At 29.1% G+C, this 123,414-nt stretch overlaps 4 protein-coding genes across 4 annotated transcripts; 3 read left to right on the top strand and 1 right to left on the bottom strand.

The window, feature by feature from the left end:
• Window positions 1–6,158: 6,158 nt before the first annotated feature.
• Window positions 6,159–78,375, top strand: LOC136973381 (collagen alpha chain CG42342-like). Its single transcript, XM_067268103.1, has 29 exons — window positions 6,159–6,173; window positions 11,889–11,915; window positions 12,023–12,058; window positions 12,824–12,892; window positions 13,302–13,355; window positions 17,925–18,023; window positions 18,101–18,145; window positions 18,299–18,334; window positions 25,566–25,655; window positions 25,855–25,935; window positions 30,312–30,443; window positions 41,849–41,974; window positions 47,305–47,385; window positions 47,460–47,549; window positions 47,618–47,662; window positions 51,210–51,233; window positions 51,326–51,358; window positions 53,983–54,015; window positions 54,097–54,168; window positions 54,553–54,597; window positions 59,888–59,950; window positions 60,592–60,618; window positions 62,704–62,757; window positions 63,192–63,218; window positions 63,300–63,335; window positions 72,274–72,327; window positions 73,135–73,221; window positions 74,551–74,642; window positions 77,688–78,375. The coding sequence occupies exons 1-28, from the start codon at window positions 6,159–6,161 to the stop codon at window positions 74,593–74,595; spliced, it is 1,626 nt and encodes a 541-aa protein (XP_067124204.1). The 3' UTR covers window positions 74,596–74,642; window positions 77,688–78,375.
• Window positions 78,376–94,172: 15,797 nt separating this feature from the next.
• On the top strand, window positions 94,173–95,551 carry LOC136973378 (DNA damage-inducible transcript 4-like protein). The gene is made up of 2 exons (XM_067268101.1): window positions 94,173–94,449; window positions 94,549–95,551. Exons 1-2 carry the CDS (start codon window positions 94,188–94,190, stop codon window positions 94,986–94,988), a joined length of 702 nt encoding a protein of 233 aa, XP_067124202.1. The 5' UTR covers window positions 94,173–94,187; the 3' UTR covers window positions 94,989–95,551.
• A 7,690-nt stretch (window positions 95,552–103,241) lies between these two features.
• On the top strand, window positions 103,242–115,908 carry bug (thioredoxin domain-containing protein bug). Its single transcript, XM_067268102.1, has 6 exons — window positions 103,242–103,449; window positions 103,530–103,783; window positions 110,163–110,368; window positions 110,533–110,663; window positions 110,739–110,984; window positions 115,787–115,908. The coding sequence occupies exons 1-5, from the start codon at window positions 103,365–103,367 to the stop codon at window positions 110,960–110,962; spliced, it is 900 nt and encodes a 299-aa protein (XP_067124203.1). The 5' UTR covers window positions 103,242–103,364; the 3' UTR covers window positions 110,963–110,984; window positions 115,787–115,908.
• Window positions 115,909–122,610: 6,702 nt separating this feature from the next.
• On the bottom strand, window positions 122,611–123,408 carry LOC136973382 (uncharacterized). The gene has a single exon (XM_067268105.1). The coding sequence runs from the start codon at window positions 123,406–123,408 to the stop codon at window positions 122,611–122,613; it is 798 nt and encodes a 265-aa protein (XP_067124206.1).
• Between the last annotated feature and the right edge of the window lie 6 nt (window positions 123,409–123,414).

Raw genomic sequence — 123,414 nt, forward strand, 5'->3', positions numbered from 1 at the left:
AGCCGAGTATATGAAATAACAAGACCCTGAGAGTCGCTCGGCTTTGATAGAATTAAAAAAAGGAGGTTTATTAATTTCAGCGAACATAAATAATTTACAAAGAAACGATTACACACACTTACTAATTACTAATACAAATACATTTGGGACTGCGCGTAACAATGTCATCAATTAGTCCCCGCGTGCCGACAAGACAAAGAACTTATTCTAACTTATATCTAGCTTAACTAAGTACAGGGCCCTAGAGAAAGATAAGGTGGAAGAGAATTAAACAGAGATGATAAGACTGAAAATTGGTTCGAAGGGGTGACTGGCGGTAATAAATAAGAAAAAAAAAACCTCGGATCCGTTCCTTAATAACTTTCTTTGTTTCTGTTCGTCCCGTTTTTCTCTCTCTCCGAAAAATCTTCCTTCCTCTCGCTCCTGTCCTCCTATCTCCTCTGACGTAACCCCTCGACCCCTCGGTGTCACACCCTTTTTGTTTTTATTACCGTCCAGGCCACATGTGTCGACTAACTACCGCGTGGTTAAGTAAATAGAAAACGGAAGTAAAATTGTTACTACAGGAAGATAGTATAAGGAAAGTAAAGAAAAGAAAATAAATAAGGTTTAATAAAGCCACATACGTCCCCACCAAAAGACATATTAACAATTAACAGAAACATTAATATGGAGATACACAACCATTAATGGATGATGAACTACAGTTCATCTTCCAAAGTGAAGCCGGCGATAGTCCACTTTCTGCCCCCGTAAGTTATACGGGTGGGAGATATTACCCCTCTGTTCCAGCATGGTCTCATTACCCGAATCCTTGCGGTCTCCTTGATGCTGCTGGTTATGTTGATTATACCTATTGTAGCTCGCCCGTTGCGCAGTGGGTAGGTGAGGGATGTCTTCTTCCTCTTCAATCTCCTCGATCTCTCCGGATTGTGATCCTTCGTGTCCAATTGGGATGTTACGCTTCCGTCTAGGCTCACGGAAGTTTGAGAAGCACGGTTTTAGTCTGTCTATGTGTACAACAAGTTTTTCCTTTTTATTACAATTTTCGATTTCCGCGTTAACAGGCCCCAGGAGGCGAGAGACACGGAAAGGACCTAAATATTTTGGAGAAAACTTGCCTTGCTTCTTCCCTTTCCTTAACATCCAAACTTTCTGCCCTACCTCAAAGCTCCTCACCTTCCTCCCTGTGTTGATGCGGTTACGGTTAAGTTTGTTACGGTTGCGACTTAATTCGTATGCCGATTCACGGATGCATCGTAGCTTATCCATAAGGAAATCACGATACTCCCGAATACCCGGGTAGTCATTTGTCTGTTCAACAGGGAACGCATGAGGGAATTTAGGATCAAATCCGTAAAGAAGAAATGAAGGTGACTCACTAGTAGAGGAGTGTGTAGCATTATTATAAGCGAACACAGCAGTCTGTAAGAAGGTATCCCAATTGTTGTTGCTGCCGCCTGATATTCTGGCCAAAAGGTTACTGATGGATTTGTTCACACGTTCACAAACTGAGTTCGAACAAGGGCGATATGATGTCGTAACATTGTGCTTGACGGTAAGGATGTTGCACATTTCATTAAAGATGGAGGACGTAAAATTCGTGCCCCGGTCAGAGATGATGATCTCGGGACTGCCATATCTGCAGACTATCCTTTCGAAAAACACATTGGCTACAGAGGCCGCAGATTGGTCCCTTAAAGGGACGGCTTCTGTGTATCGAGTAAACATGTCAATTATGGTGAGAATATAACGATTACCCTTATGTGTTTGATTTAAAGGGCCAATTATGTCGATTGACACCTTTTGAAACGGATAATTAGCGACTTCCGTTTCTTGAAAGGGGGCTCTTCCTTGATGTAAGTTATGTTGTTGGCAAACTTTGCAGAACTTCACGAATCTATCGACGAGTTTTTTCATCTTCTTGAAGTAGTAGTAACGGTTGATCAGGTCACACGTTTTTTCTTTGCCGTAGTGTCCGGCTAATGGTGATTCATGGAATGCTTTAATTACGTCATTAATTGCTGTTTCCCCTACACAAACACGCCTCCATTGACGTATTCCAAACCGTCCCGGTCGTACGTGGACTAATACATCACCATCTACTTGATACTCAGGAAGTATGCCACTACTCGGGTAATCATTGTAAGAGGGTGGGAATTTAATTAAATGATTTCTCATTGGACCAAAAATTCTGTCCCCAATCTGGGACTTCTTTACCTTTTTCCACAACTCTTCACTGATGCAATTAATGACATCGCTGTTTGAGGGGGCTTCTTCTCTACTACCATGTGGTCGAGACAATAAATCAGCCACTGGGTTACTCTTCCCTTGAACATGCGTAATGACCAAATCAAAATTAGATAATTCTACGGCCCATCTCATGAGGCGGTTATTGTGATTTTTCATATTTTTCACAAAGGTTAAAGGTTTGTGGTCGGAAAGCACAGTGACCTTCTGACCAAGAATAAGATGTTTAAAGTGGCGGAGGGCTAAGATTATTGAGTAGCATTCCTTCTCGATAGTGGAATATTTTAGTTCGGGCCCACGGAACTTCCTACTAAAGTAGCCAATGGGAATGAGTTTCCCTTCGCTTTCCTGTTCTAAGACCGCACCAGCCCAGGTATCTGAAGCGTCCGAGTGCATGAAAAAAGGTATTTTAAAGTCGGGATGAGATAGCACAGGGGGTTTAGATAATAGTTCTTTAAATTTTTCGAAGCTTGATTGGCACTGGTCGTCCCATAAGAACTTTACATATTTTTTAGTCAGATATGTAAGAGGAAGAGCAATCTCGGCAAAGTTTGGGATAAAGTTGCGGAAGAATCCCACCATTCCGAGGAAACTCCTGACGTCTTTCACATTACGCGGGGGTTGGACTTCTTTAATCGCATCCACGTTGCAGGGATCAGGTCGTATCCCCTTACTATCGATGATGTGTCCCAGATACCGCACTTCTTTCACCATGAATTTCGATTTTTTTGGGTGCAATTTCAAGTTGGCTTTGTCTAATATAGAGATTACCTCCCTTAGGAGTTTCACGTGATCTTCAAAGGATTGGGAGAACAACACAATATCGTCTTGAAAGACGAAACAATTGATATCTATGAATCTCCCCAACAGCCTAGACATGGCGTATTGAAAATACCTCCCGCTATTCTTTCCACCTTGCGGGAGGCGGCACATCTGGAATTTTCCCCAAGGAGTAGAGAAAGCAAAGAAATGACGTGTTGATTCATGTATGGGTATCTGGAAATATCCAGACTTTAGGTCGATTACCGAGAAGAATTTGCTTCCCTGAAACTTCGTTAAGATCTCATCCACACGGGCTAGAGGGAACTCCTGGGACTGGGTTACTTCGTTAATTCTTCGTAGATCGAGAGTAACCCTTAACTCGCCGGACTCCTTCGGGACAATGTGAAGGGGGGAATTCCATTCAGAAGTACTCTCCTCGCAAATCCCCGCCTTCAGATATGAAACTATCATTTTCTTTAGTTCACTCAAATAACATTGCGGTATTCTATATTGTTTTGTATTAATTATTTGGTTACTTTTAATGATAGGTGTATGAAGAAATTCCTTAGTACCGGTCAAATCTTCTATTTTCCGTGCGAAACATCCGGGGTGTTCATTAAAGATACGCTCCACTTCCTTTTTTTCGTAGTCTTTCAAATGGGATAAATTAACCTCCATCGTATTATCGGATTCCTCCCTTCTGAATCCACAACACTGATAAAAGTCATCAATTTCGGTTCTATTCCAAGATGTTACATTCTCACCTGTTTCAATTAATACTTCCGGGAACCTGTTTAACACATCCATACCCAATACTCCTTCGTATTCGACTTCGGATGGCAAGTGCATGCAAGTCATTTGAACATTTTGAGTTCTCCCTCCTCTTTCGATCTTGATATTAGACTCCCATTCGCATTCGATAACCTCCCCACCGATTCCTCGTAGTCGTTTCCAACTCCTGTGAAGTGCACCGTTCGGTCCCCTACTCCATATCTCGCTCTGAGCGATCTTCAGGCTTAGCACGGACCTTTCCGCACCCGTATCGACCAGAAACTTGATACTGGTACCATAAGCATCACCAAGAATGAGGGGAAGGCCCTTTTTAGAGAAGAACACATTAGGGGCCAGGGTTAGCTCGATGCATGGGACGTGATACTGGCTATCATCACGCCCCGTAATTAGTTTAAATCATTTATATTCCGTTGAGGGCACTGGCGGGCCAGGTGGCGAGGATTCCCACAAATGTAACACCTTTTTAGGACAGATCGGTTCGGGCTATCCTTATTTTTATCTAGATTTCCACCCAGTCTTTCGACCAAACCATTAACAGTACTACATAACGACCCCACCATTTTTTCCAACCTTTCAAGTCTATCGTCTTCCTTTGTTTTCACAATATTCATCACACCATTCGGATCCTCATTAGCGGTTGGGTTCTTTATTTCAATGGTGTGTACAAATTTATTTTCTCTACTAACGTTACACTCGAGTTCGACCCGTTCTTCCCTCTCCGCTTCCTTAATTGCCTGATCTAAGGTCTGGGGTTCTCTCCTTAATACGTATCCCTTTAGCTGGGGCCTTAGGCCCTTTATAAATCTCTCTCTAATAATGTCATCCCTCAAGGCACCAATTTTTTCGTTATTGGAAGCGGCCTTCGACAACAGTGTATTCATGCGGATGACATAGTCACATACCGTCTCATCATGGTTCTGCTTAATACTTAAGAGTTGGTCGAGTGCATTCTTTTCCTTAAGTTCTCGCTTTTCGTAACATTGAATTAATTTTTGCCTAATTCCCTCAAAAGTACAAGGATCTTGGTCAGCCAAGCTGAAGAACGTCGATAATGGCCCCCCTTTTAACCGAGCTTGTAAGACAGCCAATTTCACTTCACTGTTCCACCCAGCCAGGCGAGATATATTATCTATGGTCTTGAAGAATTGGCGGACATTAACCAAATCACTGCCACTATTAGAAAAAATGGGAACCATTCCTAGAAACCCTGTGACTACAGGAGGGATCCCCTCACCCTCGCCTCCTGAGGATGTAGCAAGATTGTTCTGGTTACAATCATCCATAATTAATGATATAAAAATAATACAATTGATTACAAATTGTAGGGCCTTAAATCTACAGGCACGATAATACAATGCTACGTTCTATACAATAAAAACCGTATCCCGTTACTAACAGAATCCTGTCGCGGACGCCATTGTTAGCCGAGTATATGAAATAACAAGACCCTGAGAGTCGCTCGGCTTTGATAGAATTAAAAAAAGAGGTTTATTAATTTCAGCGAACATAAATAATTTACAAAGAAACGATTACACACACTTACTAATTACTAATACAAATACATTTGGGACTGCGCGTAACAATGTCATCAATTAGTCCCCGCGTGCCGACAAGACAAAGAACTTATTCTAACTTATATCTAGCTTAACTAAGTACAGGGCCCTAGAGAAAGATAAGGTGGAAGAGAATTAAACAGAGATGATAAGACTGAAAATTGGTTCGAAGGGGTGACTGGCGGTAATAAATAAGAAAAAAAAAACCTCGGATCCGTTCCTTAATAACTTTCTTTGTTTCTGTTCGTCCCGTTTTTCTCTCTCTCCGAAAAATCTTCCTTCCTCTCGCTCCTGTCCTCCTATCTCCTCTGACGTAACCCCTCGACCCCTCGGTGTCACACCCTTTTTGTTTTTATTACCGTCCAGGCCACATGTGTCGACTAACTACCGCGTGGTTAAGTAAATAGAAAACGGAAGTAAAATTGTTACTACAGGAAGATAGTATAAGGAAAGTAAAGAAAAGAAAATAAATAAGGTTTAATAAAGCCACATCAGGAATATGGAGAGAAATCTCTTAACACCTGTGCTATTTCACTATCACCTTAAAGAGTGAGATCCATAGGTTCAGCAGGTCAACAATGGGATGGTTACAGGGGTTGTTCATTGCAATAAATGGGATTTCCCAAATGAAAAAATCTATCAATGAGTTGCATAACTTTCCCTGCTATTGTGAGATCTTATTTAGAAAATAACTTTTATATTTTTAATTACAATATAACTTAATAAAATTGTGAAGTTTCATCTGTTATGAGATTTTGTTATAAAAATTTTCTGTAGTTTTAATTATTATTGAATGGCAAAATGCTTAATTTTAAGGTTAGTAATCAGTTTCATAAAAAATTGTAAATATTAATAAAGTATAACATCTTCATTAAGTCTGATCCCATTTGAGATATGACACATGACCCCCTCCATCTCCCCACCCATTGATCTTTCACCACCAAAATTTAATAGCATCAATGCCCTTTATACACAAGCTAATGTGCCAAATTTCATTTCTTTCTCTTCATCTAATCCTGAGATATTAAGCAAAATAGATACCAACACACACACACATCCATGGAATTTTTTTGCCTTTTTTGACTGTTTGGGTTCAGGAAGTCTCAAAACATGGAGATTTGCAAAAAACTTGGTCAAATTTGACATGATTCCAATACTTTCCCTTGTTATGTAGTATACATAACAGCCAGGAAAGTAAAATGTTATATTCTGTACATAAGCATAGAAAAAGAAAATCTGACCACACAAGTTCACTGCTATGCTCCAAAGCTCTCCTAGACAGTTGTTATTTATTTGCTATATTTGATATCATATATTATCCTGATTCTTCATTATCCTAGTTGAAAGCATCCTAGAAGTTGCTCCAATGTATGAAAAATTATGGTTAGACAAGCAAATACTGATAGAGTTGTTTTCTTGTTAATTCATTAGTATATTCATTCAAAAATGGTTGGAGGAACACAACAATAAATTCCACACACTTCCTTTGCCCCCAAACTCACCAAACTGCAATCGTATTGAACATGTTTGAGATATGCTGGAACATGTGGTGAGGTTGTCACTCACTTCTCTGTGAAATGTGCACCAACTGGTAAAACTGCTTGGACATGCATGAGTCCATTTTCGCATCTGGAGAGTCCATTTCTTGGTATTTGCAAGCCGTGATCATCTAGAAAGGTGGACCAATTTGTTATTAAGCAGATATTCTAATATAGTAATCATTCAGTGTATAAATCTTCTCTGTTTATGAAAAAAGTATAGCAAAGAATACTATACAGTACAGTAATATAACAACAGAAATGGTATACATAAGCAGGCACATACAGTAGGCATATGAATTTATTTAATAAATATGAATAATATATGGAATACGTAGTTTATCTGTGTATTAATAAACATAATGTAATTTTATTTCTTTTGATAATTTAGTTCTCATGTTTTAAGTCAAAGAAAGAGTATGAGATGATTTAATTAGATAACTGATATTTGTTTTAAACAATAAAATTTTTTTTCTATGATTGCATGCATAAGAAATTGATATAAAAATGACTTAGAAGTTAAATAATTTTACTATGAAACTTTATTCAGTTTTGTGTAATATCAGTTGATTTAATTAATAAAATATATTTAATAGGAAGAAACTAATAATTGTGCTAAATTATTTATTACTATTAAATATGTTTGAAATGTTATTCTTATTACAAAAATGTAATTTTTTAATGAGAAGCTAAATATATAAAAATAAAAATTCATAAAAAAGTAAAAATTCCAAGAAATATTTTTAATAATATGTTCTAGATAAGAAATAAGTTTTTAGGCAATACTTTTGGCGTAAAAGACTACAATACATAGTTTTTACATATATATTAATGCTGCATTAATGTATAAAAATATAATTATAAAATACTGAACATTTCCAATACTTTTGATAAGTTAATGGTTAAGAAATAGTTTTATCTAGAATTGATTTTGCAAATATAAATTATCTTATATCAGAGTATAAAAGTATGTCAGTAAGTGGAAATTTTCAAAAAATAAATAAATGATTTTGAGTGATTACATCATAATCACATGATTTTATTCTTTATCGTAATTCGACATGATTTATATCATAACAATATGAACTCATTACACCAAAATTAATTATTCATTAGCCACGATTATTGATGTATTGTGTTTTATTCAAATGCGAGATGTTCGACTTTTGCTATTTTCTATTTTGTGAAATGATTGTTTTCGGCATTATCTTTTAAATATCTTAAATACATCTACAAAATCTGAATGTCTATCATCAATTGTAACTTCATCTACATATAATCACTTGTTATAATACATTAATAAAAGACGATTGTGATCAGTAGTCAATCCAGAATTTAGAAGTCAATGCGGTCAGTCTAATTTTTAGAGGGGGGTGCAGAAAAAAAGAAACAGTATGCCTTACAGAATATTTTACTACCTGATATACCAAGCTTTATTTGGGAAAAATCTTCAAAGGGGAAGTGCAATATACCTGTGCCCTGCATTCTGTGCATCCTAAATCTTTCTCTGGCTGTATTATTATAATATTTGCATCTTATCATAGCATGAATTGAAAGTAATGTATGAAATTTCAATCAGTATTAGATCTGAATCAGAAATTAAATCAAAAATATTTTTAGAGATTTATAATTTTCTTTTAATTTTTTAAAATTCATTCAAATGAAAACATTTTTGATACGCTCACCACTTAACTAGAACAAAATAAAATATAAACTTATGATAATTATAATGTTTTTGAAATTAGTTTAAATAATAAATTAATTCCTTGTTTTTTAATTTAATTAAATTTAAATTTTGATAATGTATAACATTATCAAATTACAGATATATTAAAGAAGTTTAGCTTGTAACTTCCTTGTTTTTAATAAAAGAATTAATTAGAAAGTTTTCACTTTGATCTCATTGGAAATAATATAATACAATAAATGCATAATCTTGACGATAATAATGTAGAGTACATTAATAAATTACACTAACAAAGGGAATTAAGTAAGACAATTAGGAAAAGAATTAAGGAAAAAAAAGATTATTAATTAATTTAATGTATTAATTATTATTAATTATGTGCATATCTTTTTGTTTTTCAATAGTTTTGTTTTTAATGGAATCAAAAGAATATTATGTTAAAAGTTTAAATTGTGTCAAGTAATATATAAAAATAAAATAACAGTTTAAATTATTTTAAAAACTTTTTCAACTTTGTTAAAATAATTAATAAATAAAAGTATTTAGTTTGGAAATGCCTTTGAGGAAATAATTATGAAAATATTTTCAAAAATTGATATTTCTTTATGAATGTGTATCAGCCGTATCATCAATATTTATTTATTTTATTATTTGTTTCAGCTCAAAAATATATCATAATGATATGATAGAACATTAGTTGATTTTCAATCATTATCATAATTGTTTTATTTGTAAATCAAAATTCAAATTTTTAATTATTATTGTTACAGAAATAAAAATATACTAATAAAAGCAATTGATCAATTTTATTTAAAAAGTTGAATAGATTTGAATAGATCAAATGTATAATTTAAGAACACTTAACTCATTTTTTAATGGGTTAAGTGTTCTTAAATTATACATTTGATTATATGAAATTCAATTTATAATTTTTAATAAAATATAACAAATTATATCACACCATGTTTTAGAGTAATTCATTATTGAATGCTAACAAATCAGTAATAATAGCGAGGTTCAGGCTGAAGTTTTAAACGCAAAAACGTGTACGTCAGACGTTTGGCGCTGCTTTCCTGTAAGTCTAGAAGTTTGACAATGGTATTTGGAAAGTCAGTGGAATCATGCTCGACATTCCAAACGCCATTGTCAAACTTCTAGGCTTACGGGAAAGCGGCGCCGAACGTCCGACGTACGCGTTTTCACGTTTGAAACTTCGGCCTCAACCTCGCTAGTAATAACTAAATTATTACTAGTTTGTTTTATTTTTTGTTACAAATTACAGTTTTGGTACATTTCAAAAATATATTATTGCAATTTATTGTTAATGTACCTTCTTTTGTAATTCTTGTTTTTTTTTTTTTTTTTTTAAATTATTAATTCAGTTCCTTATGATTAGCATTTTAAGCTTGAAGAAGCTTCTATTTAATTTATAATGGATGATTATTTAGACTTTTTCTGATATAGAATACAAAAATAATTAAGTAAATAAAATATCTAAATATCTTACACTTCTAACAATATGATATGAATACATTTATGTATTTCTGTAACAATTCTAATCTAAAAAGTAATTACATAGCTACTTGGAATAATTCTGATCATTATAATATACAATTCAAAATATAATTGAATATGATATATATAACAATTGTTAGTAATAGTTATAGATTTTAGGTATTTACATTTAAATACCTATAAATGTATATTATCCTGCATTAACAAGATAAAAATGCATAAATGGAATATTTAAATAATTTTAAAGATAAATCAGAATTATAAGATTCATTTTGTTGCTCTAAGAAAATTAAAACAACTACAATTTAATATAACTATATCTTTTGATCACAGATAAATTTTTTAAATTAACATTTTACCAATAAATTGTATTCATTCTTCCAATTAAAGAGAGATAACAACTATTACCAACATTTTTTATTATAACGTCATCAACAAGCACTTTCAACATTTTATAAATGTCATCTTCACGTGAAGAAAATAATGTAATTTTGAAACATTAGGATAAATTTTTTTAAATGCAACGTTAAAGTTGTGTTTTACATCAAAGATACAGTTATTTTTGAATTTAGTTGTGTGAATTTCATATAATAATAAACATTTATTATAATGATTTGTGTATAATGCATTTAAGTATTTACTTGTATTTGTTATATACTCTATTTCATATAAATGTTTATATTATGTAGTTACAATTTCTAAGTATTCATTTTTTATTATGAAATTCTGAATTATAAATACAATAAATAATTTGGATTCCAAAATTTTATTTTTTCAATGTTTATATAAACACATTATTTAATTAACATTTTATAAAATTATTTTTATTTCTTTTTAACAAATATATTTGAATACAGATTTTTATAAAAATTAATGTTTTATTCATAATTCCAAATTCTGTAACCATGAAATTTAAAAAAAATTCATTATAATTTAACACAAAAAGATAAAAATAAGAAATTCAAATAATTTTTTTTAACATTTAAATAAATCATATTTAGAGTTAAATATCATACAAATTTTAATAATTGTTTAAAAATAATTTTTAAAGTTACGTAACGTGTAAAAATACTGAATTTATCCTATTATTTATTTTAGTCAAATTTTCTTATTAACTATTATAATGTTTTTATTACATTATGATAAATTAATTGGTTAATGTTAGCTTAGGTAGCCAAGATGGCAGCTCGTCTCTAATTCCAGCAAGGAAACAGTGGGACGCACGTTCTAACCTAACCCAACCTATTCTAATAAATAATTATCATAATTATTAGCAACCAAATTATTAGAATAGGTTAGGTTAGGTTAGAACGTGCGTCCCACTGTTTCCTTGCTGGAATCGGAGACGAGCCGCCATCTTGACTACCTAAGGTAACATTAACCAATTAATTTATTAGTTGTATTAAACAATATTTTTTGAAAGAAAATTTTATCATGTATTAAATTTTATTTAATTTTTATATATGAATATGATGGTGTAATTTTTAAAAATTTTGGAATTAACCATACTAAAACTCAATATAAATAAACATAATTTGGTTATTAATCTGCAAACAGCTACCTGAAACTTGACTTTTATTTATAGCTTCTTTAATTATTGATATACAATTTAAAAAAAAAATATTATAAAAAAAATTATCATTTAACAATTTACTGTTTTTTTAAGTTCTAAGTTAATTAACTTTGCACATTTTTAAGTTTTTCTTTTATTTTTCTTCATTTTGGTTATAATTTTACCCAAACACAAGCATTGTATTATGTTTCTTTTAATTTTATTTTTTTCTGGTTTAGGGAGACAAAGGTGACAAAGGTGATAAGGTAAGCAGATTGTGATGCTTGAAGACTATGAATAACATAATCCATATATGACAAAAACTTTTATAACCTTCTATATAGGACAATTTCTTTTTTTTGTTTGTTCATAGGGTGATACTGGTTTTGATCTGTTTACAACAACCAAGGTAATTAAACATTTAATATTTATATTTTATTACTTTGATATTTTAATAGAATCAAATTGAAATATCTAAATTTAGAAATAAAATAAAAATTTTTCATTATTGTAAGTTAATTAAAAATGACATATTTCTTAATTTACTGATTATTAAATTTTATTTATCAAACAATGTATGAGTAACTAAACAAAATTCATTATTATTAAATTCTAAATCACATTTCCATTCTGTACCCTTCATCACACCATAAATTTTAATTACAGTTTCTTTAATTAATAATTAAAAATAATGATCTAAAGTAAACTTTACAAAATAATTCACTGTAATCATAATCATCAAACATATCAAAATTAAATAAATTAATAAAATAAAAAGTAATAATTAATTTTTGTTATAATGTTGAAACATAATTAATATTTAATTTCTTTATTGGGGAGTTTTAATAAATCTGTTCTTTTTATTTCTTTATGTATAATACAAAGTAACATAGATTTTCTTTAAAACATAAGATATTATCATCAGACCCAAATAAAAAAAAAATGTATATATAGTTTAATACTTTTCTTTAATTTCAAAATTTAATTTATTTCAATTATCAGTACTTTAGCATTGGTACCTGACACGATAAAACTTATTACACTATACAAATTTATTTTTCATCAGTTCAATTCCGATTACATAAAACCAGATTTATCGATATTTAATTTTCACATAATGTTAAAAAAATATTCAGTATTTCTAGTCTTTAATTGAATCAAAACTAATTTACAGGGTTTAAAGCGCTCAATCACTAGACTCCATGGGGGAACATTAGGCTATGCTGAAGTCATCGCTATTAAGGTCAGTTTAATAACTGAATTAGTCAAAATTCATCCTACCCCTCTAACATTAACCCCTCCAGATTAACAAATTGCCATAAATATTATGGAATTGCATGATAATTTTTGGTTTTTCACTTAAAATTGGGTTTATTTATGATTACATTCTTTTTTTCACCTCCATTTTTATTTTTTTCACTAAGTTTCATCACAGGATAATTTTTACAAAATTTTTGGGTACAGTTTAAAAATAACATGTGTTTTTTTTTAATTTTTAAAATTTTTTAATTAACACAATTTAATAATTTTCATTTTTGTTTTAATTTTTAATATTGCATGTTATGTTTTTAATGTTGCATGTTCATTTTCTGTTCATTTCCACCATTTTGTTTTTTTCTTTTCTTTTTTTTTGTATTGTAACTCACTTATAGGGCCTTGCAAGTTTGGGTGTCACATTATCTCCTGATGACATCTTAGTAGTAAAAGTAAGTTTGACAATTAATTAATCATTAAGTATAAAATAAATTTGATTTATTTTAAAGTTTTAACTGAAAATTACTTATATATTCAAATTGGGTTAATGTTACCTTAGGTAGCCAAGATGGCGGCTCGTCTCTGATTCCAGCAAGGAAACAGTGGGACGCACGTTTTAACCTAACCTAACCTATTCTAATAAATTACCATAATTATTAGCAACCAAATTATTAGAATAGGTTAGGTTAGGTTAGAACGTGCGTCCCACTATTTTCTTGCTGGAATCAGAGACGAGTCGCCATCTTGGCTACCTAAGGTAACATTAACCTTAAATTGATTAATATGGTGATTCATTCTGCAGATACTTAGTTTTGTTTCCAAATTTTAAAATTTATAGAATAATAATTTCTTTGAAAGAAAACTTGTTTATTATTAATTAACAGTATAAGATTTTATCATATGATTTTTAAAGGGACAAACTTTCAAAAAAAACTATTGATTAGGTATTTAATTATTGAATTATTTGTTCCAACTTACAAATGAATCATTATATTAAATAAAATGCATACTATATAAGAATATTAATTGTTTTAATAATTCATGTATCAAAATTTTTAAAGATTCCAATAAAACTAACAATTGATTTTATTTAAAATTTTATTCTTATTTTCTAATATATAAGTAAATTTTACAATATATAAAATATAAATTGTTTAGAGGAAAAAATTACAACTGAATTAGAAATTATTAATTTTTAATTTTGTACTAAAAATGCTATTTGTTAAAATAGTAAAATATTAGTAACATTTTTTTTTTATAAATATGTATTAAAATTTAATAATTCATTTTCATTAAATAGGTTTATGTGTTATATTATTTATTAACAGCAATATGTATAATAATATTAATACACTGAATTCCCTATTATCCATGTTAATTAGAGCATGGGTGTGCACAAAAAACTGAAAAACACAGATAATCTAAAATAGCTCTCTACTATAAGAAAACTATTCAGAAGTTTTAATACAACTCAACTCCATCCCATACAAGTATGCATCCCAAGTTTTGTAAGCCGAAATGTATATTTATTTATTCAATAAACATAAAATTTAGATTTCTTCTGTTTTCGAAAATATTATGTGGAAATTTAAATTTTGCATTCTTACATTTTTTCCAAATTACTGTAATCATCCAACCATCAGCCAAATTAATTGGGCAATATTTGGTTGATAGTTGGATGATCATTAATACATTGGGTTCTTGAGATGTTTATACAAATTACTATATTTTAATTTTAGGACTAGTAGGATATCTTTTCAAATTGCTGTTTATATCATATAAACGAAAATTTTTTTTTCATGTTATTCCATCAATAAATTTCTAAAGTTTTGTTTATAAATTGAGATCAACTCTCATGGACATGTTTAGACTGTTTCTTGGAAAGTCACCTGAGCTTGAAAGCCTACTGCTTCTATACTGATGATGCATATACAACTTCCCATTTATTATGCTGTCCATAGACAAGATAGACAAAATATTTTGATGATGCACAGATAATTGGGAGTTCGGTGTACAGTATATGAAAAACATTAATAATTAATATAAAATAATTATTCAATTTTAATTATTATTTTAATAAATAAAATAAAATAAAGAAATATAATTAAAATATGATGAATGAGATATAACGTCGATGGCTAAATTTTCTCTTATAACTTTCGGTTTATATAAAATTTTGTAAGGATATTATATACCATTTAGAACTATAGATTTTGAACAGGAGTCTTCAGAGTTGTTAATATTGACCTTGGGTTGCTAAGTCATTTGTGGGGGCAAAAATTAGTCAGAGATCGGTTGGAGTCAACTGAAAATGGTTCATTAAAAATTATTAATCCAATAGGTTATGTACATGACAGTGCTGGATGTTATAAATTTGGACACTAGGTAGCCTTTTTTATGAAAAAGCTGTGTGGATTAATACTGGCTGGATTAATATGTGGATTTATTTATTTATTATTATTATGTTGGATATGGTGGGGTTATACTCGGTTGACACTGGTTGTTGTGTACTATGCCAGACCAGAGTCAAGGCATTTATTATTATTATTAACTGTATTATCAAAACAGAAGAGAGGTTAATAAAAAATTGAGAAATCCTTGACAGTCAAAAAAGTTGGGGGACCCCTAATTTAGAATATGATCTTAAAGTTAAGATAAATATATAATTGTTACAATATAACAATTTTTAACTTTTAAATTACAAAATTGTCATAAAGTATTTATTCAACTGAAAAAAGTTCTGTTAGAAACTGTTATAAAAGTCACAGATCTAAAACATAACTTACTACACTTATATTTTTTTATATTTATGATACAGGTTTATGATTGTCTACTCTGAAAGTTGCTCCCAGCTAACAAGCACCTTTACTTTATATTACCAGTAATTGGTATTCACTTCTGTATTATTACCAAGAAGCTTGTCATATTTATTTCTAAATGAAGTGTGTATTCTAATGATAGTGATAAGCTTATTGGATGTTCTGTAAAAGCAATCAATAATTAATGATGAAATAAAAGTAGCTATTATTTTGTTAGCAACTTTCTAGTAGACATTTACATTATGAATATTAAGTTACGCAGAAGCAACATATTAAGCAGAGAAATAATTTTGTTAACAACTGCATCTTAACAGTGTTAATACATCAATACAGTTATTAACAAAATTGTTTTTTTATTTTTACTAAGAAGAATATATTAAGAAGAAATAATTTTCGGATTAATAAGTATGTATTATTAAATTGATAATTGAAGTGCTGAAATTTTAATTAAAGGTATCCTGTTCATAGGTGACAAACAGCTAAGTAATGTTGCTACTATCTTGTTTAAATATTAATACTCACAGTTTAATTTTGAATTAAGAAAATATAAGTTAATCATAAAATTTGACACCATATTTTTGAATTTATATTAGGCATATTTAATAATTGTAAATTGTAATAGTTAAAATTAATCTCCTAATTATTATGTTTAGCTTTTATACATTTGATTCAAATGAAAAATAATGATTCAAAAATGTTTTTAATAAAGATTTGATTAAATCATCCATCAATATTGCATATGCATATATACAGTACAGTAATATCCTGAGTTACATAACATGCAACTTATGTGAATTTGCAGTTACATAAAATGTAAATCTCAAAAATTGGAAAAAATCTGAATAGAGTAACATGTAATTTTACAAAGAATTATTCTATTTCAAACATTCATTCATTCATTCTCTCTTTCTCTTTCTTTGTTTTGCACTGTATCAATATATTACTTTATTGCTTTGCTAATCCTTTACTTTTCGGTCTAATTGTAAGCACGTACGCGAGCATACTGGGCACTCTTTCTGGTAAACAATTCTTTTATACAAAAAATAATAAATAATATATGTACATTACACATATAATAATAAATACAGTATTGAGTCATTAATTATGTAGTTACACTTAAGCAATTTACAAATTCGAGTTACGTAAAGGTCTATGGTCCACATTACTTACATAACTCGGGGTATTACTGTATAAGCAACTTTATAAAAGTTTTTATATTATATTATATTCTGATGAACTGGCAGTATAGTATAGTATATTTCTTCTATTTTGTCATATAGCAAGTTTAAATTTTGTTAAATGAATATTTGTCAAATTTAATGGCGATTTAATATTTTGTTTCAAACAAAAATCTTGATAAGACACTGTTTTATTGTTTAATAAAAATAATTTCTAGTGATCAGATTAATTATAAATCATTTTTAAAATTCTTTTATTGTTGTAATTTAAATTTATAATTACAATAAAACAGTATTACCAATAGAAATGTAAAATTATGTAAAAATTTTATGCGTAAATATATTTATATAGTTTAATAAATTTTAAAGTGTTACTTGTAGAAGTTTATCTGTAGTAATATTTTTGTAAAAACGTTAATAAGATTAAATTATTAAAATTATGTAGTAATAATTCAAAATTGAAAGAAATTTAATTTAAAATTTATTATGTTTTAACTTGCAGATAATGTCTTGATTAGATGCAAAAGTACTTTTTTAATTTAAATTTAATTAAACTTTTAAAATGTTTTTTTATTAAATATTTTTTTATAACTTTGATATTAATAGAGTAGAATATTTTAATTGCATCAATAATTTTATTATGGGTTATTAAATTAATCAAAAATTAAACACATGTTGCAAAAACTTACTGATAATTTTTAATTTAAAAAAAAATGTTTGAATTTCCTCTTTATCAAAATTTAATCACATCATTAATATAAGTGATGATAATTTATTAATTATATGTTTTTACTTAAGTTCTTAAAGAAATTTAATTATATATTTGATGCGTTTTTAATGATACATAAATTATTATGCTACATTACTTAACAACTTAATAACAGCTTTGTAATTACAGGTTTGTTTAGTTCATATCAAGTCTGCTTGATTAAAATTATAAAATATTAGGTGTCGTTATTAAATAATGTATTTAATATTTTCAGTATTTTTTTATTTATGCCTTTAATGATTTTAATAATTCAAGGGCGAACCAGGAGAGAGGGGACCTCCTGGACCAGCTGGACCGCCAGGTCCAACTGGATTACCAGGATTTGATGGAAGAGTAGGTTTACCTGGAGAACCAGTAAGTTATATATCAGTTCAGAAATAAATACTTTAAAAAATTTAATAGTTGAAATAATTTTATTATTATATAATTAGGGGCCACCTGGTGAAACAGGACCTCCAGGTCCACAAGGTCCAGTGGTAAATATATACATATATTATTTATTTAGCTTATATTTTTAATTTAATAAACTGAAATTGAATAGATATATAATTATTATAGTCTATGAAAATAATTGTCTAACCTTATTTCTATTGGATAGTGATTTTTTTTACTATTACACAATTTTATAGGGACCGACAGGAAAAGATGGTTTACCAGGACCAAAGGTAATGTTAAGTTATATATATTATTTATGATAGACAAAACATTATTAAGTGTGTTTATTAGCTACACATACTTCAATTTAACAAAGAAAATTAGTATTCTAACGAGGATTTTTGCATTCATAAAATTCACAATCACCGATATTTTCTTAAAGAAATAAAGAGTATCTATATTTATGTAAAATTTTATTAGAATTAAGATATTTCAACCATTTATTATTATTTAATTTTATAATTTTTATTTAAAAGTATAACATTAATAAGTAAAATTATTATTTTTTCTTATTTTTTTATTTTAATTTTAAATACATATAATCTCATTATTAATCTTATAAAATTTAAATTATGTGGTTTCTATAATTATAGATTAATGTATCTATTTTATGTTCAATCAAATACAAGTCTTGTAAATAAAGAGAGAAATATTTATGCTATAAAAAAATTGCTTTTATGATAAGTTCAAAATAAAAACTAAAACATAATCGTTATATTTAAATTGTATTGTTACAATTGTGTTGTGGATTGATATATATAAAGTTTTGATTAAAAAAAATTATTCATTTACATAATTAACAGAAGAGAGCTGAAAATGCCTGAAGCATTGTATAATTTACATTAGACATCTGATGATAGAATTACATTTAGAAAGTTTATATACCTGTAATTTATTATTTGGATTATTGCTAAATTTAATTTAATGATAATAATGAGGTATAGACTGATTCTGTTTGATTACAGTCTGTTTGTTTTGATAAATCTTATTAAAACTTTATGATGATTAATTAATTAATAGATTTTTCTATATTTTCAAGATTTAAAAATATTTAAAATTCTAATTTTTTTGTTTTTTAATTTTTGATTTCTTATTAGTATTGTTCAGTTTAAATTTAAATCTTATTAAACTAAATTCTTAATAGGATATGATTTAAACAAATAATCGACACACACTGGAGAAATATACATTAGGATATGATTTCAATGTGATCTTTCATATTGCGTGTATTGTATATACAGGGTTTTTCAAAAATAACATGCCGTAGGCAATTATCTCAAGGATCATCAGGAGATTGTAGGCAAAATATCAGGGGCAAGTGTATAGTATACTGGTTACATGATGTATTATTTCAGGTCTGCAATACTGTCAAACAGAAATTAATTGCACAAGAATTCATATGCATGATTGAATTGTTTTCAACTAATGACTAATGTAGTGCAGTTGTATAGTTCTGTAACTCACAACTAGGTATATTGTGAGGATTATACTTGTTTTATTTAATGCATGAAACGTTACCAATTTTTTTATTGTTGTGTTTAATTTTATTTAAATAAAACTAAAAATAACAATAAAAAACTGGTAATTTGTTGTGATCTTACTATCTGCATATTGAGTATTAAAAAAAAACAAATCAATCTTTATAGTATACATGCTTCTGATATTTTGCCTACATCTCTTATGCATGTTGCTTTTGAAAAATCCTGTATAGTAAGATGTTTTATGTACATATTGTATATATAATATATATTTAAATATAAAATTTCTAAAATGTTTGAAAACTTTTGTATTTTTGTTATCTTTTAAGTTAATATAAATCTTTTTAATAATTTATCACATTTTTGTTATTTATGTTACTTCTCAAAATAGGGAGGGCTTCTCTTAAATCAATAAAGATTTTAAAAAATACAAAATGCTGAAAAAGCAGATATCTTGAAAATACTTTATTATGTTATACTGTTATTCAGTTTATTTATTAAATTTTTTATATTTGTTAAATTTCTGTTTTATGTAATTTAATGAAATTCAGTATATTTCATTATTACATCTATGTTATACATATTACATAAATATATTTATTTTATCAGTATACTGTGTTTGCTTTATAAATTAGCAAAAATAACGATATTTTTTTTTAATATTCAGTAGAGCATCGATTATCCGACTTAATTGGGGACTGGACCCCAATTAAGTCGAATAACTGAAAAGTCGGATAACCGAAAAGTATGAAAAAATACATTATTAGTATAATGTATTAGGCCTGGTTTAAATACTAGCCTCTCTTTCATGGTCGAGCCAGTGCTGCCAGCTAAAACATGCAAAAATTTAACAAAAATAATATTAAAGTAACCAAGACACAACTAAATATTGTAGCGCCACATCACTAGCGGACATTTGAATTTGCCGACTAGAACGCGGTCGGTTAGCCGATAAGTCGGTTAATCGGGGGTCGGATAATCGATGCTCTACTGTATATTTTATTTTAATGAATAATTTGATAAACTATAACACTGTACACTTATAAAATTAAGCATAAAAAATTTTCATATAGAAGAAATATAAAATATTATAAAAGTTTCATTTTTAAAAATTTTTTCCTTACCTAATTTATCAAAATTAAAATGTAAAATTGTACTGTTTTAACTAATAAAAAGTAATTTAATAAAACAAGATTTTGAATTATGTCTTACAGTAATTAATTTGTTACTTATACTATAATTATGTTCTCACCTGTTACATTGAAACATATTTTCTGTAAAATATTTTTTTTGCTATAAAAGAAATTCAATTTAGAACTATATTGCAAACAGAAATATAATTTATAATCAAAATATTATATCAGAAATGAACAGAAATTACTTTATAATAATAATGCATCTAATTAATTTTGAGATTTATGAACAATGTAATTATCTTCACTGAGGCTAGACCTCCACTTGCGATTTCTAGTTACAGTGACCAATAAATTGCTGCCGCAGAAAATCTACAAGGTGCACACACTGCAATAGATAAATCATTGAATTAGAACAGTTTTCTAATGGATGTCATTGAAACTACTTGTGTGATTGCTCTTCTGCTTCAGGAGAGAAGTAAATAGCTGAAGCATCATTATTGGGTATATCCAAAACAACTCAAAGATTATTGAAAGGGCAGTTTTACAAGTTATTTGGAGATTTATGTGAGCATCCTGGAAAGTTTTTTCTAGTATTACTGAATGACAAAAAGTAGTTTTGATGAATTGTTAGGAATAATTGGTCCATCAATAACATATAATGACCAGAACAAGACTAGAGACTTCTTCAAAACTGCGATTAGACTATCGCAAGTGGGTGCATATCTATGTGATTCATTGAGTAGAGTGATAGTCGCATTGCAGTGCAAATAGGACCAGTTGCAATTTTTAATTGCTGCGATTGTTTTGTCACAAGTGTATGCATTTGTATTGGAAACAATGAGTTTTATTTTTGCGACTGAAAAATCGCACTACTAGAAATCAAAAGTAGAATCCTAGCCTAATACCAAAAAATATATTTTATAATAATATAAACTAAGAATTTAAAATTATATAAATTATTCAAAATACAAAATTGATTTTGATGTATATATGATAAACTATGTAATTTGTTGTTTTAATCATATTATTTTTGAATTAATCTGTTTTAATGAAACTTATGTACGTTTCTACCACCCCAAGGCAAAATGCTCTTTCTCCAAAAAAAATTTAAAATCAAGTTGTGCACTTGTTATTATACCTAGCATGAAAAATGTTCTGTATTAATTGCAAAACATTTTTCATACTAGATATTGGACAGTATTGATAAATGATACTAATTATATCAAGTGTATAACTTAATTTAGAATTTTTTTTAGAGATAGTCTTTTGTTTTGGAATGATAGATTTTTATTTAATATTATTTTTGTAAACATTTTACAGTTGATTTTAAACATTTTAAAAATCTTATTTATAAATCCCAGATAGTCATTTATGTATTCATGTATAAAATATATATAGTCATATGCTGAAATTGCCATTTCAAAGAATGCTAGTCATTTATTGAAGTGCTAGGACATACTATAGTAAACATTTGTTTCAGAATCTGCCTAGTTTTTCTGATCATTTCTTGAAATGCTAACCTGATTTTTGTGTGGGGATTCGTGATGAGGTGTAATGGTTTCCGCAAACAGACCGAGACAAAATAATAATCGAAACATGTTACTTTTAACAAAGGTATGATTTTATTTCTCGCCAGAAAGAACAGAAACAGGTTTTTTATGGATCCCAACTTTACAAAGTAAATCCTTTTATAGGCATTCTGTCTTTAAGTTTAACGGAGGGACACATTCAGAACGGAACCCGACAAATTATATGCGTGCAGGCCTTAAAACTAAAACTTATCCTACTTATAACTAAAGAGAAAGAACAAGGGTAGATATGTAGAGATAAAAATAGAAGAAGAATGAAATACTTTGGTGGGACACCGCTCTTGAACACTTCTTGATTTTGTAGACTTCCCGTCTTTTGGGTGAATCTCTCGCTCTCCTGTCGTATCCTTTTCTTTTCTTCCGCTGCTAACTTATGCTTTCCGTTCGAGATCACTTCTTTTTTCACACCTTCTCTCTCTGCTGTCCAGTCCAAAAGTGATTCTCTTTCTCCCTTCGAGGCCCTTGGGGTCTTACTCTTCTATTGTTCTATTCGTTGTCTATTTCTTCGAAACGGTAATCCCACCCAAAGGGTAAAAAGGAGTGATGGGGAAAGTGTTAGAGGATAGATAAGACTAAGAAACAAAAGAATTGCTAAAACTAACTTATATTACATAAAAAAAATATAAAATACACGAATAATATGGCCGATGGCCACATCTGCAGATGTCGAAACAAGTGTATATTTCAGCATCTATCTACTGAAACTAGGTATTTCGTGTAATGTCTAATGGCTTTGTTAGCACTTGGTGTAAAACAAGACAACTGAATATTTCCACACTTATGAATTCTGACAACCTATGACAAATTCCTGGGGTTATTCACCTGGATTCAATCTTGTGTCCCCAGAGCAGTAAGATGATACCTTAATTGCCTCAGCCATCCATCCATCACTTTTCTGTAGAGTATATAGATTGAATGTCAACTAAATTTGTGTAATCTCTTTACAGCAAAGCACAATACTGCTAATGTTAAAAAAAATTATGCTGCATTGTTGCCAACATTACTTTTTATTACTTGCTTAAGGATTTATTATTTTATTTTGTGTTTTCAGCAGAAATATGCAGTTTGATTTTTCAGTACTGTATTTATCACAGATGGAATTCAATTTCTTTTTTTATATTATAAAACATCATTATCTAGTAACACACCCAGAAAAATTTTTGGGAAAGATCCATATTTTGAAACGTTGTTAATTATCTTTTGAGTTTAACCAAGGTGTGCGAATGACTATTGATGATAAAATAATTGTTAAAAATGGAAAATAAAAAAGGAGATAAATTTAGAAAATGCTCGAAAGATTGCAACGGGCTCAATGAAGGTGGATTGGCCTATTTAATTTAAGGGGTTATCGAGGAATGATTGCCATGTGGTGGAGAGCGAGTCTGCGTCTCTGCTGTTAATACAGTTCTCTTTGAGGGATTTCGTAGAGATTTCTATTGTTTCAATTGTTCTAAGCTTGTTATGCTTGATTATAACAAGCTTAGAACAATTGAAACAATAGAAATCTTTACAAATTGATGACAATATTTAGATTAAATCTTTCAATTTGGTTCTTTTTTATTCTGTATTTCTACATGTCATCAATATATCTCTACTTGACAATAACATACTGTTGTTAGTGTTCAAAAAGGAAATTTAAAAATTTGTTAATATTAATTAATTACCCTTTAAATTTTATAATATCAATCAATCAAAATTTATTAATCGTATAAGGCCTTCGCCTGTTACAAGGACGTGATTAACTTATACGGGATAAATAACCTCCCACATTATGAAATTTTCCTATATATAATAAACGTTCGTTATCTAATATGTAGTACATTAGTTAGTAATTAACACTACAATGATTATTCATAAGTTGCTTTGTAAAATTATATAATTTAAAGATAGTATTGATATTTGCTGTGTCAAGAAACTTGTACATCTCCGTTTCATTAGAGCAGTCAAATAGTCGACCGATGTCTGATTGTTGAATGTTACAAGTTTTGCTGCAGTTTTCACAGAGAATATGAAATTTAGATAATGTCTTACTACAACTTGGGCATTTGGTATGAGAATAGTCCAAGAATTTATTGTTTAAATTTATCCAGTTTTTATTTAGTCTTAGCTGTATAAAAAATTTTTTAACATTAAATGAGAGATTTGTCAACATATAGCTATTATTTGATGGGTAATTTAAAATTATTTTATACCAGCTTGTGTTATTACGTTTCTGTATGTCGTCAATATCTTGGACAATAGAGTTTTCCATCACTCGTTGTATTAATAGTTTATTATGCTGTTCACTGATGTATGGCGGATCCATAAATAGACTCATGGAAAATCCGTATGTGTTAAATATCCTCGAGAGACTAACTATCCAATTTCGTTTTAAATCTGTGGTCTTGGATTTTTGATATAACACATTCAGTAATTTTGTAGTTAGGTCATCAGCGTTTTTAATTTTTTGAAGAAATTTTATGTACCTTTTTAATAATATAGTGTTTAGTTTAAATCTACTTAGTTTCATTCTTAGAGCGCAGCCTGGTATTAAATTTTATAATATTTTTTATAATAAAATGAGATCCTTCTCAGTGTGGCACAAATTATTTTCAATTTAAATTTTGTTTGTCAATCAAGAATCTCTTTTCTCAATAAAGTTTTTTTTTCAGTCTACTTTGCTAATTCTTATGTTTAAATATATTTGACATATTGCATAGATTTAAAATAAATTGAAATGCAAAAAATTTTATAAATGCAATTTTTGTTTAGATTTTTTTTAGATCTAAGTTTTATTTTGAAAACAGATATTTTTTGTATTGAGTATTTTAGCTTTGCTTCAATATTTTATAGATTTACAAAACTTTCAAAATGTAAATTAAGAATGACTGAATAATTTTATTGTAACTCTTCATAATAAACATAAAATATTGTTTTTGTAAAATGATAAAACATAGTTTGATAATTTTTATTATATAAGGTTAGATGGATATTTAAAGTCATAATTTATTAAAAGATATAGCATTTAATTTCAATATAAATTATAAATTATATAATAGTCAATATGTGTTTTAAGATTTAGTATTAAATTATAATACACTATATGACAAGAATTATGAAAATACATTATAGTAAATAAATAATTGTAAGCTTTGATACTATCATCAACTAGTTGTAACTGCCAACATTTATAACATTCATCTGCCATTGTTACAGAAAAATTTGGGTACCAAAACTTATTTAAATGAAGTTTAAATTTTATTTTATGTTAAATTTAAGGGTGATAAAGGTGAGAGAGGATTTGTAGGAGTACCAGGACTTCCAGGTATGAGAGGCGAACGTGGTCCAGCTGGTCTGAAAGGAGAGCCAGTGAGCACATTTTGTGACATTCTGTACCATTTAGAAACGATCCCATTTAAATACAGCAATGAACATAAGTTTAAATCAATTTTACTTTACCTTCTGAAAATTATAATTAATTAATTTAGGCAACAAAGATGACTTAAACACCTCTGAATATTTTACTTGTACTAAAGAATCTATAAAACTTGATTACTACTAATTCTAGGGTAGTGCTGGAAGAAATGGTACTAATGGAATCCCAGGAATTCCTGGGAAAGATGGAAGAATGGGAATGAAAGGTGTTGCAGTAAGTTTTAATTAGTTTCATCCTGTGCAGTGTTAGTAACATGTGACAGTATACTTCTTGTCATGTCTGTTGCATGGTTTTAATATGTTGTGTGTCAGTACTTGTATCATTTGATGTTTTTTATTAATGATTATATTTGTGAAATCATTTTAAATTATTCTGAAATAATGTCAGAGTGCATTTTATTTATATGTATTAAACATCTTAAATATTTAATTTGTAGAAACAAACAATTAATTTAAAATGAAGTAATTAGTTTTGTAAACATGTATAAACAAAAAACTCTACAGAAGAAAAGACATTTTAAGAAATTGCGTCATTATCTATTACAGTTTCTAATATTCTGATTTAGTGCTAATTGGTTTTTAATGCAAAATTTGTTAACTAATGGAGAAAATATTGAGAATACAAAGTAGGAGAGTAATAATAAATTTGATATATGATGTATAATTTCATTTGTATTTTGCAAAACAGTTTTTGATTTTCACTTCAAAACTAAAAAAAACTGTGTGACAAGCATAATAGAATTTTCATTATAATTTGCTTGTCATTCAGTTTTCTTTCATTTCAAAATGATAAATCGGTTAATTAAAGCATAAAAAAGCAATTCTTTTTACAGCTAATTTTGTTACAAATGAAACAAAAAATTATATTATCTCATGAAAAGAAAAAAACACTATTATTGTTCTAAAGTGTTAATAAAAATAATAATAAAAGATAGATATTTAGTAGAAAGAAAAAATTTTGATATATTAAAATGACGTATAATTAAATTCATTTAAGCTTTGTAAGAAATAATAATGGTTTATAAAATAATAATAACTAGAAAATGCATTTGTGTTTCATAAAAAGAAAATAATTCAGTGATGAATTACTTTACAAGTTCTCTTCAATTTAAATTTAATAAATAACAATGAAATTTCATCATTAACAGAAACAAAAAATAGCGTATATATAAATAATGACTGTTTATTTTAGAAACGTACAGAATTGTTTACAGGATCGTGGAAATGTTTTTAACCTAAAATAGCATCACTTATCATAGTTAATATAATTGAAATCATTCATGGAAGTGGTTTATATTTAAGAATAATGTAATGTGTTTTCTTTGCTTATTTTTAAGTTTCATTTCAGTTTTATTTGTTGACTCTTAGATTAAAATCTTCAATGAAATAGTCCTGTTCTAAATATTGTATGTGTGAATGTAATGCATGATTTGTAACTGTACTTAATATAATAATAATATATAATAATTAAATAATAACTTTTTCTTCAAATGAAATACTTAAAAATATATATATATATATATATGTGATATAATATTCAACTAACATTAAGCAATGAAATTATTTATTAGAAGTTTTTAACATAATATATTTACAATTGTGAGGATCTGAACGGGGGTCAACTGGGAGGTACGAATGTGGGGTAGCAATCGAGAAATTAAAGATCTTCTCAGACGTGAATAGGAGGAATTGAATGTTTTGATTGAACAATGGAAGTTTTTTTTTGTAAACTATTTAAACAATAGAAAAGACTACAGTTGAGGAAAATGTGGCTAGACAGGAGTGGTATTCAGTCGCGATGTTGACCTCTCCTGCATCCTCCATCGGGTTTTGAATTGTCACCAGGTGATGACGAGAGACCAATGGGAAAGCGACTTTTTATGAAAAAGTAATAAAACTGCACATTTCAAGGACATTCGGGTTCTTAGTTTCTGGTTGTTGGTGCTTGCCATCAGGATTTGCCACTGTGTGGACCAACATCAACCAACTAGTCAACACCCAAAACTAGCCATCACTCCTGGAGACATCATGTTTCTTCTAGATTCACCTTTCTCCTGATTCGAAACTGTGTCGCATGCCCCGGGGCTGTCCACCAAAATGTTTGTCGTCGAGGCACCGAGAGAACTTCAGACCGAATGTTGGACACTCAACCAAAAAGAAAAAATAGAACTTTTTATTCAGTCCCAGAGTTGGATTTTGTCTAAGCTTTGAAGAAAGTTGTAAGAAACTTCTATTTTTATTAAACGGTTTTAAGATGGAAAACCTGTCTTGGTGAGTCTTTCCACTCCCACATGACTGTGTCGATCGCTCGGTTATCGAGACAGCCCCCCCAGTCGGCTAACCTCACATAATATCAAAAAAATGCACTTTTATAATTTAAATATATAAAATCAAATAAATTAAATTTAAGTAAATTATTGTCATTTTTATTTAATTCAAGATTCAGTATTTATATCAGTATCAAATAATATCTAAAAGCATAAAAAACTTAAAGTAATATCTTAAAGGAGAAAATTGTTCTTCATGTTTTAAAATAATAATTTGAAAGTGGAGAATAGAGAAGCATGTTTAAAAGTCTTGGTAAGAGAAAGCTAATCCTGCAGACTGATTAACATTTTACTTAAATGTCAAATGTTGGTTATTGTCTGCAGGATTAGCTTTTTATTGATTTACCAAGGCTTTACTTCCTTGATGTACTTGTTGTAATTAACGATTCAAAAGACAAACCAAACATGTTAAAAAATAAATGAATATGTCTTATATTTGTTTTATATTTCTGTGTTATAATTTGTTTTTATTCAGAATAAAAAAAGAAATTTTATTTTTTGACTTTTCTTGTATGTTAAAAAAAGTCATATGTGTAATTACTATGACATCATTACAATGCTGGGCTGCAATTTTTAATAATCTTTTAATTTAAAAAAGTCATGTGACTTTCTGTTCAGGCTGGAAGTTTCTATATAACTGGAGTCTCCGGCCCCTTAGCTTTCCATATCTGCTATGCATTTTAGTGGTGTATTACCCCTGTATATCATACTTTTCCTGATAACAATCAAGTTATGCCAGTCATCTATGTAATTCTGTACTGGAGAATATTTTGAATTGAAATCATGTGCCTTTCAGTTTATACCGGAAGTTCATATATAGTTAACCAGAGCCTCCAGTCCCTCAGCTTTCCATATCTAGTATTGATTTTCAGCTTTCTAACTCCGTTCTCAAGATTAACGAAAGACTGACAAAGAGACAGATGACTGTGGGAATGTATTGGATGGTCATACTCTCAGGTCTTAAATGGAAAATTCCACTTATTATATATATAGTGGAGTTGGTTTCCATTTAAGACCTGAGAGTCCTGAGAAAAATAAATAAATATATTTATTTTTTTTTTCCACATATTACCTAAAAAAGAATTATTGAGTTACCAATACAGAATGAGTTGAACAGAATTGTTGTGGGTCTCAGGAAAACATTCAATCATGGTAAATCACTATAAATTTATTAATCTCACGGTAGTCCTCCTCATATCTGGAACATTTTGTGGTCATGCTTATGCAGAAGACATTATATTGAATAATGTCTATTTACTTAATCTAGATCTAATTTTCAATGTCAAACAATCCTTAAATTTTTAATTCTTGAAAAATTACTAAAAAAATTTAAATTAGAGACGTGAAGTATAAGATCTGTTATAGAAAAATAGCAGTTATATCAGATTGACTTGTATGAAAATACAAGCTATGTCTTTGTATTGCTTATATGTAAAACAAAGCATTAAGAAGTGAATTGTTCTAAGTATTTTTAAAAGTAGTAAGGTATGGATTTTGTGATGTGTAGCATTTGTGTGAGAGTTTACTGCGATAATGTTGTCCAGTCATTTGTTTTAATCATGTGGCTATTTTTAATGTGTATACAGAACATGCTAAAATTTGGGCCTGGAAGAAGTCTGTTTATATGAAGAAGTTCAGCTAGAATAAATACATTTGCAATATGATGTACTCTTTAATGAGTAATTATTCTTTAGTACGTTAGTAGGATTTTATGGTTTTAATTTAATATTCTATTTTAATAAAAAGTGCACAAATTATATTAGGTACATTTTAATTTGTGAAAAATTTCTTTAATTAGAATACCATATTGTTTTAATGGAAATCTAATTGTTGCCTTAACATTTTGGTGATAGGCAATTACATTTAATAACTTAAACAAAATATTTCCATAAGTGAATGTATAATGTTAACACTAGATTAAATGTTTATTTAAAATAATTTCTCATTAAAGACTTTAGATAATCTTAAGGTGGATTAGCCTAATTCCAAAAACATTTAAAGATATAAAGCTGAACTTTGTTTTTAAAAACTTATTTTTTTGTTTGAATAATAATTTATAGAATAAATCATTCAAGAAAAAGAATTATTTATGATAATTGAGTATTTCCTGAAAAAATAAAATCACTAAAGAAAACTCATTTAAGAAAGTAAAAACTGTTAAAGTAAATTACTTTTTCTCATGTTTATAAATTGCCAACAAACTAAAATATCTCAATAAATTTTATTACAAAACTAAAATTAAATCAAATTTATATTTTTCCAGGGAGATAAAGGTGAAAAAGGTGATCGAGGATTAACGACGACGCTAGACGGAAATGCATTTCCTACAGGATTCATCGAAGGTCCACCTGGTCCACCGGGTCCTCCAGGTCCTGCAGGACCACCAGGAAGAAAGGTATATTTATAAAAAAAATAATTTTTTAATATATATAATATTTTACAGTTTCTGCTTGTGCAGAAGGTATGTAAATATCAAATGTCACAAAAATGGATGATGATCGTTTGGTTAATTTACTTTTTGCACCAGGGTGAAACAGGGACACCTGGACCTCCAGGGGATCATGGCGATAAAGGGGATAAAGGAGACAGGGGAAGAAGGGGCAAGAGGGTAGGATGATTTTCAGAAAACTGTCTTTTTTATTATTTACAGTTCTGTTGCAATATTAAAATATATATTGTAAATTTAATTTTATCATATTGCACTGATTATCTTAATTAAATGCTTCTTATATACTGTAATATAAATTAGCATATTAATATCTGATTTATGCAATTTTTTTAGTATTTAAGCACATGTTTAATAATTGCACCTTTAATTAATATAATAATTATTAAGCTGATAATCACTAATTTACTAATAATTTTTGTTTGTTTTTATAAATAATAATTTGCTTTTTATATAGTAATATTTTTATAGTAATCATTTTAATTTGTTTTTAAATGCATGCTTAAGTAAAAATTGCTAATTCTGCACTTATCCTGCACTTTAATTTTATTTCATTAATTTAATATCCTCCTGCCAATTTGCTTCCTCTGTTTCCATTTTGTTATTTTTATAGTTCTTCAAAATACAATCACACACAAATATATATTGGGTAATTTTTGTTTTGACATAAAATACATTCTAATTAAAACTCACAACATTCAAGATATTCTGGTAAGTATTGACTTGTTTATTAATAATAATAACTATATTTACTTCTTTTATAATTTGCTTAACAGAGATTTCTTTCTTTTCTAAATAACTTTTAACATCTGTTTTAATTTATAACAAAATTTTATGCAAATTTAAGATTTATTCTTCATATCTATAATACTGAAAATTACATTGACAGTAAATAATAAATCAACTTTTATAATTTATGCAGATATTAAACATAAACTGTAACAGTTTTAAAGACTCTTAATTTTCGACTTTAAAGACACTAAATATTTGTTGAATATATAAAATGGTCATAATGTTCTTTATAGTTTTTGGATTTATGAGGATAATTCTCATCCGAATTTTGTCTTTGTTTTGTATTTAATAAAGATATAGAAGTGAATTAAGTTTTAGCAGTTTTTATTCTGTAGACTAAGTTTTCTTCTGTAAAATCCACTTTGAAATACATTCTCAAAATATTATTATCATCAAATTATTTAAATGAGTTATCAAACATAATTATTCAAGCTATTAAATGACATCCGTTACCATTTAAATGAATAAATTTTAAATTTGTATATGGTTTAAATTCTAAATAATTATGGAAATACTTTATACTAATTTACAATGGGTTTTTATGTTTTTTTTCTGTTATCTAATTAATTTATCTAGCTATTTCAACAAAGTTAATTTATCTGCTTTTTTGTCATGTAAGTATTTACTTTTATTTTTATTTTTTAAATGGTGTTTTTATTTTTTAAGCATGTTTATTCTATAACACTTTTTCTAAATTACTAATTATATTTATTTGAATAATACTTTCTCTTTAAATAATTTTTATTTTTTATTTTTAAAATTACATCTTTTAAAACCTAATAAAATATAACTACCGTACATTGTTAGAGAATTACAATAGTAATAAACTATTCACATTATGAATTTTATCAAATATATTAATTACAAGTATCATCATTCATAACAAATATTATATATTTGGGATATCTTATATTTGTAAAAATCAATATGTTTTTTCTGTTCTTAATTAAAACATTATATACTCAATCTTCCTTACACACCGGTGATTCAATCAAAAAATGCACTTACGTAAAACCAGATAACCGGAGTGGTTAGTATTTGGGTCGCAAGATTACTACTAAGCCTGAAGAAGAGCCTAGAAGAGGCTACGAAAACGTTTGCGACCCGAATACTAACCACTCCGGTTATCTGGTTTTACGTAAGTGCATTTTTTGATTATAAACGTCTAAAATATAATGTTTTAAACTATTAAATTTTTTTAAAATAAATAAATGAAAATTCTATTCTCATTGAATATGTGATGTATATATATATATATACACTATAATTGATGATATATATCAGGTCAGTCCATAAGTCCATGCGCATTTCTATGACCTTGAGAAAAATCTCGTTTTGCTGTTAAAAATGTCAGTCTAATGTGATAATTTTTACATTGAAGTGTTAAATTGGATCTCATTCATATAATACTGTTCAGAATTGTCAACATTTCAGTTGTTTATTCTTGTTAAAATGGAAGTAACCGACGAATACAAAAGACATGTTTTATACTTTTTATTTTTAAGTGGTGAGAATGCTACAAATGCAGCCATAAAAATAAATACTGTACATAATCAAATAGTAATTAGTGCAAGGATTGCGCAGAAGTGGTTTGAAAGATTTAGAAACAATGATTTTAGTGTGGAGGATAAGGCTCGTACTGGAAGACCCGTTGACTTTGACGATGATGCTCTCTCTGCACTAGTTGAAGCAGAACCATCTTTAACAGTTGATGAAATTATGGAACGTTTAAATTCATCCCATGGAACTGTTCATAGACACCTACAACAAATCTTTTTTGTAGATAAAAATACGCATGAACTTATGGACTGACCTGATATATACAAGGCATGTTTTTTAAGTAAGTATCATTTTGATATTAAAAAAACACAACTGCAATTTTTAAATAATTTTATTCTTACGTGAAAGCCTGTACCTTATTCTATTTTACAACATAATTTTCTTCAATATGGAGGCACTTTTCATATCATACAACCAGCTTCTGAATTCCATTCTCATAGAAACCTGCTGCCTGATTTGCCAACCACTGCAGCACAGTGTTTTGACATCATCGTTGTAGCACTAACTGCCTAGGTGCTTTTTCAAGTGGAGGAACAAATGGTAGTTACTAGTCGCTAGATCTGGGCTATATGGAAGGTGATCAAGTTGTTTCCAGCCATATGATGTGATAAGATCTCGGGTTCGTTGAGCCACATGTGGACAGGCATTGTCATGAAGCAAAACAACCCCTTACTGAGCTTGCCATGCTTTTTATTTTGTATGACGAAATCGTAAAGCATGTGTTTTCGCAAACTTTTGAAACAACTTTCTGCATCGAGTCTTCAGTAATGAGAGACAGTTGCCCATTACTCTCTCGTCATGGACATTAGTATGGCTATCTTTAAATGCTCTAACCCATTTTCTTACCATTCCATCATTCATAATGTTTTTTCCATACACCTCATTAATCTGCTGATGAATGTCAGCCACTTTCACGTCTTTTGCATTAAAAAAGAATCATCGCACATACTTTACAATTGGTGGAATTTTCAATTGTTTGAGGCATTTTAAACACACACAAACAAACAAACGTAAAACAAACAAATGCTTCCATAGTTGCATCTGTGGCTAGCCAACAGATGTAGGTACTCAGCGCACATTCACAAGAATACCAACTGTAGCACTGCAATAATCCTCTTTTAAAACAGAACTTATTTAAAAAACACATCATGTATATATATACTATACAAAATTGCTTAGAAGAAGGAAAGCTGATTCCAAACCATGGTAGTGTGGACAGCAGCACTACTCATTCCCATTACTAATGAGAGCCTAAGATGAACAACATTGGCAAGGCACTGTTTTGGTAACATCAGGTATGGACACACAGTGGTGTAGCGAAGGGGGAGCAAGGGGGTGTATTATGCACTGGGCTCCACTCGCAGAGGGGTGCCCAAATGGTCTCCAAGACAAACTATATGTGTTTCTGGAGGAGTGAGGGGTGCCAATAAAGTGTCGTGCCCTGGGCACCAGTTATGTTTGCTACGCCACTGTGGACACAATGTCAGTAATTTAGTGCTCATGACAGTCAACCAAGGCTAAAGCTGAAGAAAGAGAATCTCCTTTAAGAAAAAATATAATTTCTTACAAGACTATACATTTACATTAGTCCTTATCCTTCCAGTCCCTTCACATGCTTTTTAGAGGCAATAACAAGTCTACGGCGGAACTGACCTTTTATTGGAGGCTACTGTCTGCCATCCAATGTAAAACGGTTATAGAGTCCTCTAACGGTAGCATACATATTCTTAAAAAATAATAATTACATTAAAAGTTGCCGGGACAAATTCACATTTATGAAAAAATATAATTTCTTACAAGACTATACATTTACACGAGTCCTTATCCTTCCAGTCCCTTCACACGATGGCGGACAGTAGCCTCCAATAAAAGGTCAGTTCTGCCGTAGACTTGTTATTGCCTCTAAAAAGCGTGTGAAGAGACTGGAAGGATAAGGACCCGTGTAAATGTATAGTCTTGTAAGAAATTATATTTTTTCTTAAATGTGAATTCATCCCGGCAATTTTTAATGTAAGAGAATCTCCATTCAGATCCAATATTGGAACTTAACAAAAATTAAGCAGAAATCAGCTTTCAAATAAACTCAACTATGAAGATAGCACTAACATTGAAGAAAATTGAGAATTCCTAAAAAAAAAAGAGGTCACTGAAGCTGCTAAAAAAATGCCTTGGAATGGAAGAACAACATATACAAACCATGATATTAGAGGAAATTCTTGAGATGATGGAAAGAGCAACAACAACCAGGCACAACACATAATTTGCAGAAATATGATTAATGAACAAGAAAAACAAAGGAAGAATGTATAGAAAAGATCTGCAGTAAAGTTAATGAGAATATAAGAGTGATAAGAGGAAACATCAAGAGAATGTATAATATAATAAGGCAACACTTTACTGAATGAAAGAAAGCAACATACAAGCAAGGACAAAAATGGAAAGATTCTAACTGAAAATGATGAAATAGTATATAGATGGAAAGAATTTACAGAACTTCACCAGGAAAACCCACTCAAGAAGCATATTCTTAAAGGAGAAATTACAGTGGATGGAAATGAAATTGTCCCATGAATACTGAAAGAATAATTTGAATGAGAAGTCAAGAACAGCAGCAGGAATAGATGGAATCTTTGCAGAAATCATCCAAACTGTAGGAGATAATAGAAGATATACTCTATATAAATTAGTTGATCAAATTTATATCATTGGAATCATCCCAAAGGATTTCAAACCAGAATATATAATTCCAGTATGTAAGAAAAAGGGGGAACTAAAATGTGAAGATTGTAAGACACTAAGTTTAATGCCACATTTAAAAAAAATCTTTACAGGGATAATACTTGACAGATTACAGAACATTGTCAATGACAATATCTCTGAGGATCAATTTGGTTTTAGGAAAAATAGTTACACAAGAGAAGCCATTTTAAGTCTACGCATGATTATAGAAAAAACAATAAAAGCAGATGTGCCAATATTCATTGCTTTTATTGATATAGAAAAAGCATTTCATAATGTGGATTGGACAATAATGTTGAATATTCTAAAGGAGTTGAGAATTGACTATAGGGATAGAAGAATAATATAATATATAAAGACCAAATAGCATTAATAGAGAAAGCCTTATTAATACTACTTGTATTATTATCATCAACTATACAAAAACCAAGAAATATAATATGTTATTTTAGTAAAGAAAAAGCAAGAATTTTGAAAGGACTCAGATAGGGCTGTGGACTATTATCTATTTTATTCAACATTTATATAGAAGATGCTGTGAAGGAATATAGGGAAATTAACCATAATGGTATAAAGATAAATGGCAAATCTTCAATACAATGGTTTTACAGTGACATAGATCTGGTTGCAAACTGTGAACAAGAGCTATAGGAGGCATTAGGAGACCTTAATAATGCACATAAGGTCAAATGCAACTTAAATAAATCATATAAAGACAAAAGTAATGATTTGTTCAAGAGGAAATGAAAAACATGCTATAATAACACTTGAGAGGAAAGAATTAGACAGAGTGGAGAATTTCTGTTACCTGGAAAGCCTCATAACATCTCACAGAAGGTGTGAAAAAGATGTGACATTGAAAATTCCTGGGAAAAAAGAAGTGTTCTACAGAATGAAAAGAATGCTAACATCATAGAACATCTTTGTGAATGTGAAGAAAGTCTCATCAAAAGTTATGTTTGGAGAGTGACCTTCTATAATTTTGAAACATGGAAGTTGAGAATAAAGTTTTGTCCTCCCTTTTTTCCTCAACTACAGGCTTTTGAAACGTGGTGCTGGAGGAGAATGCAGAAAGTAGCTTGGACTGAAAAATTGTGCAATGAACAAGTTTTAGTGAGAGCAACAGAATCCAGAGACATTCTTAACACTATAAATAAACAAACAAACAACCTGATAGGACAACTATTAAGATATTCAGAATAGATGAAGGTATTATTTGAGGGAATGATGGAGAGAAAAGCAGTAAGAGAACAACCAAGAATGGAATATTGGGATATAGTGAAAAGCAAAACACATTTCAGCAACATTAAGACAACAGCAACTGGCACTAAATAGAATTGAATGGTGGATTTGATGCTGCTTATAACTCTTCAGTTGAAGAGAGAAGAGAGATATTGTAATTAATATATCTTATATGTCAACAGTGTCCAAACTGCAACTTGCAAGCCACGCGTAGCTATTCTAGACCCTTACTGTGGCTCCCATATACTTATACAATTTCTTTTTAAATTTGGTACATAAGTAATATTTTTTTTTTTGTAAGTTTGCTGACTATTATGTATCATGCTATACATACAGATTTTAAGTGTACCTTGCAACGTAACCTTAAACAGGCAACTGAATGCTAAGGATACATTTATATGAAGTAACTTCTAAACAGTTAATGTCCCAAGTACAAATCTACAAACCTTCTACTAGTAAGTAAAGGAGAAAAAATAGTGATATATATTTATAATAAACCTATCTTTTTTTAAATGTTTTTTAGATAGCCTTTCATATGTTCTACTCTAACATATGCATTTTTACTCTAACATAGTAATATTTACTGTAGAACAGTAATAACTATAGTATTTTAATTATATATATATTTAAAATACTTTTCCAATAGAGGTTATGGCTCTTATGTGTGCTTGGTAGACATTGTGTGGCTCCTGTTATATATCATATATTCAACGAGAATAAACTTTTATTTTTATTGAATTGTATTATATTATATATATATATATATATATATATATATAATATAATACAATTCAATCAAAATGAATATGATGAACATTTCATTTGAGGTCACTAGATCTGTATGTTCTTTGCCATATTTATTTTTAAATATGAATAAATTGATGGTAATTTAAATCAATGTTGGCTATGATTAATAGATAATAAATTAGTGAAAATACTTATGAGTTATTATAGTTACATTAGGAATCAGATTATATTAACTATATAACATAAGTTATACATATTTTTTTCATTTCAAATTTCATAATAGTCAAAATATTACCCTTCAATTTTTAAATCACTTATATTTGCTAAGAGAAATTTTTACTTCTTATAAAAGAGAATCAATTGAATGGCATTGTATTAATTAACAATAGCGAGGTTGAGGCCAAAGTTTTAAACGTGAAAACGTGTACGTCGGGCGTTTGGCACCGCTTTCCTGTAAGCCTGGAAGTTTGACAATGGCGTTTGGCATGTCGAGCATGATTCCACTGACTTTCCAAACACCATTGTCAAACTTCTTGGCTTACAGAAAGCGGCGCCGAACGTCCGACGCACATGTTTTCACGTTTAAAACTTTGGCCTCAACCTCGCTAATATCATTTGATAATCATAAGCAAAAAGCATGATGTTTTTGTTATTGTATATTACAAGGAATTTTAAATCTGTTATTATGAAGTAGTCTTCAAAAACAAGTAAAAACAGAACTTTTAGTTAACTGAAGGAGTCTTAATTCAATTTTACATAAACTTTTGAATCTATTTTTTTTTTGACACTTTGCACAACAAATATCTCCTGTTAGTTCATCTGAATTAACTGCATTTGAAATGATGCATTTAAGGATTGATACTTCAAAAACATGTTTGTACTATTATATTAAAACTTCTTCAATTAATTGATAGTAGTATTCACTTGCTTTTGAAGTATTCTCAAATATTTTATGCAGTTGAATTCTAAATGTTTTTGCATTTGAAATCGGTTTTTCTTATTCTAAGTTTATGAATAATTTTCAAGCATTTAAAGATAAAGTGTTTGTTATTTAGTAAAGGAAAATATAATATAATTATAAATAACAAATTTCTGTATTAAATAACTTATTCGGTATTTTAATAATGTATTTGAACAGAATATAAAGACCTTCGTGCATCAAAAGTAAATTGTTTCTTAAATATATAACAATGATCGTAATTACTTTATTTCTTAATAGTTACATGAAATTAATTTTTTTAATTTAGAAGAAATAAATTTTTCCAAAAGTGAAAAATATTTTCTAATTTTCATCCTTTTTTTAATTATATACATATATCGTAAATATTCTTACTATACACTAAAGATTATTAAATAAGTTAAAAGCAATTAATTATTTTTCTATTGGATTTGTTTGAAAATAATAATATAAAATGTTAAAATTATTGCTGAAAAACCATTTAACTGAGATATGATATATATTTAGTTGATTTATAAAATAGTAAATATTTTTTTCCTATATCTTTAGTTATTTTTTAATTTATCATTATCACTATTCACTTCAAAGATTAGACTTTAACCTGTTTTAGCATCTTTCTAATTCTTCTGTTGTATTTTTGATTTATCTGTTTCTTTTCTTGTTTGTATGATAATGTGGGTCTGTTTTGTGTATTTTTTTATCTTTCATTTTCTTGGAAATATTTTAAAAAATATCTTTATTATAAATTAAAATTTTTTAAAGAAATCAGAATGATTTTTATAAAATATTTCAAGTTTAGATTCACATCGATAATATACGAGGCGTGTTTTTAAAGTAAGTACCATTTTGAAATATAAAAAAAACAAGCAAACATTTTTAACAAAATTTTTATTTATGTGAAAGCCCATATTTTACACTACTTTTCTACATAATTCCCATTAATATTGAGACACTTATCGTATCATGGGACCAGCTTTTGTATTCCATCCTCAAAGAATGTTGCCGCCTGATGAGACAACCACTGCAGAACGGTCGTTTTGACTTCGTCGTGATTGGATTTTGACTTTGTCGTTATGGTGCTGCCCTGCCAGATGCTTCTTCAAATGCAGAAACAAATGATAGTCACTTGGCGCTAGGTCGGGACTGTATGGAGGGTGGTCTAATTGTTCCCAGCCAAATGATGTGATTAGGTCTTGAGTTTGATTTGCCGTATGTGGACGAGCATTATTGTGGAGCAAAACGACACCCTTGCTCAGTAAGCCCCGCCTTTTGTTTTGTACTGCATGGCGCAGTTTTTTTAAAGTCTCACAGTATGCAGCTGAATTGATCGTTTCACCATGAGGCAAAAAATCAACAAGCAACACTCTGTATCTGTCCCAAAACACCGTGCACATGATTTTCTGAGCAGAAATTGTTTGCTTGAACTTGACTTTCCTTGGAGATGATGAATGTCGCCATTCCATGGATTGTTACTTCGATTCTGGTGTAATGTAGGCTACCCATGTTTCATCACCTGTAACAATACGGCTTAAAAAAATCATCTCCCTTGTCACTGTAGCGCTCAAGAAAAGTCAATGCATTGGCCAAACGTTTGGTTTTGTGCTCCTCCATCAACATTTTCGGCACCCAACGGGAACACAACTTCCGATAATTTAATCGTCCGGTCACAATTTCATAGAGAACACTTCTTGAAACTACAGGAAACTCTTTAGATAAAGATGAAATCGTGAATCGTCTGTTCTCCATCACTCTACAGTCCACTTTTTCAATCAAATCGTCGATAATAACTGAAGGTTGCCCACTTTGTTCCTCATCATGAATGTTTGTGCGGCCATTACTAAAGGGCCTAACCCATTTTCGTACCATTCTATCACTCATAACGCTTTCACCATAAACTTCACTGATTTGGCGATGAATTTCAGCTGCTTTCGAGCCTTTAGCACTGACAAAACGAATAACGGCACACACTTCGCAGTCGGCAGGATTCTCAATGAGCGGCGGCATTTCGATAACACACAAACAGTAAGCACAGTCGACTGGCTTTGTAATGGTGTTTGTGGCTTCCCAACAGATTTAGGTACACAGCGCGCATGCACTAAGTGCCGACTGCAGCACTCCAGAGACGTTATATTAAAACGGTACTTACTTTAAAAACACACCTCTTATTATTAGAAAATATATTATCAATAATACTTTCCAGACCTGTGAATACCTGTGCATTCTGCATTTTTTTGGCAGTTTTCAAAAAATCATAAAAGAAGAATCAAAAATAATTCTCATAATATTTTAGGATTTGTTTCTTTGTATTAGTACTTTTGTTAACATCAAACAATTAACAGCCTAATCATTAAAAAGAAAAAAATTTTTAAAAAATCAGAATAAAATGCCTTGTTTTAAATTTTAAAAAGTTATGTATCAGATCATATCAACTGCAATAAAAAAGTTTCAAACATTTTATCTGTTACTTATTTTGGGACTGACAAACTTTTAGGCAATGTTCAAAGCATAATTTACTTTTTTGGGAACATTCAAAGCACTTTTCAAGATACAATTGATTGTCACAAAGTTCACAATTTTATGGTGTTTACATTGACAAAGCTTCAATCAGATTAATTTTCTTTGACTTCAGAATCAGAACTATGTAATTTTGACCTGGGATTATTTATTAAATGTAAAGCTTTATTAACCAATAACTTTCTGCATGTAGCCATTTTACAAAACATCAAAATATTAAACAATGCATTCCATTTAGCAATGAAAATGATAAATTTTTATTAAATGAGTCCCACTTCTTCCTACTTCAGCTATAAATGAGTCTAAACCATCCAACTCCATAAAATAACATATAAAACTGTGAATGAGTGAGACTTGTTCTTCACTTTTTCAGAGGAAAATTGGCTTGTTGAACAAGACTTTTCCGTTGATCAGAGTGTTAAACTGTGCAATTTTTATTTTGAATATTTAACCTTGTCGTTTTTGAAAGTTTAAGTAATACTTAATAAAAAGTCTAAAAGTCTAATATTAAATATTCAGTTTTTCATTTTATATAATATATTAAATATATATAAACCTACCTAAGTTAAATCAATCTAAATTCATAAATAAAAGGAAACATTTTATAATCAAAAGTTATTTTAGATTTTTCACTATTTCCTAAAGAAAGAAAATGTAGAGATTTTAATAATAGTTATTATGATCACGATTACCACAAAATTAGTATGTTTATTTACAATATTTTAAAATAACCTGTTCCACTTTCTTCCCAAAAATTAAAAATTATCAAATAATCTTTATGTACATTTTAAAATCATTTTAGGGAAGACCAGGAAAAGCCGCCGATCGGGGATTACCGGGTGAACCAGGTCCTAAAGGAGAACGAGGTTTTCGTGGAGAGAAAGGCGAGAAGGGTGAGAAAGGAGATATTGGATTACCTGGAATGCAGGTAAATTTGTATATTAAAAGAGATTTATAAGTTATATATTTGAAAAATAATTTTATCATAAGAAAAAATATGATTTAATTTCATAATTTAACTTAATTATAAATAATTAAATAAATACATATTTATTTAGACTAATGAAATAAATCTAATTAAATAGACTAATGAAATTCAATTCTTATAAATAAATACAATAAATATGATTATATGTAGAATTCCGAACCTAATCAGGTTTAAAACTTTTTATTGGTTTTACATAGAAATTTAGATACAATAGGTTATTTTCTCCTATGTTTTGTGCTAGTGCATTTTTCCTATAGATGGACTTATCAAACTGGACAGCAGCTTCGTAATAAATACAGAAGAAAATTGTGTCTTAAGGTCATTCTGTCTTGTGACTGTCCAGTTTGATAAGTCCATCTATAGGAAATAAGTCAATGGACAAAAAGCGATCTGAATAATACAATAGATTCTATTGGATTGTGGCCTACTAATTTAATGACAAGCAGTTTCCTGATGACAAGAATTTCCTGATTTAGTGTTCTAGGTGCCTTGGTCCAGTAGGTTTTGACATTCCTTTATCCCAGGTTCTACCTACATTGAAATTTACAAGACGAATTATATATTAAATATTAAAATTAAACAGCACAAGAGTTATGAACAAAGCAAAATGCCACTTAAGCATTCACCAAATTTTAAAGATGATTAACATTAACTGCAAAATATAAGTGCAAAAAAATTAACTGATAATTCAAATTTTCTCAAAATATTTTGGACAGAAAACTTGGATTTATAAATCTGGCAGTGGACAAGATGAAATAGTAGTAAACAAGAGGTACTGCAATCTATATATAAAATATAGCAACAAGTTGCTTAACTTTCCCTGCAACATTTTGTGGTGCCATTTGTTATCATATTTTATTTAAAAACTTTTAACTATTATAAAATGGCAAAAAGCTTAATTTTGAGGGTTGGGGGATGGGTTTTTTATAAAAAATTGTAAATGCTAATAACAAGTAAAATCATCATTAAGTCTGACCCTACTAGAGATACACTCAACCTCCTTTATCTCTCTACCCTCTAGACCTTTAATCACCAAAATTTAATAGCTTCGATTTCCCTAATAAACAAACCTCCCTGCAAAATTTCAGAAATTTTCAACAAAAAGCACAGGAGTTATTAAGCTTCAAACAGGGTGAACAAAATTGTGGCCCCCCCACACACCCACTAACATCCATACATACCAAAGAAACCCTCCCAATTTTTTCTGCATTTTTTAAAATTTTTTTTGAAATTTAATGTGTCCTGAGTTCAAAAATGTAAAAATCTTGCATAGAGGGTAATTTTTGACTGACTGCCACACTTTCTCTCACAAAAAATGACACCTTTAAAAAATCCAGCAGTGAAATTTACTAAATAATAACATTTTCGATCAGCTTCACCAACCTTCAGTTACAATAGAATAGAACTCGAAAAATATAATGTAAATACAAAGATTTAAAAACGATAACAAGAATTCTAAAATAAATAAATGTATAAATAACAGAAATTGTAGTTGAGATTAATAAAATAAATAATTACAGAAATAAAATAAAATGTAAAAATAAATGAATAAATGTCCCTTAATAAAATTAAATTTCATTAAAGGCCCGCCATACGGTAGACAAGCTGTCTGCATCTCTCTGGTTGATGCAACCAGATTTTTTATGCACTTTAAAAGTTTCCAATTTTTCTAGATATCTCATAGTATGTATATTAGATGTGGGTCTGATGATGATTGCCTGCTCCCATTGTACTTGTATGTCCTGATTAGGGATTCTCATTTCTTGGTCTTTTGCTTGTCCCGGGATTCCGGGATAAAAGTGAACTGTTTCCCGGGATCCTGGAAAATCCCAGGATAGAATTAATTATTTTTAAGATATACAAAATATCTTGAAATCGAATGATATAATTATTTTTCATTTTTTAAAGTAATTTAATACGTTTGCAATCTCTAAAATCATATTAACAATGCTGTGTAAGTTATATATCAAAAATTACCTTTGAATTAAGTAGAAATTTTCACAAGTAGAAAAATTTTTTTAAAGTTTGCTGGAAACTACATACAACAACAACAATAAAAATGCTTTGAATTGAGTTGAAAATTTAAAAAAATGAACTTAAAAGGTAATTTTTGTGATTTAAATAAAACATAATACAAAATATTATTGTAAATTTTTATAATAAAATTTTAAAAAGCAAAGATGGTCAACACTCCCATCACTCAATCTGATTCTTATTTTACTAATGAAAGACTGCTACCAAGAATGTTCTTTCCGATTCAATTGATATGAGTGGAATCGTGTTTAATGCATTTAAGAGAGAACAAATGTTATGTGTTTTTTCACCTGTAGCCTGGAAGATTTTCGTTTTCAAGATTGTAGTACTTCTTTTGCTCTCTAGTATTCTTGATTTGTCTGCCTCAGCTGCTTTAATAGCAGCATTGAACTTATAGCCCGATAATTCGGCAATTTGTTTGGCTTTAATAATTAGGTTTATGAAGAAAAACTTCATACTTGCAGACTTTGTACTCATTGCGCTTTGTACTTTGCACAACCTGGTGTTACAGTTACACAGTTATTGAAGCTACTGGGCATGGTTAAAAATTAAGACAGCATAAGCACAATTATTCCAGATATTACAGGTTCTGACAAGTAAAGAATTTTCAGAGTCCTGCCACAAATAAGCTACATATTGATTATTGACCATTTGTGACATGCCATAACAAGGAAAAATTTTAAAAAATAACAAGTAGGTTTAAAATTAATAAATAAAAATGTATTCTAACAGCTTATGAGTTAATTATACTTTCTATTGGTAAAATTTCCATAACCTTAATATAAAATAAGAAAAAAGTGAACTTTTAAGAAATTTGTGGGATTTCCCAGGATGATAAGAATTTCCCAGGATATTTCCCAGGTTAAAAAAACAATTGGGATCCCGTTTGAGAAACCCTAATCCTGATGTTGTAAGCTGCAGCGTCATATTATCGAGATTTTTATCAATTGTGTATTTATGTTCTTTGAATCATTTGACTCAAGTATAAATGAAAAAAGTATAAATGAAAATTTATGAAAAATTTGGACCCCCTAAGTATAAATTTCATTTATACTTAGGGGGTCCAAATTTCATTTATACTAAGTATAAATTTCATTACTTACAACATCAGAATTAGGGTTTCTCAAACAGGATCCCAATTGTTTTTTTAACCTGGGAAATATCCTGGGAAATTCTTATCATAAAATTTCTCAATATAGGGTTTCTCAAACGAGATCCCAATTGTTTTTTTAACCTGGGAAATATCCTGGAAAATTCTTATAAATGAAATTTATACTTAGGGGGTCCAAATTTGGAGCACATTTTCCAAATCATCCTTTTTGACAGTTTTCTAAATTCAAAAATGCTCTTTACAAAAATCTTATAATCACTTCTAACAAAGAAAGTTATTGAACAAGTAATAAAAGAATAGAAAATAATCCTCATACCGGTACATATAAAATCCAATATATCTTCTTAAACCTTTAAGTTTCCGGTACTCAAGACGAAAATTAACCAATAACTAACGTTTTCGATTCTCCTCCGAGATCTTCGTCAGGTTCTTTGACGGTTTAAAATGGAACACATTGAAAATAGAATGCCTTTGAAATTCAAAAGATAGAACATCTCCGGCGTGCAATAACTGAGAAAGATCCAACATGCATTTAATAGACAGGAAACCATCATAAAAATGACGCTGTCTATCTGTACAGGAATACTACACGACTACCAATGCGGATGCACCTCGGAGATATATCGCCACGCATACAATAAAACGTTATTCTCCTTGAAATTAATACACTTCCCCGATTTTTGTCTTGTAAATCTCAAGGGTCTCCAAGGCCCTGATGCGGTCCATATCGTATAACCTTTTAACGAGGCTGGTGTTATCAAAGTCCACAATTGGTGTTAACAAGGTCAATGTTGTTTTTGTTAATTGTGTATTAACAAAAACAACATTGACCTTTCCTTTGAGGCTCTTCTTTGCTTATGGATATTTAAATTGATTAAATGTTCTTCTGGCATTGTGTTCTTGTAAAAGAAATATTTATTTTAAAAAATATTACAAATTGAAGACTAAGTACAAAATAATTGTTTTCCTGTGGTTGTGATGTGTAAAAACATCAAATTTTTATTTGTATTTAGTCTGTATTTAGACATCAATTTTTAATATTTTTAAATCTATTTCATCCTGGAGTGTGAAAAACTTTTTCAATTATTAAATTTTGTGGAATAACAATGAAAATTATAAATATACAGTACAATTTTAATAATCTCCATTCACTCTTCCAGTATGTCCAGTAATCTAAGTGTACCATTGTATATCATCTCTGTTTGCAGTGGAGTAGCAATAGGACTGAATGTGTTGTTAGACTAGATGTTGCTTGTCAGAGAGATTAATAAAAAAAAAGTTAGACTCACATAACTGGTTATATAACAAAGGAACAAAGAATACACAAAGATTACACTGTCTTGATTCACGGAAAGTCAGCGCTGGAAGGGGGATGTGAAACGAGGTCACCGTCCCCGAGGGGTCAACAGCACCACCAACCTTTTATTACGTAACAGAAGAACGTTTATAAAACACTGTGACACGATGCGTTGTATGTAACAATGTCATATAACATTTGACAATAATTTCGATCATTGATTCCATGTGCTCTGTTTTATTGCAAATGATAAATAACAACAACAATAGATTAAGCTATTATAGTTATTTTGTTAAAAATGCTGACAGACAAAAAAATTTGTGTACAATATGCCCATAAAAAATATGTATATATATATATATATCAGACTACTGAGATTGCACTGTACAAATCTTACAAATAAGAATTGAAAGAGTAATTGAATATTTGAAATATTAACTTGTAATTTATTCCATTATGATTGATAGAAACAATGCTGAAAACCCATGTTTAAATTTCCAAATATTAGAGAGTTTAATAAATATATCATAAACTAAAATTGGAATAAAAAATACAATAATAAAAGAAAAGTTTACACAGATTTTTATTATAATAATCTCATTTTTTCTAATAATGTTTTATAATTAATTTTTAATTATTTTTTATTTAAATAAGATTGATTTTTTACTATATATTTCCTAAACTGGTACTTTAATCTGATTAGGAGGCAAAATCATTTGAGTATATAAAGTTAAATTTTTATTTTAATTAAGGCATTCTACTTTACTTAAAATTTCATTTACAAAACTAGTTATTAAAAAGTTAAACATTTTAAAACTATATTAACAGGGTGATCCTGGTTTAACTGGACCAGCAGGAATGGATGGAATAAATGGCTTACCTGGACCACAAGGACCACCTGGTCTTCCAGTATATTTCCAAATTGTGTTTAAGTTTCTTATGTTATAATTTCTTAAATAACATCTTTTGTATTATTTTAATAGGGACAATCAGGTCCCAAAGGTGATAAAGGAAGTCAAGGAGAAATAGGACCGCCTGGTTTTATGGGACCACCTGGATTACCAGGGCCTCCAGTTAGTAAAAAGTTCATTTTATCGATTATGTTTCAATAATTTTATTAATTATTTATTTATATTTTTAGGGTAAAGCAGGTAGTAGAGGAGACAAAGGAGATAAAGGAGAAGCAGTAAGTATATTGATAATACATTTTATATTTAAAACAATTTCTAAAAGTTATAACTTAATTAAATTTAAGTTTGGTAATTTATATATATTTTTTACATTTAAATTATAATAGTTCCTATTGAATATAATGAGAAAATTTAATATGATATATAAATTACAGTACTCATTAAAATGTAAGTTTTAATTCTCTCAACTTGAAGTTGAGTTAACACTTTTTTTGAATATGCTCTGATAAAAACAATAATCAGAGCATATTCAAAAATACAACGTTTTAGATTTCTCTTACAAATCAGTCAATTTGTCTTTTCACAACAATGACATATTAGTGTAATTGTGAATTTTCTTACCTGACAATCCTACTGTCAGTAGACAGTCAAAAAAGGGAGAGGAGACACTAATGGTGAGAGAAGTTCATCAAATTTTCATTCACATAATAGCTGCCTTGTCCTGGTTCCCATTGATTAAAGTGGATTCCATTAACTTTCATAATTCTTCCTTTGCACAGTCCTGTCGTTACTGGTCATCTTTGTGTTCCTCCCATAATGGCACTGAAAAGAAAGGAGAGTCTCTTTCTCTCTCTCAACCACAAGTCAATATATATCACCTCCTGCTGCCCTGCTACATTTACTGCCCCTCCAGGCATTAACAGGCAATGAAACATTTTAAAAATTTATAAATAAAGCTTTTTAGCCAACAATTTAATTTTATGTACAGAAATGACGAGCAATTGTCACAAAAATTTATATGAGACAGAATTATGAAATTCATTTGAAAATATAGAAAAGCAAAAATACATACATAGAAAAGAATTTAAAATTCATAGTGAATTTGTCTTTATATAATATCTGTACAATAGACCTGTATATATTACTGTTGACTCTATTCTTTTCAGATATTTTATGATATTGGTATCCCTGCTTTACAAAAGTCAAGCATTCCCATGAAATCTTTCATAAGCAAAAAATGGTATAAAATAAAGAAGCAGTTACTATTAATTTACATGGGAAAATTTTTTGAGCATTCCCAGACCCAAAATATAATCTACCAAATTATAGCAAATAACACACAAAACCTGAAGTAGCACTAATGTATAATAAAAGCAGAAATGATATGATAAATAATACATAACCTATATAAAATATAAATAAATAATGGCCTATATACAGTTTAGTTTCACTTACTGTCAGAATCAGAAAGATAGCAAATGTACTGGAGACTGGAAGGTGTTACTTATGTTAGGTTGAGTTGTCAAAGGTTGAAGTAGTGAGAAGTACAGAACACAAGGATGTAGAAAAGAGAGAAAGAGGGTTATCTATTGACATGTCTGAATCCATCAAAACAGGCAGGTCACTAACATCTATGTCTGTCTGCTTTGATGTTGAAGGTTGTGGCTAATGTAGTGTGTTTGAAATACAACAGTATGACTGTTAAGCTTCACACTTTTTCTATCATATTGCGATTGGTTTCAATTTGTATTCTTTCCTCTTGCAATTGCATCAGGTTTTTATCTGTCAGTTCTTGGCCATGAGATGCCAAAACCTCTTCGATATTATCTTTGTCAAATTCTATAACCCAGCCTTCTTAGCCAAAATCACTATTGTTGTGTTTATTGTTATTGGTTTGAAGTTTTTCAGCATCAGTTTTATTCTGTTTTATCAGTAGTCATCATATTGAATAAAATATGATGACTGCTGAAGTCATTATATTGAATAAAATATTCTATTATTATTGAAACATAATGCAAACAAAACTATTTTTTTTTTACAAGATATCATTCAGATCATTAAAAATAAACAAAAGCTATAGTGTTATAGAACTTAAGATTAATACATCATAGAACATAACTAACATTATAAAATTATATAGTAGAGTAGCTAAATAGCTATCATTACTCATATAACAGACTATAAAATGATACACAGAAGATGCAATTTGTCAATCAGTATTAAATCTAGAGTACTTTATTTCTGTCTTTAGAAATGGCAAAAATTTTTAATAATTAATTGTTTTAATTTTTAAGATATTGCTAGTAGTACCAATATTATGTTGAAATATTTCCTAATATCTGCTGTATATGAATTTAAAGTATTCTAAGAATTTTTCTGAAGACTAACATATTACTCAAAAACATTTACCGTATATTTCCGCAGATAAGATGATAGTTGAATCATAAAAAAAGGCCCCCAAAATCCGGGGTCATCTTATAGGACAGATACAAAAAAATTAGATTGAAATTTATATAAATTAAAACCATTATAAAAAAATGGACAAACCGTAATTATTTACTAATAGAGAGTAGGGCATGTCCACAAAATAGAATATGACGTTTTTGTGAATAGTCAAGGTCATTACCCGAATGCCCGAATCAGTGCGAATGTTTGCAACAATAGCGAGGTGGAAAATAAAATTTGTTCATTCGAAAAATTATGAATAGGACATAATTCCGAATATGCTACACAGTATTATTATCCAGATGATGATCGCCGATCTAAACTAAATTCATAGGCCATTGATAGTTTGGGGGTCATCTTATAGGACAGATATATGCTAAAACTATAAAACTTTGATGAAAATTTATACCTCGTCTTATCTGAAAGTCGTCTTATCTGCAGAAATATACAGTAAATGTCATTTTTTATAGTCGATTTAATGTGAAAATGAGCATTTATATATAACAGAAAATCCTGTAAAGATTACATAAATAAATTAAAATTCATTTAAAGTTTTAAGAAAGAAGTTTATGGTATAAATTATGTTCAAAACACAAAAAATAGTTCGAAAACCTTTAATATGCAGTTATGCAGTTGGCTTGGAAAGCGGCCAATATGCATCTATAAAAGAGCAAACTGAGATTACACGGCTTTGGTTTTTTAAAACATTCTAAATTTTATGTTTGGCAATAGAATTTTTTTGAAATAACAGTTTGTGTTTGATCCCGAGGAAGGTCAATAAAGTTGATCGAAAACATTAGATTGTTTGTGATAATTTTAACTTGCATATTAAAGGTTTTTGAAGTATTTTTTGTGTTTTATATTAAGTGCAGTTGGAGTGATAGTAAATTATGTTCAGGTTAATATTTAATGTTGATTAACACATTGAAATTTCAAAACTGACAGTATTATAAAAAAATTTAGATGTAACAGAATTAAAAATAATAATGACAAATAGAAAAAGTCATATACAAATAATTATTATAAAATAAATTTATAGTTTGTTATAATATTAGTTTATAATGTTTCTAGACAAATTTTAAAATGATGTAATCTGTATTTTTATTATGTATTTGATTTATCAAATCTACATTAATAACATAATGTATTAAAAATGTCTTAAATATTTTAACTTTATTTTAATGGAATTTCTATTCTCTTTTTAGTCTAAACTTTTTTATTTTTAATAACAAATTTTGGTGTAATTTCTAAGCAACTAATGTTAATAAAAAAATTAACATGCATATACTAAAATATTATATATATTTTTAACAAAATTCATTTATAAAAATTTTCTAATTTCTCTCTGAATATTCTTTTATCCCTTTTCTCTCACAGTCACCTGTTAGATTTATAAAACAGGTAGGTTTGGAAATTTTTATTAATTATACTAATCATTTTCTTTATTATAATTTGGTAATAATATATTTCAAGATATTTTTTTTTTAAAAAAGGGTGAAAATATTTATAAAGGAATTGGAAATGTCGTGAGTATTTTCTTCTATAATATAATTATTAATAATTAAATTTGTTCATTTAAATTAAATGTTTAGTAGATAAAAATTAGTAGATTATTAAATGTTTAGTAGATAAAAATTCATGTTTTGATATAAAAAATTAAAGAAAAATTTTAGTCATTTTGTTTTAAGTTACTGTTATTTTGATGAGATAAACACTTAAGCTAAACTCTTAAAAGAATAATGATAAATATTTTTAAATTATCTAAGAATATTATGTTACACTTGTTCTATGCTTTGTCTTAACCCTAGCAATAATTTCTTTAAAAATTTCTTTAGAAAAGCAATGAAATTAGCAATAATTTCTTTAAAAATTTCTTTAGAAAGCAATGAATAAACTATTCTTATTAAAACCCAAAATCTGTTTTATTTTAAAGCACACAAATTTAATTAACAATTGATTTTCTAGCATTTTGAACAACTAAGCCAGTCATCAGGAGAATAACTGCAATTGGTCTCTTGATTATGGAATTTTTATTACAGAACAATAGGAAACTAAAAAAATTGAATTACTAATTTTTTTATCAAATGAAAAACTAAACGTTATACATGTTATATTAACATTATGAGAATAATCTGAATAAAAATACAGTAAACCCCCTGCAGCTTAGACCCCACCAACTCAAACTTTGAAGAAAAGGAGATTCAGACAAATTTTTTCAAAAAATTGTACAGTAATTTAAAAGTTTTTGATGATAGAAAATTTATGATTACTTATTAATTATAATTTTTCTATTGTGAAGAAGTTTTAATTAACAAATATTTTCAATATTGGAAATTTTTACTGTGCATTATATTTACTGTAGTTGATAAGTTACTAAAAACTATACGTTGCTTTAAACTGTACTGTCATGAAATTTTTTGAGCTCATTTCCTATAATAATAAATTCAGCAATATAAGCTACTAAAGCTCAATAAAATTTCCATAGAGCTGATAGTAATAAATTACTGTACTGTACACACCTTTTCATTTTCTGCTCAGAGAAAATACTCCACTAACTTGGACTTTCTAACTAGAAACCTTCCTATTAGTCCAAGTTAGTGGGGGGTTTATTAGCCATGTCATATATATTGATACTTTAAAAGAGAGGGGATTGTCAAAAGATACATCCTCGTGCACAAGAGGGAGAGAGGAAGAATAAAGCGGCTCACTGTACTGTACATGTATGAATGATTCCTAATTTTAATTCACATCACAAAAGTAAAATTATTTAAATATCAACTTTAGTTTAAATCCACTGCAGTAAGTTTGAAATATTTAATCATAAAATATTTTAAATAATTTTTCAAATAAAAATTATTAAAACTATAATCAGCCTATTACATTTATACAATATTACAAATTTTGTATAGTAGCTTAATTAATCAAAGTTGACATTTGTTTGTTCAATTCAATAGTAAATAGTGAATCTACTGAGTAATTGAGCTATTATGAAAAATTTCTTAAATCTTAAGAAATAATTTTAAAAATTTTGTGTTGCTTGTAATAGAAATTCAACTCTCATAGTGAACATGAACAAACTTTTACATAAAAAATTTAAATAAACATACAGTACAGAATTTTGAATAGAATTTCCATAGAATTTTGAATTAAACCTACATTCAATAAAAAGTTACTCAGAAATTCATTAGATTAATATATCTCAATCAAAATGGTCGATTGATGTATATTAATCTAATATAAAGTTATAACTAATAAAGAAGTTTAACTCCATCTAAAATATAAAAGCAATGAAGAAATTATGGATATTTGGAAGTTGAATATAATAATCAATATTCAATTAATTAAATAAGTGACTAATAAGACTATAATTAAATTTAGATGTTCCAAACAAAATAATGAATTACCCATCTGTATTTTAATATAAGTCAGAAATGGTATACTGTAGTAAAATTATGACAAACATATTATAAAATAAATTTATAATATCAAAACTAGTGCAAAATGTAACTATATTTTGTATTAGTTTTCGTAGAAATATATAAAGTTGATATTTCAATAATTTTACTTCTATGATATGAATTAAAATTAGGAGTCATCCATACATTTATAGTACAGTGTTTCAGCCACTTTTGACTTCCTCTCTTCCTCTTGTGTACAGGGATGTACTTTAGACAATCACCTCATGATGTGCAACAGTTTGTGGACTCTCTAACATTAAAGAAATGATTTATAAAAATTCTGCAAATATTTTCTGATAGTTTAGCCACGTGACTAATACATAGGCTTATAAAAATAAATCTGTATGCCACATAATACCATTAAAAAAAAGTATATAGATGACGCCTTGATCCTTTCTTCTCATTGTATATAATGATGTATTTTTCACCACTTATCGTCATTTAACTTTACATGTAATTAATGGATGACTGCTTATAAATTCTTAAAAGATACAAAAATTATTATTTAGTGTTTCATTATCTAGAATTATCTAGTGTAATGTTATAAAGTAATATACCCAGTCTTGCAACATTTTAACTTACTCTGTCTTAATTTTTTTAATCTAGAATTATATTTTATGAAATGCATGTTAAAATTTATTTTTCCTTAAAATTTTATGTATGTATTATAAATTTGAATAAATTATTTTCAGGTAATTGGTCCACCTGGACCACCTGGTCCACCAGTAAGTATTGATATTTAGTTAAAAACTATCATTTAGTTTTTAAATGTTTATAAAAATAAATTAAGATAAACTTTTTTGTAGGGATTTCGAGGACTTCAGGGTCCACCTGGTATTAAGGGTGATAGAGGAATGGATGGTCAGAAAGGAGAACCAGTAAGATTGAACAAGTTGAACATAATTCAAACAAACTGATGCAAACAAACATTTTTGTTATAATTTTAATTATTTAAAAAGATATTAAAAGTAATAGTTATTACGTTATACTGTATTAATTTACATTATTTTCCTGAAAAATATTTATTTAAAAAGAGATATTAATGCATATTCTAAGTTTTAGATTCTAATTAAATAAATATGTTGTTATTAATTTTCTCATCAGATAGCAGTACTTTAAGTATAAATTTTTGTTTGCATGGTTATTTGTAATTGGATTTTATCCTTATTTATTAATATAATATAAAATTGCAATGCCAAAATAAATTAATCAGCATAATGTAATAGAAGTTTTTCATATGAATTTGATTATTTTTTTTCTAGGGAGAAAGAGGAGAAAAAGGTGATGCTGGACCCATGGGATTACCAGTAGGTTAATCTTTTCTAAAAATTGTACAATTTAAAGGAAAAATACAATAATAATTTACTTTTAACTTACATTTATTTTTGTATATAACAGTTTTCATTTATTAATATGAATGTATTTTATTCAGTTTGTAAAATAAAACAAAACATTTACTTTGTTTTTTTTTTTATCAGTTTCAAATTTGAATAACTTAGTTATATTTAATAATAGCTGATAGTTTTGAGATATGGCTATAGTAATTTAATTGCCAAAGATAAAAATATTTCCATTTTTATTATGCATGGAAAATAATGTATGGAATGAATATTATAAAATTATCAAATACTTTCAAGAATAGAACATTCCATTTTGAATTTTCACGTTTAAACTATTCTAAATACAAATTTAAAATTGCATAAATTAAATAAATAAATGAAAAATATAAGGTTAACAAATAAAAATAAAAATTAAGAAAGTATAACATAAAAGTAAAGCCAAAGTTGATTCTAGTGGACACATAACTCAAAAGTTTTATGGCCTAATCTTTTTACTATGATGTATTTCCAAACTGAAGGTAATGTGTTTGTATCCCTAGCATTCAGGCATTGTTCTTTAATCTTAATTTTGTATATTTCTGTTCTTTCTATATCCATAGCAATGGTTGGAGAGTGTACTGTTTTAATAATGTTTGTTTCATCTCACTTTACATCTGAGCCTTCCATTTGTGACATTGCTATTAAAATTGTATTTCTATGACCTTCCTCCACATTTTACTTGTGTTCCTTGAGGCATATGATGAGATTCCTTTGTTTAATCTCAATGTAATCTTTTTTGACCCCTTACTGTTGGTTTTCATAGGGTATTTTGTATACTCCAGATTTTTTCTCATTCCTTAGTAGGTCTTTATCATTCCTTAGTAAGTTGTAAATATTAGGTGTTATTTTGTATACTATCTTTGGAGGTTTTGTAAGTTACCAGCTTATTTATAATGTATACTAAACATTTTTTTGTGATTTATTGATTCTATTGATGTTTTTAGAGCTTTATCTTTGTTTTCTTCATAACTCCTGATGAACCCTTCTATTGTGGATGTTTTATATCCTAATGTTGTTGCAATTTCTTTAATTCTATTGGTTTATTTTAACTTGTCCTTTATATTGGAACAATATAAAAAGGCTCTTCTAATCATCAAATACCTTTAAACTGTTATATCATAATTTATTGTGTGTACACACAATAAAAAGTTTAATACCACCCTAGCCCAATTTGCAAGCGAGCTGAATATAACAGCCAAATGGGAAGATGCTAAGATTATCATATCATAATTTATTTATTTGAATGAAGTGTAAACATTTAAATCAATTTCATAAAAAATCAATACACCATATATAGTGCCTAGCATCACAGGATTAGTGGTGACTCATTTAAAAAATTTTTTTGAATAATGAATAAGGGGTGCTAGCAACAGAATTTTCAGATTGAAACAGAGGAAATTTGAAGATGCAACATTTTTATATATTATATATAACATTTTTGATAAAACAAAAATGTTACATATAATATTTTGTATTCTGTTCTGAAATAAATTGGTATATTATACAGTATAAATTCTGTATGTTATTTTCTGTGCATAATAAAGATAAAGCTATCTTTTCCTCCACATAAAACATAATATAACTGATGCATATTAATCTGCATAAGTGGCTTACTGTACAGTACATCAGTTTCATTCTAAATGTGAAACATAAAAAGAACTAATGGACCAAATGCAACCAAATTTGGTTGCATTTGGTCCAAAAGTTTATTTTCAAAATTTTCCAATAGGAAAAAATTTGGTGCTAATGTTGCTGCAATTTGCAAATTTCATAAGTTGTATAACAATTTTATGGGTTTGTAAAGGTATTTCAAAGCTTTTTTGATGTGGATTAGTTACAAATCATGTTACTTACATTACCTGATCATACATTACTCATTAAACTTTACTATCAGAGAAACAACAATACCAGTTCTGCACACAAGGAATTCTAACATTTAAAGTCCTAGTAAAAAGGTCCTCTGACTGTTACTAATCTCAAAAAATTATTCTGTTTCAAAGGAACTTTTCATAATGGGAGTGAATAGAACACATACACAAAACAGTTTTTGTAACTTTCTAGTTTCAATGAAAACTTTCAATTGAAACCCGGAAGGGGTTGTAAACTGGTGGAACTGGTAAAAACGGATGAAGTTGCAACCACTTTAGTGGAACAGCAAATGGAAAATTCTCAAGGCAGCTGTATTGTGTGTGTGATATCATAGCAATTTGATGTGTCGTACCAATACAGTGCAGAAAATTTTTCAGTGAATATTATATTTTTTAGCTCTATAGGATATCTGTCATAAATTTCTTCCTGGTGAATATGCTTGACAGAAATCATTTGCCATGTCATTCATAGCTTAGATGATGATACCAATTTTTGGTAAATTTTATAGACTAATTGAAGTCCATTTTTAGTTGAATGGTATGGTGAACACTCACAATTACTGTAACCGGTCTAGAGAAAACCCATATGTTAATGCAAAGGAATTTGTTTATAAACCAAAAAATCAGTGTTGTGTGGGTTCATGGCATCCTTCATCATTGGACCATATTTTTTTTTTTTTTTTTGAAAAAACATTGCATATGGACCAATGATATATTCTGTCAATGCCACTGGAGACATATTATAGAGACATGCTCAAAACTTTGTTATGCCTGCACTTCAGCAATAAAATTGTTTGGATACCACAATTACATTATTATATTGGTATCAAAGTACAAAGGTTACTGCATCAGCATTTCATGAATGAAGAGCTGATCATTCCAATAGCATGATCACTACAGTCACTAGATTGACTTCTTGTGATTTTTGGTTATGGAGTTAAATTTTTTACTCTTTCTGCTCTGTGGGCACTAAGAGAGCCTTTTTTCAGGCCCATTGTGAGTTCAGCCAAGTCCACAACGAAATATCCAGATGGTGATGGGTAGCACCTAATATATCTGGTTTCATTCCCCAAAAAATTCCCAAGTTTTTCAGCCTTCCCATTTCCTCAGAGCAGTAAGCTAGCACTTTAATCACTTCAGCTATCTAGCTAGCTATGGAGATATTCGAAATATCTTCTTTATTAGGGCAATGTTCCTAACAAATTTTGCTATGTCTGAGACAACTGCATCCAAGTCTATTATATTCTGCTGTTGAGTGCCTTGTTCATCAAATCCATGAACATGGAGACAGTAGAACCATTAGTCTGTGGCACTTGATTAAGCCATTTCTTTTTTTTTCTCTCTGGCCTCCCAAAATTGATTACTTTTAGTCTTTTGTAGATCTAGCTTTTTATAGTATTGGTTGGCTTCATGCAGTACTTCCAAAAGGAAAGGGATCAGGACATTATCAAGGAAAAGGGGTCATATTTGGTGTGCTCATGATGGAGAAAGGAGGTGAGATAGGAACATGGAAAGGCCCGTGAAGGAAGACTAAGAATCCATCTCCATCATGAACAAACCCAATGAATTTTTTGTTGAAAAAAGTATTATTTTGGTTGATAGATCCCAAAGTTTCATATGAGAGTATTAGTTTTGCCTAAAAGAATAAAATAGGATTTTTTTTAACTCTGATCACCCACCAGTGAAGCCAATGGACGAGCTTTGTCCGAGCTAGGTGTAGCACGGACAAAGTAAGAAAAGCTCAGAGTACGATCCTTTTTAGAAAAAGAAAGGAAAGTAGAAGTACTACCAACCTCGCTTTCCTCAATTTATTTGAACTTTCTTGACATTTTTTTTTTCTAATCTAGCTATCTAAACCTTTGGGTCCTAATAGATTTAAGGTTAAGTATAGACTATAGAAATACATTTAAGTTAAGTTTCTGTTTATGTTTTTTTATTTTTTTTTTTTTTTCACATTTTTCACATTTTCATGTTTTTTGCTGTAAGTTGTGCCATTTTATTTTTGTTGCGTCATATGAAAAAATTTCTATTTTTGTCCAAATAGGTACAGTCAAACCTGTTTTTGTGCGGTCTTTTTCTGTGTGATTTGTTTTGTGCGATTTTTTTTGTGTGGTATATGAAAATTTCAATCAAATTGGAACATAATTGACTCCTGTAAAATTTTTAAAAACTCTATTGGTTGTTTTCTATGACATCAGCAGGTTTTTTCATTTTTTATTCAGTAAAATTTTTTTTTCATAGGTTTATTTCGGTCCCCTCTTATTTTAATAGCATAAAAACCATAAATATTATGTTATATTTGAACAGATGCAGTAAGTTAGCTCCCCTCCAGCTTTAGACTGCAGGTGTGAAATTTCACGCCTTGTTAAATGAAATAACACTTCCTGCAGCTATATTTATCAAATAAAATCATTTTTTAAGGATTATTTTTAACTTTTTAATGTTAGATTCATATTTAAGTGAAAATAATTAATTAATATAAAAATTAAAATTTTTAGAGGATTTTTTTCCCCATTAGGTGTTGCAGAAAAAGGCCCAAGGAGTTAAAAAAGCAATTCCTAGTTATTTCGTATGGTTTCGAGTTATTTTCTACGTGAGACTTTTTTTATGCGGTCCCTATTCACCGCATAAAAAAAATATTTTTTTAATTGTGTTGCGAAAACTATTTTTTATAGCCACTCGTGAAGTTTCCCGCGATTTTTTTTAATGCATTTTCTTTTATGCGGTCCCTATCCCCCGCATAAAAACAGGTTTGACTGTATTTTGTATGTTGTTAGTGAAAGATAGTGCCAATAAAAATCTAAAGAAAAATTTTATCTGTTGGTGAATTTTCAAATTTTTTCTGGCTTACAAGTCTGATTTATTTGTTACCTGAACATATCCATGTGTGCAATTTGACAGCCTGTGTAAAATTCAGTGGGGGAAGCCAATTATTATGAAATGAGTAGGCTGAAATGTTAAATGATGTGGGTCATTAATAGTGCTATGCTGATAACTAACTATTTAATACTTTATATTTCAATAAAAATGTATATATAATATATATTTTATTTTAGTTGAATAGTTTATCTGTATTTGTTTATTGTTTAGAATATATGAGTTTTCATATATTTTAATTAGTTAAAAATGTGTGTGAATAATGAAGTTTTTCTATCATATCCACTGCAAAAACTTTAGCTTTCATAATCAAATTTATAATACAAATATTACAATTTGACAAAGAGATTACCATATGACTAATATAAAAAGACTGCTTAATCAAAATGTATCTTAAAATTTACATACAGTATTTATTAAATATTGCATTTGTAATGAAGTGAATAGATCTAAATTTATTGCATTGTTTATAGGGTCCAGTTGGAATGAAAGGTGATGTTGGAAAATCTGGTATTGATGGGAAACCAGGATTAATGGTAAACTAATGATTCAAATAAAAAATTGTAATTCAATTTAAAAAATATATTATTTTTTAATTTATGAAAATCTATTTATAAAATTGATATATACTTATTCTGTAATAATTAGATTAAAATAAGTTGTATTAATTTTTGAATTAACATATTATGCATTTAACTTAATTTATATCTAAAAAAAAAAAACAAAAATGACAACATACCTTGTGAAGGTGTTATTGCCTAACTTTTAATTTCTTATGAAGCATGTTTGTTAATAAAGTGCATGAATTATATAAGCATGTTTGTATTTATTTAAAATTTATATTTATTTTACAGAATGAAATGAAAAATTTTTTTACAAAATTTTATTTTTATATATATATATTATTTTATATCTTGTCACAGAAATCACCTTTTCAAGAATAGCATGATTGGTGCTGGTTATTGGAATGAAATGCCACAACAATAAACCATACACACACCCAAAACTTTTCCTTATCCTTTATCTAACATTTTACTTTTCTATCTGTCACATTTCACATAGTTTTCTTGCTTTCACTAACTAACTGCAATTAAGCTTCTGCTATATTAGTTTTAAAGATAATATTTTGAAAATTCTAGTACAGCAAGCTGTTTTATTTTTGTTATTTTAAATGTAGGGTCCCCCAGGATTGGATGGTATGAAGGTGAGAGCCAACTGCTAATTTATTCCATTATTTTGCAATTTTTTTCCAGATGCTTTAATTGCATGGATTTTTTATGATTTTTGCAAAAAAGTGCAATTCAATAAAATCTGAAGGTAGTAATGAAAAATAAAAATATTAAAGAAAGTCTTAATGTACAGGATATTTTTTTAAAGCATTTCAACCTTATATACAAATGAACAAGCAAATAAAGGTATATTAACCATTAAAAAAAATCAGGGTGTGCTTATCAAATAAGCTTATTAGTGATTATTTATTTTATACTTATTATTATTTCCTGTCTTATCAATATTACATAATTCAAAATATGAAATAAAAAAGCAATTTAACTAATAGCAGATTAAAAATTAGTTATAAGATTTGCATTATAAACAGTTGAAGTTCATTTTAAATTAATCAAAGACTAATTACTAGAGTGTTTATGGGCTGTAACCATAAATAATCTAGTAACTAAACTTTTAGTTAATTCAATATTGGACTGAGGTTTATGGTTGTTAATAAGTCATATAAAATAAAATATATTTCTTAGATATTTGATTGCTTCTTGTTCTCTTTAAGATTGTCAAAAGTGAGCATGAAATTGATTTGGAGAACTTATCACATAGGAACTCTTAGGGATGATTGATCAGGTAGACTTTGTTAACTAAAAGAACAGATATGCATATGAAACAAATTGAACCACTCTATTGGTCACAACGAATACCCTAGACCAATTGGAGCTAATTTAAAAAGCAAATGGGATGGAAAAACCCCCATTCATTGAAGGTGATCTTTTGATGAATGGACAATGCTGTCTGGTAATTGTCTGTCTCCACTATGTTTTTATCAAGAAATGAGATACAGAAAAGTGCTAATGATGTTTTGAAAGGGAAAGGTAAAAATATGGTTGATAAAAGGATGCCATTTAGCAACTGACACTAAATCCAAAACAAGAAATAGAAAAGAATGTACAGACTGAGATATACAAAAAACTTGAAAACTACTATAAGGCCTCGACTCCACCAGCATAAAAACAGCCGTAAAACCCCTCGCCGTAAAAGCTTTTAATCACGTAACCTATTTGCATTTGCGCCTAGATTGCAGTGGAGGTTTAGCTAGCGAAGCTTTTTACCGCAACGGTACCATTACGGTTGTATACGTGATATATCAATATAAAGACAATGATTATATTCTACGAGTTCTTTTTCTGTACTATAATTACAAACGTAGTAAAAATAATATCTTTACTTTCATATATTAACTTTTATTATTGTATTATTAAGATAATATACAGCACTTATAAGCTTAGCTTTTTTATTCTATATTCCTCTAAATGAAGGACTTTCCTTTGGCCGTCCATATCTCGTGTTTTAGGCATTCATTATTATGATTGGGATACCTCTTGTCGCAGATACACGAATACTTTCGGATGTTTTTGATAAATCTTTCCGGATCTATTCTAGTTCTTTTCCTAGTAGCCATGAGAAAATGTACACAAAAGCTCGTTTTCTGCCATTTTCGCACCATGTCACAATGACCTAGATTTCACTGACTTCTGATTGGTGGATAGTACCATTTTATGGCCATATTCGCTTTGAAAGTTGAACACTACTCAGCTCACTTTTTCGTTGGTTTTACAACCTTCTCAAATGTAAAATATCATGGTCACATGATTAAAAGCTTTTACGGCGAGGGGTTTTACAGTCGTTTTTTCGCTAGTGGAGTCGCGGCCTAAATGCTATATTATAAATGTGTATATTTACAAAGAAAAAGTAAATAATTAGTAATATTAAACACTGTTTATAATTATTGTTAGATTTTTCCTAAAACAGAACTATTTTAGTAATCATATGTGTACCAGCAATGATTTTGTAGAAAAAGAACACTGATTTGTAGTATGTTTGATATATTAACCTTTTTTACAATAATTATTTTACTAATTTTTAAATTAAATCTTTAAATTCTGTAGGGAATTATGATTTGCTTGTTCACTTATAAATTGTAAGGTTTATGTTTTTAAAATAAATGTCTTGTATGCAATTAAAAATAATAAAAGATGTTATCAAAATATATTATTCATTTTTAAAGGGAGAAAGAGGAGAGCCTGGTAGTAAAGGGGAGAAAGGGGAACCAGGATTACCAGTAAGTTCAGATATTACCGGTATAAATACATATTGATGAGATAATGTTAGCACTTTCATGCCTACCTGATACATTTTGCTGTGTGTCTATAGTTTTTTATTACAACAAGAATTTCAATTTTTCTTGCTTATTTTAAATTGAATTTTTATATTGACAGTTAACATGCTTAATTAATAGTATGAAACCAGTATTATCTATTTATTTATACTTGATAGAGCAATAATTTGCTGCTGTTGAGCGTTAAAAATTTCATTCAAATTGCACTAGAACTAATACAGTAGTCAAATTTTAAGAAAATAACTAAAAGATCTATTTTAATCTTTACAGTTTATGCAATGTTAAAGATGAAAGTGTTAACAACAGATTTATGTTAAAAAATTATACCCTTATTGTATAAAATTAAAAATATTTAAAATAATTAATTTTTCTATTAGGGAACTGATGGTATTCCAGGCTTACAGGTAATTAATGTTACCATCTTCTTATAGAAATTATGTACATGAATATTTTACCTGTAATATAAATTAATAATTTATTTATAGGGTTCTAAGGGAGACAAGGGTGATCTTGGTCCACCTGTGAGTTAAAATAACTTTCTTATTTGTTTCAGTTTATTTGGTACCAGCACTTTTCTTTGTATTTCTTCATGCACAAAGTGTGGTTTTTTTAATCTCATTCAAGATTTTAGTTTGCACATAAGATGTTTAAATTGTTCATTATTATTTAAGAGCCACAGATTTAAATGAAGGTTCTTTAACAATAAAAATGTAAAATTTATTTATTTATTTAAAGGAAAAAAAATACTAGTAATGTCTAAGGATTACTCCTAAAAACCCTTAGGTTCAAAGATAAAAACAAAAACAGAACATCGACATGAAACAAGCAAAATAGCAAAGCAAACAATTTAAAAATGAAAATATAAATTTTAGTTTTTTTAATTCATGATAATCAATCAAACTCATATTAAATTAATCTAAAATGATAAATCTTATATACTTAATTTGCACTTAAAAATATATCTTTTAAATAATTTTAAATATAATGATTACATTGAAAATTATTAGGGATTTATTTTAAAATTAAAATTTTAGATTCTATTTTAATTTGAATGTATCAAATTCACATATGATATATGATATGATATATATATATATATATATATGTGTGTGTGAATTTTTAATAAAATTTGATAACTAATATTATTCTGATATAATAAAGAAAATTATTAAAATAGAAAAAATAATTTTTGATGTTCCATTTTTATTATTAAAACTGATTCCAACTTTAGTAAAGAGATTATTTAGAATAAACATTATAAGAAACAAAGGTCAGTGAAGAACTTTATACCATTATAAGATATTACAACACAATACAGTTTGACAGAATAGAGAATAAAGTACAGTAACATAATATTGGAATAACAAAATAATAAGATATAAACAGTTGTTCAAAATATCATACGCAAAAATATAGTGTCATATTAAAAGACTATAACTTATTTATAAATCTCATAAAATATTTATTAAATATTATTATAAAATTTTACATTAAATTGTTTGTTCCTAATTATAGATTTCTAATTGTAGTTCCTAATTAAAAGTAATAATATATTTTACACAAGAAAATAATAGTTCTTTTCAAGTAATACTTGTTTGAGAAAACTATTATTCTTTCATCTTACTTCCTGATATAAAATAATTCATATATAAAGAAATTTTTATAAATATTTAATTTATTTGCAAGATATTATTTTAAAAATTTAGAAAATATATATTCTAACCTTGAGTATTTATTAATTATAAATAATAATTAATAAAATAGCCAGATTTTATCATTGTACAATGTCAAATTTGCACTAAGCCAGTTGCTATTGCCTTTACTCACTTCAACCTATTGTCTATGTTTTCGATTTTAAACAATTATCTCAGACGTGTATAGGCAAATATGTGCTGCCAGCACAGTTGATATTATATACTTTATTGCAAGCAATGATGTTGCTACATCAAAATAATTATGACTGCAAATAATAACTAGTAAACACTGGTTAACTTTATATAAATTACCATAACAAAAACAAAAAACCAGCAGAAATGGTAAAAAAAACTCTGTTAGAAAACATTTTTTCTCATATTAAATGGATATCTTCAGGTTCTTAACATTTGAAATTCAAACTGCACAAGATGGAATGCCTCAATTTGAAATATGCAAGTTTGTTGATTGGTGGACTGGGTGTCTTGGCAATCTCACAGACCATATGATTATGAAGTAAAGTCTTCCAAGCTAATCCAAAGAATTTTAATCCTTGAAATTAATGGCTGTAATACTTGTAACAGCTTTATATATTTCTAAAAGCTCCAAAACTTTCACTCGAGTTCTATTATGTGAAAAGTGTAAAATTTGGGTACTATCAAATTTACTAGGACTAAGATGAAATTAACTGCACTGCTACGATGAACCATATTTTAATATAAAGTTTACAAATTCTTAGATGAGTTCAGCACATTTAAGAACCTTAGTGCCTGCATGAATTACATATACTGTTGTCTTTTTTAGCTAGCTTCAATTCTAATTAATAATAATTTCAGTCATTTAGGCTTTCACTTTTTCATATAAATTATTCTGTTTGTAGAATAATTTCTTCTTTTATAAGATTGTTTTACTAATTATTTTACACGGCATTAAATTATTGCAATTTTACTTTAAATATATTTTTATTAATTTTGCATATAGCAAGCAGATATTAAAATCATTTAATATAAACAAATAACTTAGTATTCTTTTACAATAAATAATTAAATATATAATAAATACAAAACTTTACTTAAAGTATCTTTAAATTACACACACATAATTTTTATTAATCTTGTTACATAATTCAATTGTAATTTCATATCATAAATAAGCTTTGTCATTAATAGGGTTGCCATATTCTGATCTTATGAAATGAGGACACTTCTCCTAACATTAAATTCCATTTAAATTGTGTTCCATGTATATTTTTCTGATAACTTGATTTTTTTGGAATGTCTCTTTTGCATCAAATATCCATAAAATTGCCTGCACGTGAAATGTTTAAAATTAAATTTTACAAGTGAAATTGACTTGACTGAATCCACACTAAGACCATTTTGCTCATCGGTCTTTTTGGGGTGGATTAAAGAAAATAGTCTTTCTACCAAAGCATTGTGTGCTGGAATAGCAAAGAAGAACTGTGCTATCTTCACAATTTCAGAGTACATTTCACTACTATTACAGTTTTCAATATAGTCACACCACTTTTTTTTGCGATGGCACTTGAGTTTTATAGGTGGATGCAAATTTATCCATATTGCAGTACTGATCGTAGCACTTTGAATCATCTGTGTGCACACCTTTGTCAGTCAAAAATCTGATGGAAGCTTTATATTTTCCCACAACATGTCATCAAAATAAAGCCACTTGAAACATGAAAATTCACTCAGTGGTTGGGTCCACATCTTGAAATATTTCAAGCAACCTTCATAAAGTGCTTGCACATTATTGTAGAACACTTTAACTTTGTCTTCATGGCCATCACTTTCCAACTCTTTAATCACAAGGGTACTCTCTGCAGCACTGACTTTATCATCCATTTCTATATTAGGCTTGATAGAATATATTGTTACTTCTCTGATGAATTTACTACTCTTACATTTCTAGAATGTTTTTCTGAATTGATGAGGATCTCTAAATCTTTAGCACCATGGTTAGCCACTGAAACATAAGTGCTTGGAGTACATGTCATACACTCTGCTTCCCATTCCTCTCTACCTTGATGAAAAGACTGAAATCTTTTCTGCAGCTCACCTGAAAATTGACACTTTCTTTTTGGCATTTTAAAATGAATCTGGAAAAAAAAAAAACATGCGTTTGTCCTACATAACATAAGAAAATTATTAGCAGAAAACTATTTATTTTATTCGAACAATTTCAACATTAGTATTTTTATAATAATATTAATACATGCTTTTACATACCAGCTGAATCTACAGGTTTAATTTTAAAGATACTACAGATTAAGGCAGATAACAATATATTGAATACTTCTCACATGATGGAACACAATACACACACTTCAATATTAAAGAAAGACAGAAGCAGAAGCCGAACACAGTTTGCTACAAGCAGAAGTTGATGTAATAGATAGATTAACCAACTTATATAAAAGAGAAGAACATGCGAATGTGCTTTAATGTGTTGTTTGTTCTTATGAATCTTAGTAGTTTTCCAAAGACTGTAGATTCTGTTTTGAGTGTCAAGTTAGAATACCAAATCTTACGTGGTTACCACATGATGTCACTGACAGAGTGTTAATTTTGTCTTGACTTATAAAATTGCGGACAGATCTACAAATTTCCAAAATTGTTTGCAGATGCTCAGATTTACTCGTGAAATGAGGACGTGTCTGCAAAACTGAGGACGTATGGCAACCCTAGTTATTAACATTTGTTTTTATGAAATACATATAAGTTAATGTAAGTGTAACAATCATAAAATATTCTTTATTTAAAATTAAATAAATGTTTTTTCTTTACTTTCTATTTTATATTTAGAATTGTAAATGAAACTTTCATTTTGTAAAAAGACTTTATTTTTATAAGGCAAATTTTATAACAAAAATAATTTGTGTATTATCTAAACATAAAATTCCATAATTAGAGTAGAAAAATACAGAAAATATCATGAAATATTTTTGAATAATTTCGCTGAATCATGAATGACAAATGTTTAAACCTTAAATATCATAAATACAAGATTTATTCAGTTGCTGCATTAAGTAATATTCAATGTAAACAATTCTCATAAAAAATTGGTTTTCTGTATCTGACGAGCAAGATTTTTAAATAAGCTAAGCTTATATTGTTCTATTAATATATGTTCAGCTTATTTCTGAATAGATGAAATTAAATGAATAACGATAATGAAATTTAAATAATTGCCAACCATAAGATTAGAACTTAAAAAGTTATAATCAAAAATTGATATAATTTATAAATTTCAAGTTTATATAATTCTTTAAATTAAAGAAATAGTAAGTTAATCTATAGTGTAGTTATGTTATTATTTTATTTATAAAATGCAATATAATTTGTTTAAAAATTTATATACAATATTAGTGATACTTTGACTGTTTTGAATTTAAACAAAACTTAACCATAGTAACAGAGATATTGCAATCAAATGAAATATTTTTTATTTGTATTTCTAAATTTAAAACTTAAAATTTATCATTCTTATTTTCCGAAGGCAAGATTATTCCAAAAATGTTTCGACGAGGCAATGCTTATTTTTTGTTTTTCCAGAATTTAAGGTCTCTATGATTTTTATTATTGTCATTTAAAAAGTTTCCATAAAATTTTGTAAGTTTTTTGTTCTTAAAATAAACGTCTTTTACTATTAACACTGTAGTGAGTAACACAAAGTCACCAATGAAAACCTTTTAACGGTGTTGTATTGGACAGAGAAGCAACTAATGTTTTCGGCCTCCACCAAGGCCTTCTTCAGGTTGAGAACTAAGTGTCATCCCCCTCCAGACCGCCAGAACGATGTTGCCCGGGCATATAAACATCGGGTATTGCATTGGTATTGCATTGTTCAATAATCACTTCATTGTGGAGGAACGGTGAGATTTATACCGTCTGGATCGAATGCCGCTACAGAAAACAGATTTCCCGAAGTAATAGATTTGAGTGACGACAGCAATCAGGGTGAAGTAGTTATCACTAACAAAGTGCTTCCAACAGAATGACTGCCGATGAAAAATTCCTGAGAGTAACTTTCCTCGTTTCAATCCCAGGTCCCCTACAGCAGCAGGCTGACACCTTAACTATCTTGGCCTTCTGACCGCAAAGTCTCAAAAAAATTGAAATGTTTTTCAGTCTGCATTCGAACTTTAAGAATGATTTTAATAATTTGAAATATTAAGTTGGAAACTAATTTAAGATCTTCCTAGAGTCACAATTATTTATGGTGATTATTTGGTATTAACTGCTCATTACAAGAGGATGATTGAAAGCCAACATTTTGTTTTTCCATAATCTTTCTTATATAAACTATCAACAGCAACAGGAAGATTTCAAGAGATTCTACATAAAGGCTTGGTGATAGTTGTCCATTTCCAAGAAAGCCAAGAATTTTCCTTTCTTTTTACATTTAGTCATAGAAAAGATCATTTAATATAAGATTATGAGTATTAGACAAGTAGAATATATTTCAAAAAAGAGCACTCACACCAGATGACAAATAAATTGCACTAATAAACCTATTGTCTGGTGTCTGTAATATGTACACTGCACAAACACTTTCAAGCTCTTCCTGAGTCCTGCTTCAGTTGAACCTTGTTGTTTCATTGATAGAACATAATCAAAGAAAAATAAAAATTCAAATGTCCATTAAAAACGAACAAAATCCAGTGTCCCAGACAATAGGTTTACAGTGTGATTTATTAGAATATATTTCTTTTACAAACGAGTTATATTTTAGTTCAAACAACAATTCTTATTGCAGTCATGAGCAACCCACAGCTCTCAGGCCACATGTGGCCTGCATGGTCCTAATATATGGCCCCAGGTATTTGGCCAATGTAATTTTATTTTCCTGTTTTCTGTTCATGCCATTATGCAACCATATTTAAGCTAAAATTCAAATTATATATTACTATTTTCAAATTAAAATGGATGACAGTATTATACATTAAAAATGCATGGATGAAACTAAAATGTCTACATTCTTATTACAGGCTTTGCTTCATAATAGGTTGTTTCTGTAAAGGAAAATTGCTTGTTCCTGTGATTAGACATGGAGATATGATGATGTATTTTTAATGTGTTACTAGTTTGCTTATCATTAGCTTATATTATTTTAGTACCTAGTGGTTACAGAATATGTTGGTACTTAAAGCCTGCATCTCCAAAAGAAAAAATATATGCAGCCCATTGTAAGCGTACGAAGTTCCTGTGCAGTCTGCATCTAGAAAAGATCGCTCATCATTGATATAGACAAGAACAATCAGTATAATCAATATTTCTGTTAAAAAAAAATGATGATTAGGGAGATTTTGTATGATTATATGGAAAGATATTATACCAAATATGTGTAGAGAGTTACAAATTTTTAATGATGTTAACATAAATTTTTAAAAATACAGAAATGAGATTCTTGAAACTCGCATTATAAGTTTTTACATAAATCAATCTGGAATTTGTGTTCATACACAGTCACATTAGGATACAATTTGTAAATGATTTTTTTCAAGAAATATTCAGAATATGAAGTGGTCGGGAAGATTTCTGGGCACAAATCTAATAAATTGTGTCCGAGATGCACTAGGAAAAAACATTGCAAACTGTCATCTTTCCAAAAATCTTTAGAAACTTAGAGCTACAGGATTTTAATAGTACAATTTGTTGCCTATTAATTAGATTACAGTACATTCTTATTAATTAAATGCACAATAAAAATGTGTATTACGAGATATAATAGACAAAATTACACTTATTAGCATTCTTTTTCCTCATAATGTAATTTCTGTATTTTGAAATCATTTTTCCATCTATTTAGGTAAGCTTGTTTGCTAGTATATTTAATAATTTATTAGCACAGTATTCAAAAATATATTTTATCGATTTAATTTTTTGAAACATGCAGAAACGAGTAGTAATTCATTTCTTAATTATGCTTAATTACACGTTACGCTTAAATTTTGTACATTAATGAATACTGTAATACTCTTAATGTTTCAGATATAATTATATGCACCTCATCTATTTGCCATTTGATATTTTTGTATAAAACATTAGCTGTTAATTTTAGAATAAAAGAAATCAGAAATTAACCAAACCAAAACCATATTTCAATTTAAAAAATTGCAGAACTTTCCATTATTTTTTCAAAATTATATTTATATTACTTACTTATATATTACATTATAAAGGCTTACGATCGGGTATTCGATAATATTATTATTAAAATTTTAAATTTAATAAATTTTATTTACTGAATATCTGATCTTAAAAAGTGTTCTAAACATAAATGAGTTATTTGATTTTATATATATATATATATATATATTTTATAGATTCAGTTAATAAATACAAATTTATGTTCAAAGATATTCAAATTTTATATTGAAAATTATCCAGCATTTCTTAAAAAAATCACATAACTTAGTTAACATTAAACTGTATAAAGTTGTTAAGGTGAAAATTTCAAACATACAACAGAGCTTTAATCTCATCATTAAATTTAATAAATTCATGAATTTTGGCTTATTGCTAAATCACAAAATAAATTTTAATCAGTCGATCAATGTAACATTTTCACATCAATAATGTTTATCTATTGCAGACGTGGGCAAATGCGGCTCTTGCTGAAAGTGTTAATTTCTCTTTTTTATTATTATTATTATTATTACAGTTTTATTTTTATAATTTTGTGAAAATATGTTTATTAAAAAAATTCAATATTTGTTTTATATTATATAATAAAATCACACGCCTTACCATACTATTCGCCACAACAGTACAGAATTGCGGCTCCCGTGCATTTTGCAAAACCTACGTTTCGGCTCCCACTGAACTCTTGCTCGCCCACCCCTGATCTATTGCATTACATTTATTTTTAATGTATATATTATTAATTATTCAAAATTTATGCCAAATAAGATAAATAGTAGTCAGAATCACAACAGTCAGCTAAAGAATGTATGAAAAGTTGAAATAAAGATGAATATATTGCTGTAAAAAATAAAAATTTCATTAAAAATTAAATTTTAACTTCAACAGTAGGAATTAATATTGAATTTTACTGTTATTTCCTTTTAAATTCCATAGTCTTTAATTATTAATTTTTAAAAGATAATGTATACAAAAAATTTATAAATTGTATTTCATAATTGTTGAAATTTTTACATATTTTGTATTTTAATTTTTGTAAGTTCTTATTATAAATTATACTGAAATTCGGTTTATAGTACAATTTAAATGAAAAGAACCTCCATTTTAAGTGTGTGGCTATAATAAAGGAAAGAGAGAGAAAAATAAATTTAGAAATTTTAATAATATCTATTTATTTTAGTATCTTATTGTTATAATTTTTGGGAATTTTTGAATGTTAAGTATTAAACCATTTCTACAGTGTCACTGGTAAGTTATTTTAGCTGGCAGACGAAATTAATTGTCATGGACTCACCAATCAGGAATTGTGATCAAACAGTTACCAGGAGGTAGCATGGGATCATGTCTGAAATGTGTATTATAATTAATTCATAAAATAAATTTTAAACATTATTAAGGATATAGTGACAAAAAAATAGGAATTTTATAAGTTTATAGCAATTATTTCTGAAAATAAGAATTAAAAATAAGATCTTAATAATCATAATAAATAAAATAAAAATATATTTCAATAATAGATAAAGGGGAAAAACACTATATAAAAATGTATTCGTAAGAAAACAGAAAATGAATGAATTATCTACATCAATATTATCATTTCCAGGGACCACGTGGTAAACAAGGGAAGCGGGGAGAGAAGGGAGACAAGGGTGATCAGGTGTGACATGCTTTCTTTTACATGTCTAATTCCATAATGTGTCCCTTGTATTTCCCTCTTTTCTACTAACTAGCAAATCAGAGCTGAAATAAATTATTATCAAAGCATTATCTTTCAAACATTATTTAATGTTTTCTGAATTAAAAGGGGGATAGAATGATAGCTGCAAATAACTCATTGATGTGCATGAGTCCTTGTGCAGCCTTTGCCTTGTGACTTGTAGAATTTAGTATTTGCTACAGAAGTTTCAATCATACAGACTTGAAACCAGTGCAATAAAAAATTTTTTGTTTGACATAAAGATTGTAAATAAAAGTTTGGTTTCAATTCTGGAATATCTGGAACTGAAATTGGCATTTCTTTGTTGTTTAATGTGCTTGTGTGTTTCAGTGTGCCGCTACATGAACCCCCATGCTACCTAACTGTTCAAGTAGGCTGGCATGCCTTCTGTAGCGCTATATCTAAGCCTTAGTAGCATAATACTATTATTATCTCTGTAGAAATTATACTGGCAAGAAAGAATTAAATTTCCTCATGACAGTTGATATGTCTGCCATGCATGCTTTTTTATTTTTTTATTTCTATTCAGCATTATTTGCCTTTTCTAAATAATATGCAGTATATCCTTGCATGCATAGTTTGCACGTGTATTGCTTTTCCAGATGACTTACTTTCTGATCTGTCTTTTTCTTTTTAGAGTTTGGATGCTATTTTAGTTTAAATCTTTAATCTTTTCTTTATAATACATATGTATTTTTGTACATATATGTAGTTTTTAAATGAAATAACATTAATAAACTGTAACAGGGAGTTCCAGGATTAGACGCACCATGTCCTCTTGGTCCTGATGGACTACCTCTACCAGGCTGTGGTTGGAGACCTCCAAGTGGTGTGGTAAATAGTTTATTAATTATTACAAACTGTATTTAATCAAATTTTGATAGCAAATAAATACTTGAAAAGAAATATTTTATTTTACATATAATATTTTCCTCATTACATATAACCAACAAAAATATTAATGCTATTCTTCTAAGCTACATAATTATCAAAAAAAAATCAAATTTTTTAAAAATTTAATTAAAATTTATTTGTAATTCAGGTATTACTTTTCACTAATAATAATATCTTTCTTTTCAGATTTATAAGTTATATTATTTGATATTTTATGTAAAAATTCTATTAATAATTACAATAAAACAATTTAAATTCCATACTCTATTATCTATTAATATCTTCCAGTCCAATGAACTATTTTTACTACTACAAATTTTTTATGTAATAAGATATATCTTTTATTATAATTCTAGATTTCTTTCATAACAGAATAAGTTTAATCATGGTAATAACATCTTGCCCAAAAATTTCCAAAATAATCAATCCAGAGAACTATAACTTTAATGCAATACAAATAAGTAAATGAATTAAAGTTACAAGGGTTTGGATCAATTTATTTTTGAAATTTTTTGGAGGAGATGCTATAGTACGACGGTCGGCAACCGGTGGTCCACGGACCATTGATGGTCCGCGAGAAAATTTGGGTGGTCCGTGGAGAAATTTGGACATCGATCAACAGAAAGTTACGTGAAGTATTACGAAAGAAATGCAAAATGCTTAGTTACTTTTTTCACTTATTGGGGGGGTTTTTTATTCGAATCTAAAACCAAATACGAAGCAACTGCTCTCAATAAATAATGAACAATAAACAATATTGCGAGTGAAATTGTTGTCCTTCGTGGAAAAGCGCCAAGAATCCATAAACTTGTTTCAAACAAGCAGCAATGAATTTTAGGCTTGCGTTAATTTGTTATAATTAAACAGGCGAGTTTCATATTAATATAGTAAAATTGAACTTTTATGATCATTATTCTACAGATTTTGCATCATTTAAAAAAATTTACGATAGTGGTCTGTGGGATTCAAAATTGCGAGTTTAGTGGTCCTTGAGGTCGGAAAGGTTGTCTACCGCTGCTATAGTAGAATCATGTTTTAATCTTGTAATTTTGATCAACAAACATAAATCTATAAGCATCATTCTTATCAAGTCATCATATGCAAATATTTTATAAATATGAATTCAAATGTCTTGATTTATCCAAATAAAAATGAAAATAGAATAAATCATTGTTATGGATTATTTTAATTCCTTTAATTGTGCTAATACTATCATTTATATTTCATAAAATTATAAAAAGTTATGGTAAAATGAAGGTTTTTTTTCAGGGTCCCATCCCACCAATCCCTCCATCATCAACACCAGATCCTTAAACTGTGAACAATGGAAAGACATTTTACACTGCCATAAGAATGGAATAGTAAGTTTTATTAAATGATATATAAGTTGTTTTTTTTTTTTTTTTTTTTTTTTTGATGACAGTTATTATAAATTTTCCAGAACAATTGAAAGATATACTGAATTTTCCTTATAATAAGAAAGTATTAGTTATGTGTATTGTCAGTTAATGCAACCTCATATTCAGTAGTGAAATAAGGAAAATGAAATGTACAAATGAATTTTGTTAATGAAAGAGAGGGAATTTTTTAACAGGAAACACAGTTAGCTTTTTTCTAACTGTATTTTTTTTTTTTATGGGAATAATTTAATAATATTTCATTATATAAAGCATTTATTGAAGCTTTCCAGTCACATGATTTCGGTCTAATAAACACGAATACCATCTGTCAAAAGAAAAGCCTCTAGCATTTTTTTAATTCTTGAAATAAATAATTGTTCTTTTAATTATTTTTAAAATAATTAAAATATGCATTTTTTTAAAATAAAAAATTGAAAATGGTATACTCTACATCTGTATAGTTAAAACGCCAATTTGTATGCTTAAAATCCAACTACTGTGTGTAGGTTGGACCACCCGCGTGATAGCAAAATGACAGAATATGATTTAACATTGAAGGAAAATAGAAACGTTGATAGAAAAAGTTTTAGAGAGAGAGAGATAGGATTATTCATAATAAAAAAAAGTACTCATTAAAAAAACACGCCCGCATTGTTGCAGTTTATTGCAGTAAAGATTTAAGATTTTTTGAAATTTTAATTCAAGACATAAACTGCATTTAATAATAACTTCATTAATGTTTTACCATTAAAAAATTCCGCAATAATTTTTCTATTTTCTGAATCCTTTGTTTTATTTAACGTTGCAAACATCTGCAAAACAGAAACAATTTATCACACTCCAATCCTTACTGTAAAATCTACGCTCTTAAAAGAAAAATAGATTACGCTTATTAACCTATTTTTCTACTTCTGATGTCGTAATATCGTTAATAATAATACAACACGTCAATTATATAATCAAATTAATGTAATTAAGCCAAATTAGATAACCGTTCACACATATTTTAGCTTGTCAATTTACAAATTTTGTAACCAGTTAGAAAGAATATTTACATTTTGTTTAAATATTTCAATTGTAACTGCTTTCTAGTTTACGCAATAATCTTTAAATTTGGAACACATCCGTCATAATAAAAGAAGTCACGTCGTTTTCAAACCACTTTTTAAAGAGTCACGACGAGTTAAGAAAGGGACAATGGCATTTTCCGGTTGCATGTTGGTAGATAACTCCCGTTAAAGTCTTTCTATTGATGTTGTAGTGAAAGTAATTATTTTAAAGGGTAATTTCCCAAGTCCCAAATTCGAATGAAATCCTTAATCTTCTTATATTTGCATCTAATCGCGGGTAAGATTATTCCTGCTAGCAATTTACGTGTTTGTTAGTAGTCAGGTGAAATTAACACCTGCATACTAAGAAAATAGGTTGCATATAACTCTATAAAAAATAATAATAATGCCGAATTTTAATTGCACAATCATATCATGAAAGAAAGGCATTATTCCACCGCATAGATACTTCCCGGGACTTCCTCACGATTCAACAATCATTACTTTCACAAACTTACACTTCAAGGCCGAGGTTATCTTCCTATTTCTTTTTTATTATTATTATTATTGTTAGAACTATATCGGATATCGCATGTTTTTTGTGATTTTTTTTCTGTTATTTTATTATTATATAGCGCCAATTAATGAAAACATTTTTGTTTTAACACTGAATAAACACCAGCTGGTACAACATCTGTGCTGTGACATATAAACTCTGCATGGTTTCTGTATACAGTGAAGGACGAGAATCACGGAAGTTTGTTCTGTCTTTTAGAAATCGTTAATTTTATTGGCTTAAAGTTCAAGTTATATATTTACATTTGTAAACTTTCTTTTACACGCTAACGAATTCTCCCATTTTAATAAGTCTTTACTCTAATTGGTTTACTTTAGTTAGTTATGTAAGTCGGTTTCATTAATTTTAACTTAGAATATTTTATTCTCATATTTCATTACTAAATTCTTATCCGATTATAATTAGTTATATAATCTCTGTCATGTAAAAGACTTTACGCACAAATATAAATATATATTAATATATAAAATAAGCAAGACAGACACGAATATAAAGGCTTATAATTTATTAAAATCCCGTAAAATATGTACTTCTGGAAGGTTTGCAAGATATTTTTAAATACAGAAACCACAAAAAAAATTCTTTTTTGTTGGTTTCTGTAAGATAATAAAGAGGAAATGATATCTGAAAGTAGCAGATGTCGATTTAAATATTAAATATGGATGAGAAAAAGAAATTGGATATGGAAAATTGGAAAATTACGTAAGTAAAAAAAATGTAAATTTACTCACAAAATAATTGTAAAATGTAAATATTTTCCTCTATAAGTTAGGCTAATATGTGTTTTTATATGGCAAAAATGTAAGCAAAGCTGAATTTCTACTAAACTGTATAATAATTGATCATCAAATATGGATATCCTTACTAATTATCGTTTTATATTCAATTAAAACTTTAATTAAATGATACAAAATGTAATCTTTACGACATCTCTGTCAATAATTCTATATTAACTTTGTTTATTTTATCGAATAAATTAAAACTGTGTAAACTAGTTACACGTTCTGCTAATCTTATGCATTTGTAAATTAAGGAGTTTCAAATTTGTTGACGAAATTTTGTGTATAATTAACTTAGTAAATAATCGTAAATTAGCTTTACAAGAATTTCCAATTCTCTTAATTAAGAAGTATTATTTTATATTATCAAGCGCAATCTTTACTAGGTTCTGAATAAGACTGCATATAAAATAATTCAAGAAAATTCTACTAAGTTTTGCATTACTGTCAATTAAATACGTGAATATGATGTAAATGCATAGATTAATTCGTGTAGATAGCAATTAGAAGCACCAAAATCATTCATTTATTCTATTATATCATTAATAAAATACTTTAAATCATATTTTAATTATTGCATTCATTTTTCCCTTATAACTAGGAATTCCTTGCCAAGTCATCTTGACGGAAGTATGTACAAAGTATTGTTTTAGCCAGACTGTGTTGGGAATTGGGAACGGGATCTGAGTGGACTTATGTCCGAAAAGTCTGAAATTTTGATCTTAAGAGAGGGAAAAAAAACAATTACAACCAAACAGAAAAAAAACTTGTTAGGAAACAGACTATTTCCTTACTACTGTTTTGTTAACTACAGCCTGGCCGATTAATAGGACCTAACATTCGAATCGAATCACAGCTGTGACTGATATATGTACGTACAGTATGACCAGTGTATGTATGTACGTACAGTTTATTTGTGTGTAATGTATATATTCTCTTCATTAATGTTTGCAGCTTGTGTGCATTATGTGTGTGTGACTAGTGAAGGGAGCAGGTAGTTCAACACCCATTCGGACTTCGATGGAACATGTTACGATTGGTGAATTCATCAACGACATATGCGATGATTGTCATGCTTAAACGTTTTTATAGATCTAGAGAAAAAAAAATTGGTGGAAAGTAAAAAAAAATATGTTGGTTTTTTTTTCTTCTTTTCTAAAATTTCGGTTGATTATTTAAAATATGCAATGACGTTTCGTTGATGACGGATGTGGTGTTTAATCATTGTTGTGGATGTTTCATCTCCGTTTTTGATTGCATAGCATCCAAATAAACCTGCTTTATACCTCCGTGTGTTAATTTGTTGTTTATTTTACCGATCATTTTATTATTTTCCCTTCCTCCGGAGTAATCTTTGTACCGCTCCACCCAAGAAACGGAAGAGTAGCTGCGTACGGCCGCAATAACTCTTCAAAAAATCATAATTACTACCTATTAAACAATATTAATTATGTCCTTTTTTCCGAAATATATTTTCGATACAAAAAACAGGATAGGTGGAGATGGACTACGAGCCATTAGTCTAAGCACAGAGCGTGTAAAAGTAACAAGTGCATTTTTACTTTTGTTTAAACCTGAATCCAGAATACGGAATCGTGTTTACATTTTGTTCAGCCAACTGGGTGACCTTTACATTTCCCGCCCATTTCCTTCACGTTTGTTGTAGATGTGTCAAGGCTAAAAACATTTCTATTAATTTTTAAATGTATTTTTACTGAATAAAAACTGAACAATTTTTTTTTTTTTTTTTTTGTTGTATACTTGTAGAGACATAGTAAAAGAATATTGCTACTAGTTTTCACCGTATCGTCGGAATAGCAAACTCTTCAGCGTATTGTAATTTAAATATAATTACCAAATATATTTCGTTATAATTTTGGGAAATTATTATTATTTTTCCCCCAAGTTCATTTATTGCTAATTTAGCGATTTCTAAACACGTCTTTATCTGGTATCCGGTGAATAAACTACATAGAATAACTTCCAGTGAAATATTTTTCCTGGATGTATAAAAAAAGTCAAGCATCAAGAATCCCTGGTCTCTGAATAAACATACAAGTCATCAACATTGATCATTCAATGCGAACAGGTTTTAGGTAGAGGTCAATCGACTTGAACATTTTATATTGGTTACGGATATATATTTTGGATATATTTAAATAATATACAAAGTTTATAATGTAAACGAGGACAGTTAGTTAGACAGGCTGTGTTTAAGATAAAGTGACTGTCAATAAGATGAAATGTATACTCGACACGTTTATATCAAACATCCCATTTCGCTAATTTATTCTCCCTTTTGACATGTTCAAAACTAAGCTTTTTGGCTTCGTAATTATCTAGGATACATTTAATTTCCATTTATATAGAGGCACCGAAGGGATAAAATCAATAACATCCTACTTCCTCGAAGGGTTATCTCTTATCACATCCAATTTAATTGTAATTATCTTCATTGAAAACTTGACAGTTAACTGAAAAAAAACCTATATTGTATTAGCAATTTAAAAAAAAAAACAGCTTATATAACAATTTTTCTCGTCGAATTTTCAAGCATGTTTGTCTGAAAGGAAACTTTAAGTCTAACTAATCTACAAACTCTTGACATTTTTCACGGTTTATCAAACACTTTTGATAACATTTAATAGTATGACATTAAGAATGTTGACATTAAATAACGTTGTTGCTGCCCTAAAAGCATTTATTTATTTTTTCATTCCCGCTAGCACATTATCTCATTTCATGTGCTGACCATCTGGGCCTTAGACACTTATCAATGAGTCTATCTAACGAGTGTATCTCAAGAGTATAAATTTACGATATCTTAATCCATTTAATTGTTACGTTTTTAACAGAAATGTAGGCGCTGAGATGATTTTAAATCATTAACCTTATCTATATCACCATTGCTGTTAATCTCGAAAACGTGCTACGCTCATGAAAATATATATACACATTGTGAAACATGAAGTAATGTTTTATATAGAAAATAATAATAAAGTTTTTGAAGTTTTATTCATATATTTCTGTTCCATTGCCAAGACCGAACAGCAGAACAGCATTCCTGCACATAATAAACGGGAAGTAGTGCCTAAATCCATTAACGACGTCCATAAAGAGAAGTGAACTGAGGATAACCAGATAATGGACAGATAGAAAAATATTATCCCGGCATATCACGAATAAACGTTATAACAAAAATTTTGACTTATATTAATTGTTTCTTTGTTACTATTCATCTGGTATATACACGAATATCATTAAAACATTGAAAACGGATAGCCATAAAATATTATCCCGACGTATCGTGAATAAAATTACGACAGTTTTGACTTTTACGTGTTACTTTTCACGTTAATATTCTTCTGCGCTATATTTTAATGAAAATAAACGTCGAGGAAAATCAATTATAATGTGGAAAAATATCAAAAAAAAACTTCAATTATTCTCCTTTAAAACCATACAATGTATTGATCTCTAACCCTCCTCGTAGATTAATTATAAACAAACAATACATTAAATTCAAAATGGCTTTTCTGGAGAATGTTTAAAATTTTATAACCTCACTTAGAAAAATATATATATATATATTTTTTTTTATCTTTCAATAAATGCTTACGAAATGTTAAAGGTTACGAAGGGGTTTAGTTATCGAATTACAGAAAAATAAACCAAATATATTGGTCAGATGTCACGTATCGATGGCAGATGGCCAGACATCATGTGATAGTCCAGGTGATGACAGATACGTCTTTTCAATCGAAGATGTTTACAAGTAGAAAACACTATAGGAATTGTGCTGGGGTGTATTAGTACCTGATAAGATTAAATGCTGACTAAAGGGGTCGAGTTGCTTGCATTCAACGAAATTATTATAAATATTTACTTGAGAAATATTCGTGTCTGATAGCGCCTTATCCAAATTTTTCTTAATTAAATACGTTTAAATAAACTATATAAAAGTAGGTAAATATAATTAACTTTTAATATATTCGAAACTTTATTTAAATATAAAAAGAATTATCAATTGAAAGTTTAAAATTCTTCGAATTTATAGGTAACCCTTTTCGGTTAATGTAACTCTTGGTGCCAAGATGGCGGCTCGTCTATGATTCCAACAAGGAAACAGTGGAGGTACGTTCTAACCTAACCTAACCTATTCTAATAAATTACCATAATTATTAGAATAGGTTAGGTTAAAACGGTTCGTCCCACTGTTTCCTCGCTGGAATCAGAGACGAGCCGCCATCTTGGCACCAAAGGTTACATTAACCAAATTTTCTTCTTAAAAAAATCGAAATAATTACTCGAAAAATGTCTAATTTTATGAGAAAATTCGTTGAAATGTTTCAAAATTAATTCGTTAAAGACGTTATATTCTTAATTATGGGAATATTAGCGAGGATTTTATTTTTATTGGCCTGATTTATTGACATAATTATGAAGATACCAAATTAAAAATTTAGATTATGAAAAGGAAAATAATTATATACATTTTTATAGAGCAAGCCGCTGATATTTATCAAGTAAATAATACTTAGTTCTAATTTCGAATTTTTATTTTATTTATTAAACTATTTCGCAACTAACGTCGCCATGCAAATTTACTTATAAAGTAGATTAATACTGTAACATTAAAATAAACGTGATAATATATTTAATTACTGATAATTAAATATCTTATTGTGTTTTCTATTGAAATTAAAAAATAATATATTTACATATAAAAATTTTATACGCATAAATTAATAATGAAATATTAATGTAAATAAGCTTATCTGGAAGACCTTCCGTACCCGTAAAATAATCGTTGTATCGTGATAAATTAACAATTATCTGAAAAACTTAAGGTTATTTAGTTTAAACCTTGTTAAATTTGACTGATAAAATGCTTTTTCTTTATTATTGATACATTAAAAAAAGAAAAAGAACACGGAGTAAAGATGTTTCTAACCTTGAACACCGAATGAATTATTCTGACTCGTTACTTCCTCCTTAACAGAATTAATTAAATAAATAAATAGATTCACTATCATTTGCATATTTTATGTGCTTAAGGACGTGATTATAATGTTTGTTATTGAATTTTTTTTAGTGTTATTTATTTCCTGTTATGTGATTTATAGTGAATTTGTTTAAAAGAGCACCTGCTGAGTCCCACAAACATCTTTAAAAACTCCTATTTTGATAAATATTCTGACCGATTTCGTGATGAAATCTTTCGTATAACGAGAAAAAACTCAATGTTATCTATTGAGAAAATTGATAAATTATATATATTTTTATAAAAACATCCGACATTTGTACTGGATTTTATTGATTAGAAGAATACAAAACATTGTAAGGCATTGCAAAATATTCTCGCTATTTTTTTTTTTTTTTTATTCACTTTCAATAATAAAATTTTAAAGAAAATCGGTTGCAATTATTTATCGTGTAAACGAGAAGCAGATTCGGCCTAATTAATGTGTAATTTAATACCTTTTAATTGTTTTAAGGTAAGAGGATTCTCAACGTGTTGCGTTTTCATTGTTTTAATAGCACTAGACAATACTGTATTGTGATCATCATTTAATCATAATAGAAACGTGAGAATATCCTGTATATTGAGCTAAGTTATTACCAATTTTGATGCTTTCTCTCTTCGTAAGCATTTGATTAATTAGCATCAATAACAATATTGATATTCGAGATATCTACTGAGAAATTCCTACTGGATCATTTATGCGGTAGGACGAGACGAGTCGACAGCGTGTGATAATTTATAATTTTATAGCACTTCTATCAGCATTATAATTATGAATTTATATAGAATTTTATGAGAAGAATTTACTCCCTTCTGACTAATTTACTAATTGTGAATATTCACATAAAAACCTTACTCAGTACTAAAAATATACATAATCTACTCAGCTGTTTTTCTTTTATATTTAATTAAAATTACTAACATTTAGACAAAAAAAATAAGAACTAATTAATGATATTTTAAGATTCTGTTAATTGTAAGAATAAAACTTTTATATACAGTCAAACCTCGAGGCAACTGACGAGAACGTTAGAAAATGGCCGCCATTTGCGGGTTATTTCGTACGCAAGTTCGTGAAAAAAAGCTGCTAAATTTCGCTACAAATAAATACTAGAATCGATTATTTCTTTAATTAAATAGGAAATTTTTAACGTTATTTGACAGTACAATTAGACAAGAAGTAATATTTTCCGTCTCTCTCGAAGCGAATATCAAAATCTATACAAACTTTATGAGCCATGATCCATATTTCCTAAATTATAAAGGATCCGGATTCATACGTTATTATGGTCGTTGCGTCACTATATTGAAGTGCCCAACCCTCCGTTCTGATTCACTGATCATTACACATAAGCAAATGGCATATTTAAACTATCCCGAATGAAAAAAATAATAATAATAATAAGGAAAAATAAAAAAAAAAACTACTCTTCCTCGTCCCGCATCCATTCTTTATCATCACTTCACTTAACCGAAGTTAAATATAATTATTGTAATTATAAATGATGGGTTTAATTTTCATTAAATTAATTTATAATGAAAGTTTCGTTGCTAATTAATCAAATTCAAAATTTTATTTATTAAACGTAATCCTTATGGTAATTCAAGCGAGTCGTCATCAATAACTGGAGTTTTAATAACTGCATTAACTTGTGATTTATAATTGTAAGCTGACAAGTAGCCATCGTTTGTATAATTAACTATGCCTTTAATTAATATTAAATTTTTAACCCAACAGGTTTTCAATGTCTTAAAACTGCTTATAAGACTATAATCCCGAATAAATATTTCTTAATTTCTTATTAAAATAGGTTATATATTACGTGTTTTTATTATAGAAAATCCAAGAAAAAAGGCGGATTTCTGTTCGACGGAGCGTAGCAAATAGCTATTATTTCAGGCGCTTACAATACGTTTGCTCTTAATTTGGCTGAAAATAAATGGATCAAAATAGTAAAAAAACACTATTAAACCTTTTTTTTTTTGCTCCGTGAAGAGATTTAATATCCGGTTTTATGCACTCTTCATATTATCATAACGATGATATAGCTGTTTAGAATAAACAATATGGTCAACCTATAATGACTTTACTATTTGTTATTTATGTAATAAACATCTTTATTAGTAAATAAATTAATATAATCTAACCTGAAATAACGGCAACCATTTTTTATGTTAGTTCGCTGTAGGCCTATATGAATTTTCAAATTTACACATTAAAACTCGACATCAACGTTCTCGACAGGCGCATTCGGGTATCAGAGGAGGCAGATGCTCTCCTTAATATAATATCTGTGGTAAATAATTAAAAAATTTACACGAATAAATAATTAAATAAAGACAAGATTTGCCTACGAAAATAATTTTATACGCGAACCTATTCCCAGATTCCACCTTACATATGCGGATAGGCGCAGATACTACGTTAAAAGTAATAAAATATACAAGATAAATATATATATATTTAATATTTGGCCATAATTTAAGTTATCTCGTTACGTATATCACCCGAAAGAATTCATTACGTGATTATATTTTAATTAAAATTATGGAGAGTTTGGATGTTGTTGCAGAATGTATTAATAAAAGGAGGAAATAAATTTACATAGCTCGACTCTTTATCTAATTTCTGATACCTTTAAGTCAGTTTGGATTTATAAATTTAGGCCCGAAGCATGTTTTTCGCTTATCATCTCTATAAATATCGCTTCAAGTTAAGCTGCATTGTTTTATGAATACGTTCGGAGCGATAAACATTCAGCCCTTTGTACCTTATGAAGAATTCTTAATCAGATTAATTTGGTTTATTATATTTATTTTAATCTAAATAACCCGATGAAGTATATAATTAGATACTAATTATTTATTTTTTATCGGTTATTATGCAGAATTTATCAAGGATGATAAATAAAATTACGTGTTAAAATATCTTCTTTTAGAGCGTGCAATTTTACGAATATTATTATATAATAATGCGTTTCTTACTAGACCTTCGACAGAATTCAATAACAGGAAGTAATTAAACGTTATTAATCACCTTTATAAAGTTATTTAAAAAATTATTCAATACAATGGAGTAAAAATTATAAATTTGGCAAATTTTTATTGGTGTTAACGACTAAAAACTGTATTGTTCTTTTCTGAAAATTTCTTAAAAATCTTCACTTCGAGATAACTTATTTAAGTATTGTTAGAAGTATATAATCGATTCGTGATAAGTGCAAGAGATTCGTGAAAGTGTAAAGTAGTGTGCAAGAGTTAACATAACCTTGAAAGATCTACCTCCATTATAGAATTCACCGGGAGGTAGATCCAACCGACCGTACAGTACGTACCCCCTCGAAGAATAAAACTCTTGAGCAAACATTTGATAAACAGGGTAACCAAGAAGTCAGTTAATCGCTGTAAAGCTCAAACTGATTAAAAAAAAACCTGTCCCTAATTGGGATTAAGCAGATTCTTATATCTAAAAATCAAATTTCTAAGAATAAATAAAAGAATTTAGAACGTCTTTGATTTCCGATAACGTTTTCTTGTTAACGTATCAGTCACAATTATCATCTCTTTTATTATCATCGAGTCAGATTATCGCCATTACGAAATGGGGAATTTTAATTAGTCAATGAACTGCGTTAAGATATTATAAGTCATAATTTATTTAATAAATAATATAATAATTTTATTGAATAAGCAACTATATATATATATATATATTTACTTGTTTAATTACATTTTAACGGATGAGGGATGATGATAAATGATCTTTTCTCGTCTTATCTTAACCTAAATTTAAGAATTAAAAAAATAGTATATAAATGCGTTAATTTATTACTTAATTAAGAATTTTAATGTTAATTATCTATAGAATTTAATAATTATCCAGAAGATAAAAGGAAGTGACGATAAGGTAAACTAAATGACGTTCATCCTTTACGTATTTGGGATGATTAGTTACAATTCTTTATATATTTATCTTAATTTATATTAAAGATGAACAGGAATTATCATTTCGACACGTCGAACACGTTTTGAAATTATATTTTTAAAAGATAAAAAAATAATTGTATATTAAAATTTTACTATTTTTATATTCTAGAAATTATATAATTCTATATTTTTTTTATGTTTAATAAATTTACGGGTGTATTTAAAATGGTAAGTTGTTTACCCCATTAATTCTATCGCCATTAAATAATTGATAGGGAAAATTTTCCATCAACGAAGTGGAATTTTTGACTTAATGAAATTTTTCGGTCATAATTGTTATCGATCATACTTTCGTATGATAGAGAGTCTTTTCTAATTCCGTACCAGTAGTTCCTCGGTTATCGAACGTATCGTCCAATTTAAAATGTCCTACTATACAGATAATGACTTAGATTCATTGCGGTTCCAAGTCGTAATATATAAGAGGCCCTTTCCCTATACTAAATAATACATTTAACGACCCTAAGCCATAGTATGCTCGGGTTATACGTAAATCTAGTCCTGTTATCGTTCAACGAAATGCTTAAAACATTAAAATAGTCTCGCATATAGTTAAAATCTCTTCGCATCTAAATTATCATCAAATAATAATGAATTTCTTTAATGGCAATTGAATTAAAATGTTTGCCTCGTAAGCATTATGGTCTTTTTCTTTGTCCACTTTGGATTCGGCGAGGGATTAATTGTTAACGGATTAAATCCTTCTTATCTCAGATTAGTTTCTTATACTTAAAAAACAGGTTTTACCGCATATATATTTTATAAAATATCGATTAAAAAGAGAGATTTTATTCGATTATAAACGGAAGAAATGTTATTTTGTTATCGGAGTTCTTCGAATAATAAAAAAAAGAAGACTTCTATAATTTTATGACCCCGCGAAACGAGTTTAGCGGAACTGTATTAAATTTCTAAGAAGAGACATTAGTTATAATTTAAATAAATTTCTTAGTAATCATAAATTGTATAGTCTATCTAATTTAACGTGGGGTGTTCTCGGTTTAATGAGCTTCCTCAATGAACGGCATCTCGAAAAGTTATCATTCATAACGGATGGAAATATACCTATTCATTGTTATATTATATACGTACTTAATGCCGAAAGAAACTTCGTTTCAAGAAAAGAAACTCAGACATCCGATAAGATAGTCTGAATCAAATCAAAAATTATTGTCCTTGAAGCATTTCCATAAAGCGCTTTACCATTTCTAAATGCAGCCACAGATAAGATATAATTGTAGAATCAGACGTCCGGGAAATGAACCAGATTAACTTTTTACAAACAGAAAAAAAAAAGGTCAGATAGGCGAAAATTCATTCTTTGTACCTTGATTTTTTGATATACAACAAAAGGCACTGACTTGTATCAGGATATTTCCAAGTCCAACCGAGAGAGATTCACTTAAAGTGTATTAGGGCCTACTTTTTTTTTTATATTTTTCTTCCATCTTCCATAGAAACCATTTTAATTTTGACGTTTGCATTCTGTTTAAATTACGTGTTTAATGTAATTCTATCTCACTTAAGCGCATAAAATACCAGGTTTTCCGGACACAACAACACACACATATATTAATACTTAGGTTGATATAGCGAATTATCATATTTAATCAGTCGTTTGCTACTTCCTTATATGCATAAATACAATAATATTTATTTTCGAGGGAATAAATATATATTTTCCTCGTAATTATTAAGCTAATATTGTTTTTTTTTTCTTCGAACGTCGCTATAGATTAATATTTATAAGAATTTTCATCGAATTGCTAATGTAAGTTTCGCGTGATAATTGCTTATACGGGGATTATTTTCATCAATTTTCGCGTCGAAATAACGAACAATAGTACCCATTTTACAATTCATAAAAGAAAAAAAATTACGCTATAATACTTAAGAACCTTTATGAAGAGATATTTCAAAATTTTAATTTTACATTAGCGTATTGTATCCACGTCCTTGCCAAGTAGAGAATAATAACTGTAAGCAATATATTTATGCACAGTTATATCGGTATTTCCCCTCCCCCTCTTCGTTTTTTTATGACGTTTTTAAATATAATTCAAATGCAATTATCTATAATAAAATTTTATGTAGATCCATTTTCATGTAGGGTAATGAAATATCGAGATTTATTCGAATTTTTATGGAAGTTATAGCGTTATTTTGCATGAACCTTGTCACTTGAAATTTATGGACGATGTAAGTTATAGAAAAATAAACAGTTGTTGAAGAGCGTGAAGAAAGGAGAGATCTCTCTACTGGACGAACCGGTTAGAAATGTTTTTATATGGCACCCATGTTTAACGTATAGCTTATCGAAAATTCCAAAATGTAGCCATTCGATAACATAAAATAATAAACTGTGATATAGCACCCTACATTAAATGTAAAGCTAAATAATGCAAGAGTCTATCGTTAATTTAATCTCTCTTTGTTATATAGGATAATCATTTTACTGGCCCTTATCATCCTTTCATCTTCTTCTCTACTAACACACATAAAAAAGCTAAATAATCACTTTTGTATCAAATGTAAGTGAAAATTATAGTGCTCTTATCTTTTAAATACCTGAAAATATAAGGAGTCTAATATACTTTTTTCTAATTTATTTGTTAATTTTGTTATTAATTGCATTTATTTAATGAATATTATTTACTGTTTGTATGGTGTTATATAGGTATATCCTTTCCGAAACTCGTATGCCCAATGTGCTTTTTATTCAAAGACACTTCGACTTGATTTTATTCAAACGAAATGTGAATAACTCTTCTAAACAAAGAATACAATCTCACATTAGCCATAAAGTGTTAGATTTCGCAATTGTCCTAATAAAATCACGCATCTACGTTAAAATTACGCTAAACTTTCCGTTCAACTTGATAACAGGAAACTATAATTTAAGAAACAGCGTTGTAAATACGAAGTGTGCAGTTTACGAAGCAGACAGAAAATGCAGTAGATATGTTTCCTTAGCTTCATAATAAAATTGCCGAGGAAATTATTTCCGTTAAAACACAACACTTGACACTATTGGAAGGAAAGATTACAAGTTCCTTTCTTTCCTTAAGAACCACTGCTCTAAACAACGGCCACCGACGGGAACATTATTTGGAGGGGTTTTTTTTTGTATGCATTTCAAAAAGAAACATTCCTTAAAAAAAGAAAAAAATGGCCACCGTTTAGAGGTGTTGGGAAGTGGTTATTATCGGTAGTACGGCAGTTTAATATTTAAAAAAAAAAAAGAAAAAAAAATTAAGACAGCTGCCATTTTGTTTCATTTACGTTTAATGAAATAGAGATAAAATTTTAAAAATTTCATTCAATTCTATTCAAGTCAACGTTAAATACAAAGTACGGAACGTCAGTTAAATGTGTAAAGACAATTCGAAATGCGTGCGGGTTATACGACGGGGTGGATTAAGCGCACAAAAATACCATTATAAAGTATTTACAGTAAGCTTTAGAACGGTTAACTGGATTTTGGCTCTCTTCTATACTTCTATACTGTAGGTTTAAAACAGCTACTAAATGGAAACATGCCGTTTCTACTAGTTTATATATGAAGAAAAATTTACGTAGATAAGTACAGTAGACCCCCTATAACACGGGTTCATATAACACGGAACGTATCTACCGTGTTATAGGGGGGTCTACTGTATAAACATTTAAAATAATAAAATGGATGTAAAAGAAAAAACTTTTAAAAATATTAGAAAAAGTAAAATAAATAGTAAAAGTGGAAAAATTTAATTAAAAAATGCTTAAAAGAAGAAAGAAAGAAAAGAAAGTGAATTATTAATAATAATAATAAAATAAAAGTAAAATAAATAAATAAATAAAAATAAACATTATCCTGTTAATAAATAGATAGAAATATAGAAATAAATGAAAAGCTAAATAAATAATTATATGACTATTTACTCTAACTTTTAGTCTATTTAATTTTTTAAAAATATATAAATAAAAACTTTAAAAGGCCTTTAAAGTATAGTATATAAGATAATTTATTTATATTAATGTAAAATAAATTTTCAATCGATTTTCTTATAGAGTTTAGGCTTCAAGTTACAGGGTACAGTTTAAGGCTTCACGTTACGAGAGTGGAGTTTAGACTCACACAAGTTTATTACACAGAGGAAGAAAGCTCTTGTATATACAGTATTATATCTTAAGGCCATTGGCGAATCCAATGCTATTTGAAACTCCGTTTAAGTATGTATATTTATATTTAAAATACTATTTAAAGAGCAAGGAATGCTGAAATTTTCAGGACGCCATTCTATCGATGACAGATTGAGTTTATATACGTATGACTTTTGCAAAATATTCTACGTGACTCACCAATTTCCTCGTACAATTATCGCAAATGTAAATAAAATGTCATAGAAGACATCAGGTGATGTTCTAGGAAGAAAAAAATAACGTATGGAAAATGATTTTGAAAAATATATATAAAAAAAATTTCTTTCTTATTTAAATATTTTGTTATTAAACTATTTATACACGCAAATGTATACATATGTAAAATAGTTTTTATGATTACTCGATTGTAAATGAGAGAGATTCAAGGTCAAAATAATAGTTAAAAATGTCACGTGAATGACAGAATATGCTATTAATGCTTTAGAAACGTGCTTAAAATAATAATAATAATAATAATAACCCAATAAAAACAATATATAAAGATAAAATAATTAACGATATACTCTTATATAAATTTTTATTTAAGAAAATAAATCAAAATAAATGTATTTAATGTTTATAAAAATAATTATTTTTAGTCTTATTTAAGTTAGAAAACGAGAAATATTTGCCTATGTCTATCCGCATTTATTGCTTTTAAACCATGCAAACATCAACCAAGTTTCGTATATTTTACTTATGACATTTTAAACCGCATCTACAATTACACTAGTTTTATATAAACTAAACAGCATATATTTTAATTTATAATGGTCTACTTTTAAATGTAGCAAAACAGTATACAATTATTAATAATGATATTTTTAATCGGGTTTAACTAAATTTAAATAAACATCTTTTAATATAAATTAATATATTTTATAATTATATTTTAAGCAAAATAAATAGCTTATATTTAATAATAATAATAATTATTATTACGGGTTCGTATAACACGGAACATATCTACCGTGTTATAGGGGGGGGTCTACTGTATAAACAATTAAAATAATAAAATGGATCTAATAATAATAATAATAATTATTATTATTTTTTTAAAGTGACTTAAGTGAAATAAATGGTATTTTATTATAAAAATTATTTAAGAAAATACACAAATATTTTAATTTAAATTAAAATTATATCTTGTTAAATTCATTTTATTTGGTTAATTTTTTATCGAGTAAAATTCTTATATAAAAGCAGTTAAATTTTCTAAATTTGCTCATTAAACTACTTAGTTTAAAATATAAAAATTCGATATAAAGTAACCTTGACGTTGAAATATTTTCTATTTTTATACACAGATTTTTAGAAAAAAAATCGATAAAATTTATTTATTTATTTATTAATAAATTCTATGATATTTTAATAAAAGGAAAACAAGGGGAACAAATTATATTACAAATAAACTAAGTTAAAAAACACGATTTTGGGACTTTACAAGAGCTTGACAGGTTGATAGACAAATTAAAATTTGATGTTAATGTTTGACTTCCGTAATTATCTTATGAAGTTTCGTCATCCCTTTGCAGATAATCTGTTGATGCATTGCTGTTCCAGCTATATTAAACTATATTCTATATATTTATAATATATATAGCCTATGTTTTAAATAAATAAAATGGTTTAAAAGATAATTTTATAGAAAAACCAATTTTGAGAGTGGAAAAATCCAATATAAATAACTAGAAAAAAATGTAAAAGTCTCTCCTATTGCTATGGTTACAGAATCACGTTGAGAGTTTCTTGATAGAAAAATAGAAAAACAAATTTAATTTCAAAGTGATAAGGACGTTTGATTAAAGTAATATTAGAAAATAATAATAATAAAACAGAGTTTTATATATTTATTATGAAAATAAAGACGAATTTTGGAATAATTTCTAAACTAATCTTCCACATCATCTTTATTTATCGCGAGTATCTTAATTTAAATTCGAATAATAATAATAATGATTATTATTAAAATGATTAATTAGAAGATAAATATATTTAAAATTAAGATTTAATTGAGTTTTTATAAGCCTTATTCACTATAAAAATATGTAAGAGTAGGTGTAAATATTTTCCTCGTTTAATAAGTATTTATTACTTTTTTTTTCTTTTTTAATTTAGATATATTATTTAATTTTTAAACCGGTCGATTTTTCTGTAGACATTTTTAAATATTCGATCGATTCAAAAATAAATTACTTACAAAAATCCGGTCTAAAAATCATCAGAAAAACATTATAAAAAATGCGCATCTCGTTATTGTTATATAGAATGGAAAAATCTAAAAATAATTGCATAGAACGGAAGGGAAAAAATTTCCATCCCTAGAAAAATTCAAAAAGTCGTTAGTTATTGCCAGTGTCTTTTCTTAGGATGCGTGACGTATATCCGGTTATCTTCATCAGCATATTTCCGTTTAAGAATGGAAAGAATACACCACTCCATACGTTGCGAAACCTTCTAGAATATCAGAAATATAACAATGAAAGATGTTATAGATAATGAATTATTTATCCTTAAAATGTTTTTTTTTTTTTTTAATAAGTTATAGAAAGGGTGTAGGAATTTTCGAGTGGTAGTAATAAACATATAGTTATTATATAGAAATATTCAACAGTGTACCGAGACAATTACGTTGACCTAATTAACTATCAAGGTGATTAAATATTAAAGGTGAATACCAGGTGTCTTGGTGGTATCACACCGTTATTGGTGACGTCATTTAATGGTAAACATGTTTGTCACCATCCAGAATTCTTTTTATTTCATTATCTTTAAACCCAACGGCTTCTCTTATTCACGATTACGGATTATGTGCGACAAATCACGTAATTCGCGCCAACAATTCAACGATTCTTCTTGCAAGAAGTTGCATCATTCGCTACAGAATTCATCGTAAATAAAACTGTGTAAAAATGACAAGAGATTTTCATTTTTGTTTATGCTTATTTATTAAACATTGATAGACTTTTCTAAACACTATCTCGCAAACTGTCATGAAATATTTATCGTCAATTACTAGTCATAACGAAAAATTAGTCATACTAATCTCGAGTTTATATCAAAAATTTTAACCTAGAAAATAATAAGATTGCATGCATTTTTATAGATTTTTATTATACCTGTATACGCAATCTATAGCACCCATATAATGTATAATGTATAGAATCATTAGCATAAATTCTATATTTTTCTGCGTTTGCATGATAATGATGTTTAACAATATATTGATCAATAATGAAATGTTGTGTAGTAGAAAATATTATTCAAAAGTTAAAAAAAAAAAAAAAAAACACATAGGCCTACCCTACATAAACCTATAATTTAATAACTTTTAATAATTCAAACTAGACCTAGATAAAAATGATTAGTCTATATAATTTGCCGCACTTTGTCCAAAATTTTATTGATAAGATACCCTAGTTACTAGCAAAATTTATTTATTTCTTCCTTTTTTTTTAAAAAAAAAGAAAAAGTTTATATAATGCTAATAGATTATAATTTATAAAACTATTTTTGTTTTCTATCTTCTATGACACATACCGTAGCAACAGCATAAAAAATAATATAAAAAAACAAGTCTAAACAAGTCAAAATTGATAAACTAAACAAAAAAAATACACTTTTTTGTATTGTCTTCCATGTGTTTCGATTAAACTTATATGCTGTCAAAAAAACTGATGAAATAAACACCAAAAAATATATTATTGTGTTATAATAATTGAAGTAAAATACACCTAAACCATACAATAGTTTGAAGACAATAAAGGAAAAATCTGCACACCTTAAATAGAAACAATATAGAATAGAGAAGTAAGAAGCCACGTGTTCGGTTGCTATGCTTGTTAGGTCGTCGCTTATTGGTTGACATTGGTTTGTCCTTGTGCGTGATTAGGCAGTTGTAGCCCAATGACCGATAGCCTTTATATATCAGCTGTTGTTGGAGGCGATCTGTCAGACGAGTTTAGGATCTTGTGCGAGTTGCTACGAGGGGACTTTTACCGGCGTATGGGTTATGAAAAAGAGTATCACGTCAAGTTAAAACTTGCCAAGAGGTGTGATAGACACTTGTTAAGTAACACAACCCAACAGAATCCAATCATGAAGTTGCAAAGTACGTTGAAAGCACCCGAAATGCCTGTAACAGAGTGCGACTGGTTCGACTTAAATGGTAAGTTTCCGCACCTTTTTAACTTATAAAAAAAAACCGAAATCAATATTAATTAAGTGAAGTTAACTTCTTTTCCTTTTTTATTTCTTTTTTAAATAGAAAACACTCCGTTTGAAGACGCGCTAGAATTAAAAAAATGCAAATTATTAGCAGAGAGGGTCGAAGATCGTTTGAGGGAATCCAAATCTCGTCTGCACTGTGGTGAAGTTTTAATCCCGAATAATTTAACGTTAAGAATAGCTAAAGACTGTTTGAAGATGTCCGAAAGTGAACCCTGCGGACTGAGAGGATGCGTGATTTACATAAATTTGGAAGAGAAGAATGCGTGCCATAGGTTAGGCAAAGTGGTCTGTGATACAGATACGGTTTCGACCTTCGAAATCACACTCAATCTTCGACAGGACTGTAATAAATGGCTTAACCTGACACGACTTGTACCTGAACGACTTTTAAAAAAATTCGGGAAAGATCGAGCTTTAGTCATCAGCGAAAGCTATACACTTCGCAAGAAAAAACTGTATAGATCGAACAGTAGCTGATTCGAATCCATAAAAGAAAAAAAAAAGCCATAGTACGCACAATCTTTAAGAATGTGTGGGAACATGTGATTATTTTTCCTTTTTTTTTTGAATGATTGTCGTGTGTAGTAATTGATCTTTTTCATGTTATAAAAATAGGCAGCTTTCTACTTACTTCAGGCTGCTTTCTTCTCGACACACATAAGAAAAAGAAGCATTTAATTGCACTTGTGATGATTTTTTTCCTTTCATCCTATGTAAAACTGTATTGTAAAAAAAAAAGTTTTTTGCACGTTTCCTATCATTATACAAGTCACTATTTAAGTATTAAAAAAGATTTTTTTTTACCTAATTTGTATCTTATTTGTTCGCGTTTAGAAAAGACGAATTGGAAATATTTAACCATTGTTCAAACACTAGAGAATAATAATAATAATTGTATATTGTAAAATTATACCAAGAAAGTTCAAATCCGGTTAATATTCCAATATTGTATTTTCTTTAATGTATTTTTCGCTACTGTAGGATGTCCATCTTATTTTTTAATGGCGCATCTCTTAATAAAAAATGAAATTTGATAAAAAGTTTGTTTGTGTGTGATTTTTCTGTATCTAGAACATTCGACGATTAAGAAAATGCGGTTAGCCTTTAGTCGTGCGGGTTTTGTGACGTGAATGTAAAAAAAGTTCAATGCTATCGGTTCTATCGGATGATTTTTGACGTCACGATTTCGTCAAAGATTTTTCGCCACTTTAATATTTTTGAGTCATCTTTCGAAGTAATTTATAGGTCACGTGACCTGGAAGGGGGAAAGTTGCACGTGTGTAATGTCACGTCGCTCGAGGTGGCTCACGTTTCACCTTTTTTAAAACCGTTTTGCTCTAAATTTTTATATTTATTTATTTATTTTACTTTTCGAAAACTTTAATTTTTTTTTAATATATTAAAGTTTTAAAATGGGATAAATATGCAAATTAGAATTTTATTAGAAAAAATGGTGTAAGGAAGGAATGCAGTTTCATCATTTTAGTATTGGCTCATGCTATTGGACGTGTAAGCTGTTTTTTCGTTTTTTTATGGGAAAAGTGCGTATTTAATTTAAAAATTCTTTATTTTGTTAGCATTTTAACTAGTGATTACGTCTAAATGACGCAACAATGAACGTTTTTATATCAAATTTATACGTAACTGAAGAAAGTATATATAAAGAATTTTTTTTATAGATCTAAATCATTATAAACAAATGAAATTGAAAAAAATATATTATTTTTAAGTAGTATTTTCACTCCTTTAATGGACTCGCTTCCATTGTCGCGTTATAAAGAAAAAGGAAAAAAAGTACAGTACATCAGTTTTTACGATAATGCATTTTACTATTTAAAGCCTAACAATTGTGTACTTTAGAAAAAATTCTGTTAGGATATAAATATATTTTATATATTAAAAACACTAAAGTTCCTCTTATACTAAACCATTTAAACTGATGCAATAACTATAGAAAGATGATGCAACCAAGAAGAACATTACTACAGTTTACATTTAACAACGTTTCATTGCCACACTTTAATTTCATTCATTTACACTATTAAAGCCAACAAACTTAACTTTTATATAAAATTAATTATCATTAAATAGCTATTTTATGTATATAATTTTACATATACGTACTGTAGTACATACGCACACAGTTATACTCTACATATACTGTATATAGAATATATATATATATATATATATATATAATTTTGTATTTTTAATTGAAAGGTACTAATTTTTTCTTAAACTATTTTTAATTATGAATATTTGTTTAATGATTATATAATATAGAATTTGACACTTTATCTATTTATTATCAAATTTTAAAAATTGTTAGAGAAGTTATCTCATTATTTAAAGTTTTCGTGTATAGAATTATTATCGATGTAGGAAGTAGACTACTGAAAGATCAAATAAAATTATTGCAGTCTACAAAAGTCAATGCTACCAAATTCTCTTCTCTTAAAATAAAATAAAATATACATTTCTCCTTTTAATTTTCCTGTAAAGTCATTAAAAGTAACAGTCAAAGTGACTAATAATTACAATAATAACAAAAGTAATTAATCTGTTTAGGTCTAGTTTGAGTTATTGACAAAGTAAAAAGGGTAGAAATTGTATAAAAGTCTCCTGTTAATTATGTAATTAACTTATTATAAGTAAGGTTATTAATATAAAGTTTCTTATGAATGAAATGACTAAAATAGGTAACATTGCTAATTTAGTTTCAAATAAAGTTTGATATATATAAATGTGTTGACATGTATTTCATTATTTAAAACAAAATATAAAATTCTATGGTTACTATAATACAGTATATATAGCTCTCTCTCTATATATATATAGAAGGATAGTAACAGTTGCTAAGCCTGGTCTAGACGAATAACACAAAGTGCATTCAGCTAGGAGATTATGTATATCAAAGTGCGTTAGAAAATTGTTTATTGAGCACTTTTTTAAACTTAGAAATTGTATAATTATTAATTAAATTGCAGTTAATATAGTGTTTTATTTTGTGCGTAAATTAATATATAATTCCTACTTACAGCTACTAAACAAATCAACTCTTTGCTCATTAAAATATACAATTTACACTTTGATCAAACAATAAAAATAACAGAAAGAGTTGGAATAACTTGTAAATATATTTATTTTTTGATCATTTTATATAAACTGTAACTAAAAATTAATATATATATATGAAACTATCCTTTTACATGTACAGAATCAGTTTGCTATAGAAAAGGAATAAAACTTTTATAAATGATCTCGCATGAATCTGCTTAATACTGTATATTACATAAAGCCCACTGGAGCATTACAAAATGCATATATTTATATTTAGAATGTATCTTTCATTTTAATATTAAATAAATAAATTTTTTACGTAACTGAAATATAAAATGAAAAGAATAAAGGCAACAAGAAAACTCGGCAAAAAGTTTAACTATTAAACATTTAAATTAAGCCCTATTCTATCATAATTACAGCTCGTTATCGCAATTATCTTTTCTAATAGTTTAATAAAACAAAAATAAAAATTCGGGAGTAAAAAAATGCTAATGTCCTCAGACTTAAATAACCTTTAGGGTATTTTAAAGCTATTGTGTTTTCACATAATTAATTTATTGTGTTTTTTTTATTAATACGAGAATTTTCTTATCTTTTAGTTAAAGGACAAAGTCGAAAAAGATTCAATCTTTTGGAAGCGCGTACGAACACAGAAGATTGATAAAGTGAATTAAATTGATAGTAAGTCCGGAACAATCCGGTTTTCTTACTGATCACGTGATTCGGCACCTGTTTTTCTAACTTTACGCATCGTGGACGACTTAAATTATTTTTTGAAGTATCTCGGAACCCTGGGAAGTAAACAAGTGTGGCGTGATGACTACTTCAATGACGTTTGCGTAGTACGTACTGTTATTGATTGCTTTAAAACGCCTTATCATCATTTCCTATAACTGTATGGCCTGTCATTAATCCGTTATAAACTGCATAACGGATGCATTATTTCATAGAAAACATACGTTTTTCGAGTCTAGTTCTTTAGAAATATTTTTAAACTATCCAATATAATTAGAATATAAATTGATTATTAGATGCGTGACGTGTATATTAACTCATTATGCAGCGTAGAAAAATTATTCGTGTTATACCTGATGTGTCACGTGCCACAGGTGGTACGTGTGTGACAACGTGGCTCGTTTAGACCTACGCGATTTTAGAGTTAATCTCGCAACTTTTGCCTATAATTCTATTGATAAAATAATTATATGCGCTATATAATCAATCTAAACATTTTTCAAACTCCCTCCCTGGTTTATTACGTCAGATAGGGAAATATTTTATATCATTTGTTTCGTAAAAATCACTGCATGGAAGTATATTTCAAGGCTTTAATCTAATTTCGGGTGGACTTATGCATAATTTATTTTCACCGTAAGTATCGCGTGTAAGATTTCAACGCTGTCACTATCACATAAACCATATAAAATATTGAAATGTGCAGAAACGTTTTATCACTTTTTTTCCTCTGTAATACATATGATAATGCATAAAATTCGAACATGGAGGAAAAAAAAAAATAATAATAATCCGATATTTTACAACACATTATAAAGATTAAAATCAAAAAATAAGCATTTATAAAACAGAAAAATAAAGCAATAATTCAATAAAATATAAATATTGCTATAAATGTGACTTGAAAAATATTATATAAGATGAATGATAACGTGGGAAAAATTTTAGATAATAAGCGATATTAAATTAATTATCTTTTTTAATATTTAAAAAATTATGTATTTATTTATTTAATATAAATATATATATTTTTTAATTTAAAAAATCTGGTTTTTATTAAATCACACATTTTGAAATCTCATAAAATGTAACCTAAATTTATTTCTTGGTGTAAAATTCTAGATACTGTTATGTTATTGCGTAAAAAAAAAAAAAAAAATGACATTTTGAAATCAATTTTACAAGTTTTGAAATTTTAAAAATTTCTTTATTGTTCTATAAATAAATTTCTGTCCTATTTTCTAATTTATTTCATAAAATTATTAAAATTAAGAATGTTAAACGCCATTAAGAACTTTAAACGTAATTAAGAACACATTAGCAATGACCTTTAATCATTTCTGATTATTAAATTGCGTATTTTATTCCATTACGCCATTATGAAATGTAGAAAGATCTTTTAATTCTTATCATATGTTTATTTGCATATCGAACTGTGAATCACCATCGCTAATGATAATAAGTTTAAGAGTTCATTATCAATCGATTTTTAATTATAGAAACATTAAACATGTTTTAAAAAAAATTTTATATTAAAATAATAGAATATATAACAGAGTTTCCACGACGAAACAACTTATATTTTCAATTAACAATAGTAATATACAGAAGTATTGTTTATAATAAGTGTAGACGTCTATAGATCTACTTATATGTATGAATCAGCTTTATTAATGATCTAGTCTCCAATCGTCTTCGTATAAACATCCTTATTTATTAAATTATAACTTCGTATATATAAGTAATTGTTCAAATATATAATAGGCCTGTTTATATAATAAAGATTTAAAGACTGTATAGTATGAATATACTATAGTATGTTATTATATTTATAGAAGGTTATTGTTTGATTTTTTTTTATTATACTTTATAATTATAATGCAAAAATAAAATTATAAATTATAGTCTATATATTTAGGTAGCATTATAGGCAATTTACTTAATGTATATTGTTTTTTTTATTATTATTATTTTTTCCATTAGTAATAGTAGTGTAACCAGTGGCCCCTAAGCTATAACATATAACAGGTCCCTTTATTATATAATGTACAGGATGCGATACGTGATACATGAGTCCAACACATAACGTGAGTTCCTAAACTGCAACTTGTTTAGCTTATGTGCAAAACGACCCTGCGTGTAATACATTAAACAAGAATGAATTACGTGTTTAAAATACTAAATAAATGTTATATATTAATTAATATCGCTAAATGTTTCGGATTTGGTAAGTTTATACGCAAAACCTAAGGTTAATTAATCAAATAAAGCATTTTATGATAAACAGCGTAGAATAAGTGACTACTAGGTTCTCCGTGTTTTCACTTTCTTTTTTGTTAGACGGGAAAAAAGTGTCCTTTATAACGTGTCTGTAAGAGTGGGAATATTGCAGAAATTGTTTACAGATATTTAGAATCTCGTAAATCTAAAGTAGGGCCTACATGAAAAGAGTTCAAGGAGAAAACAACTAAACGGAAACTTACAAGAAAAAAGACACACATTTTCGAGTTTTAAGTCATAAAAAACATTTTAAAAGCTTGTAGTAAAGGATATCAAATAATAAATTAATGTAGTAGAATGAAAAAACGTTCTAAAAAGGCTATGATCTAAAGCAATGGTTCTCAAAGTGAGCGCCACCGCCTCTAAGGGGGCAGCAAGGGGTGCTGGAGAACAATGTACGGTAAAAACGCAGTGTGAGGTTCATGGAAAATTTTTTCTAATATGTCCAAAGGAAAAAACTGGCGTTGGGGTACGGTTAGGGGCGTAGGGTATAAGTTTATGGAACCAACGGACTGTGGCTCAAAAAAGTTTGGGAATCACTGATCTAAAGGGATGACATTTAATTAAGATGTGATTACAAATCAATGGATTCACTGACTGTAATGGAATCGCGTAGATATAATGAAGTAGCGTACTGAAACTGATAAAGAATCTTTTAGGTTTCATAAATCATAGACTAGATTTGGGGTCCCGAAAGCGGGTTTGACCGTTCTCCGGAAGATGGCCAGATTACCTAAATGGATAACAGGGGCGCAGGAAATGGGCCCTTCCGAGTACCGGTTTATTTATGATTGATCATTTGACGATTGCTACGATTAGCTATCTAATGTAGAATATAATGTCCTTACATTGCGTAAATATCTATTGAATAATTGGAAGTGTTAACTTTAATCTGTTAAAATAAATCATGTCTCATATTTGATAGAACACGTTTTTAGTGTATTTATCTAACCTCTCTTCACTCAATCAACGCTAGATTAGTGAAAGTAGCGATTCAAACTTGCTAAGTGACCAGGCAGTAAGAAATGATCAAGTCCATCCATCACATTAATAACATAATAATAGTGATGAAAGTATTATATTTCATATTCATGGTTAGTGCTAAATGATACAAGTCTTTACAAACAGGAATCATTGAATTAAGTTCATCACTTTTATGTTGAAACACTCAAAAGTTTAATCAGATATAAATATACAGTGAACTGTCGTTGAATTTTAATTGTTTCTAAAAGGAATAATTCAATTGTTTCTTTTAGAGAACCGTGAAAAACTAAAAAAAAAAGTTTTTGTAGAATGAGTTTTCAGTGGCGCGTTATCCTGTGAGCACTAAGAAAGCATTTTTTCTCACGCCCGTTATGAATCCGACCAGGCCCAAATGGGAGCAACAGGGTGGTGAGAGATAGAGCCCGACATATCGAAAATGGACCGTTCAAGAAAAAATTCTGGAGATTGATCGCCCGGATTTGATCCCGGATCTCTTAAAGCGGTAGGCGGATGCCTCATTCCATAATTACCGGATCGGCTATCCAGCCATTATGGAATGAGTTTATGGTATCAAGAAACAACAGGCAGACATGTTTGAAAACCACTGACTACAAAATATACGAATATAAGAACGTAGTAGAACACTTTCCAATAAAGTAGTACCAAGCTCATTCAACGTTTACTCATTTCAAAATACAGCTAAGTAGATTATTTCTTGAAATCCTACATAAGATACAGCCCTGGATGGTCCTCTCAGCGGGTGTCCTTGCCCATAATTTCGGCGTTCGAATTTATTTGTTCTCCAGCGTTCTAGTGCAGAAAGGTATATTGCACTTAGCTATTAATTTAAATGAAACAATTATATGCACACGAACTTATAGCATTTATTTTTTTCCGATTTCGTATCAATATAATTTTTGCAGTCAACCTATAATTACTGGCATTAATTTTTCTTGGCTATCGATCCAGTAGACAATTAAACCATTTCTATAATACTGTACTTTGTTATATGAAAAAGTAGTCATAGGAAATTATAATTCGTAAACATTTTAAAATTCAATTATCTTAAAAACAAATATTTATAGGAATTAGTTTATCTCATGATTGATTAATAGAATATTTTCCTTTCTAAACGATCAAAAGTAATCTATCGGTCAAGCAGTCTGAACCTATTTTACTATCCATGGTAACTAGATCAAAATTCTAGAGGTTAATAAACCTATATTTATCGAATTTAATAGAAAATATAAAACATTATGTAGGATATATCCTGGAAAACATAAATCATTTTATATTGCTTATATCCAAACTTCTTTTTTGGCACGATATCAATGAGACACTACGAATTATTTTATGGATGTTTATAATGGAAAGTAATTCTTTTTTAATATTTAAAATTATGATTTATCCTCTAAAAGACACGATAATTTATTAAATTGGATAAATAATGAAAAATAATACACACAAAGCTCAATTTTTATACAAAGAAGATGGGAAAAACTGATAAAAATTTGTATTTTTTTAAATAATTAATACATTATTTTTCTTATAAACTGCTAATTTCTTGCTAAAAAATAAAATAAATGTGTATTTTTTTTAAATTAAAAAAATTTCATGAAAAATAAAAAAATAAAAATAATAATGTGCAGTGTTTCCCTCTTCCGGCGATAATTAGAAACACGGCTTTAAAGATGGCGGCGTCCATTAGAAACTAAACATCGGAAAGAGTCGAGTTGTATTTTATAAATATGTAATTTAATTTTATTAAAAGTCTTAATCAATTTTTCTTCGATGAATCGAATTATAGAATGGTTCGTCATATTAATTTTAGCCTGTTCGTTAGAACATGCGAAAGTGAAATTTGCACGTGCAGAAGGTAAGTCAATTGAGTAATTAAATAAAGTTCTAGTATATTTTATATATTTGTACTTTAAAAGCTTTATTTGCATTAATTAGTGGAAACATGCCAAGCAAATAAAGAAGTTGTGGACGAGCAGTATATATACACACAAGATACTAAAAGTGAAGAAGAAAATGTTGACGTTAATAAGAATTCAGAAGGAGAAAATGTTGTTTCGAGTGTCGACACAGCGAATGCTCAGCTAGATGTACAAGTTACAGCAGAGGAAAACAGTACAGTTAATGGGACAAATGGAGGAAATAATACAAGTAAAATACGATGTACATTGAAAACACAACCAGAAGGAATTGTAAGCAGATTTCAGAATTTTATTTTCTTGTAATGAATTAAATAGAAATTGTTTTTTCAAAATGATATGAGGATTCTTTAAAACATTAAAGAATATACGGTATTTTTAATGATTACCAATTTTATAAATGCGTATGTGTTTCTCGTATTAATCTTTATTAATGTTTTAAGTTAAATAATTACATGTAAATTTGATGATATAAACCTTTTAAGATGTCAACCAGATGGACAAGGTGGTTAAGGTATTGGTCTTCTGCTCTGGAGATCTTGGGATTTAATCCAAATGGGTTAAAAAAATATCATAAATTGCACCTTCAGGAGACATTTCTAAATGAATTTGATAAAATTAATAAAATTCTAAAAAAAAAGTTGCTAAAAGAAATTAAAATATTATTTCTCTGATAATTCATGTAAGAAATGCTTTTGTCTACTAGTTTCTTATGAAAAAGAGTTGTGAATTCAAATATTAATCTTTGAACTACAGATATTATTTTATGAAATGTAGAACAGTGATTCCCAAACTTTTTTGACCCACTGCTTCCTTGCTTCCATAAACTTATACCCAACCCCAATATGTTTTCCCTTGTGTGAGAAAGGCTTGGAAAAATTCTTAAAAACTTTTCTATGAACTTCAAACTTTGTGTCCTTACTGAACATTGCTATCAACAAATGGAAACTGTTAAATGCAATGTTTCTTCTTACTCGTTTCAACAGAGGAAAGGGAAAGGGTTTGTTGATGATCCAAACCCTTGCCTGTAGTCACCGTTTGGTCCTGCTGCCATCTTGCTTCTTTTCATCCTACTAAATTTTTCTTACCACTCCCTGGTGTGATAGTGACCATTTTGTGAACAACTGTTCTAGAATTTAATAACATTTGTCACTATTGTTGTTTATAGTAATTTCTCTTAGATTTATTTTTGACTATTTAACAAATATACTAACTTTTGGTGTAGATTTTGCTACATAATACACAGAAACTTTACACCATCTTCAAACTAAGTTCTTTTCTACAGCTACACACTTTCAACATCCATATCAGTTATCAAAGTAGTCCTAGAAACCATTTTTATGATGTCTTTAAGGGTTTTTATTACAGCTTCTACCTATGCTGCTGATTAGAATCTGATTTTTCAACTTTTATTTTTGTTATAGGGAACAGATAAAAAAAATTCTCAGGAGTAGCTTGGGAATAAAGTAGTTAGGAAAATATTGTTATGTTTTTCTTAGCCAATACTTATTGACCAGGAAAACTAAAGTGCACTGCATTATTTTTTATCTGTTCAGGGATTTAATCTTGACTAATCTTACAATTAGAAAATTAATCTTGTGCTAGATTAATTTCAAGATTAGTACCTCTAATCTTGAAATTTAAGTTTAGCTAATCCTGATATACATTAATTAAAACTTAATAAATTGTAATATAATACACAAATACTTAATATAATAAAATATGTCTTATAAATATAGCAAAGAAAAATAAAAATGTGTACTAGACACTTTAATTTTGATATACTGTAATATATTATTTAATGAGTTATTGAAATAAATAATGCCATAACTATGCAGGTGCAACAGGTACAAAGGCATAGGGCCGAGGAGGAAAGTGACGGGGATATCAAAAAATAATCAATATTCAATAAAAGTTGTGCCGCAAACGGACGTTACGCATAGTATCTGCTATACACTAGTGAATACTTATTCAACTCATCATTAGGTTTAGATTTAAAACTTTTATTTGGAAAGTTTGTATCAGATTCTGACTCTTGTTTCATGTTTACTATCTCTAATACATGAAAAATTAAAATAGATCTCAAATTTCTTTCTTGAAATTTCATTGTATACATCACAATCTAGCAAAGTTGAAATGCCTAAGTTTGTTCATTTATTAAAAACAAGTTTCCTAAATTCTTTACACTGTTTCTATGTCGTTTTGTAAACATTTTCAACACCTTCTTACAGAATTATTTTGATAAATATTACAAAATAAATTACAGTAATATTACTAAACATAAATATTTTAGCAATAAAGATTTAACTATAAATATTTTATATTATCAGAGATGTTTATATCTTTTATTATAGTTTTTATTTATAAAAATAAATTTATATTATTATAAATAAAATTATATTTTTATAAAAATATTTTGTTTTAGTTTTTGTATTTTTTCAAAAATATTTTTTTATAAATAAAAAAAATAGAGGGGCAGTCTGCAAATAAATGACGATAAAGTTTCTTAGCATAGAAATGTGCTGTATTGGTAAAATATTTTCAACAAAATTACATTGAAATATTAGTTGATGACTGTTAATAGGCCATGACTTGCAGCCATTGAAATTGATCTGTTTGTCAAAAAGTGTTTTGTAATAGATCTTGCCAAATTCTTTCAGCTCTGCTATTATTTTCTTCATTTTAATTCATTATAACTTTATGCTTTAAAATTATTTATATAAAGTTTTTGTTTTATATGAACCCAAAATCTTTTGATTGGATGTAATTGAAGTATATTTGGGGATTAAATACTTTTAGAATAAAAATAATGTTACTTCTTTCCAATTCAGCAAGTGAAGCTTTTGCATAGTCGGCTGTAACGTCATTAAGATGAAAAATATTTTGTTCTGATAAGTTTCTTTGATAAATGGTAATAATCTTTTACGTATATATTTCTGGGAATAGATATCAGCTGTTATGGATCATTTTCAGGAAAAATATGGCTAACAATAACCTTTTTTGTTGTTGCCAATCCAAACATTATTTTCAGGAAATTTTGCCTGTCTGGTAAAACTTCATATTATACAGAGTTTTTAACTCCTACCAAATATTTTTTCTATACCGATTTCATTTCTAATTCTTCGAGCACATCTATAGATTGTGCTTATATATAATATTAATGCTGTTTTGACGCTTCACAGATAGACATGTCAGAATTTGACAGATCATTCAGAAATCAAACCGGTTTAAATCATTTAATTTATTAATTATTTTAGCCAGAATTTTAAAATTAACAACGAATATAACTAACACTTTATTTTAATGGATGACAATTATTTTGAAATTTACCTAATAATTGGTTTTGTCAAATTATCAGTTATATCCAAACAACTTTTAATACAGTACAGTCAAAATAAGTGTTTTTATATTTTATTTCAAGTTACGTCATCTTTTCTTTCGTTACTAAACGTGTAAACAATAGTATTTTGGAAATGATTGGTCCATTGAGAGAGTCTCACAAGTCAGAAATGTATAGATGCAACATTCCAATATTATTAATAATTTGGATAAAGACACGAGAATCTGTTTGAGGTATTCGCATGTTTTTTAAAGAACATAGCCATTATAAATTATATTTCAGTTACAAATACATCTGTCACTTAATTAAATTTAATTGTATGTTTAAAAATGCTCTTCATGCCTGCAGTGTGTAAAGGGTAAAAAGAAGTTTAATTTGTGATCATGATTTCATTTTTAATCATAAGCTTAAAAATGAGACATTATATTTGATATAAAGTTTGATTCTTTATAGTTTAAATACATTTTATTATCTTCTTATAAATAGATATTTTTGTTTTCAAAAACAAGAGACATTAACCTATATAATAAAGAACAAAAATGTTTTTGACAAAATTTTTCTAATTTTAAAAAATGAAAAAAAAAAAAAAAAAATTGCAAATATTCCAAATCAAGCATATTCATATAAGATCATCATCATAACATAATCTTTTAATTTTTAAATTGAAACGAAAACAAATTTTTTACGAAACAGTTTAAACGTGGATATATTTTCCTTTACATTATTTATAGACAGTTAAAAAAAAGAGAGGTTCATCTAATTTTAATAACTTGGTTAATTTTTTTTCACTCGGTATGACCCACTTTACTTTACTTCTGGACATTAACCTATCACTATAATATCAAGGTTGATGGTTAATAATAGGTTTACAGTGAGAATGTATAAATCAGTCTGGAATTTAAATTTGTTAGGTACATGACTGTATGCTAGTCTTCGTGCGAAATGCAAGTTATGTATCATTGAATGAACTTAAAAACTTTTCTTATTGAATACATTTAAAAAAATAATTTTAATTTTTGTTGATGAAATTCACCCTCTTTTTTCTAGAATTTAATTATTATGGATGACTATTTTGATTAAACAAATAAATACTAAAGAATAAATATAGATTAAGTAAACAATATATACTATTACGTAATAAGTAAACAAATTATAAGCTATAGACACGGGAAAAAATTACGACGAAAGAGCATCGATAATTGGCCGAACCGATCGTCTTTTTACGACGTTCGTAATTAACATTTGACCTGCCATTGACATTCATTGTCGTCTGAATTTTACTGCCGAAATACATTGCTTTGATAATTCTTATAACAGGGCAGACAAGAACGAATAGTTTTATTTTTTATTTTTATGGAAATTTTAATTAACTATTAGCTGACAAAACAACATATTTATATTTATAAGTTTCCTTGTTAAATTTTAATTAAATTCATTTTATAATTGATCTCATCAAAAGAAATTTGCTTTGATATTATTCTCTTTTTTCTTAAATTTATTTATTATTGTAGTTGTTTATTTATTATATTCAGAAATTTACATAATTTTTACTGTTTTGAATATATATAAACTACTGTTAAATACATATAACTTTCAAAATATATTTATATTATTTTCTTGAAATTTCGATTCAAATTTTATTACGAAACAACGAATAATCAATTACTGTATAATTTTCTAATAAATTTTTTTTTTTTTCACTTATATTTTTAATATTTGATAATTTAGTCATTATTATTGTCCAGTTGGTTAGCATCAACATTTATAATCAGTGCAATCCTGTGTAATAATCATATTTAAAGTTTTATCTATCATTACAAACTCATTTATTTAAAAACATTATATAACTTTTTTATGATATAAGTGAATTTAGTATATTTGATGTTTATTGCAAATGACGGCAAATATTTGATAAAATATACATTGTTTTCATTTGAAATATTGTCTTAAGAACAAGACAATAATTCTTCATTATTAGATGTAATTGCAGTAAATCAAACAAATCAAAGACAGGAAAGTTTTAATGTAAAAAGGAAAACATTCTAAAATTTACAATTCAATTATCTCCTTATTTTAAGTTACAGGAAAAATACCAAATACTTTGGAACATTTTTATATAGCTTTTAATCATATCTAAGTATTTAAATTGTGAAAATATTGATAAAATGTTTTTAATCTAATAATAATAATAATAGATGTGGATATTGTTTTTATTTCTGTTCACTGTTAACAGATATAAATATATTAAAAATGGATAACTAAAGCCAACCACTGCCGTATGTTATTGGTCTAAATAACGGCTATAATATTAATAAATTACCAAACAATTTGATACCATTATACGAGCGTAATGTTATATATACTGGAAGACGAGATTGGACCGGAGGTCCGGGTAGCATAATTGGCAACGTATAAGTGGCAGTTGTGGGTTCGAGTCCCGCTCCGGGCCGATTCTTTCTTCCAGTTTAATGTAAATTATTTAATTAATATTATTATAATTATTAAATTTATTAAGAGATGGTTCCTAATGCCTCCCTCTAGTATCGGATTGTTTGGTAATTTATTAATATTATAGCCGTTACTCAACCCGATAACGTACGGCAGTGGTCGGCTTTAGTTATATAACGTATCGGGTTTTAGTAGAGTTGTTTGTTTAAAAATGGATATTTTTTAATATAACACTAAAAGCAAATATATTCTTAGAAAATTCAATATTACAAAAATTTGCTCTTTTCAATGTAATAACCAATTTTCATCAGTGTAGACACTGTTGAAATTAGGAAACTTGTTATTGCATTTCCTGTTCATAAATTCAGTTACTCATAAAATTTTCTGTCTGGATAATTAATCACAGGAAAATGAATAGTTATTTGTGTTAAATTGAAACTATAAGCAAATTATCTGAGAATATTACTATCAATTTTAGGTATAAGTATGTGTCATTTATATTCAAATCATGTTTTGCTTAGTCGAGTATAAAACTATTAAATGATTGAATTATTTTACGATCTTGAAAATTTTAGACCATAGTGATGTTGATTTTTAAAAATATTTAAGGAAATCATTTATGAAAAATAATATGTAATCATCTAAATTAAACTTGTTAAACTATTGCATGAGATTTAAAAGATATAGCGTATCAATTTATAGATTTGTTGTCACTTAAAACCAATAAACTATATGAATTTATAAGTAAATAGAATTCAAAAATATTTGAGTAAAAAAAAATCAACTTTTTAAAAATTTCTTTAATTTTTTAATTATTAATTTAAAAAATTTTGTAAGAAATTATTTCATTTCTGCTTATTTAAGGTACCAGAAGTCAAGATAATGAATTTATCTTCATTATTAACTGCATTGACACCAGTTCCTAATATCACAGATGGAGAATGTGCTGTAGTTCTTTTTTATTCGCCCTGGTGTATATTTTCTGCAAGGGCCGCACCTCATTTTAATGCTCTAGCTCGTGTTTTCCCGCAAATTTCCTTTTATGCTATCGATGCCGTTCAACACACAAAGTAAATATATTCGTTAATTTAAAAAAAAAAAATTAGTTTGGAATTCTCTCTTTCTGATCTTTACAACTTTTATTTAATTAAATTTTTTATTTTAAAAAATATAAATAAATATTACGCAACTTTTTAAAATCCATAATTTTTCTTTGAATTAATATTAATTATAGCTTGCATATGAGGTATGGTTTAATAGCAGTTCCAACGATTCTTCTGTTTCAAAATGGACGAGCAGTTGCAAAATTTAATGGGTCTCATTCCAGTCTAGAAAAATTTTCAAATTTTGTAAGTGAATTAACAGGTAAGTAATATTTAAATTTCTTTTAATGGTAATTTTTTTTAATAATTTTATTAAAATTTTATCAAATTTGTTTAGGAATATCTCCCGAAGGTGCATTAAACGTTACTTCCGCTGATATGACAGGCCCAGTTCCAGCAGCTTTACAGGAAAGAACTGATTATATTCTAATTTTATCATGGGTATTTACAATAGCATGTTTATGTATATGGTTCCTTAAATCATCACTTTGCCACAGGATTGTAGAAAGTATAAAAAATACATGGCGAGAAGCAGAGGCACAACACGAACATGAAGAATAAATTACATTTGTAAAATGAATTGGTATGTTGTATTCAGTTTTTTAATTTATTAAAATTTGATATTTAATTTTTTTTTATTAGAAACATTAAAGATTTGAATAGAATGAGAAAATAATAAATATATAAATAAAAGTTCTTATGTTAATTCTATACCTAGAAATAAATTTAATGCAGATATAACCATTCTCCTTTCTGAAAACCTCTCATAAATTGAAATCTTATAATAGGAATAAACTTAGTTGTTATTTCTCATGTTCATAATTTGTACCTCATTCTGAAATAATCCAGACACCTTACTCATGTTCCTTAAATACAGTTGAACCTGTCAATCTCAAACATGTTTATCTTGAAAAACCTCTTTATTTCAATTTTTCCCTTCATTTTCAGTCTAAATTCAATATATTATCCATGTTCATCTCAAATAATTTTCTTCCATATCTCAAATTATGGATTAAAGTTGTCAGTTATAAATTCAAAGCTCGGTGACTACATTTTGATAGTATAAACTGTAGTTGAGAAACAGTTCTTGCAATACAATACATAGTTGCAATTAATGCTGCTTTTCTCTGATTGTCTATGAGTTTGGCTTGCATCTTATTGGCTGAAGAAAGTCAGGCATCAGAAACTGTTGACAAATTAAGATTTTTGACATACCTTACTTTATTAGGATTCAGCTTATAAACTTTTTAGGACTTGATAGTGTTTTACTAGAAAGTTTTTCATACCGAAAGTTCATTTTATAAGAACAATAGGACATATAATAACATATATATATAGTAATGTAGCCATCACCAGCAATTAAATGTTAATACTATTGAAAATTCTTGTAGATACGTCCAGAGCCGTAACTAGGCAGGTGCAACAGGTGCACCTGCACAGGGCCAACTTGGAAGGGGGGGCCCAAACTGCTGTTCACAAGAAATTATATTTTTAAATTTAAAATTTTTCCGCCTTTCTACAGCATGGTTTGGCAATTACATTTTGCCTTACTTAGGCCCTAGATGTCTGCTCACCAGTGTTCTCAACTGTGGCAACTTTTAGAGGGACGTAGTGATGTTGTGGCAACCGCACACAAATCAGCCAAAAGTAGTGACTTTTAAAATTTATTTATTTATTTTTTGAGAAATTTAAATTTATGTTTATAGTTTTCAAATTTACAAATTTTTCTCTATTGCGCTCTCTGGCAATGACTAATACTATTACAATATACAAAACCATATTTTTAGATTTTTCTAGTGTGCAGAGCTAGAAATCTGTAAAGGTAACATTTTGTAACAAAAGTAAATTTGCCCAGGGATTTTTTTAATTGCTAAATTGATGTACATAATGAATTTGCTGAAATGAAAGCCAGATAAATTCAATTAAAATAAATCTTATTAAAAATCTATTGTAATGTATTTGTTTTATTATTTTCCCAAATCAAATAAATTAAGGGGCCTAAATTCAAATTCTTGCACAGGGCACAGGAATGGCTAGTTACGGCTCTGGATACATCAGATATACAGTAAATTGTTTAGTTCAAAATTCAAGGAACGAAATAATCGCAACTTTGAATTATTGACTTTTGAATTATCCGAGATTTGCTTATTTCTGTACAATATGCCAAATGCCATGTAACTGATGTAATTTTTAAGCAAATGGAATAAAGCTACTTATATAAAAAGCTATTTTTGTTAATAATTAATAATAATAATAATAATATAAATGTGAAGGTAAACAGCACGTGTCCAGTGAGAACCTCACAGGTTGCCAGATAGATTTTCTAAAATATAAAGCAGAATTCCTCAAAATATAGCCCAAAAAGTAGTAAGTCACTCAAATATAGTAGTCTAGAGTTCTAAAAATATCTTAATCTGCTACTTGTAGCCCAATCTTGCAATCTCAAACCAGCCATACTTTATGAGATGAGAGAAAAAAGGATAGTCCATGGGTAAGTGACAACGAAAATGTGTTACTATAAAAGCAAAGTCATATTGACCAGATTAGAGTTTTCCTTGGTCTACTGTTTTCTTATAGTATGGAGGTACCTCGATCTAAACAAATGAATTAACATATACATCACAGTTCGAACAGAATTTTTACTTCAAATTTTAAAGTAGCCATATTTCGAACTAACCAAATTCCGTAACATGTAAATCTCTATATCCCTGGATGGGAAAAAAGTACAGTTAAAACTTACGGGATTTCAAACTATCCAAGTTCAAATTAATGAGGTTTTCCTGTATGTCTGATTATATAAGCACTAGATTCATTAGAGTCGTCAGAAGTATTTCAGCAGTAGTTAATTGTCAAAACCTTCGAATATTGCTTGATAGATGCATCAGTTACATATATAACTATACTGTAGTCATCAGACATATTTTACTAATAGGTGAATGTGAACTCATTCGAACATCACTCAAGAATGCATTTGTTACATGAGTAATTATGTATTACTGACAAGGAATCATAAGATGGTGTGATTCAAAATGCATTATATTAAAGAGAGAATAATAAAAATGTGTCAATGCTAGCATGCTTACTTGTTTTTCTGCAGCTCTAGATAATTGACATTTGGAATAGATCTGTACCAAAAGCAGTTAGTCTGTTGCTTTTTCTTATTTGACATAGTTGGTTTATGAATTATGTTTTATTAATACCTAATACAGGTATGTACTGTATTCGCTATTGTATTAATGAAATACCATACTTCCAATCAAACATGTAGAGGTTTCTACTTTCTACACAGTAAACGGTACTATCTCAAAATTTTTTCTTGTTTTTGAGAGATTCAAGATAGACAGGTTCAGCTGTAACTTCAAAGTACTATAATGCACATACTGTATTTACCTATTAACCAATGATTCTAAATGAAATAAATAAAAGTAATTGAATGTGTAGATTATGTTATTTACGAATATGAAAGGAGCTAACAGTAAAAGTAGTTTTTATTTTCATTTAAAAATAATTTGTTTAATGAGTAATGAATTTAAAATCAAATGACTTAACATCTTTAGCAGCTTTGAATAAATTAGGTTAATTAATATGAAGTTAAAGATATATTTAAAAGTATTCAGTTTTTAAATTAATCAATTTTGAACTGCTGAAGTAAATAAAATATTATTTTCTTATTGTTAATAAGTCAGATTTGAATAATTTGGCACAAATTTCATCAACTATTTTTATGGAAAAATATAACAGCTTTTAATAAAACATTTATATTATATTGATATTTTTTTTCTACTAAATTCAAATGAATTATTTATGAAATTAACATAATATAGTATAACATTTCAATATATTTTTATGTAGAAAAGATTACAGTTAAAATAGATAAATATAAAAGTTTGAAGTTGTAGTTAAATGGTTTGTTCCATTGGTAGATTTTTGACATATATGGGATATGTAGCCATGAAATTATATATTTATTTTATTGAAGTATTTTGATATTATATTTTCAATATTTTGATTTTAAATATTATAATGTATTGGGTTGTTCGGAAAGTTCGTAGCGATTTTTAAGAGAAATAAAAGAAATTGTTTTAAAACTAAAAATATACTTTTATTCCATTATGTATGCACCATTGTTTTTAATGACGTGTTGCCATCTATGGGAGAGCTTCATGAAACCCTCTTTGTAGAACTTTCTAGTTTTTCCCCGCGAAAAACTGATCCACGTGGTTTTTGCAAGCTTCCAAACTATCAAAGTTTTTATCATGAAGGGAATTTTGCAGAGAACGAAACAAATGGTAGTCCGACGGGGCAAGGTCGGGTGAGTAAGGTGGGTGGGGTAAAATATCCCAGCCTAGTTCCAATAATTTTTGGCGTGTTCGTAAAGACGTGTGAGGTCTGGCATTATCTTGGTGAAACACAATGCCTTTTCTATTGGCCAGTTCTGGATGTTTTTCTTTAATTGCCACGTTCAGCTTATCCAATTGGGAACAATACTTATCAGAATCAATTGTTTGATTCTGTGGAAGCAGCTCGTAGAACAGGATTCCTTTCCAGTCCCACCAGACAGTGAGCATGACCTTCTTTGGATGAAGACCGGCCTTTGGAGTTTTTAATGGTGATTCATTTTTCTTACCCATGATCGTTTTCAGCCGATGTTGTTATAAATGATCCACTTTTCATCACCTGTCACTAAACGCTTCAGAAAAGGGTCATTTTCATTTCGTCTTTCAAGAGAATCACAAATTGAGATACGATCCAGTAAGTTTTTTTCCGTTAAGTCGTGAGGTAGCCAAATGTCGTAACGATTCACGTATCTGAGCTTCTTTAGATGTTGAAATACAGTACTGTTTGATGACTTCACTATGTCTGCAATCTCTCGAGTTGTGCAATGAGGGTTTTCATCCAATAATGCTTTGATCTGGTCCTCTTCAATAACAGGAGGTCTTCCTGAGCGAGGAGCATCTTCAAGGCTGAAATTACCTGTTTTAAATTTTGCAAACCACTTTTGAACAGTTGATTCTGAAACAGCACTCCCACCATAAACATCACATATCTTTTTTGCTGTTTGTACAGCATTTTTGCCTTTACGAAAAAAGAAAAGAAACAAGTGTCAATAATGCACATTGTTCGCATCCATTTTTGCAATGAGACAAATTAAACGCTATTTGAATAATCATAACTGTTTTTTGTAACGGACGGGTCTCTAGGTCATTTATCGTAATATTCGTTGGTTTGTACAGTTCTAATCATTTTTGCGTCAATCGGTGTCTCAACTATCAGGCTATCAAAAATCGCTACGAACTTTCCGAACAACCCAATAATTATTTATTTGCCATACTTTATTTTTATTTAATATATATGCTTCATATAAATTCTCTCTTTTTATTTCAGATAAAGTCTGATGTTGATAATGTAAAGAATAAAATGGTTTGAAAATTCACCACAGAACAAAAGGATTCATTCTGTAGAAATGATAGCATATCAATAAAAACTTCCAGTATTAAATTTCCAAATGTATTGCCATCACGTGAATATAACTGTCACCACTAATTCAATCACAATGATTAGCTATGCTTATGATTTCTATTTTATTGTCGTCATCTTGATAAAATGACTGTTTGGATACAATGTATACAATTATAAATAATACACCTACAAGAAATTTTTTCTTGAGAGAATACACGGTTATCTTATTACTTAAATCGACTTATTTTTTCCCCAAGACTTAAGTTAACTGTTCTAAATATTAAAATTTTATTAGAAATATTTAATTCTAAGAATTTTAATACTACATAAAACAACCAATATGGATGTTATGTAGATTTGTTTTTCTGGCACTAATTGTTTTACATTTTTTTACAAGTTTTGAACAACTGAGTTAAAATTCCTTCTGTGGTCTTGACTTTGTTATTTAAAGTCTATTACTGTTGACAACAATCATCATTAACGACGAACAAGAGATAGGGTAACTAGATTTGTCATACAGACAAATCTATTCAGTACCATTTACTTACATTCAGCATCCATATTTATAGACATTTATAAATTTGTTTTTTGCCTCCAATTGTTTTAAGTCTTTTATAGGTTAGACCAGGACATTCCAAATTAATAAAAATTACAATAGTATAGTAACAAAAAGATTATCGGTGTCTCTCTTTGCTCACACATTACATCATTTTATATTATTTAACATTGCTAGACTCTATATACTATAAAGCTAAACTCCAACCAAATGCCGAATTCTATCGGGCTAGATACGGCTAAATATCTAGCCCGATAGAATTCGGCATTTGGTCGAAGTTTAGCATTATGTATGTTTTACAAATTTGTAAATTTGTGTTGTATGGCAAAACCGTTTCAAAGTTGACACGAAATAAAACATTCAGAAAGAGTCAAATCAGAACTTTGTTGGACCACCTTTGGCCTGAATTACATGAAGTTGACTTTGCATACTGTTAATTAATTTACGAATGATATCCTGTCCAATTTCTGACCAAACCTTAAGTAATTCTTCTTTGTACAATGATAAAGATTTTCTATGGCTAAGAGGAATACAGCAGTCTAATTTTTCCCACAGATGTTCTATTAAATTTAAGTCTGGTGACTGTGGTGGTCATTCAAGAACTTTGTTATCATTTTCATTGAAATATTTTCTGAGAAGCAATGCTGTATGTTTGGGATCATTGTCTTGTTGAAAGACAAATTTATTTTCAATTTCCAGTTTCTTTGCTGATGCCATTAAATTGTCTTTAAGTATCTGCTTGTAATCTACTGCTTTCGTGCGATCCCGAATTTGAACAATATTGCCCATTTCGAACCCCGAAAAACATCACCAAACCATTATGTAAGGCGAGCGTTTTAATGTTCCCACAGTTTTATTTTTATCAAATGCTTGATTTTTCTTTCTCCTAACAAATTTCTGTCTTTTAGCATCCTGCAACTCTTGTTTTAACTCATCACTCCAAATAATATGCTTCCAAAACTAGGGGCTTGTCCACAAAATTTTTTGGCAAAAGCTAATCTTTTCTTCTGATTCACTGCTAAAATCATTGGTTTTCTACAAGCCACTCTTCCATGGAAACTTATTTTTATTTATTCTTCTCTTAATAGTTGAAATGCTGGCTTCAAGCATAAGCTCATCTTTTATTTCTTTAGCTGTTATAAGAGTTTTTGGTGGTCTCATGGAAAATTGTGGCATTTTCTCTTAACGTTGTAGCCTTAGGGAGGTGTCCCCCATGGTAAATTTCTCACTGTATTGTTATTTAAATATTTGACCACTATTTTTCTGACTCCTCATGATATTTGATGCTTTTTTGCAATAATAGAAGGAGAATCGCCATTTTTTCTGCTCATGTACAATCTGCACTCTTTCTTCAAGACTCAATTCTCTCTTCTTTAACATATTTTCTTATTGATACTAAAAAACTATTTAATTGACAACTCTGGAATTAAATTTTGTGTTATAACCAATTTGAAATTTCTTACTGTATTTACAATGTTTTCTTTGTTGTCAACTTTCAATTAATACAATAATATTTTACTTGTCACACTTCACTTCTTTATTGGTGAAACAAACTAATCAGTTATCTATTGTTTTATGCCAATTAACAAGGCTATTACAATATGCAGAATGGTTAACAGATCAGAAATGCATTTTTTTCCTTAAAACGTTAAAAAAAAAACAATTTTTTCAGTTGTCAACTTTGAAATGATCTTGACTGTATAATAATCTAACATTCTATACTTTAACTAGGTGTTACATAGAATAACAATCACTGCTTCGTTAAAGTATGAAATAAAAATTGTTTTTGTTTATAAAGGTCAGAGAATGATATCAATGATGAAGATAACAAGTTGGAACCATCCCAACCAGTGTTGTAGTCCATTCAACTTATCAGTTTGACCAAACAATTGCGGTGAAGTTTCCTTCCTGAACTCTGTCTCCTCAAGTCGATTTGACCGATTAAACACAACTCGAAATTGTTCTGAGGTTCGGTGGAAGCATACATCCACGTTCAAGATAGTCAGTATGTACACTTTATTTACAAAATATATGTAGACTATACAAATTGGAAAACAGTAAACACATGATACACAAAGTGTGGAGCCTCACATTCCAGTTTGGCCTTTGGGAAATTAAGTCCATGGGGATCTGCTCTAACCTACATGGTTTGTCTGTTCTCAGCACCTACCCATCCCTGAGATATTTAGCAGAGGAGTATGCTCTCTCTATCTCTAACCTCAGCGGGCTTTCCAAGCATCCGAGACTTCCGTGCTACGAGTCCTGACCTCCTTTCTCCACTTCTATCCCACTTGCTCTCCAATTTAAGGACTTTTTGGACAGGAACTCTAACCAATTACAGATCTTCCTTGCAAACAGCTTTCACCCAGGTCCACTTGGACCTGGGTGAAAGCTGCCAGATCCTGCAGATTATGTTTAAATAAACTGAATGTCCAGAAAGAAAAAAAGAGGCCAAAGAATGTTTGGAAATACAAGCAAAGAAAATGAAAATACTGTCAGAAAAATCACATTCTGAGGCATCTGTAGGAATGACAGTTCATATCCTACTGCCTGATGATGACAGAGGATGAGGAGATGCAGATCCATTCTTGCTGTTATTATGAAAGAAACTAGTCAAGGATTTTATTGATTGGGAACAAAAAATGAGTGCCTCAAACAGTTATATTGCAGGAATCATTTTAGTGTCTGTGAACAAAAATTAATATCAATTGATGAGATACCAGACATTGAGATACCACTCTGGTCTGTCGCTCATGTAAAAAAGTGTGATAACAAAAGATGTTATGGGGTATTTGTCGCCGATAAAATTCGTCTGATGCGGATGAAGGAAATCCAGTCGGGATATCAATATCCTTTCCTTTATTTATATTTTATACAATAACGTATAATACAATATGACTACAATTGGCGTCGACCGAGGTTGGAGTTGTTCGTGTTTTAAGATGTCCGCTCTCCGTAGTCGCTGGTCAGGAAGTGCGTGACCAGTTCCAAGTTCACCGTTTTCTCTTTTTTCTGCGCCCTCTGTCGGTTCGAATCGGCCCTTGCCGACGGGCGCCACAGTGCTCCCCCCCAGTGACAACGATATGGTGATCAGAGGTACCGGGGGTTGAAGCGGACGTGACGTCCTGACCGGGTCGTGGTGATTGGTGGTTGCGTCGGTGTGACAGGATGGCTTGTTTTGTTGACCGGTGGATTGGATGTATCGTTTGTGGTTGTATCGATGAATGCTGGTTTGAGCCGATCCACGCTGATGACGGCATCTCTGCCTTTTATTAGTATGGTGAAATGTTTATTGGATCGTGCTATAACTTGGTAAGGGCCATCATAGGGAGCTTGTAGGGGTTTTTTGACGGAATCATTTCTAACAAATACGTGGGAACATTCCATTATTGAGGGATGTAGAAAGGTGATAATTTTATCATGTGCAGATGTTTGAACTGGCGAAAAATTGTTCATAATATTGCGGAGGCGCTGCAGGAAGATAGGTGGCTCAAGAGAGTTGTTATTTGTAGGCTGTATGAAGTCGGCTGGTAGACGTAGAGTCGTTCCGTATACCATTTCTGAGCAAGTGCCCCCGACGTCCGGTTTAAACGTGGAGCGGAGCCCAAGTAGGACTGTAGGGAGGCTTTCTGTCCAACGGTTGTGATTACTGCATCGTAGGGCTTGCTTAAGTGTACGATGAAATCGCTCTACTAGCCCGTTTGATGATGGGTGATAGGGGGTAGTGCGGATTCGTTTAATTCCAAGGAGGGCAGTGAGTGACATGAAGAGCTGGGACTGAAACTGTCGCCCCTGGTCGGTTGTTATGATGGAAGGGACTCCAAAATGAGCTACCCATGTTGATATGAACGCCTTTGCCACAGTTTCTGCTGTTATGTCCGGGATTGGTGTGGCCTCCGGCCAACGTGTGAATCGGTCGACACATGTAAGGAGGTATACGAATCCGTCTGATGGGGGAGTGGTCCCACGATGTCCATGTGTACATGGTCGAATCGTTGTTTGGGTAGGTCGAACTGTTGTAATGGGCTTCGAATGTGGCGGTTAATTTTATTCCGCTGACAAGTTATACATGTTCTGCACCACTGATTGGTATCCTTGAGCATGGCTGGCCATACAAAGCGTTCCTGAATTAGTTTCCGGGTTGCACGAGTGCCTGGGTGAGAGAGATTGTGGACGGAGTCGAAGACTTCACGGCGAAAGTTAATCGGGATGTATGGCCGTATTCTATTATTTGACGTGTCACACATGATTTGTAGTTCGGAATTCAGAGTGAGAGGTTGTAGCTGTAAGGAAGATTGTTGGGTAGATAGTAGTTTTTTAAGTTCTTCGTCGTTGTTTTGTTCCTGTGCTATTGCGGTGAAGTCTAAGGAGGAAGGTAACTGAATGTTGTTGATTCGAGAGAGAGTGTCAGCTACAGTGTTGTGAGCTCCATGGATATGTCTGATGTCGGTGCTGAATTGAGCGATGAAGTCAAGTTGTCGGAGTTGTCGAGGGGAACAGGATGTAGATTTCTTATTGAGGGCAAAGGTCAGTGGTCGATGGTCAGTCAGAATAGTGAATTGTCTTCCTTCGAGGTGATGCCGAAAGTGTTTGATGGATGAATATATGCTAAGGAGCTCTCTGTCATAAGTGCTGTATTTTCGTTCTGTGTCGGATAGCTTGCGAGAGAAGAAGGCAAGCGGTCGTGGGCCTTGGTCGGTATGGCATTGCAGGACGGATCCAATGGCAAGGTCCGATGCGTCGACCATTAAGGAAAGTTTGCTGTCACTCGGTTGGAATGCAAGCGTGGCCGCTTTTTCCAAGTCGGATTTGCACTTGTTGAATGCGGTTGTCATCCCTTCGGTCCACTGGATAGTGCGTTTGTCATTTTTTCTGCCGCTCTTCAAAACATCGTATAGGGGTGCTTGGATAGCTGCAGCATTTGGAAGAAAGCGACGGTAAAAATTTAACATTGCCACGAAACGTTGTAGTTCAGCAATTGTTCGTGGTCGTGGGAAATTTTTAATGGTCTGGACTTTCTCAGGTGAAGGTTGTATGCCAGCAGGGGTGATTAGGCATCCGAGAAAAGATACAGAAGTTTGGCCGAAGGTACATTTTGATGGGTTCAGGGTAAGCCCGTGTTCTTGCAGTCGTGTGAAAACTTGACGGAGATGTTGCAGATGTTCGTCCTTGTCTACAGATGCAACTAGGACGTCGTCAAAATATGGGACACAGAAGTTAAGTCCGCGTAGCACCTGGTGGATAAATCGTTGAAAGGTCTGTCCCGCGTTTCGCAGTCCAAACGGCATGAATAGGTACTCGTATAATCCGAACGGCGTAGTTATGGCCGTCTTAGGTACGTCCGTTGGATTGACTGGTATCTGGTGGTATGCTCTTGCCAGATCCAGGGTGGAAAATATCTTCTTACCATGCAATAATTGCATACAGTCTTGTATGTGTGGCACAGGGTATCTATCAGGGTGTGTAACTGCGTTGAGGCGGCGATAGTCCCCGCATGGCCGCCAGTCTCCATTTGGTTTTCTTACCATATGTAAGGGACTGGCCCATGCACTCTTTGATGGTTGGATGATCCCCTGTGCCATCATAAATTCGAACTCTTTGCGAGCAGCGAGGAGAGTGTCTGGAGATAGACGACGTGGTTTGCTGAACACAGGTGGGCCCTGTGTTTCTATGTGATGGTAAACTTGAGCTCTTTGTTTTGGTTTGTCCAAACGTGACAGGTTGGTGATATGAGGGAACTGGGCCAATAGTTTGTGATACGGTGAGTCGCCGGACACAACTGTGATGTTGGTGAAGGTTGGTAGTTTTTTTGTTGCCATCCCTTTTGATGTAAGTTTGGTTGTGGCATCGATCAAACAATTATGTTTTACATCGACGAGGAGGTTATAGTGTTTCAAGAAATCGACGCCCAAGATGGGTTGCGCAACGTCAGCAATGATGAAGGGCCAGCAAAAGGCTCGGCGAAGGTTTAAGTTTATCGTGAGTAACTTGGTTCCGTAAGTTGCAATTTGGGTGCCGTTTGCTGCGTAGAGGGTGAGTTTTCCTGGTTGTACAGAATGGTTTGTGAATTTTTTTGGTATGACTGATACGTCCGCTCCTGTGTCGATCAGAAAGCGAAGTTGAGACAAAGGATCGGCCATAAAGATTCTATCAACCTGGCATTTGCTCTCTGTGGCCGCAGGGAGCTGCCCGTCTAGTTTCCCGATCCCTGGAATGAACAAGGTGGGGTGCATTTTTTTGCATTTGCTCCAAAGTTGGTGTGATAGAAGCATAAGCCACCTTCTGGTTCCCTGTAACGGCGTCGCTCACGAGATGGGCTTCGTCTGTGTGAGCCTTGGGGGTTTCGGGAATTGTACCGCGGTTGATGTTGGTAGCGTGGTGCTCGCACCAAGGCAAAGAGTTCATTCACTTGCGATGCCAAGTCTTGTAGCTGTTTCTCGATCGGGTTGTCGATACAGAATTGCTCCCCTCGACTGATTGGTGTGTGTCTGATGGTGTTAACTTCCTGTATTTTGTCAGCCATTGTGGCGAGTTGTGGTAGATTTTCAGTCGAGGCCGCCAGAATAGCCTGGATATTCTCCGGAAGTCTTCGGAGCCACAGCGATTTAAGTATATCTTCACTGAAGTGTCCGCTTGCAAGGTCACGCATCTTAGTTAGTAAGTGCGACGGGCGCTGGTCGCCCAATTCAAGTCCTTGTAATAGTGTTTGTAGTTTAGATGTTTGACTCTCTGCATATATGTTGATCAGTCTATTTTTTATGGTGTCGTACTTGTTACTTTCGGGAGGTTTGGTTACCAGGTCGTGCACCGATTCTAAAATATCCGACTCTAGTGTTGAGATTACGTAATAGTATTTGGTTGTATCGGCGGATATGTTAGCGATGGCGAACTGAGCTTCAAGTTGAGCGAACCAGAGAGAGGGTTTGTTCTTCCAAAATGGAGGTGGTTTGACTGCCACTCGAGAAATTTGCGGAACGCCGGCTGACTCCATTATATC

The sequence above is a fragment of the Centruroides vittatus genome, unplaced genomic scaffold (assembly GCF_030686945.1).
Source record: "Centruroides vittatus isolate TY-2023 unplaced genomic scaffold, ASM3068694v2 contig_3158, whole genome shotgun sequence".
NCBI classification, from domain to species: domain Eukaryota; kingdom Metazoa; phylum Arthropoda; class Arachnida; order Scorpiones; family Buthidae; genus Centruroides; species Centruroides vittatus.

Coding starts and splice junctions, on each gene's coding strand:
- bug (XM_067268102.1), top strand. CDS start 103,365: ATGAATCGAATTATAGAATGGTTCGTCATATTAATTTTAGCCTGTTCG. Junction 103,784..110,162: donor AAACACAACCAGAAGGAATT/GTAAGCAGATTT, acceptor TGCTTATTTAAG/GTACCAGAAGTCAAGATAAT. Junction 110,664..110,738: donor TTTTGTAAGTGAATTAACAG/GTAAGTAATATT, acceptor AAATTTGTTTAG/GAATATCTCCCGAAGGTGCA.
- LOC136973382 (XM_067268105.1), bottom strand. CDS start 123,408: ATGGAGTCAGCCGGCGTTCCGCAAATTTCTCGAGTGGCAGTCAAACCA.
- LOC136973381 (XM_067268103.1), top strand. Junction 54,169..54,552: donor ATGGTCAGAAAGGAGAACCA/GTAAGATTGAAC, acceptor TTTTTTTTCTAG/GGAGAAAGAGGAGAAAAAGG. Junction 59,951..60,591: donor ATGGGAAACCAGGATTAATG/GTAAACTAATGA, acceptor TTTTAAATGTAG/GGTCCCCCAGGATTGGATGG.
- LOC136973378 (XM_067268101.1), top strand. CDS start 94,188: ATGACCGATAGCCTTTATATATCAGCTGTTGTTGGAGGCGATCTGTCA. Junction 94,450..94,548: donor CGACTGGTTCGACTTAAATG/GTAAGTTTCCGC, acceptor TTTTTTAAATAG/AAAACACTCCGTTTGAAGAC.